Genomic DNA, 144,179 nt, shown 5'->3' on the forward strand with positions numbered 1-144,179 from the left:
ATCATGCCCGCAGCACTTGATCCGATTTTTTCAAGTGACTTAAAAAACTTTGCTTTCTATCTGGCTTTTATGCCTCCCACGTGCCACATATTGGAGCAAGGTGCTTGAAAAATTGATCATTCGCAGATTTTAGCGACACGTGATACTTCCTCGATTTGCATAATCTAACGGCTTGTCCTTCTTGGTGTTGCAATTTTAATGTTGAGGATTGTAATTACCATAATTGGAATCAACGCATCCATTAAAGTCAGAACTATTAGGGTATGTTCACACACAGTGTTTTTAGGCGTATTTCGGGGCGTTTACGCCTCAAAAAAACGGAAGCTGAATGCCTACAAACATCTGCCCATTGAAATCAATGGGAAAAACAGCATTTAGTTCATACGGGGTGTCTTTAAAAAAAACGGAGCGTAAAAAGAAGTAGCATGTCACTTCTTGAGGCGTTTTTGGAGCGGATTTTCCATTGAACACTATGAAAAACACCTCAAAAGAAGCTCCAAATTTATTTTCATCTTCAAAAACGGCTGAAAATCAGGAGATGTTTTCCCTTGAAAACATCTCCGTATTTTCAGAAGTTTTTGAGTTTGCGTGTGAACATACCCTCAAAATATAACATTATTTAACCCGCATGGTGAACACCGTAAATAAAAATGAACCGCTGTTTTTTGGTCACCTCATCTCCCACAAAAAAATGGAATAAAAAGTGATGAGAAAGCTCATGTACATCAAAATCGTACCAATTTGAACTACAGCTAGGCCCGCAAAAAATAACTCCTTATACCGCTCAATCGACAGAAAAATAAATAAAGTTATAGCTCTCAGCATATGACGACAAAAAATTCATTTAATTTTTAACAATACGTTTTTTCCTTGTAAAAGTAGTATAACACAAAAAAAAAAGCTATATAAATTTGGTATCGCCGTAATCGTAATGAACTGGAGAAAAAAGTTAACAAGTAGTTTTTACCACACGGTGAACGCCGTAATAACTAAACCCAAAAAACAATGGATGAATCACTGTTTTTTTTCCCATTCCACCCCACAAAGAAATGAATTCCAGTTTCCCAGTACATTATATGGTACAATAAATGATGCCATGAAAATGTAGAACTTGTCCCGCAAAAAACAAGCTCTCATACAGATATATGGATGGAAAAATAAAAAAGTGGATATTGAAGGGGAACTAAACATTCAACAAACTTCTGACCTGTCAGTGACAAGTCATAAGTTTTGATTGGTGGGGGTCCGAACATTGAGAACCCCACCAACCGCTAAAACAAAAGTGGCAGAAGTGCTCGTGTGAGCGCTCAGCCACTTAATTTCTGTTCGGCTTTTTACGGAAAGCCGATGTATCGGGAGTTTAGGTTCATAGACTTTCTATAATCTATTCTATAGTAGATTCTGACTACAAACAGCGTCCTCTGTAGTCAGGTTCTATCAGTAGAAGCAACCTTCCCTAGCACTGTTCTCTGTAGTGGTTGATCCTGCATCTGCAGGGGTATAGAAGGAAGGACTGATGAGACATTACAGCCTACAGTAGTGAGAGGAAGTAGGAAGAAGTGGCTGCCTCAGTGACGGAGAGAACTATCTCAACCTTCAGAAGGGATGGAGAGCATGTAGTATGTGCCACAATGCTGTAGTTGTGATAAGACCGTATTCACACAGCAGGGGGTAGGGGATTGTTTGCAGAATGTATTACTGAAAGGGAACGCTCACTAAGCTTAAAAAAAATTAATATAGAATTTAAAACGTTCAGAAATATAATATAATCCATTAAAAAAATTAAATGTTTGAGTGTAAAACGGAAGCCAATACATAATACTAGCCCACAGGCATTTTACTTAGCTGGTCACCTCCGTGGCGATAATTGTTGGGGATCATTATGCTCCTTACCTGTAACATAAGTGTAAGGCCCCATGCACACGAACGTAAAAACGCCCAAAATCACTGGCCGTAATTACGGGCCCATACACTTCTATTGGCCACGGGTACCTTCCCGTATGCTTACGGGAAGGTGCCCTTGCCGTTGAAAAATATAGAACATGTCCTATTTCAGGCCGTAATTACAGCACGGGCAGGCCCATAGAAGTCTATGGGGCTCCCGTAATTACGGGAGCGTTGCTAGGCGACATCAGTGGATAGTCACTGTCCAGGGTGCTGAAAGAGTTAAACGATCGGCAGTAACTCTTTCAGCACCCTGAACAGTAACTACCGATCACAATATACAGCAACCTGTAAAAAAAAAAAGTTCATACTTACCCAGAACTCCCTGCTTCTTCCTCCAGTCCAGCCTCCCGAGATGACGTTTCAGCCCGTGTGACCGCTACAGCCAATCACAGGCTGCAGCGGTCACATGGACTGCCGCGTTATCCAGTGAGTTCGGGCTGGATGTCGAAAGAGGGACGCGTCACCAAGACAACGGCCGGATAAGTATGAATTTCTTTTACTTTTACTACGGAAAAGGCTGCCCCTTCTCTCTATCCTGCACTGATAGAGAGAAGGGGCTGCCGATTAGTGCAGTGCAATTTTGCAGTGAAAACGTGCCTGTAAATATGGGTGGAATACGGGTGACACTGGACCCGTATTTACGAGAGGGAAAAAAATAAGTTCGTGTGCATGACGCCTAAGGCCTGATTCAGACGAAAGAGTGCATACTTGAACGTGCGAAACGGCAGTTTTTCACATCTGTGTCGCACCTGTGCGGGAACCGTTTTCACGGATCCCTCATAGACGTCAGTCTATTAAGGGATCCGTGAAAACGGACGAAAATAGTACATGTCCTTTTTTCACGTGCCCTTCACACGGTCTGTTAAAACAACGGCCGTGTGAATAGCCCCATTGGAATACATGTGTCCGTGTGACGGCCATCACAAGGATGAGATTTACGTTAGTCAGAATAAGGCCTAAGGGATCATGCACATGGGCACAGGGCCTGTACGGCCGCGCACGGAGACGGTAGAAATCCACACATCCTCCGTGCGCTGCCATACATACTGTTGAGCGCCGAATGTACAGAGATATTGTTTTTGGGGAGAATAACCCCGCAATATGGCATGCAATGTAGCGGGCTACAAATTCAGATTTGTACACCATTTGAAAAAAAAAACAATAAAAGAACAATCTCTCCTTATAATGCAGGAGGGGTTAAACAAGCCTAGCCTTAAAGAATAAAAATCAGGGCAGAATATTTACCCATCAAATAAAATAACAAATATTTGCTAAGTTCATGATGACGGGTTTTACCCTTAGGCAACATGTCTGAGTAGAAAGAAAAAAAGTTCTCTTTTTTCCCCAAGAAACAGCGCCACTTCTGTCTAAAGGTTTGTCTGGTATTGCAGCTCCGCACCATTCACCTCATATACCAAACACAGCTCATGGACAAGAGTGGCGCAGTTTCATACTCTCATACAACCCCTTTAAGCCTCCCTACCCCTATTACTATTTTTAAAAATGGAAGTTATCTTATCGTCCCCCGAATTTTAGGGTTCCATTTAATGCATGTCTTGGTCCCGGGGACAAGTTGTTCACTGTTTCCATGTTCAGAAGTACGGCTGTATAAACCACTGAGCCTGTGATACATCCTGCTCAGGTACCTGCATAGACAATAGAACAACACTCCCACATTATCCATTGTTAAGTTGTTTTTTATTTTTTATTTGCCCCAGCGCCACAAACCACACATCCTATTTGACCAGCGTGCCTGGTCTAGTCGGCGGTGATATAGGGCATTATTGTAAAGAATGGAAATTCTCTGTTTTTCTTCAACCGAACGCTAAACACTCGAGATCACGTCAGACAAAGGAAAGACGTTGGGTTACAATCAACAGTTAACGTTCACATCAGTTTCATCATGATACGTGAAACCTCAGCCAGTGTTTTGGTTCTCAGGAAGGAGGAAGTGGAATCCACCCAAACCAGGATTGTATCTAATGGATATGTGAATGTTGTGGTTAAAATAGTCACCGACCTGCACTACTAGCTGGAAACTTATTGGAAGTTACTATTTTAAATAGTACAGGAGATTACAAAAACAGCGGACAGTGGAATAGCCAAGTTTTTGGCTCCAACCTCAGTCCTTACTGCAGACACCCCGAGCCCACTGACTACCTCACCCTTGGACTATGTTCACGCAGGGCGGATAAGCTGCGTAAAAGCACACAGCACATTCACCCTGGGAATTCCGTCCGAAAAAAACCACACCAAATTTTCGGCCGCTGTGGAAAACTGTACGTATAAAAAAACAACACATACTTAACCTCAGACCGGCCTCCTGAGATGACGTGAAATCCCGGGTGACTGCTGCAGCTGCCGGCGTGGACGAAGAAACACAGAATTCTGGGTAAGTATAAGATTTTTTTTATTTGTTGGAGTTGTTTTTTTTTTTTTTGGAGCAGAATCGCAGCTTTTCCATCGCAAAAGAAGCAACATCTGCTATTTGTTGCAGGTTTTACCTCCCCATTGAATTCAATGGGGAAAATCTGAAACAACAAGGCAGCTATTACGAAAATACAATTGACATGCTGCGGATTAAAAAAAACCACCATGTCCATTTCTGAGCATTTTTTCCGCTCATCATTTACGCTACGTGGGAACCCAGCCTTACACTTCCCCACTTTATACAACTTCTCGGTTAGTTTTAATGCTCAAGAACTGTAGTTTGATATGTGCCCTCCTTCCAAGATGTTACAGGATAGGGGATACATGTGCGATAGCTGGGGGCCGGACCACCGGGAACCCTCAGCAATCAGAACGGGGGACCGAAAGTCTCCCTAAGTGCTCCATGAGAATGAAGAACTGGTGCGCATGCTTGGCCAGCACTCCATTCATTTCTATGGGACTTCTGGGACCACTGTCCCCAGCAGCCCCATAGAAATAAATGGAGCACTGGTCGAGCATGCGCACCAGTTCTTCATTCTCATGGTAGCACTTCGGGAGACTTTCATTCCCCCGTTCACCCCAGCAGTTGGACCCCCAGCGATCACACATTTATCCCCTATTCTGTGTTTGTGGGGAAAACCCCTTTAATGATCAGCTACATTTTGTTTGTTTTTCACTTTCTGCAGCCATAACTTTTTTATTTTTCCCATTGACATGGCTATACGAGGCTTTGTTTTATGCGTATGAAACGGCATTTTATTCCTGCGCAGTTAATTTTATACTTATAATGGAATACATTCTACTGTGTCACTATGGGCTTACAGAACAGACAGACGGGGTCTTTTCTAGGTCCCCAGGGCTCACTGCAGAGGGTTTGCCTAGACTCCAATCGCATCACCAGTTTCCGGTGACCCATTTGAAGAGGGGAGTCTCTCATTTGATAATGCCGCGTTCATGAACCGCAGCGATCAAAGGGTTAAACAGCTGGGATCGGAGTTTCCTCTGATCCCAGCTGTATTCAGAAGGCTGCTTTAAATACAGAAGCTGTTAGCGCCCATAAGCCTTTATTACAGCGACGCCAACCTGCACCGCCCGCCGTCAAAAACCAGTGGGTGGTATGTTCATAGAGAGCGGACAATCAGCATCGCAATCAGACGAAACCGAGAGTTAAAAAGTGTTTTAATATTCTATTTGTACACTTCTTAAATATGTTGATGCAAGAGACACAGTTATAACAGAAAACGGCAACCATCACGTCTTAAATAAAAATTTTCACGCTTCTCTTAGACTTCCAATTGGTTGATCTGCCCAGTAATGCAGTAATAATGGGGCAATAAAGTATCAATGCATAACCAGGCTACGACCCTTCAATGTTTTTCCAGGCACAGGAGGAGTCTGCACATGCCATGTCAAAAGTTTAGGTCAGTGAGGGGTCTAGGTCCTGATCGCTAGAAAGAAGGTGCAGATAAGCTCATCTAAAGCCCCATGCACACGACCGTAAAAATCATCCGTAATTGCAGACCATAATTACGGTCCGCAATTACAGACCCATTCGCTTCTATTGACCACGGACACCTTCCGGTATATTTGTAGGAAGGTGTCCGGGCCGTAGAAATGTCTTCTAAAAATAATGGGGACGAAAATGCGAGCGGCTGTCCGCGGTGGGCAATGCCCGTAATCGCGGGCCGTGATCACGGGCACAGGCACGTCCCTTGGGCTCTGATCTCTGTTTTTCTCTTAGAGCTGTGTACGTGCCAGCGAAAGTCTACAGCTGTACACCATAACGTAATGTGAACAGAACCTTACGCACAAAGCAGAAAAAGCACTGGCAATATACCACACACAATACATGTGTATAAAGCATATAAAAGAGACAAACCAGCATTCATTCTGTTGTGTTTTACGGTCCTCAGTATTGTTCTGTGAGTAACAATCACTTCTAAGATCTTGTACATGATTCCATAGAAAAGAACGATGCGTCTTCTGCGGCATAATGACGGTTGACCTTGAAGTGATATCTCCGTTGTGTAAGTACAATGCTGGAGATCGAGAGCACTTGGAGCCACCTGGTTAGAAATTAAATGAACAACACGCACAATGCTCATATATATATATATACACACACACACACACACACACACAGATATTTTATAGCAAAGTGTTTTCTTACAGTTTCTTTCTTTAAGATAAAAAAATATCCATTCCAATTAGCAGTAACTAAAACTTTTGTCTGTCTGCTGGAAACTTAAAATCTGGAGTATGCGTTTCGTTGCGGTGGTGGCTGCTGCGGGGGTTGTGGTGGCGGCTGCACCTGTGGCTGTTGCTGCAGTCGTACTTGCTGAGTGTAAGGGTCTTCTACGGATTTGGCAAAGATGGTGGTCTTGGGGCCAGTTTTCCACAGGATGCCATTGGAGTCCACAACAGAAGCTTCAACAGTGATCTGGTGCGTTCCGAGGACAGCCAGGTTCAATAGGAACTGGGTGCTGAAGTAATCATTGTGGGGTTCAACCCGCTGCTCTATCTCACTCCTCACAGCCTCCGCAGGTAACTAAAAACAAACAGAAAATAAAAAGTTGTCAAACTCAAAGAAAAGATCCACCTATAGACAAGCTAATGTACCTACAAACATAATAAACTTTGTAATATACTTGCTTTACTGTTTCCGCTGTCTTTTTGCTGAAATCCAGCCTCATGCAGTTCATTGTAATGACTCTGCAGTGTAAGGAGCCTCACACACGAGCGTGTTTGGTCTGTGATATATAAAATATAGACCGTATGTCAGCCACATTTCCCGGACCGAACACACTGCAGGGAGCAGGGCTCCTAGCGTCATAGATAACTATGATGCTAGGAGCCCGGCTCCCTGCAGTGTGTTCGGTCCGGGAAATGCGGCCGACCTGCGGACCGTATATCACAGACCGAACACGCTCGTGTGTGAGGCTCCTTAAACTTCTATCTGCCTAGGAGGAGCCGGTCACAAGCCCCTTCAGCTAGGCAGAGATCTCATCTTCTGTTATATTAACCCTCTGGGCACCAATGCCTTACTATGGACATGCTTCTGCATAGTTATATAATGTAAGTTGTAATGCATTGCTGCTCGAAGGGTTAAAATAAGAGAAGAGGTTATATCTGCCTAGCTGATGGACCTGACACAGGTGACTTGATGTGCGGACAACATCAGCTATACAGCACACAGATGACATGGGGCTTAAAAGGGGATTGTCCAGTTTAGAAAACCTATTTTCATACACCCTATCAAGGAATTCTGGGATAATAGAGGGGGGGGGGGGGTCCTCGGTTCAGGATCCTCATCTCTTGAACCGAGTGGAGAGCGGTTACAAAGAGTGTCTCTCGCTTTGGAGGACCTGTCCTGTCCTGTATTACACAGACAACACGTTGATATGAATGGCCCCTGTAATTCTTTATGTCCCCTGTAGTGGCGGTGAAGGGAAATGGAACACTTACTGCCAGATTTCCCTATAGATTACGGCCGATGGCTGGAGGTACCAGCAGGGGGAGACTTTGTGATCAGCTTATTGTCAAGGGATACTTCTAACAAGTAGGGATTGTCCAAAGTGGGGAACCCCATTAACAGGAAAATACAGGACTAACGGCAGAACAGTTCCTCATTAAACACATTGGTTTTCAGGGGTTAATACCACATACACAAGCACTGATCAGCACTCGTCAGTCATCGCACAGGATTCAGAACACCCCAACTCAGAAAATAAAGATAGAAATATTGGTAGAGAAAAAGCCACAGATCGTCCCAAGCAAGTTACTTACAGAGCTGCTGTATATCTTGTTGGAAGCAAAATCATAGCGGATATACACTGGTTAGTATTTTTTTTTTTTTACAAGCATACTAGCTTTTATACCCGGCGTTGCTCGGGAGGTTGACTTACGGTATAGATAGAGTAAAAGCTCACTATTTAAATACCCAATTATGTGTTGTAAGGCCCCATGCAAATGACCGTAGAATTCATCGGTAATTACGGACCCATTCACTTCTATTGCCCATGAACACCTTCCTGTATATTTATTTCCAGGAAGGTGTCCATGCCGTAGAAAGGCTCCGCAAAAGATAGGACATGTCCTGTTTTTGCTTTTTACGGACCGTGCTCCCATACTTTATATGGGAGCACGACCCGCATAATAATTAGAGTATTAAAAGTTAACTTACCTGCTTCTTCCTCCAGTCCGGCCTCCCGGTATGACATCACAGCGCATGTGACCACTGCAGCCAAACACAAGCCAATCACAGGCTGCAGCGGTCTCATGGACTGCCACGTCATCCAGGGAGGTGGGACTGGATGTCGAAAGAGGGACGCGTCACCAAGACAACGGTACGTATGAACTTCTTTTACTTTCAATTGCTGCAGAAACTCTGCCCAAAAGGGCTGCCCCTTCTCTCTTTCCACCACTGATCGAGAGAAGGGGCTGTCGATTAGTACAGAGAAAACTGGTCCGTAAGTACGGGTGAAATACTGGTGACACCGGACCCAATGTTATTGGAAGCACCATTAAATATCCTTAACACTATGATCAAATTTTTTTTATTCCCTTTAGAAAATAAAAATCCTAAGCCAGTGCTCCTAGACTAAACTACGAAGTGGTGGATGAGGGGCGGGGACTTCTGATTCATGCCCATTTGGCATCGATGTTTTATATTCCAGTTATATTGCGTTTTATATTCGTTATATTATATGATTTATATTCCAGTTATGTATCGTTATACACCCGTTGCAGGTATTTTATGTATATATTATATACCAGTTATTCTATATTTCACTTATGTTATATATGTCATCACCTTATGTATATTTTTTTCATTCTTAATAAAATGAGTTTTTGCAGTCCTGTCACTGCATTTCTGGTTTCTACGGGTGGTGCGGCCACATGCTGGGAGTTGTAGTTTCACACGATACAGACGACGTGTCTATTTAATAGATGAGCAGCTCTGCACCTGAGGAGGTACTATAACCCTCAGCATGCCCTCAGTGAGAGGATACATAGAGGACTACTGCACTCAGGGTAACCACTACTCTCCCCCTAGTAATCCTTTCCTCCGGGATTCACCGTCCAGACCGCGTCCTGCAGTGATATGACATTCACCGGCAGTGGAGGGAGACTCTGAGCCCCCGCTGTACCTCAAACTCCACACATAATGTGACCCCAAAACTGAGGCGGCGGCCGCTCACCCGACTCTCCCGCTTCCTGTGAGGACGTGACAGCGCGGGAAACTGGGGATGTCACGTCACCCATTTGGCGTGCACGAGAAGCGGCTGCAGGACGGAGCTGAGGCGGCTGCACACAATGATGGAGGGCAGAGCCTGGGAACAAAGGTGTCAAATACAAATTCAATGCGTTTTTTTTTTTCATAGCTAAAAATCATGAGGGTCTCATCTTTGATGGGATTATCCAGACGTAGCGGTCGTGGCGTTTTGCGACATATGAATGGGACTGCTACAGTTCTGTACATCTGAATAAGAGTTTCTGCGGCAGCTGTGTTTTATACAAGAACACGTTATACAGGTGTCACTGACATCGCTGTGTGATCTGCATGCAGTATTACTGCGGTGCTTGATTATAAATGACCAGTGATAGGGATTAGTCCTTACTGCAGGTCCCAGAAGTCATCGAACGATGTATGTTGCAGCCAATTATGGGCTGCCACATCATCAATAGGGGGCGGAGCCTGTCAGTGCAATCCGTTACCTGGGGAACGCGTGACCAATCAAATTTAGCTATTCCCTGATCTTAAACCAATGAAAAATCGGGCTTGAAACAAACTTTCGAAAATATATATAAGATTCCGGGAGCGTCTCTAAGTCAGCTGCATCTTTCGTTTTCACAATATAGTTTTTTAAAGGGACAGTACTATGAAGAACAGATAGAAAGGACAATGTTGTAGTCACTTGGACAAAGGTTATAATGCCAACTATACTAAACTGTATTTGGCAGATGTATCTGCAGTCTCAGGGAGCCGACTCATTAAGGCAAAGCTCGTCATTATTCCGTTTTAGGGTATATGGACGTTGAGCCATAGCAGAGAACTACTAAGTAAGAGTGGCTACCGCTTTGGCAGAATTGGACCTTTGTCCATGGTATACATGGTTGGCCATCCATTGGAATGGATGCCATGGTAATCCTGCAGGGGTATAGTATGGTCAGATGTGGCTTTACCTAGTGATAACAGCTGATCGCTGGGGAGTTCCAGAAGCCAGACCATCATGAGACAAACCCAATAGAGGCTTTCCCACAAGAGAAAATTATGGTATAGTGATCGGTTATGCTATCAATATTGCATCAGTGCGGCAAGAACAAGGGTCCCCTATTCTAAACAAAGAGGTACCCCCCCCCCCATTTGAATAGTCACTCTCAATTGAAGTCTATGGGAAATAATTCTGAAACACATTGATCTCTGCTATTTCCTCTTCTATTAATCCTCCACACGACTGTAATAATCCTGGTAAGGTTCAGTTTTATAAAATAAGACTCCATTAGACGCATCGTCAGGATGACCATCTGTGATGGCATTACCAATTAATACAGCCCCCAGACATGTCACTTGGCATCAGGGCACGGCGGAGCCGTCAGCGACGTGCCGGTTTTTAGATGAAACTCCCTCATGAAGTTTTGCTCTGAGGCTTTCACAAAGGCCGGTAATCTGTGACTTTATGAATATATGAATGTAAAATGACTCTTCCCAGCAGCGTCCCAGAGACTTCTTCAAATGGAGAAATGATCTGGAGAGACTATGGCACTCGAAAACCAGATATGAAAAGATCTACTTATATAAACTTATTTTGATACGGATATGTCAATATTATAACTTTGGCTGGGACTAGGCTATGACTTTGTCCCTGTAGTTACAAACTTACGTCACTCGTTCCAAAAAATATGCAAAAATAAGTTGCAGTTACAACTTTTGTGAGATTTACAACAGCAGCAACCTAATGTTCAGATCGGATCCACCCAGGACAAAAACAGGGTTACCCTACCCCCTCCAAAAAAAACAAAAACTTTAGAATAGGTTTACCTGCTGTGTCCCAAAGAGCTCCAACCCCGTTCTTGGCTCTAATTATAGTTTATGTTTTATGGCCATCTGAATATGGCCTTAAAGAGGCTCTGTCACCAGATTTTGCAACCCCTATCTGCTATTGCAGCAGATAGGCGCTGCAATGTAGATTACAGTAACGTTTTTATTTTTAAAAAACGAGCATTTTTGGCCAAGTTATGACCATTTTTGTAATTATGCAAATGAGGCTTGCAAAAGTCCAAGTGGGTGTGTTTAAAAGTAAAAGTCCAAGTGGGTGTGTATTATGTGCGTACATCGGGGCGTTTTTAATACTTTCACTAGCTGGGCGCTCTGATGAGAAGTAACATCCTCTTCTCTTCAGAACGCCCAGCTTGTGACAGTGCAGATCTGTGACGTCACTCACAGGTCCTGCATCGTGACGGCCACATCGGCACCAGAGGCTACAGTTGATTCTGCAGCAGCATCAGCGTTTGCAGGTAAGATCGACTTACCTGCAAACGCTGATGCTGCTGCAGAATCAACTGTAGCCTCTGGTGCCGATGTGGCCGTCACGATGCAGGACCTGTGAGTGACGTCACAGATCTGCACTGTCAGAAGCTGGGCGTTCTGAAGAGAAGAGGATGTTACTTCTCTTCACAGCGCCCAGCTAGTAAAAGTATTAAAAACGCCCCGATGTACGCACCTAATACACGCCCACTTGGACTTTTACTTTTAAACACACCCACTTGGATTTTTGCAAGCCTCATTTGCATAACTACAAAAATGGTCATAACTTGGCCAAAAATGCTCGTTTTTTAAAAATAAAAACGTTACTGTAATCTACATTGCAGCGCCGATCTGCTGCAATAGCAGATAGGGGTTGCAAAATCTGGTGACAGAGCCTCTTTAAGGTGAGAAAACTCACTGGATGTGATTTGACAAGATTTGGGTTGGGAAACCAGTATGTACCAGAAACTGCATCGTCAAAGTCTTGATTTTAGCAATAATCCATCACTTTACACAGCACAGCTATATGTGCAGTCCATAAGTGACAATGTAACCTATATATCAACCAACATAAAGGGGTCAAACAGCCGGGCAACTGACCTGTAGCTGAATGATTGTGCATCCACTATTCTAGTGTGCCATAAAAAAGCGGTGGCCCCAACCCAACTGAATAGTAGTCGGTGCATTGTGCAGGAATTGGCCACTGTGGTCACATGACCTGGCTATGTAAATCACGTCACTGCTTTACAGACATAAAAGAGGACGAGTGCTGGGAAGTGAGGATGGAATTCATAAGGTAAGTACATATAAAAGTATTTATATCTAGAAGCTGCGCTACTGAATTCGGGAGCAGAGACCACAATAGAAGCGTTGTGTCCAGTGGTTGTTTGTGACAGGGAACTGAATATTTCAGTTCCTTGTCACAGCAAAGGATTGGGCTGTTAACGTGACAGCCTGATCGTGCTGATGGCACTTTGTGCACTGCCGTCAAAGACAACATGGAAATTAACGGGCTTCTGGCACAGAGACTATGCCAATAGCCCGCTAATTTACATGGGGCGGATAAGAAGGGGTAAGTGACCACTGTTAAAGTGTAAATATTTCAGTTACAAAACTTCCAGGTGGCCTATGACGGCACTGCTCAGTTAGAACGTCATCAGGGGGGTGATCCTGGGGACCACAGCTGTAGAAAGAGGGGGAGTGTATATCTACAGCCTGCTCTGTATGGACATATAACATATATAATCTGTATGTTATTAGAAAACACTGCAATCAGAATAAAAGTAATTTACATTGTCTATGGACCTAGTGAATGTCAAAAAAAGATGCTGCCTGCAGTCACCACTAGAGGGAGCTTACGGCATACAGGACTGTTATTGAGTTCAATGTATAAACAGTATGCAGTAAGCTCCTAAGCGCCCTCTAGTGGTGACTGTAGGCAGTCAATGTTATTTCCTAAACTTGGAGGGGATTTGGAGCTCTGTATCAGAAAAACAAAGCTCCGGCCGCTATAAATATATATTATGAAATTAATCAGCACCGAATTTTTAACCTTTTTACATTAAAAAGAAAATGATGTTCAAATAGGTTGATTAATTTTAAAGTGACATTCTATGCAAAGGTCAATAACCACAAGGTACGTTCCACATCTACACGTGGACTTGATAACATTTCTCTATCACCGACACTGATAATAATCAGGAACAAATTGTAAACCAATAAAAGACCATAAAAGCTATAGACTCAATGCAGTTAATGTGTGTGATCTCGGGGTTTTGTGCTGGTTTCTATTGATGATTTCCGATCTGGCACCGGCCTTTGCCCTTTGTATAGTTCATTAACCATAAAGCATGGACAGTAAACTAAAATCAACCTCTATTATTAGGCTTTGCTCATACATACAGACTGTATCATTCACATCGCTCCCTAATCTATTTCCTGCACACACGGACGCGGGACCATTTTCTTAGAAAGCCAATATGAATATTTTCATCAACTGCGGATCTACGCTGCGTAAAAAAGAGAGAAAATAAATCAAGTAGTCCATCAAGTCCGACTTGAGCTTCTTCCTTCCAGAAGTCAAAAACAACAAGGTGGCAACTTAGTCGCTCCTTCTCCATGAAAAATAAATTCTGATCCCATTAAGGTGGTGACGCGTCTTATGTTAGGTCAGTAAAGGGTTAACCCCTTCAGGCAAAACGACGTAAATGTACGTCACGGATTGCTTTACCTAGAGTTTCCATGACGTACATTTACGTCAGGATGATCGCACGGGAACAAGGACAGAGTCCGTCCAGGTCTGCCATAGGTGTAAGTCTAATATACGGCCTCAGCCTGTCAGTGTAACATTGTCAAGCAATATCGTGTTGGAATATGAAGTAAAAAAGATTATTTTTTAAAATAACTTAGTATTAAAAACAAAAAATACATATATGGTACCGTTGAATTTATAAAAGACCTGCAGAATAAAATGATCATATACATATACGGCGCATGTGTAAAAAAAATAAAAACACACACACATACATTATATATACAGTGTATATACATAAATAATATATTTTCACCCCAAAATGATGGCAATAACTACTACAACTCGCCTCCCAAAAAACGAGCCAGCCATCACGTAGATACGTTGGCGCAAAATAAATGACGGAGTGCTTCTTTAAGGGGTTAATAGAAAACCAAGGTAAATTGTATTCATTATGACCTGTAAGACTAACTAAAAAATAAGACAAAAAAAACTGAAAAAACCCTGAAAAATAAAAACAATATTAGGAAAAACCGAATGTAACAGAAAAGTTACAACTTACCTTATAGTCTTGCCCTGGTTTGTTCTGCAGCGTAGACGAGACGCTCAGGCAGACAGACTGGATCTTACGGAACAGTCCTGGTTTGGAGCCGTGCTGAACTACCCCCTCCACCTTCAGCGCCATCTGCTGGTTGCTCTGTACAGCTATGGGCTCTGTAGGATTTCGTGGTGATGGAGAAAGTGCCAGCTAATCCAAAATAAAGAAGAGAATGCCAGTTAGTTGTATTTTGCACATATGAAGCGTCAGAGACGTGGCCTGAAGACGACCTGCCCGACATTTACTGTGCAGTTAAAGTAATCTACTGTTCTCTGTTATCAGGCTGACTGTAGGGGATTTCTTACAATAAGGCCAGAAGAACCGCTGACCCCCATGATCATTACTTTAGGTCACATCTCCACTTCTGAGTAACCCCAAAATCATTAATAGACGCATATGTTATTGATATGAGCAGATCTTTTATATAATTAGCGGATTTTCGGTTTTGTGTCCATAATTCGGTGTGAGATGACCACACAGTGGTGAATAAACCAACATCTCTCCAGGTGCATTTCGGAGCGTAAACGGCGCCAAAATAAACATCAGAAAAAAAACGGTAGCTGAATGCCTACAAACATCTGCCCATTGAATTCAATGGAAAAAACTGCGTTTCCTACGGAAGGGGCCATTTTCTACGCCACCATTTTAAAAAACGGCGCGTAAAAAAAACGCAGCGAAAAAAAGGAGGGGGCATGTCACTTCTTAAGCCATTTTTGGAGCTGTTTTTCATTGTGTCAATAGAAAAATTGCGCCAAACACTGCGCCAAAAAACGCCTGAAAAAAACTTTTTCACCTTCAAAAACGGATAAAAATCAGAGGCGGTTTTCTCACAGCCGTTTTTGACTTTGCGTGTGAACATACCCTAAGAGCAGGTCATGGTAGCAATGGTAACAGCAGGAAGGTTATCTTGGGTTATTTTTTCATTCCAGTTCCCTGACCTGCCGTCATTGCTCCCCTACATAGCCAATGTCTGCAGTATATAAAGTGACACACACAATCCTGAGGCGAGCCCCGGCTGCGATTTACTGGTGGACAAGTTTCTGAAGTGAGGATATTTTAACCTCAAACACTGCAGATTCAGCTTCAATACAAAAAGGACCTGTTTCTGCGCCTCCGGTTTTCTTCATAAAGCATTTTAAAGACACAGACATTCCATGTATGTACTATACTACTAAAATTGTCATAGTGAGACTGTGGACTGACCAGGCAGGGTTTACACTAGACCGTGGACTAACTGGCGGTAGCAGCGTTTATAGAAAACCATGTGCTCTACGTTCTAGCTACTTACAGCCACCACTAGGGGGAGCTTATGCATACAGATATACATTCAACTCAATAAAAATATTGGCAGTACGCTCCCCCTAGTGGTGGCTACAGACAAGCAGATTGTTTTGCTTCAAATCTAGGTCAATACAGGCAGGGCTCCAGGTAAAAATACAATCCCCTGGACACCTTTGGCTTCTACGTCTAAAAATATAGCAGCCAATTTATATTTTTTTGGTCGCATTTGAAACCATTTTAGCTCATACCTATGCTGGTTTTTTTCGCTTTTCTGTACGGTCATAGGTATAGCTAATCGAAAGCACCGAATCTGGTGCATGGCGTACAGCAGCGGCGTCCGACAGAACCCATTGACTTTAATGTCTTCCATCGGGTTTCTGTCATTGTGTCCATCGCTTCATCTGAAAATATGGCTGCGCTCATTTTTTCCTGCATTTTTTACCTAATGGAGCCTCCGGCGCAGAGGTTAATACGGCCTTCGTCGCGATCTGGAGCGCTGGCCCCTCAGATTATGTGACAATATATAATCATGTTATAGAGAATTGTGCATTTCCAGTTTGGTGGTAACATTTTGGCTAACGCCCTTTCCTGTGACAATGTCCAGTGTGTCTTTCCCCCGTGGCAAAGAGAAAAATGTTTGCCCCTCTCCGACAAATAACTACTTTCAGATCCCTGTATGCCAAGATGCCTACAGGGATTGGTAATTCAGCTGCCCAATCATTAACCTGTTCTGTACTGGCATTATGCAGCTAGGTGGTAGCCCTGTTCGCCTCCACCATGCAAAGCGAGTCTAATTCCAAAACAGTATACCCGCTATTACTGAACTTTTGCTACTGGTGGTGCCAATGACCCTCCTTCACACATGGAAAAAATTTCCCTCCCCAGAAACACCCCAAAGATGCCCAGTGCATCAAGCAAGGTCTATAATGTATTTGAATGGGGAAGAACTTGGATGACCTGTACTTGGCTCTGACCACAACCCCACACTAAGAATTTGGGCTAGGTTTGCAATATCAAGGATAGTTGCACGAGACGCATCGGCTTCAAAGATTGAAGGGGCAACACCCGTCTTGGTTATTTTGGATTTTTTAGCCTCAGTTCTTAAATGTTTTAGTCAAGAATTAGTAAAATGTCTGAAGTGTCCAGACACACGGTGGTAAGGTGATGTGAGGCGAGGCAGAGAAGGGGTTCGGGAGGACATGCAAAATGTACGTATCTGCTTTTGCTAAATTTTAAAACGATCCCCCACAGAACGGCCGATTCCTCTCTCTTACATAGCGATAGCGGATTCCTCTGGCGGAGAGATAATCAGTGAAACCCTCTCTCATACAGAACAGAACAAAATTTACAAAATGTAATGCGGCTACTAACTAAACCAGACGCATGTTTTACAAATCGAATCATCTCAGGCGACCCCCTCTTCATCCAGCAACGAGGCTTGAAAAGCTTTTCATCAAAAGAACCGTTTTTCGTCTCCCAAAAAAAACTAAGGTGGTTATTGCTCATCTACAATTCGTCCCAGCTCTCCTGTAGAATATGCAGCTCGGCACGACACATTAACATATATATAGAAGTGTGCGATGCCTCCTCCCTGCCGCGGCGCCACTCCGCATACAGAACACCTGCAATGGGCTTACCTTGATGCTTGTAGATTGCAGCTTCTGGAAGAAATACCTCTGAAAGGAGAGGGGGACTTTCAGGAGACTGATGACGGCATTACACAGGCACGAGGTGTGCTGAAAAAAAAAAAAGTGCACATTCTCATTCACACAATTTATATATTACCAGGGTGGACTAAATAATGTAAACTTTGAGATTAGAAACACTTGTCTGCTTTCTTCCAGAAACAGCGCCATTCCTGTTCTTAGGCTGTGTCTGGTATTGCTGATCATATACACCGATTAGCCAGAACATAAAACCACCTGCTTAATATTGTGTATTTCCCCCTTTGTGCCGAAAAATAAAACAAAACATCTCTGACCTGTTGAAGCATGGACTCCCCAAAAACTCTGAAGGTGTCCTGTGGTTTCTGGCACCAAGACGTTCGCAGCAGGTTCTTTAAGTCCGGTAAGTTTTAAGGTGCAGCTTCCATGGATCTAACTTGTTTTTCCAGCACGTCTCACAGATCGGATAAGATCTGGGGAATTTGGAGGCCAAGTCATCACCTTGAACTCTTTGTCATGTTCCACAAACTATTCCTAGACAATTGTTGCAGGGTGGCAGGGGCATTATCCTGCTGGCAGGGGGCACTGCCATTAGGGAATACCGGTGCCATGAAGGGGAGTACTTGGTCTGCAGCAATGTTTAGGTAGGTGGAAAGTGTCAAAGTAACATCCACATGAATGCCAGGACCCAAGGTTTCTCAGCAGAACATTGCACAGAGCATCACACCGCCAGCTTGTCTCCTTCCCATAGTGCATCATGGTGCCATCTCTGACCCAGGTAAGTGACGCACATGCACCCGGCCGTCCACAGGATGTAAAAGAAAACGTGATTCATTAGACCAGGTCACTTCTTCCATTGCTTCATGGTCCAATTCTGATGCTCACCTGCCCATTGTAGGTGCTTTCGGCGGTGGACAGAGGTCAGCATGGGCACACTATGCAGCCCCAAACACAGCAAGCTGCGATGCTCTGCGTGTTCTGACCGACATCATAGCCAGCAGTAACTTTTTCAGCAATTTGTACTACAGTATCTCTTCTGCGAGATCGGACCAGACAGCCTGCGCTGCCCACGCACATCAATGAGCCTTGTGCACCCATGACCCTGTCGCGGATTGTCCTTTCTTGGACCACTTTTGGTAGGTACCAACCACTGCATACCAGGAACAGGTCACCGGGACTTTTATATCCTTAAGATAAATCATCATTATCGGATCGGTGGGGGTCCGACTCCTGGCACCCCCACTGATCAGCTAGGGGCCCTGGCTAAGACCACAGCAGCCTCTTCATAGTTTACCAGGCACAACGTTGTACACTTCCGTAACAGCTTTGCCTGGGATCGCCGTTCTGGTCCCATTAAAAAGAAGGGCTGAAGAGAAATGCAATCCCAGGCACAGCTGCTACGAAAGTGTACAGCGATGTACCTGGTAAACTATGAAGAGGCCGCTGCGTTTGTCGCCAGGGCCCCTTGAGACATCTGATTGGTGGGGGTGCCAGGAGTCAGACCCCCACTGATCTGATATTGATGACCTATCCTAAGGCCTCATTCACACGGCAGGTTTTCCCGGCCGGGTGCCGGCCGTTCATAAATCGGCCGGCACCCGGCTGCATTAGGAATAATAGACCCCTAATGGGGCTATTCACACGACCGATTTTTTGACGGCCAGGAAAACCGGCCGTCAAAAAATAGGACATGCTCTATCTTCGGCCGGGTACCCGGCCGCCCGGCTCCCATAGAAGTCTATGGGGCCGGGTAATACACGGCCATCACCGGAATGTGTCCCGAGTGATGGCCGGGTTTCCCGGCGCTTGCGCTCTATCTCCTCCTCCTCACAGCGCAGAGTGCATGTGAGGAGGAGGAGTTGATGCCATTCGGACGAATGGCATCGCTGTACACTGTGTGGCAGGGCCGGGGTGTACAGCAGGTGGAGGGAGCGCTGCGCTGGCTTCCTTCCCCTGCTTGTTTTAAAAGCGCCCTGGCCCAGCGACACCTTCGATGGCGCCGCGAGCAGCTGCTGTGGCTGCTACTACTGCAGCGACGCCACTATAGCAGAGCGGGGAGGTATCTCCCCGCTCTGCTATGTGCTAGCCGCACTTTAGCTCCTTGAAGGAGCGGAATCCCCGTGTTTTCGGGGATTCCGCTCCTGGACAGAGCGCTTGATGTCTCTGTCCATATCTGGGCAGTGACATCAGGGGAAACTCCTGAAGCGGAATCCCCGAACACATGGGGATTCCCCTTCAGGAGTTGCCACTGATGTCACTGTCCGGATCTGCCCGGCCCGGCACGGATGCAAAACTTAATGCAAACCGGCCGGGCAAAATGGCCGATTTTACCGGCCGACACTCGGGCTCGGGAACGACCCGGTCGTGTGAATCCCGCCTAAGCAGAGGCCATCAATATTAAAAGTCCCGGAAAATACCTTTAAATGGGACCGAGCCATAATACCAGACACAGACGAAAAACAAGAGCTAAAGAATAAGCTCTCCCATAGAAATCAAAACAACCTAAAGTGAGGCTCCAGCAGCAATAAATACCCGGCTCCTGGGATCTATTAAGCACTTATATCAATATTAGGGCTTTTTCTCACAAACGTATTTCACATCCATGCGCTGTCCGTTTTAACAACAGGGAGCATACTGTCCCATATAATTTAATGGGGCTATTCACACATTTTTTCAACAGCGTGTGTGTCCATTTTGTGACGCTCACAGCACACCCCATTCTGGTCTGTTTTGGCAGACCAGACTCGCCCATTGAAGTCTATGGGTGTGTAAAAAAAATAAAAAATGGACAGCACACGGGTGACATCTGTGTGCTGTCCATTTTTCACGGATCCATTGCTAAGAGATGCAGAAGAAAAAAAAAGCTCCCCATGCTATAAAACTATAGAAGATTGTCTGAGCCTTTATGTGACCTTCCCGTGGGTGTTTTCTGTGGGTTGGGACAAAATTGCTAAAACTAGATGTGCTTCCATTTTTTTGCAGACGAGAAAAACGGATGACATACGCATATAAAAAACAGACTCAGAACGCACATAGACGCAAAAAATGGTCAGTTTTTTGCAGATGCAGATCAGACACGGCTGTGTGAATAAGGCCTTAGGATGCAGAGAATTAAAGGAGAACACAGTACATGTCTGTAATGAGGATGATCTTCCCCATGGACAAGTGTTACAATTTGACATGGTTTTGGATTTTCTCCTACAATATCTGATCATACTATAAGATTGCAGCTTATAATCCGTAACGATCAATAAAACCAGTCATGATCAAGGTCTCGAATTTCAGAAATTAACGATTTAGTTCCATAATCGTAATGTTTCGAAACGCAACAAAAAGCTACAACACGCTCCAAATAACTAGAAATAAATTTAAATATACTTCTGTGCAACTGCCGCACCAGTATCATGGTCGCCCTGTATGTATTGCAGTATATCGTGCAAGCGATCGCTGGTTGAAGTCCCCTAGGGGGGACTAATAAAAAAAGTAAAAACTAGTAAAATAAAGTTGTTTTTTTTATGAAAAACAAATGTCAAAAAATGTAAAGCTCAAAAAACCCCCCTTTTCCCATTTTCCCCCTTGAGCATAGTAAAAAAATAAATAAACATAATTGGTATCGCCGCGTCCGTAAAAGTCTGAATTATTACAATATATCATTATGTAACCCGCACGGTGAACGCCGTAAAAAAATAAAAATGGAAATTCCAGAATCTCTATTTTTTGGTCACCTCATCTCCCACAAAAAATGAAATAAAAAGTGATCAAAACGTCGCATGTACCCCAAAATGATATCATTAAAAACTAAATTTTTTACACTTAGGTTTTTACTTGTAAAATATAGAAAAAACTATATATATTTTGGTATCGCCGTAATCGTATTGACCCACAGAATAAAGTTAACGTGTTGTTTTAACTGCACAGTGAATTCCGTAAAAACTAAGCGCAAAAAAACAGTGGGGGAATCGCTGTTATTTCATTTTCTACCCCACAAATAATTTTTTTCCCTTTTCCTAGTACATTATATGGCTAAATAAATGCTACGAAAAACAACAACAACTCGACCCACAAAAATCAAGCCCTCATAGGACTATATAGATGGAAAAATAACAAAGTTATGGCTTTTGGAAGGTGGGGAGGAAAAAACGAAAATTAAAATCTGAAAAATGGCTGCGGCGGGAAGGGGTTGACAAAAGATTTTTCAGAATTGTTATTTTATGGGGAATACAAGTATTTACTAAAACAGACATGTCAGAAAAGGCAACGGGTCCTCTTTAAGAATCGTCTTTTATAGTGGCGTTATAATTCATGCTGCCAGTTTAAAAAGGGGCTATATGAAATTAGATTTAAGGTGCCCCTTTTTCCCCCCCAGACACAGTGCCACTTGTCTATAGGTTGTGTCTGGTATCACAGCGCATCCTCTTTCAAGAGGAGAATAGTCTGCAGTCCGCTGGTTTGTATTACACTGGGGTAAAATAAAATTGGAACTTTTGCAAACAGCACTGAGTTTTCTATAAATCCCACTATGCAAAAAAAGGCCACAATTGCGCGTTCTATAAAGAGAACAGCGCCACCCAGAGGGCACAGTTTAGAGAAACAGCGCCACCCAGAGGGCACAGCTTAAAGAGAACAGCGCCACCCAGAGGGCACAGCTTAAAGAGAAACAGCGCCACCCAGAGGGCACAGCTTAAAGAGAAACAGCGCCACCCAGAGGGCACAGCTTAAAGAGAACAGCGCCACCCAGAGGGCACAGTTTAAAGAGAACAGCGCCACCCAGAGGGCACAGCTTAAAGAGAACAGCGCCACCCAGAGGGCACAGTTTAAAGAGAACAGCGCCACCCAGAGGGCACAGCTTAAAGAGAACAGCGCCACCCAGAGGGCACAGCTTAAAGAGAACAGCGCCACCCAGAGGGCACAGTTTAGAGAACAGCGCCACCCAGAGGGCACAGCTTAAAGAGAACAGCGCCACCCAGAGGGCACAGTTTAAAGAGAACAGCGCCACCCAGAGGGCACAGCTTAAAGAGAAACAGCGCCACCCAGAGGGCACAGCTTAAAGAGAAACAGCGCCACCCAGAGGGCACAGCTTAAAGAGAAACAGCGCCACCCAGAGGGCACAGCTTAAAGAGAACAGCGCCACCCAGAGGGCACAGCTTAAAGAGAACAGCGCCACCCAGAGGGCACAGCTTAAAGAGAACAGCGCCACCCAGAGGGCACAGTTTAAAGAGAACAGCGCCACCCAGAGGGCACAGTTTAGAGAACAGCGCCACCCAGAGGGCACAGCTTAAAGAGAACAGCGCCACCCAGAGGGCACAGTTTAAAGAGAACAGCGCCACCCAGAGGGCACAGCTTAAAGAGAAACAGCGCCACCCAGAGGGCACAGCTTAAAGAGAAACAGCGCCACCCAGAGGGCACAGCTTAAAGAGAAACAGCGCCACCCAGAGGGCACAGCTTAAAGAGAACAGCGCCACCCAGAGGGCACAGCTTAAAGAGAACAGCGCCACCCAGAGGGCACAGCTTAAAGAGAACAGCGCCACCCAGAGGGCACAGTTTAAAGAGAACAGCGCCACCCAGAGGGCACAGCTTAAAGAGAACAGCGCCACCCAGAGGGCACAGCGCCACCCAGAGGGCACAGCTTAAAGAGAACAGCGCCACCCAGAGGGCACAGCGCCACCCAGAGGGCACAGCTTAGAGAACAGCGCCACCCAGAGGGCACAGTTTAGAGAACAGCGCCACCCAGAGGGCACAGCTTAAAGAGAACAGCGCAACCCAGAGGGCACAGCTTAAAGAGAACAGCACCACCCAGAGGGCACAGCTTAAAGAGAACAGCACCACCCAGAGGGCACAGCTTAAAGAGAACAGCACCACCCAGAGGGCACAGCTTAAAGAGAACAGCACCAACCAGAGGGCACAGCTTAAAGAGAACAGCGCCACCCAGAGGGCACAGCTTAAAGAGAACAGCACCAACCAGAGGGCACAGCTTAAAGAGAACAGCGCCACTCAGAGGGCACATTATGACATTAATATAAGCAAGAGAGATTACAAAGGGTAGGCTTCGCTGATAATCTAATGTGTATGAGGGTCTCCCGACGCCAGATGTCTGGATTGGACATGTTGGATTTTAAAATCCCCTATCCTTGTGTTGTAACGTATATTAATTCTCCCGACTGAAATAAACATGCATGCTTGGTCGAGCGTGCATATCTATAAGGAGGTCGGGGACATAGCCATCTTATGTGTATGGACGGCTTAAGAGACGCTGAATTGATTTTGTCAAACTGCTCAGAATTAACCCTTTCGCTGCTGCAACAATTTTCACACTTTTAAAATAAATTAAACCTAAATAATAAAAAAATAAAATAAAATCATGTTATACCCACAAACCTATATATATTCTAAAATATATTCTAAAATATATTCAGGCAAATTTTTCAGCACAAAGTAACATTGTGTATAAAGCCTGACCCAAGCAGAGCCGGAGACCCACAACACCCAACTAAAAATAATAGATCAAGATCTGCAGAGTTAATACATGACACTTATGTCTGTGTCTACATGCACAAACCTTCACGTATTCACCAGAACTCAAGAGACAATAAATCTTGTCGATCCAGATGCCGGTAAACATCTTAGTCAAGCAGTTAAAGGGGTTATGAGGGGACCAAAAAATATTATCAGTGTAGTCTCTGCAGTATGTGAGTCCCCTCCCTAATATACATTCCGGTCCCCCGTCGCGCTGATTCTGAGATTTTCATAGCGCTGCCGGGGGACGGGACGTCTAGTTGCACAGTCTTCTTTGATGACGTTACGATTCCTCGTCATGTGACCGGTCCTGTACCCTATGTACAAGAAGGAGCAGCAGTAGCACAGCGAGTACATAGAGTACAGCGGGGCCGGTCATATGACGAAGAGTCGTATCATCATCAAAGTAGAATGTGCAACTAGACGTCCGGTCCCCCGGAAGAGTTATAAAAATCTATGAAAATCTCATAATCGGTACGACACGGGACCGGAATGTATATCAGCGAGTGTACTCACATCCTGCAGGGATTGAACTGATAATACTTTTTGGTCACCACGTAACACCTTCAAATAAAATAAAATTAAAAAAACCAAAAAAGATAACAGTATTGCAGTTTTTGTAAAATGTTGGACCACAATGCGATTTTGCATAGAGCAGTTCTGGACAAACCGGACAACACAAAACCGCAGTCATTTAGATGCAGTTTTCGGATGACATACACAAACGACAGCATTTGGCTCTGTTCACATCTGCGTCAGGGCTCCGTTCCGACGTTCCGTCTGACACAAACTGCAACCAAAGGTTCCCGTTTCCATCACCATTGATTTCAATAGTGACTGATCCGGAGACAAACTGAAACCATTGGCACCGGATCCATCACCATTGAAGTCAATGGTGATGGAAACGGAAACCTTTGATTTCAGTTTGTGTCAGGGCTCCGTTCCGACGGAAAGCTCAGACGGAACGTCGGAACGGAGCACAGTCAGTCTCGCACTAGAATGGATAAAGAATGGACGTAAATATTTATGGTTACCCGTTAGAGCGATTTTACAGCGGCTAACAAATCTCTCAATAGTAGTAAAATCTGGTTGGTCCAAGGCGACAAAAACCTGCAGTCCTTTCTTACCAGGTGAGAGACCGGCGGATGCTTCCTGCTCAAGAGCTCTACCTCCTCCAGAACCTGGTTGAAGACAGACATCATCCTGCGCTCGTACTCACTGTCAGTCTGTAAAGATCCGCTGAAACCGCTTTCCTGGAAGCTTGAAATGACAGGAAAAAGATATTTAAACACAAATCAGGGGGGGGGGGGGGGATGGGGGATGCGGGCGGGTTGTTGCCAGTCATAATCGAAAACACGTTAGAGTAAGTTTGAGCTTAATTTATTTCAAGGGGCATGCCTCTTAATAAATGAGGGGCATCTCTGGCCACCGTGCACCAGCTTTTATTGATTTGCACTATCATTTATGCCAGTTTCTGGGGTAATTTATAGTAAATTTGTGGGGCAGCTTCTACTAAGCCCCATCAATTGTTTTGATAAACATGCTGTGATGTTGTAATTTATTTTGCACAAATTGCGACGTTTGTGACTTTTCTACGCCAGAAAACTGGATGATGGAGACTCCCCCTTTTATTTATCAAAGAGGGCAACCGGAAAGAGCCGCCTTCACTCTGCGGGATCCCAAGTATATACTGGAGTTAAAGGGGTATTCCAAATTCAGCGAACACAAGTTATTTATTCTATGATGAAAAGTTGCACAGTTTTCCAATATTATATCGTTTCTAGATCTCTGCTTGTTGTCGTTCAGTAGGAACATTCATGGTTTACTTCGTGGATAAAAATCTCTCCTGATCATGTAATGGACACACAGTGCACGGCTCGTTACAGTATGCGTATCAGAGATGCGTCTTGTAACGAGCCGTGCACCTGTGTGTCCATCACATGATCATGGACAGAAGGATATCCCATGGGAGTAAACAGTGAAAGTTTCTATTGAATGACAGCAAGCAGAGATCTGGAAAACTTTGAGGAATTCATACAGTAAGCATAGTTTCGTAAGACAAAAAGGTATTTGCTGAAACAGGAATAGCCCTTTAAAGGATGGCCCGATTGATTTCAATGGGATGCAGTGCTACGCTTCTTAAAGTGGTATTCCAACCTTAGACATTTAAGGCATATTAAACGTCTGATAGATGTGGAACCCATACCTATCTCTAATCAGGGGTCACCCTACCCCCGCCCCACATGGTGAGATGGCTGCCACATCCAGAAAGAATCAATGGAGAAGTGGCCACTCTCTCTATTGACTCCTATCAAAGTTACCGCCAAAAAAGCAGAGTAACCTGGAGATAGGTGACGGTCCCAGAGATGGAACCCGCATCTACCAGACATTTCTGGCATATCCTGGGGATGTTCTATAATTGTCTTACCCCCTAAAGTGCTGAGCTTGCAATCACCTAGTCATCAGGGGAATTATCAATAGGGGAGGATGACCAATGGGGACAAGCCGTTTAAACCCAATCTAAAAGTAAGAAGAATAATTGCTGGTTAAAAAGTGGCTTTATTTTTCTTACCTGCACGACTCTGGATCCAAGATAAGGGCTTCAACGCTGTGAGAGATTAAAAGGCAGCTCTGCTGTTGTCTGGTAGAGGCTTAGAGTTAAGGCAAGTACCTGGAGACGAGCAGAGACAATCCATATGGACACAAGGAAAATGGAATATATTATTGGTGACCGGGAGTTTTGTCTCGCTGCAGGCTGGCAGGACATACCCGTCCAGATTACGCCCAACGGGAGGTCTTGCCAAGGAGGGGTTTTCGGGTAGGAATGACAAGGACGTCTTCTTACCACACAGATATTACATAAAGATGGATACATTTCTAGGTTTCTGAGTGTTGCAGAATCAGCATCGAAAGACGATTGATAGAGATCTCCATAGCGCATGGCGAGATTCTTGAACTCTTCCATAGATTGGTTCATCTGTAAAAAAGAAGATCTGTCACCTACAGACATATCAAGCACTGCAGTCCATGAAATCCCATAACGCAGGATGAGGAATAAAACCCTTATATAGGAAATTAAAAAGGAACACACCAAGTAAAACAGATTTACGGTTATGCCAAGTGCAGGACCTAAGCGGGCAGTGCATGACACAGACATTGAAAGGGCACATAAAAGAGAATCCCTGTAACAGTCACCGGCCCCTCAGGTCCTGCACTGGGCAAAAAACAAATAAAATAATTTAAAAAAAGGTTTGTTTTCTTAGGACTCCACCCACAAAATTCAAATAAGCTCAAATCACCTGGGTGGAGATGCGACCGCAGCGCTGGAGGTCATTGCCGGAGGTCATGGCGATAGTGGCAGCGATGGCTGGAGGAGGGCTGGTCTTCAGGCTGTTACAGGTGCAGATGAGTTGAGAGAAAGCTTGAAGCAGATCAATCCTCAGCTTCACAAACTCACACTGGAAGCTCAGCGGATTCATGGGTGTGCTGGCCGCCTATAGGGAAGTGTGAAAATGCATCACAGAACATAGCTTAAAGGGGTATTCCGATCATAGGATTTCTAAGGCATATCCTGTGGATAGGTAATGGTGCCATTTCTGGGACCCGCACCTATATCCAGTACGGAGGTGGGGCCCACAACCCCCATATTGCCTGATGTGGTGGTCGCTGTATCCAGGCGGAGAATAAATGGAGAGGTGGTAGAACATCTAATCTGTGGATATGCCTCAAGGTCTAGGATGGGAGTAACCCATTAACACCTTAGTGACCAGCCTATTTTAATCCTGACCGAGGTATTTTTTATGTTTTTCAATCGTCGCATTCAAAGAGCTCTAACTTTTTTATTTCTGCGTCGACATAGCTGTATAAGGAATTGTTTTTTGCGGGACAAGTTGTATTTTTAATAGCACCATTTTGGGGTACATATAAATTATTAACTTTTATTAACTTTTTTTGGCGGTAATATAAAAAAAAAAAAAAAAACAGCAATTACGCCACACTTTTTTTTTGCATCCTTAATTCACGCCGTTTACCGTGTGGTCTAAATAACACAATACCTTTATTCAGCGGGTCGTTACGATTGCGAGGATACCAAATTTATACAGTTTCCTTGTGTTTTAGTACTTTTACACAGTAAAACCACAGTTGTTTCAGAATTATTTGTTTTTGTGTCTCCATATTTGAAGAGCCATCATTTTTTAATTTTTCTGCCGATGCAGCTGTACGAGGGTTTTTTTTTTGCGGGAAGACTTGTAGTTTTTAAATTGGTACCATTTTGGATTACGTGTCAAAGATATTTTAATATCTTTATAAAATGTGAACCTGAAATTGCTCAACATGATGGACAGTTGTAACTCTGAAACAGCCTACATGGGGGATGAGTATTCTATTCTAAGACTTCTGCTATATGACCTAATGACCTTGTATTCAGCTGACATGACAAAACCTAATGACGCTTGCATTCTATTTTGCTAAGTATATATACTAAGATAAGCTTGGAATTCCGTATTTTACCATATGTGGTATGTATATGTGTAAGTATGAGGGTAACGCCTACCTATTTCATTATAAATAAAGATGCATGGCAGGGACTGTTTTGAGCACCGACGCTGCGTGTCATGATCTCCCTCCGGCCGGCCTCTCAAATCCACCAGTGAGAGAGCGTTAATTAATTTGGAACTCATAGACAAATGCATATAATGTCCAATGTTAAATGGACAAAGTAAATTCTGCAGCGACACATGCGACCTTATGACCACTATTGATCACATTTTGCAGGACAAACAGAAAACCGCAATTCTGTCATTGTTTTTTATTTTATTTTTTACGGTGTTCGTCGTGCGGGTTAAATAACATTATAGCTTTATAGTTGGGGTCAATACGGACGCGGCGATACCACATATGTGTAACTTTTTTTTTTCATAATAAAGCATTTTGTAAGGGGAAAAAGTGTGTTTTTATTTTTTTTTGGGGGGGGTTTTATTTATTTAACTTTATTAAACTTTTTTTTTTAGTTGCTTTTTTAATACACTGCAATTCTTCTGTATTGCAGTGTATTACTGCCCGTCCGTGTGCCTCTGGCATGGCCTAGCAGGCATTAACTAGAGGCAGACCTGGGGGCCTTTCTAAGAACCTCCCTATTGTAAGTAGATTCAGCAGTAATGCATATTTATTTACATTTAGCGGCTTAGGTGGCCTTCGTTTTCGCAGAGCGCTCTCGCCATTTACTTGTGTGCTGTATGGCCTTTCAGAAATATACTGACCGTAAGTGAAGCGATTCCTTTGTGGTAGGATTTGAGGGAATCTGCAATGGCTGTGAGGGCCAGGCCAATGTCGTCTTCCTGCAGCTGAGTCAGGCCTTGCTCAGCAAGAGAGAACTCCTTTAGACTGTTCAGCCAAAAGTAAAAATGTTCTGAAGCCACCTGTGTAAGAAGACTCTGGTACAGCTCCCGAGCCATGTCATGGTTTCCCTAAGATACGGAGATAGAAAACAAAACTTTTATTATTTTTTTTAACCTAGAACTTGTTCAATTTTTATAAGCCAACACCCCCTTCCCAACACACCTTTATCTATGCTTCATTAGGAGAGAAGGGAAACCAGTTACATACGTATTACATATAAATGTCTGACTGTGTGAGCGTACAGTCACCACAATATACAGTTATCAATATCCATCGATGCATTGAAACTTTGATACGGTTTCGATACTGTGCACCCCCAAACGGTTCGATACCGTTATTTCATGCAGTGGTGGATACAGACAGCGGACGGGCCCCTGTGCAAGTTCAGTATATGGGCCCCTTGCTATTTAAAGAGGCTCTGTCTCCAGATTATAAGTGCTCTATCTCCTACATAATGTGACCGGCTCTGGAATGTAGATAACAATAGTGGTTTTTCTTTTGATCATTTTTGACAAAGTTATGAACAATTTTAGATTTATGCGAATCACTTTCTTAATAGACAACTGGGCGTGTTTTTACTTTTGACCAACTGGGCGTTGTACAGAGGAGTGTATGAGGCTGACCAATCAGTGACCAATCAGTGACCAATCAGTGACCTACACTTCTCATTGTTCCAGCCCAGCTTCTCTCACTGCACAATCACACTGTAACAATGGGCTGGAACAATGAGAAGTGTAGGTCACTGATTGGTCACTGATTGGTCAGCGTCATACACTCCTCCGTACAACGCCCAGTTGGTCAAAAGTAAAAACACGCCCAGTTGTCTATTAAGAAAGTAATTCGCATAAATCTAAAATTGTTCATAACTTGCTCAAAAATTATCATTTTTCAAAATAAAAACCACTGCTGTTATCTACATTACAGCGCCGATCAGATTATGTAGGAGACAGGGCACTTATAATCTGGTGACAGAGCCTCTTTAATATCTCTTCATAAATCACCCCCTTATGTCTCTCTTACAATCTATGAGTAATTGTTAGCTATAAAATTCATTAGCTCAGGCATTTACATGCAATCTGACAGACAAAGGCTTATTTAAGGTTGGTTGGCCCCCTTACCTACTGGGCCCCCGTGCAGCTGCACAGCTTGCACCAATGCTATGTCCACCCCGGATTTCACATTTTCGATACTAAGCTGTGCGGCCGCACAGCTCAGTATAGGAACACATAAATGTTGTTAGAGCGGGGCTGCGACTCTGCAATACAGTCATTGCCCCGCTCCGGAGTCCTGACAAGTGTGCACGCACGGTCAGCATGATTTGAGACCAGCGCTGCATGAACGATTGCCGTCACTGATGACAGAACATGGAGGGCGCACTACAAAACACCCCCATGTTCTGTGTTCAGTGGCTGCGCCGCCGCTCATTAGTGCAGCTGCGGGCCGTATCACATGCTGACCGCGCGCGCACTTTTTGTCAGCAGTGGGGTATTACACAGCTGCAGCCCTGCGATCAAAGCTGACTGCAGCATTCAAGGGGTAAACGAGAAGGGGGATGCCCTTCGGATCGCATCACAGGGAGCCCTTGTGACACGATCGAGGGACATACCATATATGGGCAGACAGCCCAGGGTCCATTGAAGGACCCCAGTGCCGTCTGACCATATTTCCTTTTAGGGCATACTGAGGTATGTCCTAACAACTGCCTGTGTACTATCTGCATATAGATAAATGCCAGTACAGTTTAAAAAAAAAAAAAAATAATGTTAAATAAAAAAACACAACACATTTTTTTTACAATAAACATTAAAATAAGGCCTAATACATAATATATACACATATTCGTCGCAACCGTAATAAACACATTTATGTTTACACTGTTAGAAAATATAAAACTGCTTTCTTTCACTTATTAATTTGAGGCACGAGGTGTTATGAATTTTGAACCTCCATGTGCCTCACATTAATAGTAATTAACCCCATCACATTAACCCAATGTTGTCCATTATGATTGAGGAACATGATTGGGGTTAATTACTCTTAATTTGAGGCACATGGAGGTTCAAAATGCTTCACATCAGAAAATGGAAGAACTTTTTTTATTTGTTATTATTATTGTTGGCAAAGTATTGTTTTGTATCGAGTATATTTAGTAATACTAAACGAAGTATCGGTATCAAAGTACAAATTCTGGTATCGCGACAACTCTACCATCTATACAGGATGATTCTAAACCCAGATGATCATTGATCTTACCATACGAGAGGCTTGTCTGGCTATTCTATATGCAGTCCATCCATTAGAGACGTTCTCCAGTTGTTGTTTTATTACAGTCTTCACTTCGGATGACAGTGCTTTTTGGCTCGCCACAAAAATAACAGTAGCAAGAGCAACCTATGAGAGAAAAAAAAAGGGAGGAAAAAGCCACCACACACAATACTAAGGGCCTGTTCACATCAGCATGGTCTGTCCTTTGAGGGGTTCCGTCGGAGCAACTCCTCAACGGAAAGGCAAACGGAAACCATAGCTTCCGTTTGCATCACCATTGTTTTCAATGGTAACAGATGCTTTATTCCGTTTTTCAGTCGTGAAAGAGTTTAGTTTTTTTGACGGAATCAATAGCGCAGCTGACTGCGTTTGCGTTTCCGTTGAGGGGTTCCACCGACGGAAAGCTCAGACGGAACCCCTCAACGGAAAGACAAAGCGGATGTGAAAAGGCCCTTAGACAAGGAGTGTATTTATTTAATAAAAAATAAAACTTTTGTCAAATCAGCTAAACACTGGAGCGAGGGTGACGCAACTCTAACCCTGCCGTTCTCATCTGATCACTACATGTCCGGCTCCTGAACTCCTGACATTCATCTGATCTCGTTGGGGGAAGCTACGATGCCACATAAATGTAGAAGGGTGTCAAAAGTGGTTATGTGGGGACCAAAAATTGTTAGCAGTGTAGTCACCGGAAGTCTAGTTGCACAGTCTTATTTCATGACGATACGACTCTTCACCACGTGACCGACCCCGCTCTGCTACTGCTTGTGCATAGAGTACAGCGGGGGTCAGTCACATGACGAAGACTCGTATCGTCATCAAAGAAGACTGTGCAACTAGACTTCCGGTCCCCCGGCAGCGCTATAAAAATCTATGAAAATCTCAGAATCCGCGCTGACGTAATAGTTTTTGGTTCCCCCATAACGCCTATAAGAGATACACAGTGATGCAGAGTCCCCCAGAGAAGCAGACGCACTTTCCTCTGGTTCTCTACTCAGCATAGAGATGTACTCGAATGTAGGACTAATAGGACATCTAGAAAGGGGTTGTCCTATTAGAACGACAACTTCCATCGAAGCCTGTGCCTCAACAGCTGTACTTTATCTTCTATACTTTATGTTACTTACCAGCAGCTCCTGTTGTTTGTCTGTGGTCGATCTCCCAATGACTTTGTACAGTTCCACCAGGTCCCCTAACATCCCATCTCCGAGCACCGGCAGCTGCATGGCCACAGAGGCCAGACAATGACACAGATATATCCTGGCAGCGTCCTGTGCGCTGTGCAGCTGAGTGAGGAGAGATTCCACTACAGACTGGCTTAGATACGGGCGGCACTTTGCCAGCTTTACCATGCAGGACAGAGCCGTCTAAGGAAACAACCAATATATTAATGTGATATGGACTATACAGATTATATACATATACTTCCACACTATGCTGCCAATACACAGCAATGAACGACTTTCGATGGCCATATTATCGCACCTTTAAAGTTTGCTGCGCACCGGCGCTGCTGTCCTGACTGCTCAGGACAAGAAGGGACTCAAGGCCGAATACGGCGTCCTTCTCCAGAGCCAAATGATCTGAAAGAGAAATAGTCCATGAAGCATTGTGGTTTACAGAAGTATTTGTGACTGTAAATTTGTCACATTTATAATCCATTTCCATAAATCAATAAAAGCAAATACCAAATGATTTGTTCAGTTTTCTGGGTCTAAGTGATATCAAGGATAAATGGACGACTACATTAGTGGCTGACAATGCAATATACAATTCTTATTTTACAGAGTGCTTTAAGATTAATATTCCTTTTACAATAGGCACCTTGAAAAATACTCAGTCGGCAGCCATAGGCTCTTTTTTTTTTTTAACCCCTTAATGGTTAAGCCTGAAAAGGCCTTAAAGGCAATGTAAACCTGTGAATGGCATTATTTTTTATTTATTTTTTTAAACAAAAAGGTCAGTCAGTGTGATTGGTGCAACTTTATAAATTGTTTGTATTAAAAATTATTTCTACTTTTTTGAGATACAGTTGCTTTGTATCCTGTATACAAAGCAGCTGTATCTTTCGCTATGACCTGAATCCTTCAGTCCTGCAACCTGACTGATTCAGTGTCAGCGGGTCCTGTGTGACTCTGACACGCAGGATCCACCTGTAACCTATCAAATCTAAGTTATGAACTTAGAGGCGATAGATTATAGGAGAGTCCTGCGTGTCAGGATCCGCTGTCACTGAACTCGTCAGTCCCCGCTGTCACTGAACCTGTCAGTCCCGCGGACCTGGCGGGAGCAGGATTTAGCGAACGATACAGTTGCCATGTATACAGCTTACAGAGCAGCTGTATCTCAAAAAGTTAAAATCATTTTTAATAAAAACTATTTATAAAGTTGCACCAATCACACGGATTGACCGTTTTATTTTATTTTTAAAAATGCCATTCAAAGGTTTACTAAGACTTTTAATGACAGCTGAATTTTTGCCTCTTTGGTTTCAGCAGTCGTAACTTTTTTATTTTTTCATTGATGTGAATATTTAAGGCCTTGTTTTATACGGGAGAAATTGTATTTCTTTCCTGTGCAGTTTGGGGGGGAAACAAATAAATGACCGTGTAATTTATGTCATTTAATTTTGAGGGGGTCAATATTTAAAAAAGGGATTTTCGTTATTGTTTTTTTGCCTCATTTTTTATACAGTTTATGCATTACGCTGAATAAGCTGTTAAATGAATTCTTCGGGTTATTACGATAGTATAGATATCCAATATGTGTAGGTTTTTTATTTTTATGTATTGTATGGGTGATAAAATATGTTTTATGCAAAATAATGACTTTTCTTGGGGACATTATTATTATTTGTGACTTTTTTTGATCTCATGAAGAGATAACAGGTTAACAACTTTTTTATACTTATATTGTATTAATATATTCCTGTATGGTAATACGTAACACGGTCACTATGACACAGGCTGCTGTTAGGGGAATACATAGTGTGTCCTAACAGCCGGCTTACTGAGCAGACCGACCGTATTCAGGAGGCAGCTCGAAGTACAGGAGCGATCATAAGCCTCCTCTACACCGACGCCAAATGATGCCGTCAAAAGTCAGTGGGCAGTCAGGAAGGGGTTAAGAAATAGTTCTCGCAAAAACGTCCTAAAACTGCTTCTACAGGAAACCATCATTGCCGAAGCACCGCCTGTAAACCACAGCCACGTTTATTGCAAGTGTTTTTTTCCTGTTGAAGTCTATGGTAGAAAAAAAAAAAAGAAACTTCCCAAAATCACTGGCGACAAGGCTGAAAAAAAGCAGGTCCTAAAAATACATTTTTTAAAAACAACAAATTTTTGTGCAAATTTCATTCAGTAAAATCTTGCTCTCAACTATAGCAGTGGTAGTGAACCACGTGTGGCACGGCTACATGTAGTAGGAACACTGGCCATACGCACCGGCCTAACCGCCACTTCTCCAAACTCCACCACAAACATTCATGTTTATTTCTATGTAGAGAGGGGAATAAGCCCTCGCTGCCACACACCTCATCTTCTCCAGACATCCTACATTCCTGGTCCCCTATTACCTGGCATCTGCCATCCGTGGAAAGGCCCCCATAAACATCCACGTGTTTGGACTCCCGATATTTCTGGGTTAGTAAATACTTGTATTCACTATAAAAACAACAACGCCGGAGCATCTTTTCCTAGTACTCACGCATTGTGTCCATTCCTCTGTTATGCCTACTGGAAAAGTAGGCGTTACCTTGTCAATAGGGTGTGTCAGCATGATTGGACAGTGTCAAGAGTGTGTAGGGAACATCCTACTTACAAGAGGAAAGGCAACGCACAGTTATCAGTTTATTCATACATTTCCAGGGTGGACAACAGAGGAATGGCCCAAAAGAGTTCCAAGAACTGGTGTGAGAACGGTGCACAATTACTCTGACAATCACAAATACAAATGTAATGATATTTAACCCCTTAATGACCAGCCTATTTTGGACCTTAATGACCAGGCTATTTTTTACATTTTTCAATCGTCGCATTCCAAGAGCTATAACTTTTTTATTTTTGCGTCGACATAGCTGTATAAGGTCTTGTTTTTTCCGGGCCAAGTTGTATTTTTTAATAGCACCATTTTTAGGTACTTATTTAGGTATTTATTGATTAACTTTTATTAACTTTTTTTTTGGGGGGGAATAGAAAAAATTCTGAAATTTTGCCACTCTTTTTTGCGTCCTAAATCTGCGCCGTTTACCGTGTGGTAAAAAAACCACAATAACTTTATTCAGCGGGTTGTTACGATTGCAACGATACCAAATTTGTATAGTTTTTGTATGTTTTGCTACTTTTACACAGTAAAAACGCTTTTTTTTCAAAATTATTTGTTTTTGTGTCTCCATATTTGAAGAGCCGTAACGTTTTTATTTTTTCGCCGATGCGGTTGTATGAGGGCTTTTTTTTGCGGGACGACTTGTAGTTTTTATTGGTACCATTTTGGAGTAGATGCGACTTTTTGATCACTTTTTATCACATTTTTTTAAAGTCAGTATTCACAGAAAACAGCAATTTTTCCATAGTTTTTTATTAATTTTTTTACGGCGTTCACCGTGCGGGTTAAATAATGTAATAGATTTATAGTCGGGGTCGTTACGGACGCGGTGATACCAAATATGTGTAACTTTTTAACTTTATTTTGTTTTTTTAATAGTAAAGCAGTTTGTAAGGGGAAAAGCTAGGTTTTTAAATTTTTTTCACATTTTTTTTTAAATTAACTTTATTAAACTTTTTTTTCACTTTTTTACTAGTCCCATTAGGGGACTATAATATGCGATTCTGCGATCGCATTTATAATACACTGCAATACTTTTGTATTGCAGTGTATTACTGCCTGTACATTTAACACGGACAGGCATCTGCTAGGTCATGCCTGTGGCATGATCTAGCAGGCATTCACTCCAGGCAGACCTGGGGGCCTTTATTAGACCCCCGGCTGCCATTAGAGACACAGACACTCGGCGATCGTATCGCCGGGTGTCGGTGGGGGAGAGAGGGAGCTCCCTCCCTCTCTCCAAAACCACTCAGATGCGGTGCTCGCTATTGAGCGCCGGATCTGAGGGGTTAAACGTGTGAGATCGATACTAATATCGATCTCACACGGCAGAGCAGGGACGCCACCAGCCCTCAGCTACCTCTGGCAGCCGAGAGCAGGGAGATTTGACATCTCCCTGCTCTGTAAACTTATTCCGATGCCGCGACGTAAAAAGTCTATGGCATCGGAACAAGGCCCGTTAGTGACCGACGTAGAAACACGATGGGCCGGTCACTAACGGGTTAAAGGTTATTCATTGTAAAATGAAAAGCTAAACAATTCTCGAATATACTTTCTGTATCCATTCCTCACAGTTTAAGATCTCTGCTTGCAGTCATTCTGAAACATAATTGATCACAGCTGTATTGGCAATATAAGCTTCTTGAGCTGACCATACTCTAGAAATGTTGGAGGTTCAAAAAGACCCATTTGGGGAGCGTTTTCTGCCGACCGCTTTTCGCTACACAAACGAGCGTGTTAGATGTGGACTGAATACAGATATCTGTGCAAAAGTTGATCTGCCGTGTTGGATTTTTTCGGTCGTAGTCGGCTGTCGTTTTGTAAAGTTGTTCTTGCCAAGTGACAGATCTGCATCCCATCAATAGGAGCTCAGACTAGTCCACAGATCAAAGCAGAGATCGATCGTCAAGTTGTCGTTTTAACTTTGGCCGTTGTCGTCCGACCGAGAACGACAAGTTGTACAGAAAACGGCGACTGGAATCACTAATGTATGCCCAGCTTTAGTCTTTTCTTGAACACTTGCATTAGAGTTGAAGTGTTGTTCCATTCCCAACACATAGTATTGCATTGTATGTATAGGAAATGTGCAGAAAATTTCAGCAATAGATTTTAGACTGGTCCACCAGATTCAACATGGAAGCAACTTGGAAAAACCACTCAATATTTCTTTATGGAATGATCTGTGGCTACCATTAACAAAAAGATTAAACTACACAAATCTCCAGCAACAGGAAAACTGGAAATTTCAGATGTGGATTAACATCATAACTCACCTATATCCTGACAAGAAGCCACAATATTGGTGAGGACTGTCACACCGTGAGCGGCAATGCCGCGGTTACTGTGATAACTGCACTCCTGTGCCAGCTTAATCAGATCAGTATACCGAGCGGAACCCGATATGGCCCCTAATAAATAAAACAGAAAAAAAATTTGGTTATAGCGAGTTCTACGGTTTACCTAAATGACTAAGGCTCTGTTCACATGTTTTATGATTACATTTAGCGCGCACGTCGGGAAAGATCATTGTCAGACGGAGCCCAAGATTGCCCTTTCGGCCTCCATCTGGCCCAAAAAAAAAAAAAGTATGGAATAGCGTAGTGGACTATGCGGTTATATCCCGCGGAGTCCAGTAAAAAAAAAGTATACATTTAACGTATACATTTTTTTTTAACATGGTGGGCTACAAGTGATGAATGCCACGGTTTGGCATCTTTTATAGGCACCTGTTAAACGGATCCGTCATGAGCTTTTCAATTGATTTTCAGGACGGTATCTGTTACACGCACGCCATTTTGGGCTTTGGGTGATGAATGCGTTAAACGGATACCTGTGGCATCCGTCACCCAAAGGCTATAATGGTATCCACTGAAAGAATACGTAATGAAAGTTTATGCTGTATCGGTTAAACGTATATCATAATGGTCTATGGGTGACGTATGCTACGGTTAGGCATCAAAGCCTACGCTTAATGTATACGTCGGAAGCTTTTCCCCAGCGTATACGTCAAAACGTAGGCTTAAAAAAAAGTGATGTGAACGTAGCCTAAAGTGCAAATGACTAAGGGTCCTTTTACACTGACTTGTATGGGCCATGAAAAAGGGCACCGATCAACGAGACTGGTTGATCGGCGCTCGTTTTCTCCTTTCACAAGCAGCTATGATCAGTAATGTATGGGGATGAGTTACTACAATTGTTCGTCCCCATACATTTCTATCATGCTGGCAGCACATCTCCCTGTTTACACAAGGAGATGTGCTGCCGACTAGCAACCATTTTATTGCTCGTTCATCGGCTGATCGTTGCCCAGTACAATGATCAGGAAGGAGCGTTCATAGGAACGTTCGTTTGCCCGATCATTGGCCCGTGTGATGACAATTCCAATAATAAAGGATTATCATTTTGGTCTGATGTGGGAAGACACTGGTGTAAACTGGGCCATCTTAATTGCATCATAACATTGCGCCATTAGGGAGTTTGTACCTGGGTGTGAATTGAAGTACTGCTTGATAGAGATGCTGCCGGAGAGAGTAGAGAGTACAGAGACCATTCCCAGTTTTAGGCTGTCGTATGGTGTTTGAAGAGCACATTCGCATAAAGTCTAAGAGAAAAGAAATCAGTTATCACAGAGGTCAGATTTACTACAATATTCATTACCTTTCAATAATGTAATCTGTCTAAATAGCTATTGTTCTGACCACCCCCTCTGCTTTACACTGCATCTCATGCTTGTTTAGCTTAGCTGCTGTGTATGAGCACAAGCTCTCCATAGGTTTATTTGAAGTCAGAGGTCACACGAAATATTTTTTTTAGAGTAAAAAAATACTCATCTTAAGCATTTTAACGAGTATTTGTTGCCAAGGAGGAGTATACAGAGAAGTCTTGCTATAACGTACAATGCTCCCATGCCTGAATAGGAAGTTTTGGACATTATATGCGTATTTATCATGATGCACAGAAATATATCAAACATTTATCATATTCTACAGCGATGTCATGGGATGCAGTAGCCCTTTAACTATAGCTTGTCTTCCTTAATTGGAAGGTACTGAAGCCTCTTATACACAGATGAATTTGCTCCCAATTAAACCAATGTTCCATTTTTTTCTCCATGATTGAGGCACCGATTCTTAAAGGGACATAAACGCGGGTAATTATTTTCCCTGTGGAAATTGATCCAAATATTGTTTATGTGCATTGTATGCAGGTGTATTCATCAACGCAGCACGGACAAAAACATGAGGCAAGATCACTTACGCTTTTTATTGAAGGTTTTTAATGTGGTCTTGATGCGTTTCACGTATAATAACTGTTCGGCCAAAAACGGCTATAATTCATGCAGTTTGTGAAGGCAAGTTACGCCCCTTCTATACTGTGTTTGCAGTGTAAGTGCAACGTAAGCGCCGAGAGTACGAAACAAATCCATTCAACATATTTATAGACCCACATTCACCCGGAGGCCAAAAGTGTGTCCTTTAGGCCTGTAATGTGTATAGTGAGAACTAGCAAAATAGGTCTAGAAGTCTGAATGACCCCGGGAGAGTAGTCTGGCATTTTAGAAGAGGGCGGACAGAAATTGTGTTTTTTCATAGCAGAGCTAGCAACAGCCTCCGCATGTGCTGGGACCCCCGTACTGCAATAAACATCACCAGCACAGTCCCTCATTGGCTGACTGGGCCGGTGACATCTATTGCTTTTGCCCAACGGTCCTGAAAGTGTGCTGCTACAGGCTTCAATGACACCTGTACAGGCGTTAGTGTGACCTCTATGCTTTATTTATGAATAAGTTATGTTAAAGCACCAGACCTGTATATTGTCCCTGTTCCATGTGTGGGGAGTTTTATTGGCCAAAAACTTCAGATCCTGAATAGCAAGTCTCTTCACGGCTTTCCTAGGGTCATTCTTCAGGTACTGCAGCAATAGTTGAATCTGAGGGAAGAAAAAGCAAGGTCAATCCTAAATGTTCTCAACATTAAAGGAGACCTCGAAAAAAAAGAAAAAAATTATCCCATGTAAATAAATAAATATATATATATATATATATATATATATATCTCTTCCTTCTAAACCGGTATATGATTGCTTGAAATTTCTGTCTCAAAGCAGAAGTCCTCACTACTGAGAGATTCTGATGACAACATTTCCCCTTCTGATTTCTCTTAAGCACAGTAATGGAAAATTTGTGGGAATTCCAATAACTAGTCACACATAAACATAAAAAACTGCTGCTATAGAAGTCAATTAGGATATAGATATGGATGTGGATTGTGATTTAAAACCACACAGTCTCCTTTACAACACATTGACAGAAATCAGATGGGAAAAGGTCATCAGCGTCTCTCAGTAGTGCAGCCTCAGGCTTTGAGCAATCATATCTATCTATCTATCTATCTATCTATATATCTATCATGTACCTGCTTGGGAATGTCCACTAAGGAAGATGCAGCGAGCAGGGTGAAGGTGTGCAATGTGACGATCACCATCTTTGTAGAGGGGTAGGAGGTGACAAGTTGCTGCAGAAGTTGGCGACTATTAGAGGCCAAAATGGCATCATGGTGCATGTGCTGAAGAATGGGAATCAGTTTAAGCTTTAAATCAACTGGGGTGGCCAAGCCTGAAATGAAGAGGAGAAACAGCATAAAATATGTAAAAAGCCACAAGTATATTATATGTGAAAACTGGACATAAGGGAATACATGTCACTTCATCTACAATTCAATTTCCATTCCACTAGACTTTTTGATTTAGATTTATGCACTAAACAACAAAGTGATAAAATATAATCAAAAGAAAACACATTCTCACCTTGGATCATTTCCCCAATTTTATTACATATTCCGGCTGCAAAATCTCTAAAGGGAAAAAGTAAATCATGAAACAATGTAAGGCAGTGTAGTGGACATAGAAGAGGTGGCCCTACAGGGGCAGATTCTAAACACAGACGGAGTGGAAACATTTAGGCCCCATGCACACGACCGTGCCCGCGATCACGGCCCACTATTGCGGGCACGGCCGGCCGCCGACTGCCACCCGCATTTTCGGGCCGTGCTCCCATACAAAGTACGGGAACACGGCCCGCAAAATGCAAAAGAACGGACATGTTCCATAATTTTCGGAACATTTCTACGGCACGGACACCCTTCCGTAGTGCTACGGAAAGGTGTCCGCGTTCAATGAAAGTGAGTGAAACTGAGGTTTTTTACGGTCATGTGCATGGGGCCTTACCGGTCCTTAGAAACAATTGGGGAAATTTACTAAGCAAATCGTGTCAGTATATTATCTTAAGTTGAACCATAAAAGCACATTTATTTTGCGTTTTAGCCACTTTTTATGCCTACCAGGACGTTCTTGAGAAATGTCAAGCGAAACGCGTATTCCTTGTTAGGTGACATTAGCCAAACAGCACAATATATTTTGTGCCATTTGAATTAATAGTACAACTTAACATATTATGGTGACAGATCCGCCTATAAAGACATTATGTTGGGGTACATGTAATGCAGCCATGAGTTGGCGTGAGAAAGAGAAACGTATCCCACATGTTTAGCAAGTTGTGATGAATATATTCTGTCACGTGCCGTCATTTTGATAAATTTAGGGCAACTTGCACCATTTTTTGCTGACTCCTATATTCCTGCTGGTTTAGGAAAGACAGTGACCAGATCCTTCTATTTGCTATGACAGATTCATCCTTATTTGAGGATTGTATCGAAAACATTAGATATATATAAAAAATAGATATGTTCCGTCACTCACAGCAACAAAATATTTAAGTGTTTATAATATCGCTTGATCTTAACCCCGAAGTAACTGATGTGATCAGGGTGGTTGTCAATTCCCTTTTCACACAGCAGAGAACGGGGGAGAAGAGTCGTAGCCTCTAATGTTGCCTTTATGTATATTACAACCATGAGTAAGTATACACTGTTTAGTCTTCTGGGGTTTATTCTCGCTCTAGTTTTACGAGAAAGGAGTGTCAAATACCAATTACGTACTTTGACTGTGCAGAAAAATGAGATGCAGCAAATATAGCGGCTTCCACCTCCACATTGTCATGAGAATCCAGGCTTTGCCGTATACTGTGGTGGGCGTTCTTCTGATCGGGAATTATGGATGCCATGCTGCCCAGCATCCTGAAACAGACAAAACAACCTATGATCTTGTAATCCAACAACTCAAAGACAGACGGGACGATCCTCCATAACAAAGCATTCCTCTCACATATATTGTCCTGGCTGGATTTAGCTCAATACAGCAGTGTCTACGATGTGTAATACACCCCCGGGCGGTGAGGGTCGGCCCTTTGCAGTAGATACATCAGGTAAACAAACTTTAGTGCAGTGGTCTAAAACCTGCGACTGTCGCAAAACTACAACTCCCAGTATGCTCCGACAGCCTCAGACTGTCAGGGCACGTTGGGATTTGACGCTTCGCAAAAACAGCTGGCGAACCCCAGGTTGCAGACCACGGCTCTAGTTTGTCTGGTTGTTCTTGGTTATTACAGCACTCCTTACAAATTGAATGCTACATGTGGATGATTATTATTACTTTTCTATCCTGCTCCGTACATTGTTTATGTCATGGTTTCTAGGCAAGGACATACATTCAGTGCATCAAGTCTTGAAGGACATATAGAAGACACTACAATTGCTGACCACTTACCGGAGAGTAATGGCACGCGCTACGGGGTCATTACTGTGTATAACAGAGAAGACCCTCTTCACAAACTCATCCACATTCAGGATCTTCTCTAGGTGCTTCTCGCTCTGTTGGGTGACTTTCAGCACGCACAGTCGGAGAAAGTTATTACTGAAAGAAAAAAAATGTCTTCTTAGGATATACAGTAAGTCGACGTAGAAAATTATGTGAGCTAGACAGCCAAGCTTCTAGGAAAATTACAACTAGTATTTATCAAACTTTATTACGGTTGATGTATTATTGCATTATTTTTATGTTCTACTAAAGTTCATTTTACTAACAAAGACGCAATCTATGAGTTACAGCGGCTGACAAAGAGACGTATTACACGGCTGGCCCCTCACTTTAATGGTAGCGAGTAATAATATATTGCTCTGCAGTGGTCGCTTCAGGGAACATGTATGGCCAGACGTGGCTTACCCCGGTGATAACGGCCGATTGCCGGATGTTTCTGAAGACAGATCTGAGGATCACTGCACTGCTTCTACTTAAAAAGTGGTTGTCTTCGTGAGACAAACCCTTTAAAGGAAAAGAAAGTGTCATTTAAACGATAGTACCACCTGGGCAACCCCTTCTCAAACTCCCATGAAAGGGCAACCAAGTAATACAGGATTCTGTCAAGCCCACCATAGCAGGAGCCACTTTTTCTAGAATCCATGTCATAATCGGGCACATGGAAAGGGGTTGTCCCAGAATTAACAATGATCACCGTACAGGTACAAGATGGGCAATAATTGTCTGATTGCTGGGACCCCGATCGATCACAAGAACGAGGGTCACGAACTCCCCGTTCTTCCTCATTGATCGACCGCAGTGTGGAGGACATTGATTGGAGCGGTGGTTGAACAAGCGCGCTGCCGCATCATTCAAAGTCTATGTGATTAACAGAAACAGCCGAGTACGAAGCTCGGCTGTTTCAGTCAGCCCCTTAAACATTGAAGAGAGCGGGAGGCACTTGCTTAAAGAGGCTCTGTCACCACATTATACGTGGCCTATATTGTATATAATGTGATCGGCGCTGTAATGTAGATTACAGCAGTGTTTTTTATTTAGAAAAACGATCATTTTTGACGGAGTTATGACCTATATTAGCTTTATGCTAATGAGTTTCTCAATGGACAACTGGGCGTGTTTTACTATATGACCAAGTGGCCGTTGTATAGAGAAGTGTATGACGCTGACCAATCAGTGACCAATCAGCGTCATACACTTCTCTCCATTCATTTACACTGCAGATAGCGATATAGCTAGATCACTATGTGCAGCCACATAAACACACTATAACATTACTGCAGTGTCCTGACAATGAATACACATTACCTCCAGCCAGGACAGGATGTGTATTCATTCTCCTGACCACTCTGATTTACAGCACAGCACAGAGAGATCTCACTGTGAATGACAGCTTACACTGTAATCTCGCGAGACAACGCCTGCTATGCTGTAAATCACAGAAGTGGTCAGGAGAATGAATACACATCACGTCCTGGCTGGAGGTAATGTATATTCATTGTCATGACACAGGAGTAGCGTTATAGTGTGATTATGTGACTGCACATAGCGATATAGCTATATAGATATCTGCAGTGTATCTGTTTTTTTGTAAGTTCTACTTGTCACATGAAGTCACATACCCAACTCTGAAGACATCAGCCAGCTTGAGGAACGCAGAGTTAATCAGGATCGGGAACGGATATTTTTGAAACAATCTTGGAAAACGGACAACGGCTTCACACTGTTCCCCCAGCTTGCCAGATCTTAATCCTGAAAAAGAAATATGATGCCTTAGATGCTGTGGGCAAATGGTAAACTAGTTATCCACAGCACTCACTCGGTCGGAATATCTCCACTTGATTACGGCGGGATGCAAATTCCAAGTCCAGAGGTCCCTTCTGGACAATCAATAGATGCAAAAAACTTGAGGACAGCATCTGTATGGCAAAGGTGTAAAAGTGTTTTATTAACACATCCCAATAACAGAGTGCTACGTTTCGACTCCGCAGGAGTCTTTATCAAGCATGCTTGATAAAGACTCCTGCAGAGTCGAAACGTAGCACTTTGTTATTGGGATGTGTTAATAAAACACTTACACCTTTGCCATACAGATGCTGTCCTCAAGTGAGATGCTATGGGCGACTGCTTATACATGAGGCCCAACATCCGAACGCAAGCCTTAGACTATGTTCACACATGGCGTATTTGTGTCCGAATTTTGGTTGTGGAATCTGCACCGAAATTCTGCAACGAAGTACAGTAGAATGTTAGAGAATGGGGTTTAAACAAAACCCATTCACTCACAGCGTTTATAAAAAACCTGAGATTTGTGGGCACGCTGCTCATTTTCAAATCCGCCGCATACTCTATCTATTGCGGAAATGTTGCAAATTTTCATCGCGGATTTAATTTATTTCAATGCAAGGAACGAAAATCCACGGCTAACCTCCGCACCAAAATCAACAAAGAAAATACTTGCAGATTTCATTGCAAATTTTAGAACAGATTTTTAGGTCGGTTTCACAGCGTAATTTTTAGGTCGGTTTCACAGCGTAATTTTTACGCGATGTGCGTACATGGCCTTAGGCAACTGCAATTATTCCCTATGGGGGTAAAATGTTGCAAGTGATTTTGTGTTAATTGCAAAAATTTCAACTGTTGCAACTCTTACTTATAGGGAATAATTCTCTGTCACCACCCTCAGCATTGGAAAAAATACATTAAAAAAACTTTGGTATGCTTGGTCATCCAATTGTGTATTTAATGCAAGGCCTTGTTCACAGTGAGATTTGCTGCAGATTTTGCATGTATTTTTTTAAGAAGGTAGAAGGAACGGAACCTGGACAGAAGAAATATACAAAGGAAGGCTTATAGGCCTCCACTCTTGTATCTGGCGTAAAAAAATGCATGCAAAATCTGCTCTGTGTGAACAAGGTCTTGGATTGCACAAAAGTTTGGGATGACTGGAGCGATGACTGGATTCACCGCTGAGAATGGAAATCACAGTTTAGATTTTGGGATTGTAGGGGGTCCTAGCAGCCCGAAGTCGACTGATCTGACATGAAAAAGAGGGGGGGGGGGTCACAATGACAAGCAGCTGAGACAAAATGCAAGTTGCCCATAACAACAAATCAAACTGCAGCTTTCATTTGTCCACAACATGTCATAATATGAAACCCAAAAACTGATTGGCTGCAATATGCCACCTGTTCACTTTGCATTGCGCTTTCTACATGAGATCCTAATTGACAGAATCTCCACCCTCGTGCCCTCTTCTACCTTTATCTAACTCCATGAGTGCCGAGTTGGCATCCAACTCCTGCTCTCCATAACCGGCATCTGCTAGAAACGATCTAGCACCACTCGCTCCAGCCGCCATGTTGCTCCGGTTCTCCCTTGTAGCTTCTCTACACAAAAATTCATCAACGATAGTACGGAAACACTAGCATGCCGCCATGACACTTTTCTAACGCGCATGCGCAAAAAGAATCCCTGCGTCGTTACGTACGATTTGATTGGCAGAATTTTTCTGTAGGCGTGCACTCATTCCCTGCTGCTCTGGGATTGGATGCTGCTGAAACCAATCAGTAGCTGAGCTGGAATTTCGCGGGAGATTAGTTAGCGTTTAGCGGCCTGAGACGGCGGGTTACTGGGCTGTGGTTTCCCGCGCTAATTGGTCACGATACACTCGGTTCTCACGGTCTAACCATGTCCTTGTTCCAGCGTGTGGTGAGCAGGCCTCGCTGGAGTCACAATGGTGAGTTAATATAGTAAACGTGCATGCACTTATAATGGAATGCAGTCTATGACTTCCTGGGAATTATGCAAAGCCTCAAGTTCCTACTGTAAGAATGTTTTTATTTTACCAACCCCACCCCTAAATCTCACTAGCTTTGTGCTTTATCTTCTGTAGTTACAGGGTTAATCATAAGTCGTGTATTTTGACAGCTATGGGTTAACTTTGTGCTGCAAACAAATTAAACCGTTTGCACCGTGCATGCAATGAGATGTCTGCAAATCCATAAAGTTTTTGTGATTCAAACTCCTCTTAGGTCTCATGATAGTATTTCTGGATGTGGAGTCAAGAAATTGTAACTATTCTCAGTGCTTAGTTTTATTCTGCATGGCCCATGCCAGTTTTGCATGTTGGCATGATCTGGGTGCTGTTTTGTACGGTAATTCATGGGCTGCTATTTGGGCACTGTCTGGCATAATGAGGGTCCTGTGGGGTGCTCTTATGTAGGCTCTATTTTTTGGGTAGGATGCGTGTGTTTTGCCCAGGGCCCTCTTCAGACATTGATCTGACCATGGAGCTGCCTATCAATCACAAGAAGCAAGTGACCTATTTTTTCCTGCCCACCAGGTTCATTCCTGTTTTCTGCCTATGTGGACCTCCCCTCACAAGCTCCTATAGTAGTCCGTGCGCTCTGGGTGATCTTTATCATAGTGACCATTCTATTTCGTTCATCAGGTTCCCTTTAAGACTCAGTTCACACTACAGTTCATCCTCCATTAATCGAGTACAGGATCTGTAAATAAAAAAGAATGTTGGTCGTTTTATCCTTGTGTTGTCCCTATATCTATCTACATTGAAAGTCCAGCTTTGTATTCCTGTCTGCGATATCCACAGTTGATTGGGCAGTGTCAGAGCGATATGTAACGCGCCCCGTGCCATTTAGAAAGTTCAGGGGGTTATTTACATATTGGCCGCCAAATATAATGGCATCGATCTCTAAATAACGGAGGAGGATAGGAAAAAAAATTGGAATTGCCCCAGGATTTGTGCAGCCCCGCCTATTACATGGTGAACTCTGCTGCACATGTATAGGCAGGTGAAAGGATTTTCCAATTCTTTAAAAGTAACCTATATAAAAAATGGAAGTTAATTTCTGATATAAAGTTTGTCCATGGTTGTAGACTCTGCACGAGTGTCTGTAACTTTTGTAGGTTTCAATGGGGACCACCTGCGCAGATCCTGAGCCTGACAGGTATTTTGGGCCCTGTTCACATTACTTTTGATGTACGTCTAGTGTGTGCGCTATGAAAGCTCCCAGCGTACACCCAAAACGTGTCCATGGGGCCCCATTTACCTGACAAGCCAAAAAGTGTAATTTTGTTGGGCTTGTAAACATCGGTATCCCTATTAGTTTGTTTTTGGTATAGAATAGCGTAGAATACTACGCTATTTCATCTAACGACATACTGTGTGGTATACGCATGGGAGCCTATGGGTGATGTATGGCATCTGTTAAACGTCATGAGCTTTTCATGACGTAACTGTTAAATAGATGCCTAAGGTCCAGTTCACATCTGCATTGCGGCATTCTGTTCTGCCCTCCGAGGAGCAGATCAAGGGAAGACCGGACGAGACGGTTACGTTGCACCATGGATACCACCGACAGCACCCATTGACATTAATGGGTTCCGTGTGCTTTCGGTGTGTGGATTTACCAGAAACAGGGCAGAATGCTTCGCTATTGTTTCCGGTGATCTTTTCCGGATCTGCAACAGAGGCCCCTAACTGAGCCTCCAACACAGATGTGAACCGGTCCTAGCGGTGGCATACGTCACTCATAGGTTGTTATGCCATCCATTTAATGGATATATCTGAAAAAGTCATGATCGTTCACAACTGGTCTGTTTAACGGTTCCCATAATAGTCTATGGGTGATGGATGCCACTGTTGGGTATCTGTCACAGTCTACATTTAATGTATATCTGTCGGGAGCTTTTCCTGATTTATACGAGACACGTAAGCCAAAAATGTGATTTTAATAGGCCCAATTATATCACTGGACTACTTGCGGTCATATTGTTTGCCATTACAGGGTTTATTTTAGGAATTACCTTCTATTGTGGTGACTTTAGAACTTGAATACTCTTTGCATGTTGCCCTCTGTATGTTTTTCGAATGTAATGGCACTGCAGTGCACTCTTGTGGTTATAGTTGGTATTGCAGTTTTGAATTTGTAATTTATCTATAACTATAATTTTTCCCCAAAACACAGGGTCCTATGGATTCCCTCTTCAGAGTTTCCTGCAGTGCTTTCGGTGCTTCAAAGAAGATGAACACCTTTCATATGGTGAAGTCGGTACGCCGGTACCACCTTTCGGATGCTCATTCAGTTCAGGTAAGACCATTTCAGCTGTTCATTCTAACAGTTATAGACATTTTTAGTATCACAATTAAGTGATTTTGTCAGTGTTATTAAAGGAAGCCTGAGAGATTTTACCCCTGCCAGGTGCACTATAGACCATATGAACCCCACTCGGGCATTGTATACATTGGATAAGGGTCTTGCTTTTTTTAGTTTCAGATATGCCAAACATTCTTGCAGTGGCCAATGAGGAGGGTATCGTAAGACTGTATGATACAGAGTGCCAGGACATGCAGCGGAAGATGGTGAAAGGTGAGATTCATATTCCAGTTTGGTTTACAAGTTTGGTTTACAAGCGGGGAATAATATTTTGCATTTGCACGGCTTTGAATAGATTAATAAATAAAGCAAGCAATGTTTGAATATGCCTGTGTGACTTTTTCATCCTCCGCTTGAACTGTGTGTTGCATGTCTCTTGCTCATCAGTTGTAATTGTAAAAATGCAATTTTTTCCCCCCTCATTAGACTGGCAGGCGCACACTAATGCAGTCTTTGACCTTGCTTGGGTGCCAGGGGAACACAAACTTGTAAGTAACATTTAAAGCTCCTAAAACTTAGTACTAAAAGCATGTGTGTGTTCCAGGAAGGCTTTGCATACAATGATTGTTCATATATGTGACGATCATGTACTTGACCTTAGTGTTTAAAGCCAATTTCCTCAATTTTACTGAATTTGTTCTTAAATTTGCAAAATAACAACCTAATATACTTAACCTATTGGTTCCAGACAACTTTTTGTCTAGCCACGAACACCTGAAGTGCGTTGTCTCTATGGATGTCACATCAGTAAACACAGAGTGGTTAAAGGGGTTTCCCACGACCGGGCAACTGATGACCTTATCCACAGGATAGGTCATCAGTATATGATCGGTGATGGTCAGACACCCGGAAGCCGCACTGCTCAGCTGCTCCGGCTGCCTCTGGATGTTTTGAACAGTATGCAATAGTTGGAGCTGGAAACAGATGGCTGTGACCACTTCATAGCGGCAGCTCTGCGGCTGTTCCATGACTGGAGCCATCAGCTTCCGGCATGGACGTCCAGTGCACGCAGGCAGCTGATCGGTGCATTGTCCAGGTGTCAGGCCCCCATCGATCATATACGCATGACCTATCCTGTGGATAGATCATCAGTTGTCCGGTCATGGAAAACCTCTTTAAATTCTAGTATGATCACCATGTGACTTTACTAATGGGGAAAAAATATCACAAGCGTATCCTATGACGCCACAAAACAGTTCATCTTCCAGAGGTAAACGTAGAATAAGGGGTTGCAGGAATTAATACAGAAATTGTATTAGTTTTAACTTTTTTTTAATTTGGCAAAGAATAACGAATAGCCTTTTAAGGAATTTCAGCTTTGAATAGAAGGATGAGTAATGCATTTCTATCTTGGCGATTTGTGTCTTATGCAGGTTACAGCCTCTGGAGACCAGACTGCTAAGCTATTCGATGTGAAGGCTGGGGAGCTTCTTGGAGAATGTAGAGGACACCAGTGCAGTCTGAAGTCTGTTACTTTCTCCAAATTCGAAAAAGGTAGATAAATCAGAAAGCCGGTTTAATAGTCTGTCCAACCTACAGAGATCAAATTTACATGGAATTGGGGGAAATCTGCCCCCAATTCAGTTATAAAATGCTAAACGTGTATGTATGGAGGGGTTGCATTGTAAAATTGCCTTGTGATAGATCTGTCAGAGGTGCACCGATCCCGATTTGTATTGCTTTATGTAAACTAGTTCTAACTTTTTCCTCCCTCAGCTGTGTTCAGCACTGGAGGAAGAGATGGTAACATCATGGTCTGGGATACCCGATGCAACAAGAAAGGTAAGTTTGTGATTAGCCAAAAAGCTGCCCACATGACTAATAAGCAAACCTTAGAGCTCATGTGTACGACTGCTTCCATTTTGCAGACCGCACAACCCGGATCAGAGTAGCTTGCACTAGAATGGGTGAGACGGAACGCAAATACGGACAAGAATAGCACCTGTTTTATCATTTGCGGCACACGCTCGCATAGAAATGAATGGTTATGACAAGTAGAGACGATCTCAATTAATTGTACTCTAATTTCCTGTATAGAATAACCTCTGTCTTGAGTGGTAAACTATAATATTAAAGGGGTTGTCCCACTAGGGGCCTTGACGTAGTGCAGGGAGAATGTAGTATTAATTGACACCCGTTGAAATCGGGTGACTAATCATGTAATACATAGTTATGCAAAGTCCTACATAGTGAGAGTTGCTCTTTACAGCAGAAAAGTTTTGGGTATTAGAAAGTCAGTAACGCAAAGTGCCCTCCACTAACAGCGTTGATTGGTGACCCCTTTTTAATGTCTGGCTTAAATATGCACTTCTGTGCACCCCTAACTAAATCATGCTCCACTTCAGTGGTGTTGTCGCATTACTATTTACAGTTGGCGCTATATTGCAGTTGTTCTTTCTAGACTTTCATCATTGGGCACCGGGTTAATTGTGAGCTAATGCCCGCTGACAGCACCCTTTATGTGACCAGACGTAGCATTACTGTAAAACATCAGCGTGGTCTACGTTGGCCTGGGAGATTTACACGTGATAATGTCTCTTTTTAGACGGCTTCTATAGACACGTGAACCAGATAACCGGAGCTCACAATGCACCAGGTAAACACACGCCTCTGAAAATAAAGAAGCGGAAACCAGCAGCCAAAGGACTGGCCCCATCTGTGGTAAGAACCAATTAAAGAATTCAGGGAGCTAAGAGGGGGAGTTGGCAATATAGTAAGACCTAATTAAACAATGTGTAATATATTCTTTTTTTTATTTGACATGAGGTTGGGAGCAAGGGGACTGGCAGCCTTTCCTTACTGACTTGGGGGGAGTGTAGGGAATGGAGCTTCCAACATGAGACAAATTTAAAAGGATGAGCGATCGTAGTAAGGATTGTCCCCATACATTACAGATCACAGCTCCTTGTGGAAGGAGCAAACTAGCACCGATCATGGATTTGAACGTGCCTGGTGTTTTGTTTCACTGGAGAGAAGTGGCGCCTCTTCAGTGCTAATCCCACCCTATATATGCTATAAACACGTTCAGGCCAATGCAAGCATGCAAGTTTATTGGGATGATGGCGGTTAGGTGAATGTGTATGGCTGACTAGACATATTTGTTGGCTGCCCAAACTATTTTGTTGGGTTCTGACAGCGATCTAATGTGGCTCACCGTTGACTTATGGCAGTTCCCAGTAAAATGGTCTAAGGCAATAAGAATAAACAATTTAAGTTGAGTAGATTCTTATTTGTCACACTGGGATTTTGTCTCATTGAAGCTCTACCTCCTTCACCTATAGGACTCCCAGCAGAGCGTGACTGTGGTGGTCTTTCAGGACGAGCACACAATAATATCAGCAGGAGCTGTTGATGGGTAAGTAACATCTTATCTAGATTATCACACCGGAGCTGCTACTGCAGCCCTCCCCGGGCACTGATGTGCCAAGCTTGTGCGTTACACTTTACAACCAAAATCTAAAATGTTAATTTAGCATCTTTTCCACTCACTAATCTCTTGCACCTTGCTTCATTTGTTTCATTCTTTGATTCCTCTCGCTTGACAGTGTTATCAAAATGTGGGACTTGAGAAAGAATTACACTGCTTACCGGCAGGACCCCATCCCTGCAAAATGTTTCCCATATCCTGGGAGCAACACTCGCAAACTTGGTACGTATATTTTTTACCTAGAAGACCAGTGAACCATGTAAGAGTGGAGGCATCATGTGTAATCTCTCTGCAGAGTGACGGGGCTACTTTAAAGTGGATCTCCAGTGGACTGGGTCTTTGTTTTGAGATGAGCACTGGGTCATTTAAAAAAATTTTTTATCAACTTTTCTGCTGCGTTCTGGAGCAGGAAAACATACACATGTGGATACTGTCTGCCCATTCTGTACTATAGATTCTGCTGATGTAAAAGACACCAGGAGAGTCTTGAGGTTGGCCATACATGTTAGACAGCAGATGACCGAAGGCTCATTCGGATGTCGGCTATTACAACCATTCCTTTCCCCTTCCCAAACACATGCACTTATCACCCGGCTGAGCATTGTTGCGTTCTGAATGGGGAGAGGGAGTAAGCTCCTGCCAGACACCTAGTAGCGGCTTGTCTCCCCTAAATCAGGAGGCCCTCCATACACAACAGACAGCTGATCCTGCTGAAATCGGCAGGTGTGGCCGACATTAATGTCTATAGCCACCTTAGGCCGGGCTCCTACGTAGCATAAACGCTGCGGCATTTCCGCAACAGGATTCTGTGCGGATATTCTGCAGCATTTAGAGTAGCAGCAAAGTGAAAGATTTTAGAAAATCTCTTGCCCACACTGCGGGAAAAAAAAATTCACAAGTCGTGCGGTAAGTGCTCTGCGGAGCGTCATTCAATTCTGCAGCATGTCAATTTATGCTGCGTGTTCTGTGCGGAGATGCTGCATGTTTGGCCCATAGACTTCATTGGGGAGTAGAAATTCCGCAACAGAGTTTTATGTCGTTTACACAGCGGAAACGCTGGAAATCCGCAGGTTCACATATACTTTGCTATAACCAATGTTTAACATTAAATCCGCAGCAATATAAGCAGGAAAAACACTATTTGGTGCGGATTTCTGTGAATTCAATGGAGAGGTTAATCCCGCAACAAGTAGCAGTTGTTGCGTTTTTATGCGGCGGATACGCAGCGATTCCTGATGCAAATAATGCAACTCAGAAAAAAATAAATCCCATACCTACCCAGAAGTCGGTGTACCTCCCTCCAGCGTGGCCTCCGGGATGATGTTTCATCCCATGTGACCGCCACTGCAGCCAATCACAGGCTGCAGCGGTTTCCTTGGATGAAAAGTGAGTTTGGTGCGCTTTTTCGCCCAAAATTCCCTGCGGCGCACAGGGTGGATACGCTGCGTGTCAGCCCTCTGTGAACTCGGCCTAAGGGAAGAGCATCTGAATACTTCCCCCTATAGGTAATAGGGAGGTGGAGCGGTAGTTATGGTCATACACCTTTTATAGTAATTACGTAAAAGAAAAGGGACACTTATACGTATTCTTTCCACAAGAGTCCATTCAATAGGTTAGTTCTGTTTTATGCTTGTTAGAAACCCTAAACTGACCACTGACTGTTATATTAGTTTCATGGTTTTTTCCTCTTTTTCAGGTTATTCAAGCTTAATTTTAGACTCAACTGGCACCAGCCTGTTTGCCAGCTGTACTGATGATAATATCTATATGTTTAATGTAACCGGAATAAAGTGTGATCCTGGTAAGTGAGATATGTAATATACATATTATTCGTTTTCCTTTATCATTGTCAGGTGGATACCATCTGAAGCCAGTTAGTCATGGGAGTTTTCTCCAGTTTGAGGCCCCAGAATTGGTTTTCAGCAGCGCTGATATGTAATTGCTTAGTAACCCCTGCAGGCAAATTTTTAAAGGGTGCATCCTATGATGATGCTGACCACGTCTCCAAGAAGTTTAAATGTGTCGGCTGGACAGCGGGTGGTTCTTGTTAGGCAACATTACAAAGCTTCTCCTGCATATTGGCTTTCAAGATGATTTGAGTCTGCCATAGGGCATATGGCCAGGGGTCTTCTTGACAAATCCTTGTAGTGTCTGCAAACTTGAGTATTAATGGCCCATCTAATGCCAGCTAGTTAAATAGGTTTTCCAGGACTTAAAGGGTAACTAAATGTTCAACAAACTTCTGATATGTCATAGTGACATGTCAGAAGTTTGATTGGTGGGGGTCCGAGCACTGAGATCCTCACCAATCGAAGGAAGCGGCAGAAACACTCGTGTTAGCGCTGAGCCGCTTTGTTTCGGTTCGGCTTTTTCCATAAAGCTGATGTAGCGGAGTACAGTCTCATATACTTCTGCGCCTGTACACCACTACATTCATTTCCAGAAAAAAAATGAGTAAACTTAGCGGCTCACGCAAGCGCTTCTGTCGCTTCGTTTTAGCGATTGGTGGGAGTCTCTATGCTCGGACCCCCACCAATCAAAATTTCTGACATGTCACTACGTTTAGTTTCCCTTTGATATCGGTGGGGGTCAGATTCAGCTAATTGAAGGGGCTGTGGCGCTCCAGCTAGTGCTGTTTCCTCATTGTTTACCAGGCACAGCGCCGTACGTTTTGTAGTGGCTCTGCCTTGTATTGCAGTTCAGTCCCGTTCACTTGAATAGGACTGAGCTGCAATACCAGGCATAACCACTAAAAAAATGTACAGCGCTGTTCCAGGTGACGGGGCAGCAGCACCGCAGCTCTGTCAATCAGCTGATCTTTTGGGGTGCAAGGAGTCAACTCCCACCAATCTGATATCCAGTACTGGAATCCTCTTAAAATGCTACTATTTTATAGCAGGTGTGGCATTCACTGACTTAACAGCAGGGGGCAGTATCGTCGCCATAAAATCTACACTGTTCAAGAAAATGATGGTCTTGTTTCTCAATTTGAGGTCAAGCTGGTAAGAGGTTTGAGTGGAATTCACAGCTCTAGTTCTTATGTTGGAGTGAACACACTGGAAGATTTATTACATTGCAGGAATTCCTTCTCTTGGGAGAGTGTGGTGTGCCCTGGTTACGGCTTATTTTTAGATTGTCTGCTCTTTCACAACTCATTTCACAGCGATCCTTCAACTGCTTTTAAGTAGATGTAAACACATGTAGTCTAATAGGCCAGTTACCATAACTGCGCAATACCAATTTTAATGAAATATTTCTGCGGCGATTTGAGAATTTTAGTCGGTGCCTGCCAGTATAATGGTCTGTGCCTGCAATACTTTAACCCTGTTGTAACTTTATTTGATCCGCTTCCCCTTCATTTTATGTCCTCCTCAGTTTCTGTATTCAGCGGTCATCAGAATTCCACCTTTTATATAAAGTCAAGCCTTAGTCCTGATGGGCAGTTTCTCCTTAGTGGCTCAAGGGATCACAGCGCTTATATCTGGCAGGTAAGTGTATTTTATTTGTATAGGATTTGAGTTCAGATAATTACTTGCTCCGTAAGATTTCTTGTCAGCCTAAACAAACTACATCCATTTCAATAGCAATTTTAAAGGCCCTTTCTGGTTTAGAAAGCCAGTCCTCAAATATAGCTATTAGGTTCCCCATTCAGGACTCTGAATCTGTAAGTCATAGCAAAGCGTGACTACAAAGAGTGTCTCTAGCGCTGGAGGACCTGACATGTCCATGCATTACGTGCATAGCCCATTATATTTAAATGTTAACTATGTAATGCTTCATTGGCCCTGTGGTGGCGCTGCAGAAGATTGAACACTTGCTACCACCACGGATTGCATATGATTGCAGATGATCCTGTAATCAGCGTTTAGTCTGACGACCCTTCTAACAAAAAAAAAAAAAAAAAAGGATTGTCCGATAATACTGTGAACCTCTGAGTTTTCTGTGAAAGGCATACGTTATACCTAAACAGTTGTGGAAAAAAAAAATTCTCATTTGAACATAACTAAAAAGCAGAGTAGCTAGTTTTTCGTTCTCCTAGGGCAAATATTTAGTTCACTGCCCCAGGCCTGTACCTAAATTCCCTGGTTAGTGGAGAGCATCCTGCTGTCTGACTCCACACCCCTTCCCCTAGCTGCACCCTTAAAGGCTATGTAAACCTTTAAAAGGGAATTTTATTTTAATAGAGCAGTCAATCTGTATGTTTGGTGCAACTTTATAATTTTTAAAAAAAAAAGTATATTTTTACCTTTTTTGGTACAGCTGCTTTGTATCCTGTATACAGAGCAGCTGTATCGTGCATTAAGACCTGAACCAGTCAGGTCTGCAGGACCTGTAATCGATCGCATCTGACTTATCCAGGTCTTCGCGCACGATACAGCTCCTCTGTATACAGTATACAGCTGCTTTGTGTATCAAAGTAAAAATCATTTTTGGTAACTAATTCTAAAGTTGCATCAAACATAGATTAACCTCGTTTATTAAAAAAAATCTTTCAAAGGTTTACATAGCCTATAACAGACGACATCTTTACTGGTCATACTGGAATTATCCGTGACCGATCAGATAAACATTACATCACTGGGGGAGGACTATTGTGACGCCAAATATGAGAGCCACTCCATGATTGGAGAGCTGTTCATCATGTGGCTTATTGGAGGCGCTGGAAGGTATCGTAATTCACTAACTGGAGTCACAAGGCTCCCCTCCCGGGGTGACACATGTTGAGTATGAATGGACGTCTGTTGTATTGTATGAGCTCAGAACAGCTGTACAGACTGGAATCTCAGCCTCCTAATCTGGTCCTGTCAGCGTAGAGTGAAAGCGAGCGTGTCTGTCAGCTGAGAAGCAGATGCTGCTTCCTCTTGGTCACGTGTGTGGGTTACACCGGAACATTTTTTTTCTGTTACGTGGTCCTAGTCAGAACTAGTAAACATTATTTGGATTACTGCAATATAGAATTACTCTATTTCTGGTAGAAGTAAAAATCCGCTGTTAGCAATGTCACCTGTGAGAAGTCAAGAAGGCTATTAAATCATTTATTTTTGGTATTCGGAGTAATGCACCTAGGTACTGTGGAGTCAATAGCGTATACTACATGGTCCCTCCCAGGCAGTCGGCGGCTCGAAGGATCCTGTGAGGGATCGTGTAACTAAAGAACCATAAAGTGCCCTCACCCTCCCTTGGCAATTTTGACGTATTGTTTAGTGGGTGTAATTATTGTACCAACTAATATAACTTAAAATCAGTGAACGTTCAGGGATAGGGGAAGTCGTGTTTTTTTAGTTGCTAAGCAGATTCAAAAATATTTGCCATGATTGTATATTATTTTGTTTTAGTTTTGCTCGCAATTGTGTGCTGTTCATTTATGACGCAATTTTTCTGTGAAATGTTTGTAAGAAAATGTGAAAAATGTTAATAAAAATGATTGTTTTAAAAAATAAAAATAAATCAATGAACAGCCCATACTTACTCATGAGGGCAGGTAGAACGCCTCCCAGCAGGATGCAGACAAACCACAATGCTACATCGAGGGAGATTACACAGGTGCAAAATACTAACCCCCGACTCACGCGCCTACTATTCATCAGGGGGTGCCTGCTTAGTATTATCACAATGTAGCTTTTATAAGAATCTCCGTGTCATGGGTACATGTAGTGCAGCACGCTGGCTTACAGCCTATTAGTCACGCTCATAATAAACCAGGCGGGCTGCCCAGCGCCTTCCAACATACTGATAAACCATTCTCCCCCAGCGCTAGACCTGGCCGCATACTGAAAATATATCCATGATACACGATAAATATCAATAATAAACATGAGGTATGGGGTAATATTTTGGCCAAAATACGCAAGCTCGCAACCAGTGTCAAGGGTCCCCATCGTATTAGGTACACCTATTACAAACAAATCACTGAAAGACTAACCTAAAATAAGAGGATTAGTAGTGATGATAATTCATATATATATATATGCGCAACGTGTGCGTTGTCGTCCCCCCTTGACTAAATCAGCCCAGTGTGGATGCCGCTATCACACGGACATTTTTTGCATACTTATGAGACAAATCCATTAATGCAACAAACAAAATTACAACCTTTTTCATGTTTTGGACCCACTCCTGGCTTAGGAAGATGGTATAAATGGTCACCTGGCATTGCTTATTTTATAGGAGCAAAAATGCCTGCCCCTTGTCCCCCTTTCCAAAAGCAGATGTCGAAGGAATTTCCGCAACTGAATTCTGTGCGGAAATTCCGCATTTAGAATTTAGGAAATTACGATTTAGTAATCCTCATGCCCACGCTGCAGAAAAAAACGCAGCGTAAATGTTAATAAATTGATCTACAGTGCAGAATTTAATTCCGCAGCATGTCAATTTATGCTACGTTTTCATTGATTTTCTGCTGTGAGTTTTCCCCATTGAATTCAATGGGGATGCAAAACCCGCAACAGAAAGCCAAGTGATGCGACTCGCCACAAAAATCGCTCTTCCTTCGTGCAGTCCGGTCTCCTGGGATGACTTTGTATCCCATGTGACCGATGCAGCCAATCCCAGGCATCCAGGGAAGCCGGAGCGGACATCAGAAGAGGGAGGGGGTAAGTATGCGCTTAATTTAGTAGCGGAATTTCTGTTCTAAATTTTTTTTTTTTTTTTTAATATGAACCCTTTTTAAAAGCTGTTTTCACCTACACTTTTTTTTTTAAAGGGCATTGCCGGTAGGGGCAGGTGTGTTTTTGCGTAAACGAGCAAACCAATTTCCTATCCATAATCCATACCACAGAGTCCTGGGTATTTGATTTGGTTGCAGAGGTAGAAGAAAATCTAAAAATTCAGTTTTCCTGCGCAGTGATAAATAAATGAGACTGCTGATGAGTAAATTCAGAAGTACAATGACCGAGGGCTCTGACTTTATTACTATAGAATATTCTGACATGACTACAGACGTGTCTTCTCTTACATAAACACTTGCTATCTCCTATACGATAATTGTCGTGAGTTCCTATTCGTGTTTGGGATATAGAGCTGTGGTGATTTGCCTATTATGGGTTAAGTTTAGGTTTGAGGCTTCCGGTTAGCGCTGTAGCTCCATGATGCTTGTGGTCGGCGGTGCAGCTTATATTTTGCAGCACTTATCGCGATCAACATCTTCCTGTGTGCTCTGAATCTTCCTACAGGTGCACGCGTTTGCTTTACAACATATGATCTGTTGAGTGAGCTGCATGCCTGTATGAGTGAGGCAATGTATATATGGTTGGACTTGAATTTCCGTATTTAAGAAAGCATAACGGTGAGTAATCGCGTAGTGGCTGCAAACTGCACCGGCATGCGGTTTTACTACAATTGGCACGATTTTCACATTGATGGCAATATTGGTTTGTGGGTAAAACTTCTGTTTACCTGCAAAACGGTGCAGCCATTAATAATCCATTTAAAAACCGTAAAGTATAACCATATCGGCGTGGTCCTGCCGGCTGCATGTGAGCTCGCCGTTAGCTTTTTGCTGTCTGAGCAGAGAGCTTACTGACAGGGATAGGGGATCTGCGAGCAGCTGCAAGTTGAGGGAGATGCCGCTGCTCTCTAATATATGACAAATTATATTCACAAATACAGATTTTTACAAAACTATCCAGGTTTGCTTTAACCTATTTGTTCATCCCGTGAAGCTTTTCTTTCTTTTACATTGTTTCAGGTGTCTAAGCCCCACGCTCCTCCCATAATGCTTCAGGGGCACAGTCAAGAAGTCACCTCTGTCACGTGGTCTCCCACTGATTTCACCAAGGTTTGTATGATTCTATTCGAGTGGGTAATATTGTATATGTAAAAACATCACATGCTACACACAATCCCATCAAGACAACTACTCCAAAAACAGCTGCCCTGGGGTTCGGCAGATCACCGCAGGTCGTTCTCCTGGAACCCCCTGAAATAACTGATGGAAGGTTTGTCCAACCATCGCCCCTATTCAAATAAAATGGCAAACATAGGTGGCCCACTCTTGCCAGGTCATGACCCGCTCGTAGCTTCTCTCTTGGCTTATAGAGGGGTAATCAGCCGGAAACCTCACTCTGACATCCATGTGCTCTAAAATGGCAGAGGGGTTGTTGTGGTAACCAACTCTTTAACCCCTTAACGACCGCCATAGTGTTTTTAAAGCGGCTGGTCACGGTAGTTCTTCTGAAGCGCTGCCTTTCCACGGCAGCACTTCAGAAGTTTGCCCGCATCGGGTGGGGTGCTCCTGAAGCCCAGGCTGTCGCTAACAGGGCTTCAGGGCAACGATCGGAGACCACTAGCATTGGTCTTCGATCATATTTCACCCCTCAGATGCAGCAGTCAAAAGTGACCGCTGCATCTGAGTGGTTTTAGAGGGAGAGGGCTCCCTCTCAACCCACTGGCACTTGTGATGCAATTGCGGGGTGCCGATGGTTTCTATGGCAGCTGGGGGCCTAACAAAGGCCCCCAGGTCTGCCGCTAGTGATTGCCTGTCCATTTTTATACTGACAGTCAATAATACACTGCAGTACAGAAGTATTGCAGTGTATTCTAAAAGCAATCAAATGATCGCATAGTAAAGTCCACTAGGGGGACTAAAAAAAGTTAAAAGTTTGAAAAGTCCCAAGTAAAAAAAAATAACTCAATTTTTCCCCTTACAAAATACTTTATTATTCAAAAAAGTTAAACACATTTGGTATCGCCGCGTCCGTAACAATCCCAACTATAAAACTATTACATTATTAACCCTGTAAAAAAAATAAGTCAGAATTGCTTTTTTCTATCCATCCTGCCTTCAAATTTTTTTTAATAAAAATTGATTAAGAAGTTGCATGTACTAATGGTACCAATAAAAACCACAAGTCGTCCTGCAAGAAAAGCCCTCATACAGCTGCATCGGTGGAAAAATTATCACTCTTAAAATATGGCGATACAAAACCAAATAATTTTGAAAGTGTTTTTAATGTGTAAAATTTAAGATTCAAAAAAGAATAGCGAAATTGCAGATTTTTTTTCTTCCACTACCCCACCAAAGTTGTTAATTATTAAGTTATATGTACCCAAAAACGGTGCTATTAAAAAAAAAAAAAAAAAAAAAAAAAAACATTGTCGAAGAAAAGTCCTTGTACAGCTATGTCGACGGAAAAAATAAAGTTTATAGCTCTTTGAATGCGACGATGGGAAAAACTTAAAAGATTGCTTGGTCATGAAGGTTCAAAATACCTGTTAAGGGACTGAGGAGGACTTGACAAGTCTATTTTAGTACATAACTGTATTCCCCATGAAATAACAATTGTGGAACATCTTTTCTTGCACCTCTATTCTGTGCCATTTCTTATTCCTCCTAGAAGTTATGAATACATTTACAATTGGGTGTTGCCAGTTGGGGGCGTGTCCCCACAGATCATGTCCAATCAGAGTGGACCGTGGGACAATGTAGAGACACGCCCCCTTTGACAACCAGAATGTTAACACCCAGTTGTCTATGAAGGCATACATTTTAAGGAGGAATAACAGAGGAATGTCAGAATGTGCAGTTCTATGAAAAGATGCTCCAGAATTTTGTGGGAAATACTAGTATTTACTATAATAGACCTGTCAGGAGAGGTGACAGCTCCTCTTTAATAATATAGAAAGTACTGAAAAGGTTTTTCCCAGTTGACCTTTATGATATATTGATTGACTGTCTTTTGGAAGGTACTGGTTCTCCTTACAAAGATCCAGCTAGAGGGGAGTCTTTGGGGCTTACTTGAGTATCTTCAGCACTATTAATGTCTGTAATGCTGCCCAGGACAAAATTGTAAACCTGGATAGGACTTTAAAAAAAAAAAAAAATAAATAAAATTTGCTTTAATTTGCATTTGCTTACTGACGTTTTTTTGCGCTTTGCCTTTTAGATTGTAACCTGCTCTGATGATAACACTATAAGAGTCTGGAGACTGAAGAGAGGAAGCAGTAAGGGCATTGAAGAGGAAAAAGTAAACAGAGTTGGATGGACTAGTCCAAAAAAGGTTGAAATTCCACCTACAGGTGAGCACATGCGCCTTCCTAGAAAAAAAAAAAAAATCTAGACAATATAAGCAAGTGGTCTGGAGCCTATGACTCGAGCTGTTGTCACTACAATTAGCTGTTTTTATGTGGCCATCGTTCTCGTACTGTGAACTGCTGACACTTGTAGTGGCGGTTCAAAGTATTATAGCCTATTCAAGTTAAAGGGAGAAGGCTGTAATAATGTGAGCCGCTTCTACAAGTGTTGGCGATTCACCATACAAGCAGTGTCATTAAAGGGGTTTTACCACTTTCTGACAACCTATCAGTATATGATCGGTGCGTGTCAGACCCCTGGACCCCGCACCGATCTGCCACTCCGGGCGCTGGACAATGTTGCCGGAAGCAGATGGCCCCGGTCAAAGAATAGCAGCAGAGCTGCAGTATTGCAGCTCTGCTCCTATGCGAGTGAATAGAAGCGCAGCTGCATTCTGCTGAACGGCCGCTATGCAGTGGTCGGAGCCATTTGCTTCTGACTCCAACTACTGCATCCCGTTCCAAACGTCCGATGCACGGAGGCAGCCTAAGTTGCGGATCAGTGCGGGGTAAGGATGTCCGACACGCACCGATCATCTACTGATGACCTTATGTGGTGGATAGGTAATCAGTTTTCAGAAAGTTGGACAACCCCTTTAAGAGGAAGCAGTACTTGTACGATGGCTGCGGTCCCTTTAAAACAGCTGATCGGCCGGAGCGCCGGTAGTCCGGCCGCACTGATCAGATATTGACCAATCTTGAAGTGACTACAAAACAAAGAAATTCCACAGCACTGGACTGCAGCTGGGTGCACGCCTCAACTGGACCTGGTCCACGGTCCTCAATGATAGGCAGAAGAATATGGACAGAGGCAGCAATTAAAAGCTGCTATTTTGGAAGTGCTGCCTCTGTCCATATTCTTCTGCCTACCTTGAAGATAAGCCATCATTTTCTTACGACTGCACAACCCGCTTAAGACCAGCAACTTAAATTGTATTTGCTCTTAAATTATAAATTTTAATAAGTAATAGAAACTCAAGGTTTAAAAAATTGTTGGATAAAGATTTTTTTTTTTCTTTACAGCTTCGGTAAACTGCACACCTGCAAAATCCCCCAACGTGCAGAGCCCTAAGTTCATGTCCTCTCCAACGCCAGCCGCTTGTGCCCCAAGTAATACTGGGGACCTCCCAACATCTTCAAGCACACCAACGTCCCCTTTCCTTCTAATGCCCAAGCTGCACACCCCCAAGAGACCGAAAGCAAACTCAACCACTACGACTCCTGGGCAGCAGTCCGCTACTAAGATCACCATTAAAAACTGGGTCACCTGTACACCGAAGTCTCTTACACCAGCCCATAAAACCCCATCACCTCGGAAGGCGTTTACTCCCATTGAGCAGTACCCTACCGCTTCTGGTTCCAGAGCACCACTAACTTATGAAAAGAGGGTGAAGAGGCGCCTGGAGACGAGCAACGAAGACGCAGAGCATGAATGTTTCACTCATTGTAACTGTGTGACGGAGCTGGAACCGGATGTGAAGAAGACCAAGCTGGAGCTGTGCTCTATAGAGAAGGATGACTATGCTGACACCAGATGTCTCAATCTTGCAGATCTTGGCAAAGACTTTGACAGACCTGCTACTAAATGTTCCAAAGATGTCCCCGATGGTCCCATTCGTTCACCCTGTCTTGTAAGATCTGGACAGCAAGACAAAGAAAACTGCACGCCGGAGAAGAACTGGCTGTCTGCACTAGGGAGCAAGATGAAAACTGATAAGTCTTCAACACATTGCAAAGTAACAAACAGCCCGTCCTCAAGTAGTGGAAGTGCAAAAAAGACCCCTGCAAGAAGTGTAGCAAACTCTCCCACATCTGTAAGTATGTCTACTTGTAATGCTACGATGTCTCTTAAAATTGAATGTCCGCTTGTTTGCCATTAGTCTGACCCTCTCATGTGTAATTAAATAGGGAAACTCAGTTTTTTAATTGGGTTTTCACTTAAAGGGGTATTCCAATGTCTAACGTTTGTCATACCTATAAATCTGATGGGTGACGCCCCACTTCTAGGACCTCGGTTTATCAGGAGAATAAGGGTGTCACAATACAGCTGTCTCAATCCGGGGACAGCATCAAATATATGTGCCATCATCCACAGCCTCTGGGAAATATTGAGTCACTGACCTCTGTCGTCAGACATTCCCACGCAGTATTATCAAGACCATACATGACAATTGCTAATTGATCGCATTTCTGTTTGAGTAAAAGCTCTCGTTGCAAATCTATTTTATGGGAATGGTAGCGTTTCATGTAAAGACCAGCAAAGGTTAACTACATTACTACCAACAGTCCAGTCTCCAACCTGTGACTCCGCAGCTGTTGTGAAACTACAACACCCAGCATGACCTGACAGCTTCAGGCTAGTGTGACAAAAGCTGGAGGAATAAACGAGATGGTGTCGTCACCAGGTCTTACATGTGGTCTTGATGATATAGGCATAATTAATATTTAATGCAGTGGTTTCTAGCGGTTGGAACTACAAATCCCAGCATGTTGGAGGCCATTGCTCTATTTGAACACTTATTCTGATTGCTTCGATTTGCAGTAACTTTGTGCTGTGGATATGGAGCTCTCCTGTATTGTGCATTTGTGTTAAGTTTTTTTTTCTTTGCGTTTTTTAGACTTCAACACCAGGTTCCACAAGGAAGATTTCCATGTACTTCAATAAGAAGCCTACAGAGTAACCGAGCTGCCTCTAAGAGAACTTTTCCAGCATCTCAAACGTGACACCAGATAGTGCTGGTCCTGCATGGTACCAATTAATTGTTCTGTTCACTATCACACGTTGTCACTTGTGCCAACCTTCATATAAGCTATCAAGTTAGGTCACTGCCATTAATATATTCAATATTATTATAGATGTACCCTGATGCTCCAGTTGTCCTTATCTGGTGTCTGATCAGAAGTCTCTATAATCTGCATCAAAGTCTAAGGCCCCATGCACACGACAGTGCCTGTAGTCATGGTCTGTGATTATGGGCACGGCCGGCCATGGACAGTCGTCCTCTTTTGCAGACTGTGTTCCCATTATAAAGTATGGGAGCACGGTCCGTAAAATAAAAAAAATAGGACGTGTCCTATTTTTTACGGAAGGTTTCTACGGCACTGACCTATTCCCGTAAATATACGGGACGGTGTCCGTGGACAATAGAAGTGAATGGGTCCGTAGTTGCGGACCCTTCTTACGGTCCGCAATTATGTACTAAATCTGCATGAGGCCTAATTAACTGCCAATGTGGAGATGCCAACACTTCTATATATTGCATGGGTAAGATGCCGGCAGCTCCTGATACATGGGCTTGATCAACATTAATTCAGTGCCATTGCTCTAGTCTGTTCTCATCGTAGGATACATGTCTTTCCTATACGGAGCTCCTGTATTCTGCAGTTTGTTGGGAGACTACGCTTCTGAGCATGCCCTTATAGCCTGCGGCTTCCAGGGCATGCTGGGACTTGTCGTTTTTTCCAATCATTTGCTTTATAGTAGAACTAGGCAATTCAAATAGATTCAGACGTTTCCTTTACATTACATATTAAAAACGCTAACAAGGTGTGCCGACTTGGCTGAAATCCACATCTGACAAACTCTGATGCCCCCTTAACTCCTGTTCAACTGTTTTAAGGTTTTTATTTTTATGAAATTTAAATTTTTTTACATCTGCTTTTATCTGGGTTTTAGATGTTTTCTGCAGTAGAATTTTACCTAGAATTCCAAATGTTATTTATTTTTGGTCATGGACATAGTTCTGTTAAGATTGTCCTGTAAACTATTTGAATGTAATTATGTAAATACAAATGTTATACAAATATGGTCTGTGTTCTTGTATTCGCTTCCTAGAAATGATCCTGTGGATAAAAGATAAATAAATACCTTCAGTGGGCAGCCCCTTTTAAAAAAAAAACTGCCTTACTGTCTGATTTAGACAAAACTAGAAAGAACGAGATTGGATCCAGCATGGAAGGTGCGATAAAATGGAACTGATTTCCAAGTTTAATGGGCCAATAGGTTTGGCTAGTTAAAATCAGGACTTGGGTGCACAGCGTGAAATCCTGGTAGTGTAAGGAAAATTGTAGTTGTTCGTAGATAGCCTACGCGTTTCAGACGCTGCAAGCGTCCTTAATCATGGCTGAAGCTGACTGACTATAGTATATGGCTGCCATATATACTCCTGCCTGCATGTGTTTATCATTGACCTTAATTTTGTTCCCATGTGTTCGGTCCGTGGCAATATCGGTATGTTGACTCAGTTACCAAGTATGGACACATTAAATGTGAGATGTGACTGAATAAATTCAGGTATAGGACAAGAAGATCAACGTTTGTAATGTATTGGTTGAGAATTGGTTCTGTGTATAACAACGTGATCGTGTTCACTGGATCTGTCATATTGAAAGATATCCGGTTCAGAGGGTCAATTGTTGCTGTGCTTGCGTTCCACAGAGTATGGTAACGCTGGACCGCAATACCGGAAGTAGTGTCTCTGACAATGAAGCATCGAGATGAACGTTATGGTCCGATCGTAAGTATAAAATGTAAAAATATATATGTATGCACAGAACCCTTGGTGTATGTATATATATTAGATTAGATAACTTGTAACATCATACAAGTTATCTAATCTAATATATATACATACACCAAGGGTTCTGTGCATACATATATATTTTTACATTTTATACTTACGATCGGACCATAACGTTCATCTCGATGCTTCATTGTCAGAGACACTACTTCCGGTATTGCGGTCCAGCGTTACCATACTCTGTGGAACGCAAGCACAGCAACAATTGACCCTCTGAACCGGATATCTTTCAATATGACAGATCCAGTGAACACGATCACGTTGTTATACACAGAACCAATTCTCAACCAATACATTACAAACGTTGATCTTCTTGTCCTATACCTGAATTTATTCAGTCACATCTCACATTTAATGTGTCCATACTTGGTAACTGAGTCAACATACCGATATTGCCACGGACCGAACACATGGGAACAAAATTAAGGTCAATGATAAACACATGCAGGCAGGAGTATATATGGCAGCCATATACTATAGTCAGTCAGCTTCAGCCATGATTAAGGACGCTTGCAGCGTCTGAAACGCGTAGGCTATCAACGAACAACTACAATTTTCCTTACACTACCAGGATTTCACGCTGTGCACCCAAGTCCTGATTTTAACTAGCCAAACCTATTGGCCCATTAAACTTGGAAATCAGTTCCATTTTATCGCACCTTCCATGCTGGATCCAATCTCGTTCTTTCTAGTTTTGTCTACTCATCGTGTGCCGACACGAGGATCCGTGCAGGAATATCTAAAGTCACATATGCAGCAAAGGTGAGCTGGAGGTCGTTCTTTCTATCCTTGTCTGATTTAGAATTGGATGGTCTCTATTCACATCCAAAGCTAACTCCTAACTTATCCAGGTTTCCTGTTAAAGTATTTAAAGGTGTAGCAGTGCATTGCGGGAGGTCACAGCCAAATTTTATTTTTAAAAACGGCTATTCATATGACTAATAACACGAGCTGTACACAGTGAGCCATATACCCCGCCATTTGGGATTCTAATCTCATGTTCCCTGAGGCATCTGTATCTCCTTGTGCTCAGCCATCTTCTTCCTTTATACTTGCAGCACCTTCAGCTGGTTTGACATGATGAGAAGCAGCTGCTGCAATGGCATGGCATTTATCCATTTCACGTTTCTCACCAAAATTCGTATTGTGGTTAGATTAATTTGTTTTATTTAATTGATCACCCAACCCCCCAAAAATTAAGACCCTTTGAGCACTTGAACTTCAAATCCATATGTGATTGAGCATGCCTACAAAAAAAAACCTGCACAAATTAAAAATATGAACATTGATTTAAATGTTCAGATCTAAAATAAACTAATTTTTTTTTATCCGTTTTTGTTCACAAATTCAGACAACCAAATATTTGAGGTGATCTCACACTGTCACACTAGTGTCCCTTTCCTACTGTTAGATACTCAGAACATCTTTACCGTTACTGAGAAGCAAATTCAAAGGGGATCACCAACATGTCTGCACTTCCTGTTGTCACTTATGAAAAATGGCCGCCATCACAAAAACCGAAAACCCCCAATATCACTAAGTAAAACAAACCTAATTACCAATCTTTGTACAATGCTCTAACTTCTAATTTAGTAGTATGTGGTAATTGTATGCATTGTGTGGAAATCCTCTTTAATCCCTTAATGACCAGTGTATTGACCCTAAATGACAACCCTTTTTTAGTAAGTTTGCGCATGCGGTGTTTTAAATATGGGGTCTTTTTTTTTTATATTTTAAGACTTTGTCAAATATCACATTGAAAGGGGGTTCACAATGGAAAAGCCCTACAGAACAGAGTATACAATGTACAGCAAAACAGTACAGACATATTTAGGGCACTGAGGCCCCAACTACAATAGCAATAAAACAAGGTATAGAACCTTTGTATAAAGCAATTGGAAAGCGATGGCGCATGGTTAAGATCCGATGCTTCACAATTTGAAGCCAGAGTTTTATGAAGGGGGATCCGGACGCCACCAAAGTGCTGGGATTGTGGCATTGACAAGGTGTCTTAGAACGGAGACCCAGTATGACCTCATGGGAATGTCACTGAAGCGGGAATGGTCAGAAGGAAAAGGAAATCCTCCAAACCTCCTTTAAAAGGGCAGTAAGGTCGGTTACTTCCAGAAGGTATGGAGGATTGTATTGGCTCTATTTTTTTGGGGTTTTTTTTCCAGCCAAACACAGGAGTGGACACCTAAAGGCTCATGGGCCCCGATGCAAAGGTTCTTCTTGGGCCCCCCCCCAGACTTCTCATGGCCGACGGCCCACAGCTTTCAGCTGCATCACTGGGTCTCCTAAGTGACAACGATGCAGCACCAGCAGCCAGGGGCATCACTAAGGTCTTGAAACGCCAGGGGAATTAGCCCCAATACATATACCCCCAAAAAATGTGCGCGTATGTGTATATAGGAGACAGCATATCTATAAAACTGACCCTATAGCTAGAAACCTTTTCCACCCTAGTGAGCAACGAATTTAGGTCATTTGAAACACCATCACATCACCCAGACAATCTGACCTCCTATGAAAGAAGGGCATTAAAAACCCTCCAGAATAATACAAATATAGTTATCCGCCCGGCAGATAAGGGAGGGGGCATAGTTATACAGGATAGAACCGACTACCTGGGCGAAACTATGAGGATTTTGAGTGATACCTCATTTTACAATAAATTAACCACCAACCCACTGTCCTCCTACATATCGGAATACCAAAATCTTATTGAATCTGCAGCCATTGAAAGTCTAATTACCAAAAAAGAAAAACAGTTCCTATCGGTCCCATTCCCAAATATGCCTTTCATATACCACCTACCTAAAATACATAAGTCACTCACTAACCCCCCAGGACGCCCTATTATTTCTGGGATAGGTTCACTTACCAGTAACCTTTCCCATTTTATTGACCTCCATCTCCAACCCATTGTATTGACCCTACCATCGTACTTAAAAGACTCTACACAATTAATTAGAGATCTGAATAATTTGAATTTTGACCCCTCCCTACCCCAAATTGGTTTCCTTACAGCAGACGTTACCGCCTTGTACAGTAATATCCCTCATAGCAAGGGCATAGAAACTGTCCAATCCTATCTTTCAGCAAATACCCTAATTCCTGATCCACAAGTCCGTTTTTTAGTCAAGTGCATTAAATTTATCCTCTATCACAATACTTTCAGTTTCAACAATAACTTTTACAACCAGGTTAAAGGATGCGCCATGGGCACCAGATTTGCACCAGCATATGCAAACCTCTACATGGGTGCATTTGAAAAAACACACATTCATGGCCCACATCAATTTAAAGACAATATAATATTATACCGACGCTTTATTGACTATCTTTTTCTTGTTTGGAGAGGAAGTATGGATGAAGCCTCCCTTTTCATCAAGACTTTGAATAATAATGAATATGGATTAACATTTACGCACACCTTTTCCCCGATTTCCATTGATTTTCTAGACCTCACAATTAGTTACGATAGCATTTACAATAAATTCATTACCCAAACACATTTCAAACTGGTAGATGTAAACAGTTACATCGATTTCAAAAGTGCCCATTACCGCCCTTGGTTGAAAAACATACCATTCGGACAATTTAGAAGAATCAGAAAAAATTGCAGCACAGACACTCACTATCACAAGGAGTGCAATGTCCTTGAGCAACGATTTAAGGACAAACACTTCCCTCTGAAATTCATAAAAGGTGCTAGACAGAGAGCCACCGAACTAACACAAGTTTCCTGCCTAAACCCGCCCTCTAGAGTTCCTGGACCTAACAAGAATTTTAATACCAATTTTATTACCACTTATAACAAAGGCAATAAGTCTATCAGAGCTATCCTAGGTAAGCATTGGCACATTATCAAAAATGACCCTTACCTGAAAGACCTGGTCCCCATGAAACCGAATATTACCTTCAGGCGGTCTTCCACCCTTAAAAATATCCTGGCTCCTAGTAGAATCAAAAAACCTCAAATACCCGACTCTAACTTCCTCTCGGATCTCAAAGGTTCATACAAATGTGGTCGACCACGCTGTTTATGCTGTGACATTATTAATCATAACAAACATACATACACATCCTCAGTTACCGATGAAAAGTTTCCAATCAGAACGTTTCTCAACTGCGGCAGCTCATATGTCGTTTACCTTTATAGAATGCCCTTGTCAACTACAGTATATAGGCAGGACTACGCAATGCCTACGGACCCGGGTTAATAACCACCGTTTCAATATCAAAACTGGTTTTCTAAAACAGTGTTTCTCGCCACTTTGCCCAAATACATAAATGCCAATTTAATGAAATCCGCATTACTCCTATTGAGCATATTCACCCCAATGTCCCAAACAGGTTCAATAAGTTGAAACAAAGAGAATTTTTGGATATTTAAAATGGATACATTACACCCCAGAGGCCTGAACGACATCTGAGTCATCCTTGGACTAGTCCTACCTTTAGTTATTAATTCCCCTAATTACGATATGCCTGGATCCGTCTAGTAAACACACTAAGACGCACATACATTTTCCTTCATAATCTTCTAATCATAACCTAGCGATCACATATGAAATCAAATACCCTCTTCTTCCAAACAACCTCTATATTTGAATAAACCATTCAAATTGTCTCATCTGAATAAACTTCTGACTCGTCAGTTGTCGTTAAAATTCCCCCCCCCCCCCTCCGTTTTTTCCTACATTGTGAATTAGAATTCGTTCACACAAATCTCTACTTACTTTTTCAGCAATAGTTCTGTCCATCTCTGTACTTGATGACATCTCACACGATTCCCCGGACTTTGCATGCCATTCTGCGTTCCACCATGCGCTTCACCGTATGCGGTCCACCACCTAACTTTGGCCTGCCTCGGCTTCCGTAGTTTAAGTAATCTCCATGACTACGGCCCGCATTGACCCAAACAAATCCCCATCTACTACATCAATAAAAATAATAACACCGAATAAAAGTAACACACTTATGTTACGGTATCACTAACGGGAAATAAACCTTTACAGACCACATTATGGGGAAAAAACCTCTTTTATTAGAAATATTTACGTTCTCGGTGCTGTTACAACATTTGACTTATATAAAATCACGCAAAACATTTTTATTTTATATTTTAATATCCCAAGTTTTATTCATGTAATCATATGTTCCCATTCTAATCGTAATTCAATTTGACTATTTCTTTTATCCTGTCTGTTATTTGTTTGAACTTTGACCCATCATGTTTTGGCGGTTTTTTCCTTGCCAATTCTGTTCCATCTGAACTGGGCCAATCAGTACCCAGTGTTGTGTATATATATACCAGCATGTTTTAAACTGAAATTTTATGCCTGATGAAGACGCCAGTTCGGCGTCGAAACGCGTTGCAATAAAGCACCTATTTAAACCAAGGAAGAGTCTACTCGTCTCTCCATCGCACCTGATCCACGCAGCAGCGCCAATATAGATCCTCTCGTTTTCTACTTTTATCCACTACCCTATAGCTATGGGTAGGATTAGATAGTTGTGTGTTTTTACAGATTAGATTGTTGGACTACTTCGATGACGGAGTTTTGTTTGTTTTTTTTATTTATAAAATGAATAACGATTGTGTGATTTTTATTTCAATAAAAAAAAATTCCATATCTTTGTTTTTTTCTAAACTTTATTACTACCATCTTAGTATTGGCTGCTGGCTGACCATGTCCATTACTAAGGCGGAGCTTTATGTTAGACATGAAGAGGCTAACACTAACCCCCATTATTACCCCGATACCAACCGCCACCACTAAGAGCCGGGTACGGTCTAGTACCTGACCATCTGTAATGATGTTTGGGCACTGGCGTGGCCGCAGGCTAGTTTTGGGCTGGAAAAGCCCAAAAACAGTGGCCCTTCCCACCCTGGTAATACTAGCCTGCTGCTGTATTGTATCTGGCTGGTTATAAAAATGGAGGAATCCCACATTGTTTCCTATTTTAAAAAAAAATGACATTGGATCCCCCCTATTTTTCATAACCCCATAACCGGCCAGATACAACACAGCAGCAGGCTTTCATTACCAGGGTGGGAAGGGCCACTGTGTTTGGCATTTCCAAGCCTGCGGCTGCCCCAGTGCCTGACCATTACTACAGATGGTTGGATACTGGATCGTACCTGGTGACGGTGGGTACCGGTTTAATAATGGGGGTTAGTGTTAACCTCTGCACCGGTTAACACTGAGCCCCGCCTTAGTAATGTATGCTGTCAATCAGCCAGCAAATAATCAAAAGGCGGTAGTAAAAAGTTTTTAAAAAAAATACAAAGACCTAGAAAAAAAAACAGGTTTATTGAAATAAAAAAAACCCACACAACCCTCATTGACCATTTTATTGATAATAAAAAAATCAGTCATCGAAGTAGTCCTCAAATCAGACGTAGTCCAACGACCGAACCTGTAAGAAAAACAAAACAAGGGCCTGTTAACATCACCACTGCCCTTCCGTCAGAGGTTTCCATCGGATGACCCCTCAACGGAAAAGCAAGCAAACCAGCTTCGGTGTCCCTCACCATTGGTTCCGTTGTTTTGCTGGAGTCAACACGTGGCAGGCTTAGATACAGGGCCCAAGTGCACGTGTGATACCAGCTGATTGGCGTGGCTCCTGGGAGTCGGGCCCCGACCCATCTCCAGCAGAGTGGCATTGAACTTACCCTCCCCTTCGGCCGCAGCGGAGCTTCTGACTCCATCCATGGTCGGGATGTTGTGCACAGCGCATAGTGTTGTGATGTAATGCGCTGTGACGTCAAGGAAGGTAAGTACTGTCAGTTACTATAGTAACGGGGGTCCATATAGTTTATTACATAGGCCCCTGTTACTATAGTAACTATTCACTTGTGCGGGGGGCCCCCCTGGCTTTTGGGCCCGGTTGCAATTGCGACTGCTGCGACCCCTATAGTTATGCCACTGCTGGGCACATAAAAAGGAGATGCATCAGTCTCATTTATACAGTTTTCTTTTTGGATCCACTCCTGGCTTGGTCTCAAAAAACTTAGCCTGAAACGGTGTGTGATACCCTAGCTATATAGTAATATTTCTGACTAGTGCTAAATGGTACAAAAATTGTTTTGTTTTTTACTTTTGTTTTTTTTTTGTCTTTTTTTTTTTTTTGTTCCCTTTTTGATGCTGTCAGTTTGGGTCATTAGACCTGCGGTTAGGCTGGGATTTATTTGTGGGTCTTAAAAAAAAAAAAAAAAAAAAAAAAAAAAAAGTTAAAAAAAAACCTCAGTTGTGACGGGATTGCTTCCATTCTTTATGGCAAGATAACAGCACCTAAAACTTTTCCAGCACCGTTAGTCTCTGCATGTAATGCTGCCAGCAAGCGGCGCTTATTTATATCTTCACGTTGGCGGGTTGCCACTTGCATAACAGATGGTTAAAGTTTTGTGGAATGCGGTTTATTACTCGATAACACTCTGCTCCTAATTAGCAGTGAATAGGATTGTTCTTACGGTGTGGAGTTTTTAGGCCTATGTAGTTAACTGAGCTAGAGAACCGATCTCATCCTGACAAATTGCTGCAATTCTCCATTAAAATAATAGGAATCATAAATTGATAAAACTCTTTTAGTTTTTGGGAAATGTATGTACAAAGAAATATGGCTGCCACAGGGTTGTCATCCAGCTTCCCGCTACAGCCCTGCTTATGGATGTGGGGTTAAGGAGGCAATGTGTTGTGATGACTGCCGTGTCCATTATCATCCAGGTTTCCCCTTATCTAGAGCTGAACAAAAATTTTAACAGCTTAAGGCCTTATTCACACAGACAAGTATTACGTCCGTGATACGCGTGTGAAAATTACGAGCGTCGCGCGGACCTGTTAGTGAATGGGGCCGTTAAGACAGCCCGTGATTTTTGACGCAGCATATGTCCGCTGCGTAAAACTCACATGTCCTATACTTGGCCGTTTTTCGCGTATCACGCGCCCGTTGATGTCAATGGGTGCGTGAAAATCGCTTCTGTGTGATGCGCGCAACAGTAGATAAAGAAATGAAGGAAAAAAAATAAAAGCACTGCCTTGATTTATTTTTCTGAACTTCAAAACCGCGTTTCAAAAGCATGACATGCGTGAAAATCACGCAGCACATACTGATGACACACGCAACTGCAACGCGCAAAAAACACAGCAGTTTTTGCACGTGCAAAACACACATGTTCGTGTGTGTATAAGGCCTAAGTGAGAGGCGTGCTAATTCTATTGTATATGATATATACATGGCAACAGTACTGATTTTTGAAGGACGGTCCTGCAGACCACACCACAAAATTAAATGAGAGCTATGATAAGCTGCATTAAAAGTGGCATTTCTGGGCAATTTTTCTTGGGTAAATTTGTTATTTGAAGTTGGTAAATTTGGAAATGAATGTTACAGGGTTCAAACAAAGATTTCACGTGATCCTCCAGCAGATGGACTATGGGTCTCGTGTGTCAGGTGACCGTTGTCAGCAACCAATCAGTTCATCTTTTAAAACTACTAAAAAGTTGAGTACGTTGTGAATTCTGGTTGCTATGGGCAACAAGGCAACGCTAAATATTTTTGATGCAAGTGTTACCCAGTGTCCCTACTACCAAAAGTCCCTTTCCCATTCCAAGACTAGTTTCTGGCATCACTGGAGCCAGGCAGACCGTAGGCCCTGCCCTGTCGCGACCAACGCCCACCATTGTGATGTGCCAACTTCAAACCTTTCTGCCTGACCCATAGTTGCCTGTAAGTTACTACAATATAGCCTCGTACCTAATCAATCGCTTAACCCCTTTAGGACACAGCCTGTTTTGGCCTTGTGGACACAGATGATTTTTTCAAATCTGACGTGTCCGTTTATGTGGTAATAACTCCGGAACACTTTTACCTATCCAAGCGATTCTGAGATTGTTTTCTCGTGACATATTGTACTTTATGTTAGTGAAAAAATTTGGTCGATAAATTCAATATTTATTTGTGGAAAAACTTCAAATTTTAGCAAAAATTTTCAACCATTTTTCTAAATGTAAATGTGTTTGCTTGTAAAACAGATAGTAATACCACACAAAATAGTTACGAGTTAACATCCCCCATATGTCTACTTTGTTTGCATCATTTTTTTCACGTACTTTTGTTTTTCTAGGACGTTACAAGGCTTAGAACTTTAGCAGCAATTTCTCATATTTTCAAGAAAATTTCAAGAGGCTATTTTTTCAGGGACCAGTTCAGTTCTGAAGTGCTTTTGAGGGCCTTCTATATTAGAAAGTCCCCATAAATCACCCCATTTTGAAAACTGCACCCTTCAAGGTATTCAAAACCACATTCAGAAAGTATTTGAACCCTTTAGGCATTTCACAGGAATTAAGGCAAAGTAGAGGTGAAATTTACAAATTTCATTTATTTAGCCGAAATTCATTTGTAATAAAAAAAAAAAAATCTGTAACACAGGTTTTACCAGAGAAACGCAACTCCATATTTATTGCCCAGATTCTGCAGATTTTAGAAATACCCAACATGTGCCCCTAATGTCCTAATGGACTGAAGCACAGGTCTCGGACGCAAAGGAGCACCCAGTGGATTTTGGGGCCTCCTTTTTTTAGGAATATATTTTAGGCACCATGTCCGGTTTGAGGAGGTCTTGTGGTACCTAAACAGTCAAAACCCCCCAAAAGTGACCCCATTTTGGAAACTACACACCAAGGCATTTTTCTAGTGGTATAGTTAGCATTTTGACTCCACAGTTTTTTTGCAGAATTTAGTGGAATTAATCTGTGAAGATGAAAATAACCTATTTTTCTGTGGAAACATAGAATTTTTTCATTATTACAAGGAATAAAGGAGAAAAAGCACCCCAACATTTGTAAAGCAATTTCTCCCGATTACGGAAATACCCCATAAGTGGTCGTAAACTGATGTTTGGACCCACAGCAGGGCTCAGGAGGGAAGGAGCGCCTTCTGGATTTTGGAGCGCAGATTTTGCTGGATTGGTTTTCAGGGTTTGCAACGCCCCGGAGGGACCAAAACAGTGGAAACCCCCCAAAAGTGACCCTATTTTGGAAACTACACCCCTCAAGAAATTTTAGAGCTAAGGTTACCAAAAAACGATTTTGGCGCTTTAAATTCTTTATTCTGCGGGTCGGTACGATTTACGGCGATACCATATGTGTATAGGTTTTTTTTTTAGACACGCTATTCTGAGCCGTAACTTATTTTTTCGTCAAAGCTGTGGGAGGTCTTGTTTTTTGTGGTACGGGTTGTAGTTTTTATTGGTACTATTTTGGGGTAAATGTAACTTTTTGATCACTTTTTATTCTATATCTTGGGAGGGGTGGTGACCAAAAAACAGAGATGCTGACATAGTTTTCCGTTTATTTTGGAAAAATTAACATAGTTTCATAGTTTGGGTCGTTACGAACACGGTGATACCAAATATGTGTACTTTTTTTTAACGGTTTCATTTTTTACCTATAATGAAAACAAAAACTTATTTTTACACTTGTATAAAACATTTTTATTAACTTTTTACACTATTTTTTTGACCTGCAGCTCTGATCGCTGCTAGAATACATTACACTACCTAGGTAGTGTAACGTGTTCCAACTGTCAGTGTGACGTCAGTCACTCTGACAGTTGGTCTACGAGGATCAGCCAGAGGCTGATCCTCATAGGCTTCCACACGTGGAAGATCCGGAGGCCGTTGTCTGGCCCCCGGGTGCCATCACAAGCATCAGAAGCCCCCACGATTGCATGGGGGCTGCTGATGCGCTACAAATCCGCTACATGCGGAGATCGCAATCGAGCCCCGCATGTAACGGGTTAATTGCCGAAATCAGCAGCGATGAGCCGCTGATCGGTAACACTGGAGTGTCAGCTGTCGGGGACAGCTGATCTCCAAGTTCCCGATGCACACCTTGTCGCCGACGGTGTGCATCGGGAACGACAGTGACTTCCTGTCACTCTGACAGCAAGCCTATCAGGACAAGCCGAAGGTTGGTCCTGATGGGCTTCCGTCCATGGCAGACACGGAAGCCATTGTTTGGCTTCCGTTTGCCATACTAACTATCGGCAAACCCCCAAAATTCAGCGATTGCAACCGATCGCCGAATTTAAGGGGTTGATTCGCCGAAATCAGCGGCAAAGGACCGCTGGTCGGCAAGAATGGAGTGTCAGCTGTCGCCGACAGTGTGCGCCGGGAAAAACCTCAGTAACTGTACGTCCTTGTGCGGGAAGTAACCTCACGCAACGACGCACAGTTACGTCCTCGTGCGGGTAGGGGTTAAAACTAGTTCTGCTGATCACACAGAAGGAAAGTCACGAGACCATCATTAAGCAGAGCCAGCCAAATCTTGTGGATTTTGGACCTACTCTGCTGGCGCTGCAGCTCGGCCAAGTAGTTCCTCTTTGTTTTGGCGATTGCTGCTGCCGCCTTCGTAGTACCGCCACAGCTCAGTGCCTTCTACCCCACTGCTGGCTATAAACATGTCTCGTTAACAGACTTTATTAGCAATTGGGTCAGGGCAGTAACCCACCACCATTAGCAGTGGAAGAGTTAAACATGGTCATGGTTTTGCATTGCTTCAGTCAGAAAACAAGTTCATCTTGATGTTTGTATGATAACGACCATGATGCGATGAAGCGACGTTTTCAGCTTATTCTGCTATAAAAAGAATGAAGCGTTCCTGACTTGCGCCCTCATGACACTTCCCCGTACAGACGTGGCTGCTGCACATCTAGCCATGTTTATTGTACGATTTATAATATAGCTACACTTTGCAGTGATATTTCATAAAGGCATAGGGAAGAGCATATCCTGGATGCCTGCCTTCAGTGTAATATTACAAGTTATAGTTACTCGAGATAGGTGGTTGATCCAGGGATTTATGCTGACTGCCATATTGAAGTCTGCAAGGACTTTTTTCTTTAAAGTGTACCTGGCTTTTCAGAATAAGCAGTCGTGTGTGTATGAGGAATAACCCTATTTCTGGCAAATATATGACTTGTATTCTGCATTATTTTGCAATTTCCCCTCTGCTGTTTCTGAGCTAGTGCAGAGGCGTAGCTAGTTTCTCCAGCACCCAGGACATATTTTTCAGTTTGGCGCCCCCCAAACCCCTTTCCCCAGATCTCCTTCCCCCTCGCCATGTTTGTTTCCTGTACCAATCAATGACGTGTCATTTCTTTTCCGAGTTTTTTTTATTTTATGTAACTCGAGTATAAAAACATTTGTACATTTTACAAGCAATATAGTTCTATATACAATACCAGAACCAAACTCATTACATAAATACAGCATCAGAACAAGCTCATTACATATATACAGCTCCAGAACAAAGCTCTGTACATAATTGCAGCACCAGAACAAAGCTCATTACATATACAGCACCAGAACAAAGCTCATTACATATACAGCACCAGAACCGAGCTCAGTACATACATACAACACCAGCACAAATACAGCTCAATTTAGTGCAACCCCTGCCGTATAGGTTTGCACTAAATTGTTGAGTTGCGGTTTCACAAAAAAAAGAAATAATATCGTAATCATACCACCCATCATTTCGCTGCAGATCATACAGTGACTACTGCACTGATTAGAGGCAGAATAAACATTTACATTAAAGCGTAGCTAAACTTTTGCAAAAAAAATAAATACTTAAACTGCTATTATGTCCCTCTATGTGAATACATGATTCCTAGCAATTTTTTTTCACTTTAAAGTACCTTTTTTGCAGCATTTTTTCTTGTGAAACCGTCCACATCTATTTTCTCACACTTCCTGATTCTGGCTGGTTGCTAGGGGCGTGTTTTACTGTGTGTGATGTTACGATTTGTCTATCTTTCATGGGCAGTGAACTCTGAGGTGATCATTACGATACTGTGAGCGAGCACTGAGCTATGATACTGTGAGCGAGCACTGAGCTATGATACTGTGAGCGAGCACTGAGCTATGATACTGTGAGCGAGCACTGAGCTATGATACTGTGAGCTAGCACTGAGCTATAATACTGTGAACGAGCACTGAGCTATGCACAGCACAACACATTATATACAGAGATGGAAATATATCTGCACACTCCAGAAGAAAGCAATCAGAGTTTTTCTTTTCACTTTCCCTGGCAAGTGCAGGGAAGATAGGACAGGACGGCAGGGTGATTGGGGGTGGGGGAGGGGAAGCAGTCCCAGTCTTATCTGATGCTAATTAGCAGCTCAGATTACAGTGTCCTGACAGTCTTTGCCGGAGAGAAGGGGGAGAATCATGCAGGCACAGATACCAGTGCACACAGTCTCTTCCATGCGCTCTGCTGCTAGAGAACTGTGTAGTGTATAGAGGCCGAAAGACCTTCCTGACGTCACGATGGGGGCGTGCACATCTGACGTCAGGATGGGACCACCACCCACCCGTACTCAGAGGCAGCAGAATCCGTTCACCGGTACATTCAAACGGTGTACGGATTTCTGCTAGCAACAGGAGAAATACAAGAAATAAAATGTGGTAGAAAAGTGTCAGAGTGGCCATTTAAAACACATATAACATAAAAAGGAGCCCAAATTCATTAATAAAGTATATTACAAAACATATTTATATTACACATGCTGCTAGAAAATAAAAAGTTGATCGAACGTTTAGTTATGCTTTAAGTGGCTCACCGGTGATGTCTCAGATTCTACTTTTTCTCCATCCGGTCCAGACCTCTATGATGACTTCTCCCGGTCACAGCCCATTTAAAACCGGAAACTGGCATAATTGCATTGATCGAAATCCCTCATTGTTAGGGCTCATGCACATGACATTGCCCAGTGTGCTGCACAGTAATGCTTCTAGGGGAGAACAGGGCATCTGATGGAGCATAGCCCATTTATTTTCAGATGGTTTTGTATGAAAAAACTTCTTGATGCCTCTGTATGAAATCGGTGGGATACAGAGGTACTGTAGAGGCCGTGTGGACCTGCATAAAAGAGCCGTATTACGGACATGGGCAGAACCACTTAGGTGTTAGGGTATGTTCACACGCCCTATTTACGGACGTAATTCAGGCGTTTTTCATCTGGAATTACGCCCGAAAAAACTTCTCCAAACAGTTGGCAAACTTCTGCCTATTGAATACAATGGGTCTTACGGGGTTCTGTGCAGACGGGCTTTTTTTTACGCGCTGCTGTCAAAAGACGGCGCGTAAAAAGACGGCCGCCTCAAAGAAGTGCATGTCACTTCTTGGGACGTAATTGGAACCAGTTTTCATTGACTCCATTGAAAAACTGCTCCAATTACATCCGTAATTGACGCCGCGAAAAACGCCTGGACTTGCAAAAACGTCTGACATTCAGGACCTGTTTTCGCCTTAAAATAGCTCTGTAATTTCAGACGTATTTTACGTTTGCGTGTGAACATACCCTTAAGTTTAGGTGTAAAAATCAGTCGCTAAATCTGCCTCCAAAATCAGCGTGATTTCCACACTGATTTGAGACCCTGATTTTAAAATACACACAGGTTTTACATTTTATTTATTTTATATATATATATTTTTTTTAAAGCAGTTTTATAAAAACTGCCTACTGGAAGTTTTTGATTTTGAAAAGTAAAATCAGCATGCTTTTCTTGGTGCTTTCAGCGCACAAGACAGCACTGAATTTGCCATGTTTTTTTCTGCTTCCCATTGACTTCAATGGGACCTTTTAGGGTGGATTTCATACCTGAATAGGTCAATAACGCTTTTTATAATTTATGAACTATGGAGCTGATTCCTGTTTGAAAACAATGGAAGACAAAGTAGAAGCTGATTCGGACGTGGAAACGCCATGTGAACATACCCTTAGGCCAGATTCCCATGTAGCGTAAATGCTGTGGAATTTCCGCAATGGAATTCTGTGCGGAAATTCCGCAGTGTTTACAGTAGCAACAAAGTGGGTGAGAATTAGTATATCTCATGCCCAAACTGCGGGAAAAAACGCAGCGGAAATGTTAATAAGTTAACCTGCGGTGCAGAATTTAACTCCGCAGCATGTGAATTTATGTTGCGTTTTCATTGATTTTCTGCTGCGGGTTTTGGTCATTGAATTCCACGGGGATGTAAAACCTGCAATAGAAAGTCATGTGCTGCGACTTTTGTGGCGTAATCTCAGTGTTTACGCTGCAAAAATCACATCAGAAAAAAAAAAAACATACATATACGCAAAACGCTTTCCGTCTTGTAGTCCGGCGTTCTGGAATGACGTATCCCATGTGACCACTGCAGCCAATCACGTGGCCTTAAATGTCATCCAGGGAGGCCGGAGCGGATGTCAGGGGGTAAGTATGTGCGCTTAAGTACGCAGCGGGATTTCCGTCCGAAATATCGCACCAAAGTTCTGTGGATTCCAGGTCGGATACGCTGCGTGGTTTTTACGCAGCGTATCCGTCCCGTGGGAACCCAGCATCAGGGAGGCTAAAGGCTGACATTATGGCCATGGGGCAACAGCATTTTTAGTTTGCTGTAATGCAAGGTATCATGGGGCAGGGTATTATGTTGCTATATGTGCCAGGTATCTGAACGATGTCCTATAATGAGGGCGGTGGGAGCAGATTAAACGGTGTTTGTGCCTATTTTTTATTTTGAATGTTGGACGGTATGATACGGTGTGGGACGTCCTGGCCTCCTGATAAGAACTTGGTTCCTTTTTCCTCCCATCTTCCAGACCAGGAACTTGATAGCGAATGCAATATAAAATATGGTTTTGAGAGTAATTTTAGATAACTGTGTTTTTATGCATATGATAGAAAACCTGACAGCTCCCCCGCAGGCAATGATTTATTCCTAGAAAGGGCTAATTGTTTCCTGGAAGTAAACACTTGAGAGATCTTCAAGAGTGGAGGGGTTTAATAATAAAATATTGCATCACGGTCCAGCTGCTCAGACACGGCTCCTATAGAGGGGTTTAGCCTAGTAAATACAGAATGGAACTTTTCTTGTTTGTATGTAAATACAAATACCTCAAAGGCAGCAAATAATCCGGTGCTTTGCATGTCTATTCTGATTATAAATCCATTGTACTAAAGGTTATTGCTTCAAATCACAAAGTAAACGTGAAGGTAAGTCACTGGGTCACAGAAACAAAATATATTTATTCTTTAAAGGGCATTTCCCCCCTAGTCATGTTAAAAGTGGGAAAGTAGGGTGACAACCAAAAATGACCCAGCATTTCTAAAACCGCAAATTGGCATAGCTGGTCGCATAACTTTTTATATTTGCTGTTCAGGAGACTGGCAAAGTTGGGTGACCACTGTAGTGGGAGCTGCGATTCTCCGAAATAAATAAAACTAAGAAAAAGGTGAATAGAATTTAGCAATTTAACAAAAGAGAACAAATCAAGGAATAATATTTACTAGTTCTTTGACCCATTCCCACCCCGCCATAAATATATGGTGCAGGCAGCTATAGCGCATCTGTGGGGGCAGCTGTCAATCACAGAAAACACCGATCCCAACTGTTTAACCCCTGACCTGTATCTCGGGACAACCATCCGCTAGCGTGGAAAACCGCAAACAAAGAGCAAAATTCCCTCTGGCGAAACCCAGCCTATCCATATATTACCTGTTCAATGGCCAGCAATACATTTCCCCTGTAGCGGACACTGCAACTTAATTGTATGGCCATCTGCAACTTCCCCTGGCGATAGAAGCCAATCACCAGGGGTTTCTAAGCCAGACCCACAGCAATTCGCTGATTAGTGGGTCGATTCAATCTGAAAAGAAGTTAATGGGTAATTAAACTTTCAAAAAATCTTGATACATCAGAAGTTTGGATCGATGGGGGTCTGAGCACTAAAACCCCCACCGATCGCTAAAACGAAGTGGCAGAAGTGCTCAGGTGAGCGAATGGCGTACAGGCTCAATCGAATGTCTGAGTCCATACAGCTATCTGAGGAAAGTGGAGAGAAACGAGGCAGCACAGTGCTCACCTGAGCGCTACTGCTGCTTCGTTTTAGCGATCAGTGGGGTCTCAGTGCTCGGAAACACCACCGGTCAAAACTCAGTCTCAGTTCACTCAGTCTTCAGAGACTCCGTTTTTTGAAAGTTTAGTTAACCTTTAACTTTGGGACAAACCCTTTAAGGCCAAAATTGTCTGTGTCCTTAAAGGGGTTTTCCACTTTCAGCAAATAAATCTTATTGATTGTATAATGAAAACTTTTTTTTATTTTTTTTAAAATCCCCTGGATGTAAACAATTGAAGGATCTCATTGTATGACCGCAAGCAGAGATATTGAAAACCATGAGGAATTTGGATTTGATGGATATTACATAACTCTTCATTATACAATATTTCAATATACTTTCTGCTTAAAGAGGCTCTGTCACCAGATTTTTCAACCCCTATCTTCTATTGCAGCAGATCGGCGCTGCAATGTAGATAAGAGTAACGTTTTTATTTTTAAAAAACGAGCATTTTTGGCCAAGTTATGACCATTTTTGTATTTATGCAAATGAGGCTTGCTAAAGTCCAACTGGGCGTGTATTATGTGTGTACATCGGGGCGTTTTTAATTCTTTTACTAGCTGGGCGTTGGGAATGGGAGTGTATGATGCTGACGAATCAGCATCATCCACTTCTGTTCGTTAACGCCCAGCTTCTGGCAGTGCAGACACAGCGTGTTCTCGAGAGATCGGCGCTGTGACGTCACTCACTTCCTGCCCCAGGTCCTGCATCGTGTCAGACGAGCGAGGACACATCGGCACCAGAGGCTACAGTTGATTCTGCATCAGCGTTTGCAGGTAAGTCGATGTAGCTACTTACCTGCAAACGCTGATGCTGCTGCAGAATCAACTGTAGCCTCTGGTGCCGATGTGTCCTCGCTCGTCTGACACGATGCAGGACCTGGGGCAGGAAGTGAGTGACGTCACAGCGTGATCTCTCGAGAACACGCTGTGTGTCTGCACTGCCAGAAGCTGGGCGTTCTGAAGAGAAGTGGCTGATACTTCTATACACAACGCCCAGCTAGTAAAAGAAGTAAAAACGCCCCGATGTAACGAACACAATACACGCCCAGTTGTACTTTAGAACGCCTCATTTACATAAATATAAAAATGGCCATAACTTGGCCAAAAATGCTCGTTTTTTTTTAAAAAAAACGTTACTCTTATCTACATTGCAGCGCCGATCTGCTGCAATAGGAGATAGGGGTTGCAAAATCTGGTGACAGAGCCTCTTTAATTTCCTCATGTTTTTTTTTATTATAAAAAGAAATACATTTATTTGTATGGAAACCAGAAATCAACACTTAACTTTCAAAAAACTTCTGACACGTCATAGTGGCATGTTAGTGCTCGGACTACCCCCAACCAAAACTTCTGAGACCCCCACTGATCACTAAAAGCAGAAGCGTTCGGGTGAGCACTGAGCCGCTTTGTTTCTGATCGGCTTTTTTCGGACAGCTGAGCATTTGGTGTATGGGCTCAATAGAAAGTCTGATTCCGTACAACACTGCTTGGCTTTCTGAAAAAAGCAGATCAGAAACGAAGTAGCTCACCCGAACGCTTCTGCCGCTTCGTTTTAGCGATTGGTGGGGGTCTCAGTGCTCGGACCCCCACCGATCAAAGCTTCTGACATGTCACTATGACATGTCAGAAGTTTTTTGAATGTTTAGTTATAATTTACGGGTTAAAATACATAGTAAACAAGTTCCTACAGAGTTTGTGAGGTTGGTTGTCTCCATTGGTACAATATTTTTTCTCCCCCCTCATAAATGTCTGATCAAAATATAAAACAGCTGCAAAAGTAACTGGAGGACGCCAGGTTTCTGTGTGCAAGATCAGATGGCCAAAATCACTTATGAGCAAGTAGTATTTTCCAAGAATTTAATTGTAGTCTATGTGGGACCTGCGATCATGCTCCATTAGCTTCTTATTGCAATCACAAATCCAGTCCCCATAGACATGTTTATACAGGCGTATAAGGTAAAAACAGGATTGGACCCCAGCAGCGAGAAGTACAAAAAGATTTTTCAACTCAAGGTATTCCTGCTTTGCTCTGGGATCTATGCCAGTTTTTGGCACACCCATAGCAGAGCCAGGCTTGCGCATGCCAATAATCTAGTCGCTGTTGTCTATTAAAATGTGCTGGCACGGGGCCAAGGCTGCTGGGACTGACCATGTCAATACATCTATATGGTGGCTCCCTGCTGTTTTTTTTTTAACAATCTATATGGGGCTACTTCTATTTCGTCAAGCAGCTGATATCACTACCGGTAGCAGGTCTATTCAGCATTTATTTTCAGTTCGGATAGGTGCTTGCTGCTATGCTTCAAAAGTTCTGCATTGGTAGGGCCCTGTCACTAGCAGGTAGGGATCTTGTGGAGCCCTAGGCAGAGGAATTTCTAGCCATCTGTACCATCCATGAGGCTGGATCAGAACTTTGCCCCAGTTGGCACACTTTCTTAACTACAGGCCCCTGGACTGTCCCTTATCTCAGCTCAACAGTAGCTGAAGGTGAAGAGTCCATGAGCAACAAAACTAAAGAGGTACGTCATTCTGTCATAGGGACTGTAGCACAATACCACAGCACTGTATAGTATGACCTGGCCACTATGAACGGTGCCACCTGTACAGTATTGTAGTCGTTATGTGGGTAATGTATGTCCTGTTTATCTGGGCACTGTGTGGCATTATCTGGACAATGTATACTCTCGTTATCTGAATGCTGTATGGCATTATTTATTTGGATTCGCTCGGCCACTATTTATGAGTACTGTGTGGCATGGTCTGGGGAAAGTATATGCTATATCTCTGGGCACTGTGTTGCACTGACCAAGCACTATATACACTATATATCTGGGCACTGCATTGAACTATCCAGGAACTACATGGCCCTAAGTTAACACTGGCTTTATTTATGCAATTTCCAGTATCTAAACACGTTTACTCAATGTAAGAAAATATATTGACTAAAGAAATATAAAATGCAAAAAGTAATAATACAAGTAGTAATGAAATACACTATAATAAAGCATCTGAGGAATATGAAAAATTAAAGGGTCACTGAATATCTCCAGCGTTCATGTGCCCTGGTGACAGACACTTATTTTCTGCTCTGTACTGAACTAAAAAGATAAAATTAATGTGCAGTACAAATGATCTATAAGACCCTGGGTAATGGCTGTTTCCTCTGTGCACCTCCTTTGTGTCCTCTAATGCCAAGCCACTGATCCGCTTGTACTATACAGGAGAAATTGTAACGCTGCTATAGAGTACAGTACCAGGGAGAAAATCGGTGACTGTCCATCTACCATACCTCACAACTTTTGAATTTGGAAAAGAGGGACATTTTTAAGCCACACCCCTAACCACGCCCAATATCCTGCATCAACACATCAAATCACGGCCAGATCCTATATATAAAATAACGCGCGCACATTCTCACTGCGGATCTCTGGACTGTCTGGATATCACAGATATTATGGATCTGGTTATATCGTCTTTGTGTTACTTTTCATATCTTGGGTATAACATTTGCTCATCACGACGGCAGCTGCAGGACAAACCAAAAGGCTGAGAACAATGAAAGTCAAGAGGGAGACCCTGTGGTTGATGACTTTTCAATTGACAGGTAGCAGAGTTACATGATGGATTTTTTTTCCCAGTTTAACTCTGCTGCCGGTCAATGGAAACTCATCCACCAGAGCCCCCATGTAGATTGCTCCACACACAGCCCCCTGTAGATAGCGCCACACACAGCTCCATGTACATAGCGCCACACACAGCCTCCCTGTAGATAGCTCCACACACAGCCCCCTGTAGATAGCGCCACACACAGCTCCATGTACATAGCGCCACACACAGCCCCCCTGTAGATAGCTCCACACACAGCCCCCCTGTAGATAGCTCCACACACAGCTCCATGTACATAGCGCCACACACAGCCCCCCTGTAGATAGCTCCACACACAGCCCCCCTGTAGATAGCTCCACACACAGCCCCCCTGTAGATAGCTCCACACACAGCCCCCTGTAGATAGCTCCACGCACCGCCCCCTGTAGATAGCTCCACGCACCGCCCCCTGTAGATAGCTCCACGCACCGCCCCCTGTAGATAGCGCCACGCACAGCCCCCTGTAGATAGCGCCACGCACAGCCCCATGTAGATAGCGCCACGCACAGCCCCCTGTAGATAGCGCCACGCACAGCCCCTGTAGATAGCGCCACGCACAGCCCCCTGTAGATAGCGCCACGCACAGCCCCCTGTAGATAGCGCCACGCACAGCCCCCTGTAGATAGCGCCACGCACAGCCCCCTGTAGATAGCGCCACGCACAGCCCCCCTGTAGATAGCGCCACGCACAGCCCCCTGTAGATAGCGCCACGCACAGCCCCCTGTAGATAGCGCCACGCACAGCCCCCTGTAGATAGCGCCACGCACAGCCCCCTGTAGATAGCGCCACGCACAGCCCCCTGTAGATAGCGCCACGCACAGCCCCCCTGTAGATAGCGCCACGCACAGCCCCCCTGTAGATAGCGCCACGCACAGCCCCCCTGTAGATAGCGCCACGCACAGCCCCCCTGTAGATAGCGCCACGCACAGCCCCCTGTAGATAGCGCCACGCACAGCCCCCTGTAGATAGCGCCACGCACAGCCCCCTGTAGATAGCGCCACGCACAGCCCCCCTGTAGATAGCGCCACGCACAGCGCCCCTGTAGATAGCGCCACGCACAGCCCCCTGTAGATAGCGCCACGCACAGCCCCCTGTAGATAGCCCCACGCACAGCCCCCCCCCCTGTAGATAGCCCCACGCACAGCCCCCCCCCCTGTAGATAGCCCCACGCACAGCCCCCCCCCCGTAGATAGCGCCACGCACAGCCCCCCCCCCCGTAGATAGCGCCACGCACAGCCCTCCCCGTAGATAGCGCCACGCACAGCCCCCCCGTAGATAGCGCCACGCACAGCCCCCCCCCCGTAGATAGCGCCACGCACAGCCCCCCTCTGTAGATAGCCCCACGCACAGCCCCCCGGTAGATAGCACCACGCAAAGCCCCCCCTGTAGATAGCCCCACGCACAGCCCCCCGGTAGATAGCGCCACGCACAGCCCCCCTGTAGATAGCGCCACACACAGCCCCCCTGTAGATAGCCCCACGCACAGCCCCCTGTAGATAGCGCCACGCACAGCCCCCCCTGTAGATAGCGCCACGCACAGCCCCCTCTAGAGAATACCCCACGCACAGCCCCCTCTAGAGAATACCCCACGCACAGCCCCCTCTAGAGAATACCCCACGCACAGCCCCCTCTAGAGAATACCCCACGCACAGCCCCCTCTAGAGAATACCCCACGCACAGCCCCCTCTAGAGAATACCCCACGCACAGCCCCCCTGTAGATAGCGCCACACACAGCCCCCCTGTAGATAGCGCCACACACAGCCCCCCTGTAGATAGCGCCACACACAGCCCCCCTGTAGATAGCGCCACACACAGCCCCCCTGTAGATAGCGCCACACACAGCCCCCCTGTAGATAGCTTGAAAACTGATCCGTAATCTTCATCCGTTTTATTTGTGCGTGTGCACGTAGCCTTACTGTGCACTTGTGTGGTTCATATATTTTGTATTTCTTGTTTGTTTTTCCTGTGAAAAACTGTAGCATTTCATTCCTGTCATCCCACAACATATTCCAGCACAATACGTAGATCAGCGAGGGTAATTAGTCTTTACTACACTGGTAATTTACATGAATGGATTCCTGCTATTATTTGATTCATTTTTAGAATTTCAGACGCAGCTGTCGTGACTCGTCTAAGCCGGCGGCATTCATAGTACAGTCAATGTACAGGAACACGGCTCTCTCTACTGTGCAGTGACTCATGCAGCAGATCCTGATTGTCAGGAGACTTATATATATATATATATATATATATATATAAAATATAATGTATATAGTAAGGTTCATGTGAATCTATGAATAAGCATTCACTCTCACGTGTCTGTGGTGCTGCATACATTACTGGTTGGTGCCAACAAGACTAAAAATGATAATGGGCATATACTGACCAAACACATGGGACACACTCGTTCAGACTGCAGCTATCTCGCCTAATTGCTCCATAATCATACATTCTCCAATCAGCTGAGCGTGCATGTTTATTTCAGCGACAAGCTGCTGCCATACACCAGTCAGCAGACTATCTTTAAAGAGGACCTGTCCTGTCCGCTCTCCTGACGTATAAAATAGCATTTAATTTTTTTTATTTTTTTTTACTATAATGCATTGGAATACCTATGTGTTACCTTTGTTAGGCCCAGGGCTGTCACAGTGGATCTGTCACCTAAATCACTGTGAGGAGGGTTGGGGAGCGTTCTCATAAATACACCGGACTCATAACTATGAGTCCATTATATTCTTCAATTGCTCCTATTTGACAATTGCCACAATTTTTGTTTTGTGCCATTTAGTCTAATAAGAGTACGGATCTGTCCCGGTAATACGCTGCCCTTACCTAGGATCTGCTTTATAGAGAACCTTTCGCCTCTCCTAACATTTCTTTTTTTGTAACTGATTGCATTGCCCATAAAGTAACAATCTTGAAGGATCTTCTCTTAGATCTCTGTGTTGTTCCGTTCCTCTGTTATTCTTAGAAATCTACGAATAAATTGACAACTGGGTGTTCCTAGTTGGGGGTGTATCCCTACACAGACTGACACTGTCCAATCAGTGCTCAAAGTCTCATCCTGTGTAAGGACACGCCCCTTTGACAAGGGGAACGGTAACACCCAGTTGTCAATTTATTTATACATTTCTAGGAGGAATAACAGAAGAACGACACAACACAGGGTTATAGGAAAAGATGTTCCAGAATTATGATTTTATGGGCAATACCAGTATTCACTAAAACAGTCAAAGAGCTGACAGGTCCTCTTTAATGCCGATTCCCTACCCCCATGGCAGATGTTGAAGACAGTTGGGCCCCAAACTCCTTAAATTATTGGCTTATCCCACAGAAATCTACTTTTATTTAATATGTATGTCCAGAGGATAACCCCATTTTTGGATTATTTCACTAAAACAAATTAGTCTTTATTAAAGGGATATTATGGTTTTAGCGATGAAAAGTTTTTCATTAAATATATAGTCATACAATTTTACAAAATTCTTCAAGGTTTTCTAAGTTTCTGCTTGTTGTCATTCAATAGAAACATTTATTGTTTTGTTTCTTTCAGGGGATATAAATATTTCCTGCTCATGTAATGGATACGGAAGTACATGGCTCGTTACAGTACAGTATCAGAGTTGTGTATTGTAACGAACCCTGCACCTGTGTTTCCATTACATGACCTGGACAGATTTTTATACACTGGGAGTAAACGTTACTGAAGTGTCGGGATTGTGAATAGACATCCTGTCCTGGTTGGATGTGATGTCTATTTACTGTCAAGACGCTTCAGTAACGTTAATGTGTGTGTATGTGGCTGCACATAGTGAACAACGCAGGATCACTATGTGCTGATTACATGAATGGGGAGAAGTGTATGACGCTGATTGGTCAGCGCCATACACTTCTCTCCACAACGCCCACTTGGTTAGAAGTAAAAACACGCATAAAGCTAAAATAGGTCATAACTTTGTGAAAATAGATCGTTTTTCTAACTAAAAAAAAACACTGCTGTTATCTACATTATAGCGCCGATCACATTATCTACAAGATAGGGTACTTATAATCTGGTGACAGAGCCTCTTTGGTTTTAATTGGCCAGCAAGCAGAGATCTTGAGAAGTTCATACGGAAAGAATATTGGAAAATTGGAAAACTTTTCTTTATATAAATAATAGGTTATTTGCAGAAACCAGTATAGCCTTATATATAATATGTGGGAGATATACGAGGAAATTAAAAGTGCACAAGCACATGTATAGTTGGAGCTCTGAGAATAATTTCCGCTGGTCCAAAGTATCCTTCAGTGTGTCCTACATATATTTATTTCTCAGTCTGATAGTCACTCCAAGATTTATATGTCTTGTCTTAATTTATGAAAAACTATCATGGCATTATGTACACTATAGGTCATGGACTCAAGCGGATTCACAAAGAACCTCAAAGCTGCTGTGGCCGAGATGCTCGGAGAAGACCATTATCACATATGCTCCTGACCCTTAAAGAGGACCCGTCACTAGGCCATATAAGTTGAACTGGTTCACTGACCTGAATAGCGCTGTCTCCCTGATTCCAGCACTGGTTTTTTTCCTGGACCCCTCCGTTCCAGAGATATGGCCAATGTTGGGTTGGCTCCTTATATGTTAATTGGCTGTAGTTAGCCAAGAGGGCGTGAACTACCCTCAAGCTGCCACACGCTGATTGGTTAGCATCGGAGGCAGCGAAGCTAGCTCCACCCCGTTTGCTACCTACAGCAAATTAGCATATAGGCAGCCAACACAACAGTGGACCATATCTCTGGAGCGCTGGAATTAAAGAGGCAGTGCTATTCAGGTCAGTAAACCAGTTCAACTTATGTGACCTAGTGACAGGTCCTCATTAAATACATTCCTACATGCACTTGATCTATTGTATTTTTATTTTTTTTAACCGATTTCTTATGCTTTATGGAATACAGATGGACTGAACACTTCTTGTGTGCATGTAGCCTTTAATTTTCCTGTTTACTTCGGATCGGCACCAGGAGTGCATGAATCAGTACTTCCTGACATTGTGCTGGATTCACACATCACGTATTTGTTGCAGATTTTGGTGCAGTTTTTTTTAGCCAAAGCTATAAGTGGATTCAAAAAGAATGGGAAATATAAAGGAAGAACTTTATACTTCTGCTCTTGCCTGGATCCACTTTTGGTTTTGGCTTAAAAATCGCAATCAAAACCTGCAACAAAAACTCGGTATGTTTCCAGTCTTAGGGCTTGTTCACACGAACGGGATAATTTTTTAACGGCCGTCACACGGCTGTATTAAAATCTATGCACTTCTATGGGGCTATTCACACAGCTGTTTTATTTTAATGGACCTTGTGAACGGCCCGTCCATGAAGGATCTGTGAAATCGAGTCCCGCGCGGGTGCAACTTGGCTGTGAAAAACTGCCGTTTTTTTATGGCCTATTTGACACCCATTCGTGTGAATAAGCCCTTACAGTGTGTCGATCTTCTGATATACTCTGTGCTTCTCTAAGCATTTCCATGAGCCAATTGACTAGCAGATCTTTTAAAATTTTGGTTTATTTGGACCCATAGGAGTAGACTGCTAAGACAAATGTACTCAACTAGTGAAATAGACTTTAAGGGCTTGTCCACACATAATGGAAATGCTGCAGAAAAGTTCTGCAGCAATTCTGCAGAAACTAGCAGAAATTCCATGTGCGGAAAAACTGAGAATTTCTGCTCAGAAATTTTACACAGTGTGTGGATGAGATTTGTTAAATCTCACCCACTTTGCTGCTACTCTATTCTGCTGCGTATGTTCTGTCCGCAATTCCGGATGGAAAATACGCAACCATTCCGTTATGTGTGGACAAGCCCTAAAAGCGGGATCAACCGCAGAAATTTGACCCTAAAATGGAATTTGCAATCACTGTTCCTAATATGTCCCTATAATACCAGTAGTGCAGCAGAGAAGCGGGGGGAATATTATAAATGACTGTACTTGGCAGCCGCCATACCCGGCGCCTGCTCTTCCAGCGACTGTCACTGATCTGTGTAAACATAATTACCTCTGTTGTGCTCCTGTATCCTGACACAGAAAGAAGCAATTTTATTTTCAGTTTACCAAGTGGAATGGAGATTAATTCAATCTGTCATCTTGTTTTTGACAGGTCAGTGGCGCACTCATTCACTTCTCCAGATCACAGATGGGACGAAGTAGAGACATCATCTCAGGTCCTCACTCAGACATTGATTTCATCACAATTCTGCAATCGTGCAGCAACAATTTATTTCTATTAGATAACTGGATTTTTTTTATTACCAGTATGAAGAGGCTGATACATTGTATCTGCTGTGTGAAGGAAACACACATCTCAAAGACAGGATTTGTATATATAAGGAGCTCACAAATACAATTTCCAACAGTTAAGGCTATTTTATTTTCCAATACATTTTTATTAAATTCCCAGGTTTCCAATTGCTCATTAAAGAGGTTTTCCAATAATCATTAGTTATCATCTATCCATAGGGATAGGGTAGGTGATAAATATCTGATCGGTGGGGGTCCGACAGCGGGACCCCCACCGATCATGAGAACTGGCTTACCTTGCCGTTTCTGGAAGCCCCATAGGAATTATCGCAGTACTGCTCATAATCGACCACCGCTCCATTCATTTCCATGGGTCTGCCAAACGCTATCTTTGGCAGCCCCATAGAAATGAATGGAGCGGTGGCCGAGCGTATGCCCTACCGCTCCATTCCTAGGCAAGCCTGTTCTCATGATTGGTGGGGGTTTCAGAGGTTGTAACCCACCAATCAGAAATGTATCACCTATCCTGTGGATAGGAGATAAATATTAATTATGGGAAAACCCCTTTAAGCCACAGTACGCCTTTAAAGGTATATTCACACACGGCAGATTGGTTGCAGAAGTGCCATTCAGCCAGGAGCGGGACAAGCTCTTGGTATTCAAGGTAGGGGTAGAATGCACCCCCTGCCTGACCACACCCCCTGAATTTTAGCAAGATAGTTGTCAGATGAGCAATCATTAGTTAACCCAATAACACCCTAGTTGGCTCCCTATTCCTTGTTTCAGCCTTGTGTTTAGCCCCATTGCCCACATAATACTTCCAACCCGCAAATATTCTGCAAAACAGTACCAGCACCAGCCACCCACATTGCCCCCACAGCATGCCAGGCACAATGTCCCTTAAAAGTGCCAGACACCCATATTGCTCTCCGTGACCCTCATGTTCCCATCAGTCCAAAGTTTTTCATTAGATGTTCACTAACGTTCTATTTTGCCCAGAAGTACTAGTCAGTCATAATGCCTAATAATAGTGCTGGCCAACAAAATTAACTTCCCGCCAGTCCTAATCAGCTACAGTGCCCCCAGGCAGGTGCCAACCAGCCCTAGTGCCGCCATAATCAGCCACCCACAATTCCCCCTGACAGTGCCAGCCAGTCACAATGTTCTTTAACACTGCTACCACATGACTCCCTAATGTTCCCAGCCAGTCACAGTGTCTCAAAAACTGTGCCATGCAGTCACAGTGTCCCCATAAAAAGTATCCATAGTGTCCCAACAGTGCCTTCATAAAAGTCCCAGCCAGCTGCTACAGTGCCCCCAGAGGCAACTGCTAGATGACCACAGTATCTCCATAACATTCATCTACTTGATAATGTCATACAGCTATATTGCTGTTTAATGATCCTGCCCTGCCTCAGTGTCCCCGTAACAGTATCATACAGCCACAGAGCTCAACAATATCATACATATACCTCCTCCACACTCCTGCGCTTCTCTCTTTATCCACAGATCAGAAGCTACGTTTGAGCAGCCGTAGCCTATCATGTAACATCCATCAAAAGGAGGTCTGCAAAGTAGAAGTGATCTATGACAGGTCTATTCTGCCAGGGCAAAAGTGTGGTATCCCAGGACAGATGGACAGTGCTGGCAATCTGGTACGGCCCCCCAAATCCAGGACACTTGGGCACAGCAATGGACCACATTTTTAGATTCAACAAGCTAATACAAGGAAATACTGTACATAGATCAGAACAAGCTTCACGCCAAAATTAAAATCTGGTGTTTTACTCTATCACACACACTTCTATACTGGGACCAGAGAACTAAGTGCTATTAGTTCTCCCTCAATTCCCAAGTACTCCCTAGTTCTCCCTCAATTCCTCCTATCGAATATAGGAGATAAAAGCAGCATTAATGTTACCCTACACTGGAAATAAGGGGCCTAAACACTAAATACAGCCCCTGATCCTTATCCCTCCTCCGCCATATTTTACAGTAGGCACTGTGCATTCCAGTTAGTAGCATTCTCTTGGCACCTGCCAAACCCAGATTAATCACGCCAGCAGACGCTTGACATCGTGCATAGTGATTTTAGGCTTGTGTGAGGCGACCATGGAAACCCATTTCATGAAGCTCCGTACACACAGTTCTGGTGCTGAAGTCACTTCCAGAGGCAGTGTGGATCTCTGTAGTGAGTGATACAACAGAGCATAGAAGATTATTATGATCTACCTGTTTCAGCACCCAGCAGCCCCGCTCTGTGGGTTTGCGTGGTATACTGCTTCATGGCTGAGCTGTTATTACTCCTAGACACTTTCACTTCACAATAATAGCACTTACAGGTGACCGGAGGCAGATCTAGCAGATGATAATAATAGCACTTACAGGTGACCGGGACGGATCTAGCGGATAATAATAACACTTACAGGTGACAGGGGGCGATCTAGCAGATAATAGTAGCACTTACAGGTGACCAGAACAGATCTAGCAGCTAATAATAGCACTTACAGGTGACCAGAACAGATCTAGCAGATAATAATAGCACTTACAGATGACCAGGGCAGATCTAGCAGATAATAATAGCACTCATAGGTGACCAGGGCATATCTAGCAGATCATAATAGCACTTACAGGTCATTGGGGCAGATCTAGCGGATAATAATAGCACTTACAGGTGACCGGAGGAAGATCTAGCAGATAATAATAACACTTACAGATGACCGGAAGCAGATCTACCACATAATAGCACTTACAGGTGACTGGGACATATCTAGGAGATAATTATAGCCCTTACAGGTGACCGGGAAAGATCTAGCAGATAATGACACTTACAGGTGACTGGGACAGATATAGCAGATAATAATAGCACTTACAGCTCAGAGCAGATAATAACACTTACAGAAGATCTAGCAGATAATAATAGCACTTACAGCTCAGTCTCTGCACACGTTTATATGTGTTCACTGGCGTAGCTATAGGGGTCGCAGCGGTCGCAATTGTGACCGGGCCCTGAAGCCAGGGGGCCCACAGCCCCCCGCACCACATCAATAAAAAGTTACTATAGTAACTCGGGCCGCGGGCCCCTGTTACTATAGTAACAGACTGTACTTACCTTCCTGGTTCCGGATCGCAGCGGAGGTCCTGACGTCAAGCACTGTGCGCAGCGCATGACGTCACAGCGCTATGCGCCGCGCACAACATCGAGATGACAGAACTTCCGCCGCGGCCGAAGAGGAAGGTAAGATTAGTAGCCCTGACTGGCGGGGTCCGACTCCCGGGACCTGCCCATCAGCTGTTTTGAAGGGCCCGCAGCACTCGTACAAGAGCTGCTTCCCCTTCATTCCAGTCACTTCATTCCGGTCACACTGTAAATCGGTGTCGGCGATTCACAGTGTGAGCGAGTAAGTGAAATGAAGGGGAAGCAGCTCTCGTACGAGTGCTGCGGCCTCTTCAAAACAGCTGATTGGCGGGTCCCGGGAGACGGACCCCGACACATCAGCTATTGATGGCCTATCCTGAGGATAGGCCATCAATGTTTAGGGACTGCACAACCCCTTTAAGCCTACGATGTAGCAGGCTTAGAGGGCCCATGAGACAGGATCACAGATTGTGTGATCCTGTCTGCTGGGCCCTGTATCTAAGCCAATCACATGGTAGGCTTAGATACATGGCCCATGTGTGATCCTGTCTGATGGGCCCTGTATTTAAGCCTACCACACTGTAGGTTTAGATACAGGGCCCCAGCACACAGTAATCTTTTACTGTATAAGATTACTGTCTGCTGGACTCAATATCTAAGCCTACCTTGTGGTAGGCTTAGATACAGGGTCCCACAGACAGTATCGCACATGGGCCCTGTATCTAAGCCGTTATAACACATGTGTTACTAATCGTTTTTTTTTGTGTGTTTTCTTACAGGTTCGGTCGTTGGACTACGTCGGATTCCAGGACTACTTCGATGACGGCTTTTTTTTTTTATTATCAATAAAATGGTTAATGAGGGTTGTGTGTTTTTTTTTTTATTTCAATAAAATATTTTTTCTATGTCTGTGTTTTTTTTAAAACTATATTACTACCGCCTTAGTAATGGCCGCCGGCTGAATGACAGTATCCATTGCTAAGGCGGGGCTTAGTGTTAGCCGCTGCAGAGGCGAACACTAACCCCCTTTATTACCCCGGCACCCACCGCCACCAGGGGTGCTGGGAAGAGCCGGGTACCATCCAGTACTCGACCATCTGTAGTGATGGTCGGGCACTGGGGTGGCCGCAGGCTGGTATTATCAGGAGGGGAAAGGCCAAAAACAGTAAGAACTTTTGCATCGGGGCCCATGAGCCTTTAGCTACGCCCCTGTATGTGTTATATATTATTTCATTAACAAGTTATTTGTGAATGTAGCGGAGCTGCAATCCCAGACATGTCCATGGGCATGAGTGGCGCTGCTGCTGGAAGAAAACAGCTGTCTTTTTAAAATCGCATATAACTGCCTTAAGTTTTAATGCTGGACAGTATATTTTTAGGGCCAACCTTTATATAGTCCTTCTTTAGTCAAGTATCAAACTCAGAGCCTCAGTACTCGACCCATTACAGCATGCATTTACATTAATCTACATTAAATTATGTTTTATTAGACAATTCATCAAATGCATAAAAGGTTTATAGTAACATAAATACCTGTAACCCCCTCTTTCATTCTACTGCAGTGAAAACCAAAGACTACAAGGGCATCATATCAATGGTGGAAGGGGGGATCATTTACAGCAACAATTCCCAACCACCAAATCCATAGAACAATATTAAGCTAAATGTCCTGAAAATCGTTAGACTGAAATTGATTACTATAGACACAACCAAATCTTCAGATTTATAGATGAGATGGACTAAAATTTTGGACTGGCCAATGTCTCAGGAAATATTTAGCTATTAGGCTGGATTCACACGAGCATGTTACGTCCGTAATGGACGGAATGTATTTTGGCCGCTAATCCCGGACCGAACACACTGCCGGGAGCCGGGCTCCTAGCATCATAGTTATGTACGACGCTAGGAGTCCCTGCCTCTCCGTGGAACTACTGTCCCGTACTGAAAACATGATTACACTATGGGACAGTTGTCCTGCAGCGAGGCAGGGACTCCTAGCGTCGTACATAACTATGATGCTAGGAGCCCGGCTCCCTGCAGTGTGTTCGGTCCGGGATTAGCGTCCGAAATACGTTCCGTCCATTACGGACGTAATGTGCACGTGTGAATCCAGCCTTAGACTGGAGCCCTATTTCAGAAGACCATTCAGTTAAAGGGGCTTTCTGGGACTTTTATATTAAAGGCCTATCCTTAGGATAGGTCCTTACTATCAGATCAGTGGGGGATCGCCTGGCACCCCCGCGATCAGCTGACTAAAGGGGCTGCGGCAACGAACGTCACGGCCTCTTCATAGTTTACCTGGCACTTCCATAGCGGCTGTGCCTGGGATTCCAGTTCTCTGTAGCTCAAGTGAATGGGATTGAGCTGCACTCCCAGGCACGGCTGCTACTGATGTGTACAGCGTTGTGCCTGGTAAACGATAAAGAGGCCGCGGTATTCGTCACTGCGGCCCCTTTAGTCAGCTGATCGTGGGGGTGCCGTGAGTCAGACCCCCACCTATCTGATATTGACGCCCTAACCTAAGAATTGGCCATCAATATGAAGAGAACCCCTATGAGTAAATCCAAGAGCCGAAAAGCCACAGTGGTGCTGAGTGTAAACAATGGATGGCATATGTATCCATTGATTTCAATTAGTGCTCCTGAGCATTATTAAAGGGTTTGTCTCATCATGGTTCCCCCTTTCTATACTGAAGCCAGCCTGACGATCAGCTAATCACTATTTGTACTGCTACAGATGCTCCTGGCGGGCCATACATTTCCCCTACAGCGGCCGCTGTTACATGACGGGCATTCAAGTTAATGGTCATTCATGTAATATTTGGACAGGCCAGAGCAAGAGCCATTATTTGCAGCAGCTCTCCGCTCTGGTTAATAGGGGGAGGTCCTGAGTGGGAGACTTCCCTCTATGATGTCATATGCAGTAATAGGACACACGGCCAGGGGTTGTTTTAAGGAAAAAAAAAATGTTAATACTAGTATTTATATAGCAGCAACAGTTCTTATGTCCAATGTGGTTAACAAGTAGTTTCCCTGTCTAGGGACCATTCTGCATACAACCATTTATTTTCTGAGTGTAAAAGGAAATCCACAAAAATACAGGGAAAACATTGTGTCCTACGTCCTGGTTGGATATGGACCCCTGTACTGCAAAAGCATAAGAGCTGACCACTGAGCCACCACATAGCAGTGGGGTCGCTTTCCTCCAAACAGTGGGGTTTCCCAGCTGTGGGCACCCCACAATCAGCTACCGCCAGGGGGACCTGCAATCTGAAATGTTGTATTACATTTTCCTTATTTTTAGCTATGATCGAATTGATATTTTCTGCAACGTAAATGATTGTGAATGTAATATTACAGTCAACAGGAAGAGAAGAATGTATTATTTAGGATATAATTAGGATTGCTGAGAAGGATTATTCATTTCTTCCCTGCAGTAAAATATACATATTATAAATTGATGGCAAAACACGACTGCGGCTTATGAAATATATACATTCTCTGTATAGCAGACTCAGTGTGATGTCACCGGATTGAGAAATAGGCCGGGGACACTTCAACCTAATATTCTCTACAACTTACTTATCAATGTGATGACAAATGGGGATTAATAGGCTGCTCCGCATAACATTTATTTCAGCAGCTTGATAAATCTGTGTTATAATGTGGCCTGGGCCTTGTCTGTGACATTAATCAAATCTTTATTTCAGCAGTATATTGTATATTGTAAAGGGGAAAGAGTAAAATCCAGGGGTGATAAGATCTGAACGACATCTAGGGTTGGTTGATCTCTGGCAGCTTTACGTTCATCATAGAGTTAACGGTGACAACGTTTGGCTGGTTTATTCTGAAGCTTTTTAATTATTGCAGCACTTATTTAAGGATCAAAATGATTCTGCATTAAAAGGGTGACCCCATTAGGACAACTCCTTTTCATGTGCCTAGTAAGACATGTAGATATCAGCGAGGAGGCCACCTATTGTGCCCCCACTCTGTTAGCCACTACATAGAGGGGCTTCCAAACGCATCATTTTCAAACCAAGCTGTTTACGCTTCCAATACCCTCTAGTTTTTACTCTACGAGTATTAGTTTGCACTTATACACCAGCCTAGCCCTTTATATTACAAGCTCTTAAAAAAAAAAGAAAAAAAAAGGGCTAGGTTAGTGGATATGTGCTGACCACTACTGGTAGCTTTAAAAACCAGCGTAGATAGTGCCACACTCAGTGCCCCCTGTAGATAGTGCTCCACACTGCCCACTGTACTGTAGATAGTGCTACAAACTGCCCATGTAGATAGTGCCACACACAGTGCCTATGTAGGTAGTGCCCATGTAGGTAGGGCCACAATGTCCACACAGGTAGTGCAACAGTGTTCCCTGTAGTCAGTGCTGCTTCAATAAACACTCACCTGTCCCGTCTTTTATTCCAGTGATGCAGGCCTGGTCTCTTCTGACTAGGTCTTCTCCAGAAGAAAGATGCAGGTGGAGCGATGATGTCATTGCGCCGCCTGCATCTCAAGAAATGCGCCGAATGGTGGGGAAGGGAACCGATGGCCATTTTGATCTCGACTCACTTTAGCATTGTTCGGGTCTTTTCGCATTACATCTGAGCCCTAAATCTGAGGTATTTGTCGGAAGGATTTCCTTACATATACCTCCAACTGAAGGCTGTGACGTATCCCACTGTATAGGCAAACGGGGATACGTTGTCAATAGGACTCTATTGAAAAAAATAATAATGCAGTGCAGTTTACTTTTTATTTACTGAAGGTCTCTGCTGGGAATAGTGTAGTCTACTACTCTATTCCCTACTGACTCATACTATGCCAAAAGGACACCCTTGTATTTCCGCAACGCAAGTACGCCACAGGTGCGCGCACCCTTACAGATTTAGAATTGGGGCCCAGAAGCTTCACCTTACACCTCTGACTGCTACTACATCACGGGCATATTGAAATGAGCACATTGTACAACTCGATGAACTGCTATAGAAGCACTGCACTTGGCAATGCATGGTGGGAGTCATAGTCCAACTCTACCCAAATAGTCCTAATAGTCGTACCACCATGAAGCTTTATACACAAAAACAACCCTTGGAGCTTCACAGGAACTAATACATTTAGACCATGTAATTTCAAGCAAAGTAAAGCAGTAAAAACCATGAACATTGTCTACAAATCACCTTATTATTAAGTGAAGAAGTTCAGTTTACACTATTTAATCTCTCGGCTCCAAGTTATCCTCTTGATATAGAGGGTGGCGGGTTATTCTCATTAAACCAAAGTCCCCCGGCCTAGCAGAGGAAGACTTGTCTATTCATTGTTTTGGAAGACTTGTTTAAAACTAAAGACAGGGGATTTGCACCAGTGAAACATTAACATCCCCGTGAAGCTGATGGGAGGTGACAAGCAGCTTTTGAAGATTGCCTTGTAGAGAAAAGCCAGTCACGTAATAAAAGCAGAAGTGTATATCTTAAGAGAACGCAGAGAACGGCTTTACAGAAGTTTGGAAGGCTACGCCACACCTCCGCCTGGGAAAAATCACAATAAAGTAAGATCAGAATGGAGTCTCCAGAGACACGACCATATGCAAGGACTTGCCAGTCACATTCATGGCCCCATAATATTGCTATCCATAGTCAGTGCCCTGATAACACGACTCTATAAAGCTGCCATCCGCTGTCACCTCATAACATTGCCAGCCAATACCCCATAACACCTCCATTGATTGTTCTTCCCCCAAATATAGTGTCATCCACAAAGCAATCATTGCTTCTTTACTACGAGCAGTGTTGGACCCACCAGAGATTATTCTGAGGACCACCATCCATCTATAAAGAACACGTACACGTCCACTTACCTTGCATTGTAATGTTTGTTGGCACCATTGTACATGGACATATCATCAATAAGATCTAATAGGTTATTTGTAGATCATCCCTAAAGAAATAGACCCTGGTGGTAAGTGATTGTCTCCAACGTCACCTCCAAATGAGGTTGTCTTCTGTTGGGCCTTTGAGAGCCTGGAACACCCGGAGGATCTTCTGGTAATCTGGTGGGCCAGTCCAACTTTGCATAGGAAGAAGTTACATATAATCAACCACTTTTTGCATCCACTGAAGGAGTCCACACGTTGTGGTTCTATTGCGACTTTTTTGCCAGGAAAAAATAATGTTTCCTATGTACAGCACTTGACTATGCCCATCAGTCTCATAAAGTTAAATAGAGCTGCAGTGCACATGCCTATCTGACGCTCCACGAAGGATACAGGGCCCCTATTCTCATGATCAGTAGGGTCCCAGCGGTGAGACCTCCAGCGATCAGATAAGTGTTGTTTGTGGGAATCTCCTTTAATCTTAAGCTATACTTTCGATCCTAGGCAATCCTCTGACTTCCACCTAAATGCAAATTTGGTCGTTTTAGAAATGTATTCTGAATGTGCCTAAGAATGTGGGTTTCACATGCAGAAATACTAGGGGTTAATAAAAAACGGTGTCCGCTGGACAAGAGTTAACGCCTCTATCAGGCATGCTGTGACTTGTCATGTATGGGACCTGAACAGTCCCATGGCTGTACTCCATGTGGTGTCCTCCTCATGACAATCAATGTACATGAAAACGAGAACTGTGAGGAATCATTACAGCTGTATGGACCTATAAATCAGGATTATGGGCTACCAGTGATTTATAGAGCACTTCATATTATTTATATAGCAATAAAAGATATTTCCAGAACTGATATAGATATTGATCATTCTGGAACCATTGAACAATCTGCTGTCTCTCACATGGGAATATATAAAGATATTCTCTTTTCAAAATTTAGTAACACTGTTTTATGATTTTTTCTGATTTCTTAAAGAGTGACTGCATTTTCTCAAAACTTTTGATATGTCAAAGTTTTGATTGGTGGGGGATCAGGTAGCTCATAGACTTTCTATTAGCTCGTCTTCAGCTAACGAGGAGCGCGATCCCATCGTTGGGGGTCTCAGCACCGAGACCTCTACCAAACAAAACTTCTGACGTGTCTCTGACATATTGAAAGTTTTGAGAAACTCTTTAAATCTATTATTTTTTTTGTATAGTTTGCTTAAGTTACCTAAAAAAATAGAAACGTTTGTATGCTGCAGATTTTAAAGGGTCGTCTAATCTCGACAACTCCTTTCCAAATGTCCTAATAGGACATATGGACATCAGAGGGTGGTCACCACCTCAAAATCCCCCTCTATGAGCCAGAGCGAAGAGCCGCTGCCAAAGAGCAGCTCTTGCTATGTGGGTGACGCCCATTCATGTATTTCAGGGTTTGCCATCCATTTGAATGCCCGTTATGTAATACTACGTATTCCCGCCAGCAATCTCTTCAGGGGAAATATATGGCCAGTGGCAGCTTACCTGGAAATATCACTGGTTCAATGAAAAAAGGGTTAACAGGAGGTAAATATTCCCAGCATTATCCATTTGGCCAAAACTTGCTCTGCTGATTTCTATTCTGGGAGGTGTAGTGTTTATACCATTGTCCAGTAAGGCCAGCGATCTGGTTTTGTTTCCCTCTGGCATGGTACGGAAACGCCAGAGGTGAACTGATGTCAGATCTGATGCCATGCTTTCCTATGGGAGAAGTTTTGGCATTCAATGCATCAGTTGTGAAGCTGGAAGTCTTCCTGTGCCAGACAGAAAAATGTGTCATGCAGGTAGGCCGCCCATGGACGCCGAAGCGTTGCACAACTGTCCGGCTCAGCCATAAAACATCTGGCCTGGGTACAATACATATATCTGTGAACCTAGCCTAATCTGATTACTGGTAGAGTTACTTTAGCCTACATCAGATTATTTTGGGGGTGTGTCTGTTGACAAGCTGTTGACTGTTTCACGTGGCAACCAGCAGAATTGTGAATGCATGCTCTTTTTGTGTTGTTTGTGGCCATTTCTAAAGGTTGCCGTAATCTTAGCATTATGTGAACTCATATGCGTCTTATTTCATAGAAGTCTGTTTTCTAAGGGTATGTTCACACGAGGGCGTCCGTAACGGCTGAAATTACGGGGATGTTTCAGCCTGAAAACATCCCCGTAATTTCAGCCGTAACGGCATGTGCAGGCGCTTGAACGCCGCGTCCATTACGGACGTAATTAGCGCTGCTATTCATTGGAGTCAATGAATAACGGCTCCAATTACGGCCAAAGAAGTGACAGGTCACTTCTTTGACGCGGGCGTCTATTTACGCGCCGTCATTTGACAGCGGCGCGTAAATTACGCCTCGTGTGAACAGACAAACGTCTGCCCATTGCTTTCAATGGGCAGATGTTTGTCAGCGCTATTTTCGGACGTAATTTGGGGCAAAAACGCCCGAATTACGTCCGTAATTAGTGCGTGTGAACATACCCTAACTGGATAAAATAGCAATAAAAACTTCTCATCCAGCATATGCCGCTGAGTAAATGCTTGTTTAAGCTCCCAGAAGTATGATGACAATGTTATAATGCTCAGATATTTTGTTAGCCTGTTCCCAGGAGATATCTGACAGCCGAGGTGGTGCACAAACGTGTATAAATGTTTGTTCTGCGCTCACAATTCTCATCTCTAGGGAAATTATATCTCCCTGATCTTGTGTTTAGATCCAGGTTAACATGCTGTGTAGAGACATTCAACAGAAACCTAAATATCCAACTATGTAAGATCTGGGGATATAGATATGAATGTATTCATTAAAACCACATGATAAAGAACTGGTGGCTTATGGGTGTCATCTTCTTACTTAAACGTCTACAGAATATGGAGCAAAGGTGTAACTTGAAGATCCTGAACCCTAATGAAAAATCTGTAAGGTGGAGTTCACACAAAGTTTTTTGACACGCGCCAAAAAACTGCCTTAAAAGGCACCCATTAATTTCAATAGGAGGTGGAGGCGTTTTTTTCCCCGCGAGTGGTAAAAAATGCTCGCAGGAAAAAGAAGCAACATGCCCTATCTTTGGGCGTTTATGTCTCTGACCTCCCATTGACATCAATGGAAGGCAGAGAAAGCGTTTTTCGCAGCGTTATTTGCCTGCGGCGCTCGATGGCCATGGGCGAAAAACGTAGCAAATAGGCGTGCAGGCAGATCAAAATCTGCCTCAAAATTCTAGACAGAATTTTGAGGCAGAATTTTCTGCCTGCAAAAAATTCAGTGTGAACAGGGCCCCCTCCTACTATTTGCAATTTATGATACTGATGTTTTAAGATTCCAGGGGCTGGTGCGACTGCTACTTCTGCACCCCTTGTAGCTACTTCCCTAGTATGGAGATATTTCCTGACATTGTAAAGAGAAATAAAAAACCCAGGAGATTTTTACCTATTAATTGCCTTGTGTAATGGCAAATAATGAGCAATTTGGTCCAAACCATCATTCTACAATTAGGGCGAATGCATGTTAGCTGTCAAGTCAGATATTTTTTTTTTAGAGAATACCTAGCATTCGAAATATAAATTTCACCCTAGGCGGCTGTATATGTATATGAGATGTAGTGCAGCCAGAAATTATCTGTCTAAACCGCATATTTTAGGTCCTTTCCCTCCCCTCTGCTGGTTTTCTCTCTCCATAGTTGCTGAGTGGGCGGACTCTTCCTGTTGTGATGTCAGAGCTGTGCTATGTGCGTTAAACCAATCAGTTTTCTCCCTCCCTCTGCTGCTCCCCCTCCCCTCTAATAACATGAGTCTCGCCAGACAATGAGTGATAGATACTGCAGCAGCATCCTGCTCCTCCTCCTCCTCCTGCTCCTCCTCCTCCTCCTCCTGCTCCTCCTCCTCCTGCTCCTCCTCCTCCTCCCTTTCTACTATTTACGGTTTTACTCTAGATACATTTTTTGGTGAGTTAGGGAAATCCTAAACATTAACAGATAGCCTGCAGGCAAGGTTAGTATTACCATTTGCATTGCTTCACTTTACTAGTGAAAATTGAACACTAAATTCAATATTTATTGGTGTTCAATGCATGTCAAGGCTCTCCTAGACTTCTACTAGACATACTAGGGCAGATTTATTATTACTGTCTTAAATGAAGGCTGACAACAAAAAAATTATCATTAAAAATAGATCAACTGTTGGTTTTTCATGGCATAAGTGTGTCTCAAAATTTTTATCCATTTCCCGGTTGTCTGACCGTTTGTAACGGCTGTTTGTCATCCATTTGCCAAAAAAAAAAAAACGACCAACAGATGATTTTAATTTGTCAGGGTTTTTTTTGTACCAACCCCCTGAAAACACCACAGGGCCCAAGTAGATAGTGCCACAATGCCCTGTAGATAGTGTCATAGTTCCCACATAGTGCCACAGTACCCATGGTAGATAGTGCCCACATAGTGCCACATTGCCCCTGTAGATAGTGTCACTGTGCCCATTGTACATAGGGCCAAATAGATAGTGCCATTTCCCACATAGATAATGCCACAGCGCCCACTGTAGATAGTGCCTGCATAGATAGTGCCACAGTGCCCACTGTAGATACTGCAATATAGATAGTGCCACACTCCCTGTAGATAGCGCCACAACCCATGTAGATAGAGCCACCACATGTAGATAACGCCGCACACCCCTTGTAGATAGCGCCACTCACCTGTAGCCATTCCAGCACCGTCCTCTTCTCCAGCGATGCAGGCCTGGAATCTTCTGAGCAATGCAAGTAGCGCGATGATATCACGCTGCCTGCATCACAAAAAAGAGCCGAATGGTGTGGTAGTGAGCAATGCTTCCCTTGCCAGTGCTGTCAATTGTATCCGCGTCCTAAGGACACGGATACAGTTGAATTCCCTTGTGGCTGATCAGTTTTTAACGGCCGTCACTGAGATTGATTTATCAAAAACGGCCGTTAAAAACTGATCCATTGAGTTCTATGGGGGCTGTCGGCCGTCAAAACCCAATACCATAATAAGGAGCGCATTTTGGTCTTTACTGTAAGTCACTGCCCATAGGCAAGAGTGGCGCTGGAAAAACTCAGAACTTTCTTTCTAATCTCTAAAAACCTGTTTGGAGAAAACAATAATTTGTGTACAAAATGGTGAATGTCCTAAGAGCCCTTTTGGGCAAATATAAGGACTCTAAACTTAACAGGTTTCATGAAGTATATGAAGCTTTTCTCATTGTATCAGTGTTTGCAGAAAAACAAAAATTCTTACCAAACCTGAAAATCAGCTTTTATATTCTTCAGAAATTGACAGCGACATATCTTAAGATAATGGAATAGTGGGTCATAAACTGAGCACTCAGTGCTGTAAAATGAAGAGGAGATTGTGTCATATTTATCAATGTCAATGGACTTTAGAACATAACATAATGGGATGAAGATTATAAAGAGGAAGGCATTTTATTAAAGATGTTGTTACAAATCATTCTAATAAGATGAAAATTGTTTGGTGCAAAAAGATAAACTCTTTGTTTGTCACGGAATCCCCTCCAGGCTGCTTCCTGTACAAGATGTAGGTTTATTGCCAACCAATGATCTCTGCCCCTCCCTGCAGTGGGCTGAAGTTTGCTCACTGCTTGTGACATGCATGCTGCTGCATAGGGTACAGTCTGATGCCTCTCCTGTGCCCTGTCCTGCATTTGTAGCTCTCCAGGATCCTGCTCACAATTTACAATAAATCTATATAACTATATAATCTGCTACATATGGTCTGGTCTCCCCTCCCTATTGAATTATTGTATTTCAAAAAGCAAGTTAGAGGTGGCATGGGGAAAACTGAGGGGCATGGGGTGGTAGAATTAATTCCTATGTCTGCTGGACTTTCTCTTTATTTTGGCTGAAGGGTATGACATTGATTCTTAAAATGAGCATACAATAACAAATGTGCCGCTGCTTGTATTGTGGGCCCTCTATCATCCGCTACAATGATCCCTACTCTGCAGGTCTATAACTGCCAACCCCCTTAAACCCCTATGCCTATTTGCTTAGCGACCCCTATAGCTCAAGCTCTGTCCTAGAGAGCTACAGCTTAGAGATCTACAGATCTGTGAAAAGAGAAAGGATAATGGGCTTGGTATTAAAAGGGCACAACACACATACCGCAATGGCCGAATCTCACCTTTTAAGGGTCCAAATGTATGGGGAATTTTTTTCCCAAATGAATATAATACTATATTCATGCAAATCTATAGTGGGCAGAATTCTTCTTTAACATGATCTCTTTTAGAGAGAAACAACCTATATTTTAGCTGCAACTCCCCTTTAATTATTGCTACAGCCATTTTCCCCATATATTTAGAGATTTAGTACAGAAAAGCAGCTTCTGAGTAATAATTAGAGGCGTCTGACATTTCGATAAGAGGGAAGGCAGCTGGTCTGCACAAGGCGAGATTAGTCATTCATCTTTACTGATAAGTAACATGTTAGAGCACACTGTAATTTGTTTATAGAAGTATTACTGCACAGCGTTAATGAGGCCGCTATAGATCCAGTGTATGGCGGGTGCTTCAGGCAAGCCCAGGATGAGGACAATTCCCCAGCAACAGATCTTTTTCCACCCCGATTCTAAAATGCAATGGCCATAAAATAACAATGTTAGCATTGGCTGAAAAATCCATATGGTGAATATATAATGTTGCTCTTTTAACATTACTCTTATCTTCTTCTTTAGAGGGCATTAAGCACTACCTGACGGTATAGTTAGAAAAAAATAATTTAGTTTTTTTATAACATGTTGGGGAAACTGAGTCGCAGAAAAACTTTCCATTGTGGTGTAGATTTTGTAATATTTGTATTTTTTTTTTTTTTTTTTACACAAAACAAGGATTCGACCAAACAAGGAAAGGAGGTATAAAGGAAAAGGTTTCAAGGTAAAAAAATAAAAAATAGCTGTAGGCCAGTTTCGTGCAGCGCATTTTGATTCGTTTTTGGTGGCATTTTTTTTGCCCATTTTTTGAGGGCTCCAGAACGCTGCAGCCAGATGTTAGTTTATAGTCTTATGAGAGATCCTACATACATGTTTTGCTTTTTGGCGTTTTTGTGCCATTTCTAGGGTCAGTGGCAATTTTGTAAAAACGCAGAATGCGCTAGGTTTTGGCCTTTTTCTAAATAGGCTTTTCTATAAAACTTCAAAAAAAGAAATGCATATACAAAATTACTCTAAATAAAGGACACCATAAAAAAAACAAACGCTTAAAATTCATGGCGTTTTTTCCATGTGGTTTAAAAAGCAGAAAAAAAGTGTGTGTAAAGGAGGCCTAAACTAAAATAAAAAATCTAAAGATTACTCACCTTTAGGGCTTATTCAGACGTACGTCTTAATAGTCCATGTGACTGCCGTATTTCTATGGGGCTGTTCACACAGCCGTTGTTTTAACGAACTGTGTGAGGGGCCCGTTAAAAAATAGGACGGGTCCCGAACGGGTGCGAATAGGACGTGAAAAACGTCAGTTTTGCACGGCCGATCCCGCACACATCTGTGTGAATGAGCCCTTAGAATGCTTCATTGTTCCTTTGCTGTCGCTGTTTGGGTCCCCCACTGCATCTGTTTTGAACCCTTGCGTGCTGATGTGACTTGTGAGCAGGCCAGCCAATCACAGCCCATTGCTGTGACCTGTCAATCCTTCTATCTGCAACGGAGTACGGTACAATGCAAGTGAATGGGGTTTTACACTAGTGAAGTAGCCCATGCTAAACCACTGATACCACGGATATACCTATTTGCCCTCCAGACAAGGTTGGCAACTTTTAAAAAAATAATAATTCTGGACAACTTGGCTAAAATCACAGTCAGCCATACGATACCTCCTTGAAGCATTGTATTCCCCCTTCAAGCAATGCTTCTAGTAGGAAATACCTATGTATTGGAGGATGCTGCAAACTTTTTTCTTCCAGATTACATAAGAATTAATGGGAAAAAAAAACCTCCACGTGCCGCTCTATAAATGGTAACATCCAGTTGTCAATTTATTCATTAATTTCTAGGAGAAATAACAGAAACAACACAAAGTAGATTTCTAAGAAAAGATGTTCCGGAATTGTTATTTCATGGGAATACAATTATTTACTAAAATAGACGTACGAGGAGAGGTGACAGGTTCGCTTTTAATGCAGATCATTTTCTTGTATGGATTTGGCTTTGGTAATTTTATTCAAAACCTCTTCCTTTGTATATGTGTTAACGCACCCACGGTGGATGTATACAGCATGGCAATGTATTGTATAGCTCAGTGTATTTGTACCACTTATTATTCTATTTCGAGTTGTTTTCCCACTGGAATTGGTATAAAGGTCACTATCTGGGACGCATCGTGTTCCCAGGAAAATCGTCTGTCTACATAAAGGAAGCCGTGTTTTGCGCTGATTCCTAGTTGTCAGTCCTATTTTATCTGCCTGGCAGGAATATATTTCTGTAAAGGATTCTATTTTAATCCATATATGAGTCAATACTTATCTTGGAGATTCACAGGCATAAATGAAGGTTATTTTTACTCTGTCAAAAAAACGTTTGCACGAGTCTTTACCATTGAAAACTAGAGAAATGTTAGTGTATGTTAATTCACAAGAACACCTTAACATCTGCCGTCTCACTGCAATTTCCTTCTAAGTACCTAAATACACAATTCGCATTACATAGAATCGATCTAATTCTCTTAAAATTTTTGTAAGGTCTATTTTTTTTAAATAATTGTTTATGTCACTATAGGCTTTACGCCCGGTCACTTTTCAGCTTGGGCTGTGTACACTGGGGCAGGGTCAGTAGTCATCTCATTATTTTTTAATTTTTTTTTTATTCAATACAATATAAAATTCCATACAAGTAAGGAATAAAGAAAATACAATTCTACACATATTTTTACATTTTCCCCCTACTCCCACCCCCCACCCTCTCAAGACCGATCTTGGTAAAAGAAAAAAGAACAAAAATTCTTACCACTCCCCCCAATAGGTTTTACAGTGTTTGCCTTGATTATAGATTTTCTCATATTTCATTATAATTTTCACATTATTTACCCAAGCATTAAACTCCGGTGGGGAGCTAGATATCCACTTTCTAACTGTTAGTAATTTTGCAATAAATAATAGTTTTATTAATCCACATTTTTTTTCCTTAGAAATATTTAATTTGGAATCATCACCCAGCAATACCAGTTGAGGTTGAAACACTATATCTGGATCTATTTTTTCCAAAATGTTTTTAAAAATTCTATTCCAGTAATCGGCAATCTTAATACAATTCCATAACATTTGCCTCCGCTGCACCACATCTGGGGCAGTTAGAAGCTTTATTAATGGAGAACTTACTCAGAAGGGCTGGCGTATAGTAAAGCCTATGTATCAAATTGAACTGAATAAGCTGATGGTTCATGCTTATCGATACTTTACAAATATTTTGAAATATTATGTTCCAATCAAGAACACAATCGTTATTCAGTTCCTTCTCCCATTTTATAACACAATTAAATTTTCTTTTCCTGGACTTTATTTCCATCAGGGATTTATACAACCTGGAGAGAGGTTTTTTTCTTCACATTTGTATTTTCTCAGTTTTTTGTAGAAGCCATCCATATGGTCTTTATTGAGAGGATTGCCATCTTTAAATTTATCAAATGCGTGCTTTAATTGAATATAGGAGAATGTTTCCTTCTCCGTTAAGTCAAAATCAACTGATAATTTTTCCCATGTTTTGATTTTTCCTTCTTCCATTATATCTAGTACATATCTAATCCCTCTAAGTTTTAACAATGGTAACTCTGGGATAGCCTTACATTCTTCTATATTAAGATTGTGCCATAACGGGGAAAAGGATAAAAAACCATTTCGACCAGTCATGTTTCTTAAACTGTTCCAGCATTCATGCAGGAGTTGTGCTGTCAACATGTTTTCCATAACTCCAGATTTTAATTGACCAGATTCTAACACCTCATAAATATCTGAAAAACGGCCTTTAATGTTAGTGATCAACCATTGTAAGAACTCGGCCTTATCCCATTCTTGTATGTATTGTGATTGTGCTGCTAGTCAATATACTCTAATATCTGGAAATGCTAGTCCTCCTTGTTCTCTTGAAGGACATAAGTAGTCTAGCTTAATCCGAACTCTCTTCCTTCCCCGAATCAGGTTATTAAAGATAGTTATGATTTTCTTAAAATATTTATCTTGTATCCACCCCGGGGTAACCCCAAAAACACATAAAAGTTTGGGGATTAGAACTGTTTTAATCAAGACAATTTTATCGGCTTTTGATATTGGCAATTCGTTCCATATTCTTATTTTTTTTTTCCATTTCGTTTATAAGGGGGAGCAAATTATAATCCAAAAATTCTTTTATATTATTTGAAATTTCTATACCCAAATATCTAAAGCTTTCTCCTGGATATATGATTCAAATTTTTGTTTGTAGTACTAAATCGCTTTTATCTAGTGCCATTAATATGGATTTTTCCCAATTGATCTTTAGACCAGAATAGAATCCAAATCTTTGAATAGTAGATATAACATAATCCAATTTTTCTTCCCGGTTCGTCAAAAAAAATAAAAGGTCGTCAGCATATAAGATAATTGTATCCTCTTCCCCCCTAACTCCAAAACCCACAATATTTCCATCCTCTCTGATCAAACAGGCGAGAGGTTCCATTGCCAATGCAAAGAGTAGGGGAGAAAGCGGACAACCCTGTCTTGTACCCCTACTTAAATTGAAAAATTCTGAGTTCTCACCGTTTATGTTAATGTTTGCTCTAAGACCATTATATAATAATTTAACCATTCCTATAAAAGATTCTCCAAAACCTTGCTTTCTCATGACTGCCCATAAATAGCCCCACTCCACTCTGTCAAATGCTTTAACTGCATCGAAAGACAGATTGGAGCGGGGGGCCTCTCCTGGTGTAACTTGAATATTCCCAAATACCCGACGAACACACTGGTTGACCGTTCTACCAGAAATAAATCCCTGCTGATCACTATGTACTACAGTAGAGATTACTTTAGCCAACCTTCCCGCCAACACTTTGGCGAAAAGTTTAGCATCCGTGTTCAACAGGGAAATAGGTCTGTAAGATTCCATCCTTTCCGGGCATTTACCTGGTTTCAATATCAAAGCTATATTATCTTCTACCATTGAACTTGGCAATTTGCCCTCTACCACTGCCGAACCCAATGTTTTTAGCAAGGCTGGTAATAGTTCTTCCCCAAATGTTCTATACAGTTCAAATGGGAAACCATCCAAACCTGGAGCTGTATTTCCTTTAACACTAGTCAATGCATTTCTGAATTCTTCCAGGGAGATTGGTCGATCCAACTCATCTTTCTGAATATCAGACAAGGGGGAGAAAGACATTGAATCTAGACAGAGCTCGAATTGTTCTTCATTATACTTTTTTCCGGAGCCATACAATTCTGAATAATAATTCAAGAATTTTGATCTAATTTCATAATCTTGCTTAATCATATTCCCTCTATTATCAAGAATTGCCAAAATATTACTCTTCTGACTTTGATTTTTAATGATACTCATTAATAGTTTATTTGGTGTTCCTGATTCACAGAAATTTTTCTGCCCCAGAAAAAATAATTTATTTTGTGCTTTCTCGATTAACCAGGCCTTATATTCCTCTTGGGCCTGAAGCCACAACTTTAAACTATCTTCCGTATTTGCACTTCGTTCTTTTCCCTGCTCAATCTTATTATATTCTCTTTTTAATCTTATTATTCTTTCAAAAAGGATACCCCTTATACAGGCTTTTAATGTTTGCCAAACAATTAAGTCTGGGGCAGTCTCCCAATTTAGTGGCAAAATATTATGAATTTCAACTTTAATATTTTCAGGGTCTTGTAATAATGAGAACCAATGTGGATTATTATTATAGTCATCTCATTATTATCAGAAGACAGGATTACAATGAAAGGTAACACCTCTATTATAAGGCCTTATTCACACAAACGTGTCCGTTTTGCACGCACAAAAAACGCTGTGTTTTGCGTGCGCAAAAGTTCAGTGTGGCATCTGTATATGGTACGTGGCTGCGTGATTTTCGCGCAGCCGGCATCCTTATAACACTCTGTTTTTATGTTACGAAACAGTAAAGAAGGAGGGGCTTTTATGTTTCCCTTCACTTCTTTAACAATTGTAGCGCGAATCACGCGCGTCACCCGGAAGTGCTTCCGTGTGCCGCGCGCGATTTGCACGCACCCATTGACTTCAATGGGTGCGTGCTGTGCAAAACACGGGCAAGTATAGGACATGTCGTGAGTTTTATGCAGCGGACATACGCTGCGTGAAAATCACGACCTGTCAGAACGGCTCCATTGACTTACATAAGTCCGTGCGACGCACATGATTTCCCCGTGCGACGCGCGTGATTTCCAAACTCTGGAGGGAATTCATAAACTTTCGACGCCAGTTTTCAGATGTTGTCAGGCTCCTACATCAGGCCACGATGCATACAAGGCCCTGACGCTGGGCCACCGCACAGCCAGCGGAAATATGCAACAGATTAATTAAGAGGCGTGGGCCTCTTAAAGGGGTTATCATAGAATCTACCGTATTTTCCGAAAGCCCTGTTCCCTACTAACTTCAGTAAACTATGCCATACCATGTCATACCCATATAGTCTCGCTGGCTCCGCTTCCTCCGCGCTTCTGTCTCAGTGGATGGTGTAAAGTGGGCGGTCCTGCAGAGCTGCCCATGTGACTGCCATTTGCTTGTGGGAAACTACATTTCCCACAAGCACCTTGCTTCTCCTCCACGCTTCTTGCACTTTTTGAAACATATTGCATTATATTACCATTGGTGGTTTAGTGGGGTATTCTGCTGCGCTTGCTCGGCTGTTAGGATATGTTCACACACAAAATCAAAAACGTCTGAAAATACAGAGCTGTTTTCAAGGGAAAACAGCTCCTGATTTTCAGACGTTTTTTAAGCCACTCGCGATTTTCGCTGTGTTTTTTTACGGCCGTTTTTGGAGCGGTTTTTCTATAGAGTCAATGAAAAACGGCTCCAAAAACGTCCCAAGAAGTGACCTGTACTTATTTTTCGCCGCCGTCTTTTTACGTGCTGTTTTTGGAAAACGAGGCGTGAAAAACGCCCCGTCGGAACAGAACGCCGTATTTCCCATTGAAATCAATGGGCATATGTTTGTAGGCGTTCTACTTCCGATTTTTCGGGACGTTTACTACGTGTGCACATACCCTTACTGTCACATGGCCGAGCAGCACAGATGGAAAGCAAATGAGCTGCTTGTATAGGGAAAGGAGCTGGTGCACACGGCGCATGCACGCTCTACTGTATGCAGTGAGGACAGCGAGACTGCACATGCGTTGTCTCACTGAACAGAGCGAGGAGGACACCTGCTATTGTAGAATTGCGGGTCTAAACTCTGCATGCTCGTCCTGACTATGCAAATCTACTGGTAGACGTATGTGTGGGCAACTAGCTAGATACAAACTGCTAGCATGAAGAATTGTGGTGGGTGAAAGCTGGAGAAGTATTTATTTTAGATAATTGATTGTATTTGACTATTTTATTTATGTTAGCAGTGGAAGACAATGACCCATGAATATTATTGTGGGAATACCCCTTTAATAAATGGTTCGCATCTTACGCCAGCGGAGCAGAAAGCTAAGACTAGTAGTGTATGCAAAGACTGTCTTAGTAAATCTGCCCCTCTGTGTCGTTCCAATCAGTGTTTACATTACAATAGTAAAATCCAATTTATTCACATATTTCCAGAAGGAATAACAAGAATGGCACAACACAGAATTCTAAGGCCTCATTCACACGGCAGGGTTTCCCGGCCGGGTGCCGGCCGTTCATAAATCGGCCGGCACCCGGCTGCATTAGGAATAATAGACCCCTAATGGGGCTATTCACACGACCGATTTTTTGACGGCCGGTAAATCCGGCCGTCAAAAAATAGGACATGCTCTATCTTCGCCCGGGTACCCGGCCGCCCGGCTCCCATAGAAGTCTATGGGGCCGGGTATTACACGGCCATCACCGGAATGTGTTCCGAGTGATGGCCGGGTTTCCCGGAGCTTGCGCTCTATCTCCTCCTCCTCACAGCGCAGAGTGCATGTGAGGAGGAGGAGTTGATGCCATTCTGACGAATGGCATCGCTGTACACTGTCTGGCAGGGCCGGGGTGTACAGCAGGTGGAAGGGAGCGCTGGCTCCCGTCCCCTGCTTGTTTTCCTGGCCCGGTGACACCTTCGATGGCGCCGCTAGTAGCAGCAGCTGCTGCTGCTGCGGCTGCTACTACTGTAGCGACGCCACTATAGCAGAGCGGGGAGGTATCTCCCCGCTCTGCTATGTGCTAGCCGCACTTTAGCTCCTTGAAGGAGCGGAATCCCCGTGTTTTCGGGGATTCCGCTCCTGGACAGAGCGCTTGATGTCTCTGTCCATATCTGGGCAGTGACATCAGGGGAAACTCCTGAAGCGGAATCCCCGAACACATGGGGATTCCCCTTCAGGAGTTGCCGCTGATGTCACTGTCCGGATCTGCCCGGCCCGGCACGGATACAAAACTTTATGCAAACCGGCCGGGCAGAATGGCCGATTTTACCGGCCGGCACTCGGGCTCGGGAACGACCTGTTCGTGTGAATCCCGCCTAAGAAAAGGGGCTCCAGACTTGTTATTTTGTGGAGTATTTACTAAAACAGTCATCTTAGAGCCAGTTCACACAGACTTTTTTGGCGTTGATTTTGACGCGGAAAAAATGAGTGAAACCGCCTTCTATTGATTTCAATAGGAGGCATCATGTTCTTTCTTGCCGCAGTCTGCCTGACCTCCCATTGAAATAAAAGGGGGGCTTTGTTTTTTGTCCACAGCGCTGAATGGCCGCGGGTGAAAAACGCACTGAAATTTCTGAAGAAATTTTAAGGCAGATTTTTTTTGCCTGCAAATTCCTTCGTGTGAACAGGGCCTTAGGATAAGCAATTTATCAACATTCTTCAACAAAAGCAGCATCTATACTGTACGACTGGCAGCTTCACAGCTAAACAACTAACAACCTTTCTCTAGCTATTTTGCAATGTATGAATTAATGCAGATAGATCACAGATTAATATTTACAGTAATTCTGTAGTAGAGTTAAATCAACTGAGAAAAAAAAATCCAGGTCATTGGCCGGTAAAAAAAAAAAAAAAGACTCCCGGCAATTTTTCTCCTCCATAAATAGCACAAATCAGATGAAATGAATGCAAGATGGGAAAGCTGTAACACACAATAACGGAGACTAAGAGGATCTCCAATGAGTAGCAACAGCATCAGAGTTTTTCTTGTTTTTGCTCTGTACAGTGAAGATCACACATCATATAAAAGTCCAACAAACCTGGAGGATATTATATAATAATATCACATACCGCAGATTTATAGATAGAATAGGAAAGAGGAAAATATGAAATAAAGATAGATAGATAGATAGATAGATAGATAGATAGATAGATAGATAGATAGATAGATAGATAGATAGATAGATAGATAGACAATGTATATGGGGTCACTCTCTTGCAGGAACTGTTTATGAGGGAAGCAGTCTGTCATTGCTATGAGAACAGTGTTATGTGGTACTACAACTGGCATTTTAATTGGTGTACAGTGACTATATGGAATTATTATTCAGTCACTGTATGGTGAAATTATTTAGTCACTGTGTGGTGGTCTTATTCAGTCACTGTATGGTGGTCTTATTCAGTCACTGTATGGTGATATTATTCAGTCACTGTATGGTGGTATTATTTAGTCACTGTATGGTGATATTATTCAGTCACTGTATGGTGGTATTATTTAGTAACTATATGGTGGTATTATTCAGTGACTGTATGGTGGTATTATTCAGTCACTGTATGGTGGTATTATTCAGTGACTGTATGGTGGTATTATTCAGTCACTGTATGGTGGTATTATTCAGTCACTGTATGGTGGTATTATTCAGTCACTGTATGGTGGTATTATTCAGTGACTGTATGGTGGTATTATTCAGTCACTGTATGGCAGTATTATCCAGTCACTGTATGGTGCTATTATTCAATCACTGTATGGTGCTATTATTCAGTCACTGTATGGTGCTATTATTCAGTCACTGTATGGTGCTATTATTCAGTCACTGTATGGTGGTCTTATTCAGTCACTGTATGGTGGTATTATTCAGTCACTGTATGGTGGTATTATTCAGTCAGTGTATGGTGGTATTATTCAGTCAGTGTATGGTGGTCTTATTCAGTCACTGTATGGTGATATTATTCAGTCACTGTATGGTGGTATTATTCAGTCACTGTATGGTGGTATTAATTAGTAACTGTATGGTATTATTCAGTCAGTGTATGGTGATTCTATTCAGTCACTGTATGGTGATATTATTTAGTCACTGTATGGTGATATTATTCAGTCAATGTATGGTGGTATTATTCAGTAACTATATGGTGGTATTATTCAGTCACTGTATGGTGGTATTATTTAGTAACTATATGGTGGTATTATTCAGTCACTTTATGGTGGTATTATTCAGTAACTATATGGTGGTATTATTCAGTCACTGTATGGTGCTACTATTTAGTCACTGTATGGCAAAATTATTAAGTCACTGTATGGTGCTATTATTCAGTCACTGTATGGTGGTCTTATTCAGTCACTGTATGGTGGTATTATTCAGTCACTGTATGGTGGTATTATTCAGTCAGTGTATGGTGGTATTATTCAGTCAGTGTATGGTGGTCTTATTCAGTCACTGTATGGTGATATTATTCAGTCACTGTATGGTGGTATTATTCAGTCACTGTATGGTGGTATTAATTAGTAACTGTATGGTATTATTCAGTCAGTGTATGGTGATTCTATTCAGTCACTGTATGGTGATATTATTTAGTCACTGTATGGTGATATTATTCAGTCAATGTATGGTGGTATTATTCAGTAACTATATGGTGGTATTATTCAGTCACTGTATGGTGGTATTATTTAGTAACTATATGGTGGTATTATTCAGTCACTGTATGGTGGTATTATTCAGTAACTATATGGTGGTATTATTCAGTCACTGTATGGTGCTACTATTTAGTCACTGTATGGCAAAATTATTAAGTCACTGTATGGTGGTATTATTCAGTAACTATATGGTGGTATTATGCAGTGACTGTATGGTGGTATTATTCAGTCACTGTATAGTGATATTATTTACTAATTGTATGGCACTATTATCCAGTCACTGTATGGTGGTATTATTCAGTCACTGTATGGTGGTATTATTCAGTCACTGTATGGTGGTATTATTCAGTCACTGTATGGTGGTATTATTCAGTCAGTGTATGGTAGTATCATTCAGTCATTGTATGGTGGTCTTATTCAGTCACTATATGGTGATATTATTCAGTCACTGTATGGTGGTATTATTCAGTCACTGTATGGTGGTATTATTCAGTCACTGTATGGTGGTATTATTCAGTCACTGTATAGTGGTATTATTCAGTCACTGTATTGTGGTATTATTCAGTCACTGTATGGTGGTATTATTCAGTCACTGTATGGTGGTATTATTCAGTCAGTGTATGGTGGTATCATTCAGTCATTGTATGGTGGTCTTATTCAGTCACTATATGGTGATATTATTCAGTCACTGTATGGTGGTATTATTCAGTCACTGTATGGTGGTATTATTCAGTCACTGTATGGTGGTATTATTCAGTCACTGTATAGTGGTATTATTCAGTCACTGTATTGTGGTATTATTCAGTCACTGTATGGTGGTATTATTCAGTCACTGTATGGTGGTATTATTCAGTCACTGTATGGTGGTATTATTCAGTCACTGTATAGTGGTATTATTCAGTCACTGTATGATGGTATTATTCAGTCACTGTATGGTGGTATTATTCAGTCACTGTATGGTGATATTATTCAGTCACTGTATGGTGATATTATTCAGTCAGTGTATGGTGGTATTATTCAGTCACTGTATAGTGGTATTATTCAATCAGTGTATGGTGGTATTATTCAGTCACTGTATGGTGGTATTATTCAGTCACTGTATGGTGATATTATTCAGTCAGTGTATGGTGGTATTATTCAGTCACTGTATAGTGGTATTATTCAATCAGTGTATGGTGGTATTATTCAGTCACTGTATGGTTGTATAATTCAGTCACTGTATGGTGGTATTATTCAGTCACTGTATGGTGGTATTATTCAGTCACTGTATGGTGATATTATTCAGTCAGTGTATGGTGGTATTATTCAGTCACTGTATAGTGGTATTATTCAATCAGTGTATGGTGGTATTATTCAGTCACTGTATGGTGATATTATTCAGTCAGTGTGTGGTGGTTTTATTGTCACTGTATGGTGGTAGTATGGTGGTAGTATTCAGATATTTTAAAACTATCCATCAATGGTCACAAACAATGGTGACTTCTAATATGTTTATAATTTACAGTCGGGATACAGACCCCTTACCTTATACAAAAAAAAAAAATGTGCGTTACGCATAGTGGTAAATATCTCCACATGGTGGCCCCGAATATTTAGAGATATTCTGTATCTATAAATAGTCTGAACTTGCACACAGAGAGCAATGCCATGTCAGGGCATAGGAATCTATTTCTATTTGAGAATTTTTACTCTATATTGATTAAACTTGATGATACTAAAATTAAAAATTTCTTCTGTATCATATAATTCAGCTTGGTCTGTCCTTCCATATCTCTTTGCATTGTAAATCTGTTGTAAATTACCAGCTCAGTGGTGATTGTGTTATTGTGATGTTATCTGTGTGTTGTTGTTGGCTTACTACTTTTTTAGTTTTATTATCTCATCTCCCTGAATTCTCAGCCACAGCCATAGAGGTGCATGTGTCTCTCCAGATGTTGCTGAACTAGTAGCAAGGCTGGATAGTCATTGATTGGAAAAGCACCGGAGCCGTGCTCAGTAATAGCTGGAGATTGCCCCTTATCTCGGGGATAACATTAGACTTTTAATATCCAATTTGATTTTCAATCAACAGGATTGCTGTATCTGAAGGCTCTAATGACTACCAGGCACTAAGGAATTTCGCTCGTCACAATTCACACACCTTCTCCCCTAAAAACAGAAATAAGTCCTTAAATGTTGCTCATCTGGTAATATGTTGAAAATTATATTTGTAAACTTCTTAGGCTCTGTTCACATGTTTCTTGTTTATAGCGTAAAACTACGACACAGTACAGTCTCTCTCATACAATGGATGCCACAGAGAGCTGTGACCATCACTTTTTATGTATAGTGAAACCTGTGTTATCTGCCTCCAGTTTTATAATACACTGTAATCCTTCCTGTGATGATAATGAGATCACTGCTGAGAAGTGATCGCTACAGAACAGGAAGGGTCAGTCTATTATGAATGGTGGATCCTGTGTTATCTATATAGAAGTGTTTCCTGTCAGTGTAATCCTGCCTGTGATGATAATAAAATGACTGCTGAGAAGTGATCTCTACAGAACAGGAAGGGCGAGTCTATTGTGAGGCTCAGTGGCCAGAGTGAAAACGGCAAGATTTTAGTGTTATTTTTTAATATAGATGATGACACAGCAAATAAGAAAAAAAAGTATCACCAAAAATTCTTATAAATATATGTTCAACATAAAAACTTGATTTAAACAATATGCCATTTCCTTTAAAGGGAGTCCTAAATCCACCTCAGCAGCCCACCTTCAAAATTCAGGCCTACTAAGAATGTTTTGTTTTTTTTCCATTTTGGGATTATGGCATGTATAATTTAGTTATATGAGGTTTTGGGTTTTTGGCAGATAAGGACTTTTGTATACATATCATTTTGGGGTACATATACATTAGTGTTTAATTTTTTTAATGTAATTCATTATTGACCATATGGGTTTTATTAAATGAAATACATTTTATTTAAACAGTTAATTTTCTTTGTCCAATAAAGAGATTTTAACTTAACATCCTGACTATGGAATCCGAGAACTTTTTAGATTATAATAATAATAAATGAAAAGTAATGCAGCAAACTACAGGAAAGATAGAGCGAGCAATATACCCAGAAAATTAAAGGAGCACTCCACATTTTTTATTTTTATTTCCCCCTCTATTTTTACATTGGTGTTTCAGTGGGGTGCTGTGTGTAGACATACTTACCAATCCGTGCATAAAAGTTGTTTTCGGGTCCAGTGCCGCTCACGTGATCTTCCCCCTGACCTGTCTGGATTCACTGTGCTTTTGAGAAAACGGTATCTGCAAATATGGTCCGTAGTGCATCATCTGCAAACCTGGCTTCTCCTAGCAACGCTACATCCGTAATTATGGACGGCTATGCAACATGATAGTGACATAATTTGCAGCCTCCCTTTTTTTTACAGATCCGTATATACAGATCAAATACGGATGCACTATGGACCGTATTTGTGGATACCGTTTCGAATATACGGATAAGTCACGCATGACTACTGATTAGTATTTACGAACAGTATTTACGGATAGATAAAAATACAGTGGTGTGAATTGGGCATTACGGATGAAAAATACGGTCTCATGTACACGATCGTATTTTTTTACTGTCCGCAAATACGGATCCATAGTCATCCGCAACTCATCCGCATATACAGCACGCTGTCCGCAAATAAGGTCCGTAGTCCATCTGTAGTTCATCCGTATTTATGGATCCTCAAAAAAAACCGGGGAGGAATCTTGGGTAATCCCCTGGTGTCGCATAGCAACGGTTCCGCAAATGTGCATCTGTAGCTGTCCGCAATTACTGAAGCACCCATAGACTTCTATATATGGAAAGGTGTCCGTGTCCCATAAAAATGAATGGGTCTGCAATTTCATCCATAATTACGAATCCGTAATTACGGATAAAAACTATGGCCGTGTGAATGGGACCTCAATCAGTAAAAATAGTTTAGAATTGACTTCCCAGGAAAAAACAAAATATGGACAAATTTGATTTTCCTATTGGAGGATGGGACTGTAAATGTTACATAATGTGAACTGGGAACCTCCAGAGCATACAAGAGCCATTCTTTGAATCATGTGATCGAATGCCTCTCCAAATATAATCACATTATGATATGTGTTCTAGTTTCCTCAGTTCTTTGTAACACTTTGTTCCATGATTGACGTAAGAACAGTAAGTCCAAGCTAGTTTTCTCTCATATCTGAAAGAAGAAGAATTCCTGCAAAGTAAGTAAATGTGGCGCATTTATCATCCAAATTACAATGTAATTGCATTGGAAACAATGGTGTTCATGCAGATTGCTATAATTTATCCAGCGCCCACCACCAACGATACATTTTTTGTATGGGGAGGGCTCGTAGATACGAACCCGCACATTTTGCAGGAAAGTGAGGGTGAACTATGCCACTTACAACATAATATAGCTCAGTAGCTGCACCTTATTCCTCGATCATCCTAAGGAATACAGTACACGGAGCCCTGCAATGGCTTACTGTTTTACTTTTAGTAAATGTGACCCATTTTATCTACATTTTGAACCCCACAATTTGCCACCCAGCAGGTGACAACGATTTCTATGAGAAAAAAAATAGAGGTTCCACTAATCTTTATAGTGACACTATCATAAAAATAAAAATAAACTTTTTTATACAGTAATTTTTTTAGGGGAAATGTATCATTTTTACTTTATTTTTGCTTATCTTGCCACCCTGTTGCAGTTTTCACATTGAACATTTGATATCAACACAACAGGCTACGCTCCAAACTGGTAAAAAAAATAAAAAATGAAACTACTGTCACTTGTAAGTGGAGGGTAAATTTCCAAATGACAGGCCTATTGTACTGCTTGACCAAGATAAGCAGCTTTCACACTGACAATACTTAAAGGGAATGTGTCGCTAGAATTTTTTTATTTTTTTTCCAGTTAAACAGTTAGTATATAAGTGATTACACATTGTTTTAATTTTTTACATTTTTTCACAAGTCAGGAAATATTATAAGTTAGATTCTAATTTATAACATTTCCATGTGCTGGTCACTAGAGGGAGCAATTCCCAAAATTGCAGCATTGGCAATGTGGTAAAGCAACCTCATTGCTTTATGCTACAAATTTGGTGTAGAGACACTCGCTCTAGTGTCCTCACACAATCCCCCATCCCTTATTCTGGCTAGTGCCAGGAGAAGGAGGGGGTTGAATCTTCAAACCTCCTACACTGTGTGCCGCCATTTTCTGAGCGAATGCACAGTGTAGGAGGCTTAGATACAGTGGTAATCAGACAGTATAACACAAACATACACGAACGTAAAACACACATCACATACACAAACATAACTTGCCTTCTCCTGCCGCCGCTGCCGCCTCCGCTCCTATACCTTGCGTCTTCACTGCCTTGAACATATGGCCGGAAGCCGCGACCGGAAGTCGTCATCTTACTGTCCGGCCGCGGCTTCCGGTCCACATGAAAATGGCGCCGGATTTCGCTCTGCCAAAGACCTTCCTTTTGGTCTGTGTGGGAGCGGCGCATGCGCCGTTCCCACACAGACGGCGTACGATATAGTGAATGGAACGGCTCCCGTTCGCATTCTCTATGGGGATGTATGTGTCGTATTCCATCTGTGTATGTCTCGTTAATCGACACATACAGAGATGAAAAAAAAAATGGAAGCCCCTATAGAGAAGTAAAAGTAAGAAAAAAGTACAACACAAGAACACAAATAAATGTAATTTATTTTAATATCATACTAAAAGCAATATTATATAAAAAAAAATTTTTTCGTGACACCTTCCCTTTAAGGGAACAGTGCAGACTGCTGACATATACTGGTAATGTCACTGTCCATACAGAGTCCCTTGGCACTGCTGTAAAGCATTGCCTCGCATGCAGAAAGAAGAATCTCCAGTAGCAAGTATAGCATAATATATAAGTTAATATAAAATTGTTGCATTTAAGAAAATAAAAATTCCCATGCTCTAATAATACTTGGTTGATGTAATAGTGATATAGTTACTATACAGGGAAAGTGACTTCCCATCATTGAACACACTGTAATAGTTACTTGACTTCTGCCATGCCAGGACGGAGCTACCTGTTTAGTCTAGACTTGTCTATTACTGCATGTTTGATCCCAGGCAGCCGCTGTCCTTCAGGTTGCTGCAATGGAAGCAGATGTGTGCCTGGGAGATAACAATATGCACTATTCTACCTAATGACCCGTATACAAACTAAATATAATGCTGCCAGGTTCCCTTCAATGTCTGAAATAAAGTAACTAAATAAACTTGGAATTTCTCATAGTCACTATTTGTTTGTATATGACCTCAATAAATGTATAGGCGAGCTATGTTCTTAATTCTTTTTGACAGCTGGGTTTCCTGTTCTAGGACAATATTGCATAATCCAGATACCTGCAGTTGAAATATTTGTTTAACTCAGATTTTACACTTCCAGAAAGAAAAAAACCCGAGACCCGAATTCGAATTCTATTACAATTTTTCACCCATTGCCAGCATATTCACATTTGCTGATCATAATGTAATTCATCAGTTATCAGAACATCCCCTGTCCATACAAACTGTGAGGGCATCGTGACATCATAGAAAGGGGGTTCCCCTCTCAGAATGCTCTCTACTAGCTGGAGCAGAGAGCTGATGCAAGCAGTGGTTCTGTCTCTGGCAGACTCAGCCCGTCGATGTATTACATGGACCGCTAAACATTTGAATGTCCACATGTAATAATACATTTTTGCTGTAGCGCCCACTGTAGGAGTAAAGTATTGACAGCAAATTGGCTGAAATCTATAAAGCAGGACCCATGGCTTCAGCTAATTGCTCAGCTGCCTTCAGTATAGAAATGGTTTGTCATGTTAAGACAACTCCTTTAGGTTTAGTTTCAGCATATTTTATCATAAGGAATGTCCGTCTTTGACACAAATCCCATTGGAAAAAAAAAATGATTAAAAATCTTTTGGGACAGTTTAAATGCCGATAACCCTCACCTCTTCCTGTTCCAACGGCGTGTCCATGCTAGCAGCCATGGCTCCCTGACCTCTATTAGGTAACCTGACTCAGCTCTACTTGCTCCAACGTTGCCCTTTGCGGACAGCCGCAGACCTGCTTCTCCAGCAAGCGGCACTTTTCCATACCGCAGTTGTCTGTGTCAGGTTACCATTTGCCGGTGCTTCTGGATGAAGCCTATTTAAAGAGGACTTGACCTGAACACTTTGTCTACAGACTAAAGAGGGCCTGTCACTAGGTCAAATAAGTTAAATTGGTTTACTCTCCTGAATAGCGCTGTCTCCCTGATTCAAGTGCTGTTTTTTTTCTGGACCCCCTGTTCCAGATATATGGTCCACTGTTGTGTTGGCACCTTATATGCTAATTTACTGTAGTTAGCCAACAGGGCGTGAACTACTACCTACTGCTCATTGGTCAGCATCAGATGCAGGGAAGCTAGCTCCACCCCGTTGGCTAACTACAGTAAGTTAGCATATAGGGAGCCAACATGACAGTGGGCCATATCTCTGGAACGGGAGGGTCTCGGAGAAAAAAAAAAGTGCGGAATCAGGGAGACCGCGCTATTCAGGTCATTTAACCAGTTCAACTTATATGACCTAGTGACAGGTACACAGTTAACACGGAGATGTGCTGTCGACAACGATAACATTTATTGCTGCATAAAGGATGCTATTAGCCGATGAACAAGCAGGGCAATGATCGGGAACAAGCGTTCAAATGAAAGCTCGTTTGCTTGATCATTCGCCCATGTAAAAAGGCCTTTACTCCCAGTGGAGAGGGCCATGGGAAAGCACACCAATCTTTTCCATATGTGGCTGTGGGTCAAAAGGGAGGGATGAAGTTCTCCACCAAATTTTATTGCCCAAGGGCCATTACCAACCTTAATCCAGTCCTGGTATGTGCTGTTTTACCCCTTGATCATATGTCTTTAGGCCCCATGAACACGACCGTAGAATTCGTCTGTAATTACGGACTGTAATTACGAACCAATTCACTTCTATTGACCATGTTCGTGCCGTAGAAAGCCTCCGAAATAGATAGGACATGTCCTATTTTTTGCTTTTTTACGGACCGTGCTCCCATAATTTATATGGGAGCACGACCCGCAAATGTGGGTGGCTGTCCGCGGCCGTCAGTGCCCATAATCACGGACCGTGATTACGGGCACGGTCATGTGCATGGGGCCTTACTTGCAGATTTTTGGTTTGATGATGAGAATGTGCTATATTAATGGCAATCTACCAGCACTGAGTGTATTGACCTTTAAAATAATTTGCACTGTGACATTTGTAATATTAAATTATTCCTTTAAATAATTGAAACATCTGCTTCTTATAATGCACCTAATCTTGGCTTTCCATCTCCTCGATCTGTTAGATGGATTCCTCTGTAGTGTATTAGTGGATTCATAGATATCATTTCTTCTGTAAAATAATATGTGCAGTTTTTAGAGATATTGAAGCTGTTCTGTTACAATTACCATAGAACACTAAACTTATTTTTAACGTTGATGTCATGCAATATTAAACTTGTAACTATAGCTATAATAAAAATTACAACTACTTTCCAATTTCCTTTCATCACGGACAAACTCAAATTCCTCCTCAGATCCCCGGCACAGAGTTGATTTTGCCAGGGGGATGATGTGGCTTCTGCAGAGGAAGCGTAGTATTACATGGCGGCCATTCAGATTAATATGTAATAGATTGTAGGCTCGGATCTACCACTGATGGAGATGCTGCTCTGGCCTATAACATTTAATTGGCTGAAAGCAAACAGCAAAACTCAGACATCACACCGGGAAGTGCATTAATCATGGGGAGAGAAAATAACAGCAAAGGGAAGGAAAAAGACCCAAAACTTGCAGGTTACAGACAACATTTCTGGCTGAACTACATCTAATAGACATTGAAATATTATGTCATCTTCTGGTCATACATCCCCTTTAAATATTATGGTCTTCAAGAGGGCATGTGGAGGATAGTCAGGAGAAATGTTGTACCTGTGGCAGGTTTTTTTTCCTATTTAAAATGTATTTACAAAAACCCTATAACCCAGCAAATTACTTCTCTTGCAAACACAGGGATAAAGGAGAAAATATTCCTAGACTGGAGAAAGCCCCGAAGGAAAACAATCAAGAAGTTGCAAAGTTGCCAAGAGAGTGCTTGTTTTTATTTCTTTTAATTGAAAATATTTTTTATTTAAAAACTATTAAAAAAATATTCTGGTTAAACTTTAAGGCCACGTTTAGACGTGGCGACATTATCGCAGATTTTTAGCAAAATCATACGCACTACGTCTGGATGTAGCCTAAAATCTAGAAAGACATTTTAAAGGATAAATAATATAAATGCATTTCCCTCTAATATCTTACTATCTATCTATCTATCTATCTATCTATCTATCTATCTATCTATCTATCTATCTATCTATCTATCTATCTATGGGCGTAACTAGGAAACAATGGGCCCCATAGCAAACTTTTAAATGGGCCCCCTCCCCTTGGAGCCACACACAGCCAGCCCTTGTAGATAGTGCCCCCTGTAGATAGTGCCATACAGCCCCCCCTGTAGACAGTGCTATACAGCCCCCTGTAGATAGTGCCATACAGCCCCCCCTGTAGACAGTGCTATACAGAGCCCCAGTAGACAGTGCTATACAGCCCCCCATGTAGACAGTGCTCTACAGCCCCCCCTGAAGACAGTACTATACAGCCCACCCTGTAGACAGTGCTATACACCCCCCTGTAGACAGTGCTTTACAGTGTTCCCATACAGTGCTATACAGCCCCCCTGTAGACAGTGTTATACAGTGTTCACATACAGTGCTATACAGCCCCCCTGTAGACAGTGCTATACAGCCCCCATGTAGAGAGTTCTATACAGCCCCCCCTGTAGACAGTGCTATACAGCCCCCCCTGTAGACAGTGCTATACAGCCCCTCCTGTAGACAGTACTATACAGCCCCCCTGTAGACCGTGCTATACAGGCCCCCTGTAGACAGTACTATACAGGCCCCTTGTAGACAGTACTATACAGCCCCCCTGTAGACCGTGCTATACAGGCCCCCCAGTACAGTACTATACAGGCCCCCCCTGTAGACAGTGCTATACAGGCCCCCCTGTAGACAGTGCTATACTGCCCCCTGTAGACAGTGCTATACAACGCCCCTGTAGACAGTGCTATACAGCCCCACTGTAGACAGTGCTATACAACCCCCCCTGTAGACAGTGCTATACAGGCCCCCCGTACAGTGCAATACAGCGCCCCCCGTAGACAGTGCTATACAGTCTCCGCATACAGTGCTATACAGCCCGCCTGTAGACAGTGCTATACAGCCCCCCTGTAGACAGTGCTATACAGCCCCCCTGTAGACAGTGCTATACAGCCCGCCTGTAGACAGTGCTATACAGCCCCCCTGTAGACAGTGCTATACAGCGCCCCCTGTAAACAGTACTATGCAGTCTCCCCATACAGTTCTATACAGCCCCCCTGTAGACAGTGATATACTTTCAAGTATCACAAAGAGGGAGAACCGAAGCGGCGGCAAATGTTTTTTTTCTTTTAAGCCACGCCTCTAATCCCACCCAATCCCCGCCCATACACACCCGGTTAAGCCCCATGGTACCTCCCACACAGTATAATACCAAATAGCTGCCCCCACACAGTATAATGCCCTCTAGCTGCCACCATACAGTATAATGCCCCCATAGCTGCCAACATACAGTATACTGACCCATAGATGACTCCATACAGTATAATGCCCACACAGATGCCCCCATGCAGTATAATGCCCAAACAAATTCCCCCATACAGCCTAATGCCCCATAGCTGCCCATGTAGCATAATGCCCCCATAGCTGCCCCATACAGTATAATGCCCCCATAACTGCTCCATAGAGTATAATGCCCCATAGCTGCCCCATACAGCTTAATGCCCACAAAGATGCCCCATACAGCATAATGCCCTCATAGGGTATAATGTCCTTATACAGTATAATGCCTCCTTAGCTGCCCCTAGTGTCGGTGCCCTTGTAGATAGTGACACAGTGCCCATGTAGATAGTGTCACAGTGTCTATGTAGATAGTGCCACACCCCCATTGGGATAGCACCATTGGGACTCCCTCTAGGAGCGGAATTCCCCAGCCAGAGCATAGGCCGGGGATTCCACTCCTAGAGGGAAGCCCTGATGTCACTGACCATATATGGACAGTGACTTCAGTGGCTACTCCTTGAGCGGAATCCCCATTGCCGACTCTGGCCGGGGATTCCGCTCCAGGAGGAGCCCCTGACATCAATGTCCATATATGGACAGTGGCATCAGGGCTTCCCCGAGCACAGTGCTTAAAGTAGTTCTGTGCCCGGGGAGTCCTGGGCGAGCGGAGGAGCTCCCTCTGCTCTGAACTAATTCTGAAGCAGGGAGCTGATGGTACTCTGCTCCAGAATTGGGTTCAACTGTATCTGCATCCTGAGGATGCAGATACAATTGACACTGGGACATACCCCCGGCCGCCCGGACGGTTGGGAGGTATGTGTAGCCTATGGCAGAGCAGGGAGATATCTTCCTGCTCTGTTATAGCGTTCAATAGTATCTACGTCCAAAGGACATAGATACTATTGAATGTGGCGTCGAAACCGCTGTAGCAGCCATAGCGGCTGCTAGCGGAGCTTCCCAGCACGGGGGCCCCCTGCAGGTAGGCGGCACAGGCCTCCTCCTGCCGCGGGCCCCGTAGCAGCCACGGCTGTATCTATCTCTCTCATATCTATCAAATATCTATCTCATATCTATCTATTTTAGGCTTCGTTCACATATCCGTCAGGGTTTTGTTCTGATGTTCCGTCTGAGCTTTCCATCAGAACGGGACTCTGACTGAGACAAACGGAAACCATAGGTTTCCGTTTGCATTACCATTGATTTCAATGGTGAAGGATCCAGTGCAAATGGTTTCTGTCTGTGAACGAAGCCTAATATTTATCTATTTATCTCATCAATCCATCTAAAATGAGAATGCTAGTACATTTATTTCGGTCATGAGTTAGATGCCAATGCAAATGAAGATGTTTAAACCCAGTGCCAGCTTAATACAATGCTAGAGATAACAGGGCATATTTACTGAGCTGTGTAAATTTTAGACACTGTAAACTTAAATCAGGCAGTCAGAGGATGCACTAATTATTTTAACCCCTACCCGACATTTGCCGTATGGATACGTCAGGGAAAGCCAGTGCTTCCCGCATTTTGCCTGCATGGCACTGGTTCAGAAGAGTCGGTGCCATAATCGCCAGATGTCAGCGGTGTACTGCAGCTGACATCCGGCTGTAATGGCGGGGACTGAAATTAGCTTTGATCCCCGCCATTAACCCCTTAAATGCAAAGGTCAACAGCGATCGCTGCATTTAAGGTGTTTGCAGCTCATCGACACCCCAGCAATGAAATTGGCGGGGTTCTGGTGGCTGCAATGGCAACCAGAGGCCTAATACTGGCCTTCCGGTCTGCCTAGCATGTAAGCGATCGCTGCATCTTAGAGGTTGCTAGCAGATCGGCAACCCTGCCATGCAATCAGGGCTGCCGACTGCTGCTATAGCAACAGGAGGCCTAACAATGGCATCCTGCTCTGCCATTACGGAAGCCGATTAGGCCCTGTCTCGAGGCGAAGTCTAATCGGCTTGCTGTCCGTGAATGACTGACAGATCTAATACATTGCACTACACAGGTAGTGCAATGTATTATAAAAAAAAAATCAGACAGTTGGACCTTCAAGTCCCCTAGTGGGACTTAAAAAAATGTAAAAAAAGTGAAAAAAAGTTTTAAAACACATAATAAAAGTTTCAAGTAAGAAAATCAAACACAATCGCCCTTTTCCCATATCAAGCCCTTTATCATTAAAAAAATAAAAAATAAACCATACATATTTGGTATCGCCGCGACCGTAACGGCCTGAACTATAAAAATATTATGTTATTTATTCCATGCGGTGAACGGCGTAAACAAAAAACGTAAAAAACTATACCAGGATTTCTGTTTGTTGGTCACTTTGCCCTTCAAATATTGGAATAAAAAAGTGATCAAAAAGTTGCATGTATCTAAAAATGGTACCTATAAAAAACTATAGCTCATCCCGCAAAAACAAGCCCTTATACAGCTCTGTCGACGAAAAAGTTAAAACTTTATGGTTCTCACAACTTGGCGACAGCTTCTGTGTCGACGCCCGTGGTTAGTCAGTCTGCACCTGCTCCTAAGTCTGATCGAGTGACCCCTCCTTCTACCAATCAGGCTGGGAGGCTGAGGAGTGGGAGAGCCTATCACAGCCTGGCCAGACGGAGCTAGCTCCCGCCCTCTGTCTATTTATACCTTCACTTCCTGCTCCTCCTTTGCCTGTGATTCTCCTGTTTCCTGGCTCTGCTGCTGCTTGAACTATTTGTCCCTGCTTCATATTGACCCTGGCTTACTGACTACTCTCCTGCTCTGCGTTTGGTACCTCGTACACTCCTGGTTTGACTCGGCTCGTTCACTACTCTCCTGCTCTGCGTTTGGTACCTCGTACACTCCTGGTTTGACTCAACTCGTTCACTACTCTTGTTGCTCACGGTGTTGCCGTGGGCAACTGCCCCATCTCCCTTAGCTTCTGCGTACCCTTGTCTCTTTGTCTGTCGTGCACTTATTGAGCGTAGGGACCGTCGCCCAGTTGTACGCCGTCGCCTAGGACGGGCCGTTGCAAGTAGGCAGGGACTGAGTGGCGGGTAGATTAGGGCTCACTTGTCTGTCTCGCTTCCCCGTCATTACATATACATTCTTTTTACAAAAGTAATTTTAATGTGCAAAAAAAGTTGTAAAACATAAAAAGTGCTATAAATTAGATATCGCTGGAATCGTACTGACCCGCAGAATAAAGGTAACATGTAATTTATAATGCATGGTGAACGCTGTATAAAAAAACTATGCCAGAATTGCAGTTTTTTTATTACCTGGCCACCCAAAAAATAGGATAAGTGATCAAAAAGTCGCATGTACCCCAAAATGGTACTAATAAAAACTACAGCTCGTCCCGCAAAAAAACAGCCCTCATACCACTACGTCTATCAAAAAATAAAATTAGTTAAGGCTCCAGTAAGCCAGGAAAGAAAAAATATGCAACATTTCTTCTGTTTCAAGAGGCGAATTATAAATGCCCTAAAATTAGGGAACCAGGAACGGTAGGGCCCAAATATATCTGCTGGAAGCGAGGGTGCCCGTATTATACCAGGACAACACTTTCCCATCAAAATTCCCCAAACTGCAAAGGTGCGGAGTGTGGACCAAAAGGGGGATAAGAAACGACACCAGTTATCAGTGCGACACCGGCCTGTGCAGAAAGGATTGCTTCACAGCAAAATATCTATGGATCATTTTATTGTGTTTTTTTTTACCCCATTATTATGCCACCTGACTATGCCCCTAACGTACTCTGCCCGGCTTACATCTATCCCCACATTATAAACTGAAATACCAGTAAGACTCCAAACAAAACTGCCACCAAGCAAAATCCACGCTCCAAAAGCCAATTGGCGCTCCCTCCCTTCTGAACCCTACTGTGTGCCCAAACAGCAGTTTACTTTCACATATATGGCATCAACATACCCAGGAGAACCCTTTTAACAATTTTTGGGGTGTGTGTCTCCAATGGCACAAAATATTTGCCACTGAAATGGCATATCTAGGGAAAAATTTTGATTTTTACTTTGCACCATCCGCAGTGCAATCATTTATGGAAAAGACCTGTGGGGTGAAAATGCTCACTACACCCCTTAATAAATGCCTTGATGGGTGCAGTTTCCAAAATGGGTAATTTCTCAGGGGTTTCTTTTTATTATTTGACATCTGAGCCCTGCAATTGTGAACAAATACTTTGTAAATCGCTAAATTAGGCCTCAATTTCGTATGGTACTCTTTGACTCCTCAGCCTGGTCGAATGTCCAGGCAAAAGATTAGGGCCATATGTGGGGTGTTTCCAAAACCGGGAAACTCAGTATAATAATTAGAGAGCTGTCTTGTTATGGTGGCACAAGCTGGGCATCACATATTGGCGTATCTATGGAAAAAACACAATTTTCACTCTGCAATATAGAGTGCACATTAATTTCTACAAAACACCTGTGGGGTTAACATGCTCACTACACCCCTAGGTGAATACGGGCTTGCAAATATTGGTTTTCTATGAATTTGAATGCTTTATTTCTATATGACCTCTCACCAATGTCGGTATACAGTGTTTCCCCTTTATATATTACGCCTCTATTTGGGTTTGCAGCCGCTTGGAAGCTCCCATGGTAACGTGACGCTAGGCGGCGTTCAATATGCTCAGTGAGGATAGATCTGGACTAGCTCCTGAGAGGGCGGAGCGTCTGATGACGTGGCACCCTCTGATTGGTGGTTTGAGGTAATCGTCCAGACTCTGGATGGGCAGGGCTAAAGGCTTACAGAGGCTCTGTCATCAGATTATCAAATCCCTATTTCCTATTGAATGTGATCGGCGCTGCAATGTAGATAACAGCAACGTTTTGTTTTTTTTGAAAAACGATCATTTTTGCTCAAGTTATGAGCAATTTTATATTTATGCAAATGAGCTTTTCAATGAACAACTGGGCGTGTGTTCTCATTTTACCAACTGGGCGTGTATTGTTTTTTTACCAACTGGGCGTGTATTGTGTTTTTACCAACTGGGCGTTGCGAATAGAAGTGTATGACGCTGACGAATCAGCATCATACACTTCTCATCGTTCCCACCCAGCTTCTTTCACTGCAGAAATACAGCGTGACGTCACCCACAGGTCCTTCAACATTGTCGTCAGACAAAGAAGATACATCGGTTCCAGGCGTCCAAAAGGTTAATATGCTCGTCTCTAGGGAGTTTGCTACGCTTACCTGCACATACCCTGCACTGTAGCCTCTGACGCCTGGAGCTGATGTGTCTTCTGTCTTCCGATGCCAAGGTTGAAGGACCTGTGGGTGACGTCATCATTCCCAGCCAGCTTCTTTCACTGCTAACACACAGCGTGACGTCACCCACAGGTCCTTCAACCTTGGCGTCGGAAGAGAGAAGACACATCAGCTCCAGGCGTCAGAGGATACAGTGCAGGGTATGTGCAGGTAAGCATAGCAAACTCCCTAGAGACGAGCATATTAACCTTTTGGACGCCTGGAGCCGATGTATCTTCTTTGTCCGACGACAATGTAGAAGAACCTGTTGGTGACGTCACGCTGTATTTCTGCAGTGAAAGAAGCTGGGTGGGAACGATGAGAAGTGTATGATGCTCATTCATCAGCGTCATACTCTTCTATTCACAACGCCCAGTTGGTACAAAACACAATACACGCCCAGTTGGTAAAAACACAATACACGCCCCGTTGGTAAAACGAGAAAACACGCCCAATTGTCCATTGAAAAGCTCATTTGCATAAATATAAAATTGCTCATAACTTGGGCAAAAATGATTGTTTTTAAAAAAAAAAAAAAACTTTGCTTTTATCTACATTGCGGCGCCGATCATCTTCAATAGGAAATAGGGATTTGATAATCTGGTGACAGAGCCTCTTTAAATAGCCGTTATTCCGTCGCATGCGCTGCGGTCAGAACCGTGCTGTTAGAGTAAAGTTCTAGCAGACACAGGGCGGTTTGATAATATTGCACAGTAAATTGATGTGCTAATCTGCCCTGTCTCGCTATACACATCTGAAAAACGTCCTATACAAACTAAGGACGCAGAAACGCGTTGTTTAAATTAGTTCAGTGTGAATGCACACTCTTGTTTAGGGTGTAAAGTCTCTGTCAAGTGGGAATGAACACTACTGCTATAAGTGCTGCGCTGTTATCTATGGGTGTGAATGCACACTACCCCTACGTGCTGTGGCTCATTTCAGTGTGAATGGAGACTGAGTTTCACGTGTTGCTTTTCTGCTATTGAGTGTGAATGCACACTCTGCTAGGTATCAGATCTGTATTTAGTGTGAATGCACACTCTGCTAGGTATCAGATCTGTATTTAGTGTGAATGCACACTCTGCTAGGTATCAGATCTGTATTTAGTGTGAATGCACACTCTGCTAGGTATCAGATCTGTATTTAGTGTGAATGCACACTCTGCTAGGTATCAGATCTGTATTTAGTGTGAATGCACACTTTGCTATTTAGTCCAGGTAGGGACAGGTGTTATATTTGTAGCTAGATATCTGGGGGAATGTTACAATAATTGAACTTTAGGTGGATGATTACTCATTATTGGTACCCTTATCTAGTCCTTACCTACCTGGTTAGCCTGGTATCATTAGGAATATATTGGCTAGTGTAGCCCATTTAAAATAGTCTTTTAAGAATTATTTTCCATGTGGATTTATCTACCTTAGTTATTTGAATGCAAAAATTCTATTTCTTTATAAAGTTAGTTCCATTTAGTTGCAAAGGTGCTTGTCCGACCACTTTTCCGGCTATTGACCAGGTTCGTTGCTCACTACGTATATTGTCTGCCCTGATATCCAGTAGCGTAACAATCACGGTCATAGGGGCAACTGCAACTGGGCCCAGAGTGGATAGGGCATGCCGGGAACTTGCCCCAAATCCACTCGGGCTGTAACATCAGGCCCCGGCAAAGGTCTGCGCTGAAAAGCATACAAGGCCCTGATACCAGGCAGCGTCAGGATGTTGTCTTTGCCGTGCGGCAGCCTCCAGGGTTCCACAAATATCTGCCTTTGATTGGAACCTGTCGCAATTATTCAGGTCATGAAGTGGTGCCAACGGTCGGCAGACAATGGTCTAAATTGGCCTTTTTGATCTTCCAAAATCTCTAGTGTATGGCCAGCTTAATTCCTGATACGTTATAACTCAACAGAAAATGTCCATTCATTACTGACCTAGCTAAGCGGAGCGAACAATCAAATGTAACGAAGCAAACCAGCGTGCATACTAGATCCAGATTATTTATCAGCTAGTGAGTAAACCCGACTGGTAATAAACCGTGGGAATAAAACAGCAATCAGATGAAAACCACTCAAACATGGGAGAGCAAATAAACCGTACCCAGATAACACCCTGATGAGACTGTAAAGGGCCTTTTACACTGGGCAATTATCGGGCAGACAAGCGTTCATAGAACGCTCGTTGCCGATAATTACCCTGTGTAAACTGGGCAGTGATTAGCAGATGAACGAGCAAACACTCGTTCATCTGCTGATCGTATCGTTTAAAAAGCTGAAATATTATCGTTGTCGGCATCACATCCTGTGTAAACAGGGAGACGCGCTGCCGACATGATAATAATGTATGAGGACGAGTGATTGGTGTAACGACCACTCGTCCCCATCCATAGCTCCTTGTGATAGGAGCAAACAAGCGCCGATCAACGATGTCTCGTTGATCGGCGCTCGTTGCACTGGCCAAAATTGGCCGGAGTAATAGTGCCTTAAGTCACAAAAATTTTGAGGCACTAATTCCCACTACTTCTCCACTGTGCAATGTTATTACATACATCCACTCAACTCAAGGCAAATAAGATAATGGGGTGCATGAAACGGAGCATAGATGCACATGACGAGAACATAGTTCTACCACTTTATACATTTCTAGTCAGACCTCATATGTAATACTGTGTACAGTTTTGGGCAGTATACAAGAGAGACATAATAGAGCTTGAGCGGTAGCTGTACTAAAGAACCCAGAAAAATTATCAAAAGTAGGGTTATCAGCTCAGAGGTGACCTGCTAAGTTTGTATATATCAGAGGTCAATACAGAGATCTCGCTCATGATCTATATCTGTAACTATAACAAGAGGGCATCCTCTACCAGAGGAAAGGTTTTTACACAACATTCTTTACTGTAAGAGCAGTGAGACGATGGAACTCTCGGCTAGAGGAAGTTGTTCTGGTCAATTCAATGAAGGAGTTCAAAAGGGGCCTGGATGCCTTTCTTGAGTGTAAGAATATTACAAGCTATGGTTAATAGAATACTGGAGATGGGGCATTGATCCCGGGATATATTCTGATTGCCATATTGGAGTCGGGAAGGATGCTTTCCCTAAGATGAGGAAAATTGGCTACTGCCTCATGGAGGTTATGCACTTCTCTGGATAAAAATTTTCTTTTTTTGGGCCTTACAAACTATGATACTATGATATGTATAGCATATGATCATGAGCAAAGACTAACAAAAATACTAATATGCTGTAGATACTTTTTCTATGATTCATCTACTACATCAAATTTACAGATTACGTACAATATTAAAGGGGTCACATCTTCAAGACATATCAATTTACAAAATAGCCCAAAGGAGTAGTCCAGGAAATTTATAAAAAAAATATAATATTTTTTTATAAAGATTGGGATAATTACCACCCCTAAAAATTTACTTTTAATCTATTAAAGTTAAGTTTTATGGTGGTGAATTTTTTAGGGGTTAGTGATCGTAAAGTGTCAACATGATGAGGACAACCCCTTTCTACACAAACTTTTAAGGTATATTGACGACATTAGCCAGAATGGAAAGCCTCTAACATAAAGCGATTCCCGCTAGGCCCACTCATGTTACATGGACATTTATTTATATGAATGGCCACTATGTAATAATACATTTGCCCTGCAACAGCTGGCTACAACTCCCCCTGGCGATAACAGCTGGTTGCCAGAGGTTTCAGAATAGGGATAGTAATGGCTATACATATTAAAATTTGGCACCAAACTTTAATATCAATGGTACCACGCTACCCCTCACTGTGGGAACATACCTTCCAAACCCCACCTGTCCAGCTCCACTGTACTGGATTGGAAGTCATTCTGCTATACCCTGCGAGTCCCCTAATGAATCCTATGATCAACATAGGTGGAAACACAGGAGAGCTAGTAGTTTTATTTTAGGGTGAACCAGTGTAGGGACAGGTTCCGGACGGGGGCGCTCATGTCGGAGCAGGTGCTTCATATAGACACTAGGAACTGTAACCTCCATATATAACAAGGTGTAATAGGGACAGTAGCCGGATCCTCCGTGTTTACGAATTGCCTATAGGAGCTGTCTGAGCCACTACTTGGACGCACACCTCACAGGAACATTTTTGGTGAGATCATTCCATTTTTTTCTTTACTTGCACACATTGCTTTGCGGCTGGGGCAGCATCAATGTCATACACTTCGGCCAATATGACTTGTCATTTTGGAATATGATCGGTCCTTATTTCCTCCGTGTGTGATCAGTCCTGGTGACTGTAATATTTAATTTTCTATGTTGTTTGTCATGTGCCCAATTTTTTAAAAAGATGCTAGTAAAACTTATTATTTAAAGAGGTTCTGTCACCACATTATAAGTGGCCTATATTGTACATGATGTGATCGGCGCTGTAATGTAGATTACAACAGTCTTTTTTATTTAGAAAAACTATAATTTTTGACAAGAGTTATGACCTATATTAGCTTTATGCTAATTAGTTTCTCAATATACAACTGGGCGTGTTTTACTTTTTGACCAGGTGGGCGTTTTACAGAGGAGTGTATGACGCTGACCAATCAGTGACCAATCAGCGTCATACACTTCTCTCCATTCATTTACACAGCACATAGCGATATAGCTATATCGCTATGTGCAGCCACATACACAAACATTACTGCAGTGTCAAGACAATGAATATACATTACCTCCAGCCAGGACGTGATATGTATTCAGAATCCTGACCACTTCTCTGCACGTCTCTGTGATTTACAGCATAGCAGGCATAGTCTCGCGAGATTATGCTATAAGCTGTCATTCACAGCGAGATCTCGCTGTGCTGTGCTGTAAATCACAGAGACGTGCAGAGAAGTGGTCAGGATTCTGAATACACATCACGTCCTGGCTGGAGGTAATGTATATTCAGGACACTGCAGTAATGTTATAGTGTGTTTATGTGGCTGCATATAGCGATATAGCTATATCGCTATCTGCAGTGTAAATGAATGGAGAGAAGTGTATGACGCTGATTGGTTGCTGATTGGTCAGCGTCATACACTCCTCTCTACAACGCCCACTTCGTCAAAAAGTAAAACACGCCCAGTTGTCCATTGAGAAACTCATTAGCATAAAACTAATATAGGTCATAACTCCGTCAAAAATGATTTTTTTTATAAATAAAAAACACTGCTGTGAGCTACATTACAGCGCCGATCACATCATGTACAACATAGGCCACTTATAATGTGGTGACAGAGCCTCTTTAATGAGTCACTTATGCTGCTTCGGATTTAGATGTTCTTGAGTGACAGCAGGTAACCCTGTCATATTGCTGAGGACCACTAGGGCTTAACTGCAATATTTGCTGATTTTTAACTTTGTAAATACATTGACTTACATATATTATACTGGTCCTGCATGTATTATAGTGAATATTGCTGGTTTGCTATTGCAACAGTCCACAAGCTTGTTGACAGACTCGCCCCTAACAGCAAATTTGACCTTCTATAATGCAGTGAGCCTGGTGTTTTATTAATAATTTTTTTGCAGTGCCTGAAAATTTAGGGGCAAGCAAAGTATTAATACCATTCCAAGACAGGCGTATCCTTCCAGGAGACGGGAGAAATAGGTGACAACCCTTATAGGAGCTGTAATGACTGACATGTCCTGTTGTGACTTTTGTAAAATTCTAACAGTTATGACTTCGGCTTCATTCACATCTGCGTTGTGGGCTCCGTTAGGGGCCTCCGTCGCATATCCGGCAGGGATTACCGGAGAATGGTGCAACATGCTGCGCTATTGTATCCGGTAAAATCACGGACACCCTGACAGAACTTTTTAAAGACAATGGGTTCCATCGGTGTCCGTTGTGCAATAAAACCGTTGCTTCCGTTATTCCCTTGTTCTGCTCCTCTGATGAAGCAGAACAGCGGAATGTCACAACGCAGGTGTGAACGACCCCTAAGAAAGGTTACTCAAGAGAAATTAATCATTTAAGAACTTATATATTATATACATTTACTTTTTTTTAAATCTAGGTGGAAATGCTCTTTAGGCCGGATTCACACGAGCGTGTGCGTTTTGCGTGCGCAAAAAGCACTTAGCTCCGTGTATCAGCACTGTATGATACGCGGCTGCGTGATTTTCGTGCAGCCGCCATCATTATGACACTCCGTTTGGATGTGTAATGACGGGGTAGGGAGACATACAGGTGAGCCCTAATCTACCCGCCACTCAGTCCCTGCCTACTTGCACGGCCCGTCCGAGGCGACGGCGTACAAGTGGGCGACGGTCCCTACGCTCAATATGTGCACGACAGACAAACAGACAAGGGTACACAAAAGCTGTGTCTGGCAGATCCTTTACAGTACCCCCCCTTATATGAGGGGCCACTGGACCCTTTCTAGGTGGACCTGGCTTATTGGGGAACCGAAGATGGAACCTCCTGAGCAATACCCCAGCGTGAACATCCTGGGCGGGTACCCAAGTCCTCTCTTTAGGCCCGTATCCTCTCCAATGGACCAGGTACTGGAGGTAGCCTTGGACCATCCTGCTCCCCACAATCTTGGCCACCTCGAATTCTACCCCTTCAGGGGTGAGAACAGGGACCGGAGGTTTCCTCGAGGTAGCCAAGGATGGGGAGCAGCGCTTCAGGAGGGAGGCATGAAACACGTCGTGTACTCGAAAAGACGGGGGGCAACTCCAGTCGGAAGGAGACAGGGTTAAGGACTTCAATGACCTTGTACGGTCCTATATACCGGGGAGCAAATTTTTGGGACGGGACTTTAAGGCGCAAATTTTTTGAAGACAGCCACACCAGATCCCCGACCACAAACAAAGGGTTAGCAGAACGTCTTCTATCTGCCTGAGTCTTTAGTATGCTCTGGCACGCCTCTAGGTTCTTCTGAACCTGGGCCCAAACTGTGCACAGTTCCCGATGAACGACATCTACCTCGGGATTGTTGGAACCACCAGGTGAAACGGAGGAGAACCGTGGATTAAACCCAAAATTACAGAAAAAGGGGGAGACCCCTGACGAGTTACTGACCCGGTTAAGGGAAAATTCGGCGAGGGAAATGAAGGAGACCCAATCATATTGACAGTCAGAGATAAAACACCTTAAATATTGTTCTAGAGACTGATTAGTCCTCTCGGTTTGGCCATTAGTTTCAGGATGGAAGGCCGAGGAGAAGGACAGATCAATCTCCAACTTTTTACAGAAAGCTCTCCAAAACAATGAAACAAATTGTACCCCTCTGTCAAAAACTATATTGACAGGAACCCCATGGAGACGCAGGATGTGTTTGACAAACAAGGTAGCTAACGTCTTAGCATTGGGTAGTTTCTTGAGGGGCACAAAGTGGCACATCTTACTGGAGCGGTCTACTACAACCCACACCACCGACTTGCCTTGAGATGGAGGCAGATCGGTGATAAAATCCATGGAGATATGGATCCAGGGTCTCTGGGGAATGGGCAAAGAACATAGTAAGCCCACTGGTCGGGACCTGGGAGTCTTGGACCTAGCACAAATTTCACAAGCGGCGACGTAGGCCTTAACGTCTTTAGGCAACCCAGGCCACCAATAGTTTCTGGCAATGAGGTGCTTGGTACCCAGGATGCCTGGATGACCAGATAGTGCAGAGTC

The 144,179-nt window shown here is 42.8% G+C and overlaps 2 protein-coding genes across 3 annotated transcripts; one reads left to right on the top strand and one right to left on the bottom strand.

Moving 5' to 3' along the window:
- Positions 1-5,539: 5,539 nt before the first annotated feature.
- INTS7 (integrator complex subunit 7) lies at positions 5,540-46,877 on the bottom strand. 2 transcript variants are annotated; one of them, XR_012883269.1, is made up of 21 exons: positions 46,671-46,877; positions 45,032-45,161; positions 43,362-43,508; positions 42,695-42,832; positions 41,505-41,551; positions 41,114-41,313; positions 40,506-40,628; positions 39,183-39,300; positions 37,973-38,107; positions 33,363-33,460; positions 33,005-33,244; positions 31,866-32,003; positions 29,474-29,680; positions 27,512-27,706; positions 27,086-27,189; positions 26,785-26,853; positions 25,340-25,472; positions 17,673-17,771; positions 14,719-14,904; positions 6,548-6,925; positions 5,540-6,443 (listed from the first exon to the last, which is right to left on the bottom strand). XR_012883269.1 is itself a non-coding variant. In XM_075863293.1 (20 exons), the coding sequence occupies exons 1-20, from the start codon at positions 46,768-46,770 to the stop codon at positions 6,623-6,625; spliced, it is 2,910 nt and encodes a 969-aa protein (XP_075719408.1). In that variant the 5' UTR covers positions 46,771-46,877; the 3' UTR covers positions 5,540-6,622. The 2 variants fall into 2 exon arrangements, 1 of the variants encoding a protein (XP_075719408.1); XM_075863293.1 differs by having other exon boundaries at positions 5,540-6,925.
- Positions 46,878-46,954: 77 nt separating this feature from the next.
- On the top strand, positions 46,955-66,965 carry DTL (denticleless E3 ubiquitin protein ligase adapter). Its single transcript, XM_075863294.1, has 15 exons — positions 46,955-47,148; positions 49,400-49,522; positions 49,703-49,801; positions 50,015-50,076; positions 50,962-51,082; positions 51,305-51,370; positions 52,134-52,249; positions 52,870-52,943; positions 53,134-53,237; positions 54,712-54,816; positions 56,391-56,503; positions 60,703-60,792; positions 62,900-63,032; positions 64,110-64,900; positions 65,705-66,965. Exons 1-15 carry the CDS (start codon positions 47,100-47,102, stop codon positions 65,765-65,767), a joined length of 2,109 nt encoding a protein of 702 aa, XP_075719409.1. The 5' UTR covers positions 46,955-47,099; the 3' UTR covers positions 65,768-66,965.
- The last annotated feature ends 77,214 nt before the right edge of the window (positions 66,966-144,179 follow it).

This window comes from Rhinoderma darwinii, chromosome 4 (genome assembly GCF_050947455.1).
Source record: "Rhinoderma darwinii isolate aRhiDar2 chromosome 4, aRhiDar2.hap1, whole genome shotgun sequence".
Lineage (NCBI taxonomy): Eukaryota > Metazoa > Chordata > Amphibia > Anura > Rhinodermatidae > Rhinoderma > Rhinoderma darwinii.

What these genes read in the sequence shown, in the direction of transcription:
- INTS7 (XM_075863293.1), bottom strand. Translation starts at nt 46,770, where the DNA reads ATGGCGGCTGGAGCGAGTGGTGCTAGATCGTTTCTAGCAGATGCCGGT. An exon ending in GTACTTCAATTCACACCCAG is followed by an intron (nt 38,108 to 39,182) that starts GTACAAACTCCC and finishes TTTATTTATTAG; the next exon opens with GGGCCATATCGGGTTCCGCT. An exon ending in AAGGAATCGCTTCACTTACG is followed by an intron (nt 27,707 to 29,473) that starts GTCAGTATATTT and finishes ACTTCCCTATAG; the next exon opens with GCGGCCAGCACACCCATGAA.
- DTL (XM_075863294.1), top strand. Translation starts at nt 47,100, where the DNA reads ATGTCCTTGTTCCAGCGTGTGGTGAGCAGGCCTCGCTGGAGTCACAAT. An exon ending in TTTCTCCAAATTCGAAAAAG is followed by an intron (nt 51,083 to 51,304) that starts GTAGATAAATCA and finishes TTCCTCCCTCAG; the next exon opens with CTGTGTTCAGCACTGGAGGA. An exon ending in TAGCAAACTCTCCCACATCT is followed by an intron (nt 64,901 to 65,704) that starts GTAAGTATGTCT and finishes TGCGTTTTTTAG; the next exon opens with ACTTCAACACCAGGTTCCAC.